General features: G+C 35.8%; 1 protein-coding gene and 1 pseudogene across 4 annotated transcripts; both read right to left on the bottom strand.

Annotated features, from left to right (window-relative positions):
* Positions 1–4,406: 4,406 nt before the first annotated feature.
* Positions 4,407–6,155, bottom strand: LOC306658266 (cyclin-dependent kinase 1-like; annotated as a pseudogene). Its single transcript has one exon. The product of its transcript is annotated as a cyclin-dependent kinase 1-like (transcript).
* Positions 6,156–20,572: 14,417 nt separating this feature from the next.
* On the bottom strand, positions 20,573–75,160 carry DYNC1I2 (dynein cytoplasmic 1 intermediate chain 2). 3 transcript variants are annotated; one of them, XM_079135024.1, is made up of 17 exons: positions 75,037–75,160; positions 72,916–73,033; positions 70,375–70,492; positions 58,598–58,688; positions 54,292–54,351; positions 52,143–52,258; positions 41,786–41,881; positions 41,418–41,580; positions 41,211–41,310; positions 40,406–40,531; positions 39,416–39,562; positions 38,950–39,063; positions 37,605–37,738; positions 36,614–36,758; positions 24,587–24,727; positions 22,602–22,727; positions 20,573–21,183 (listed from the first exon to the last, which is right to left on the bottom strand). In XM_079135024.1, the coding sequence occupies exons 2-17, from the start codon at positions 73,021–73,023 to the stop codon at positions 21,070–21,072; spliced, it is 1,899 nt and encodes a 632-aa protein (XP_078991150.1). In that variant the 5' UTR covers positions 73,024–73,033; positions 75,037–75,160; the 3' UTR covers positions 20,573–21,069. The 3 variants fall into 3 exon arrangements, with proteins under 3 accessions (XP_078991150.1, XP_078991149.1, XP_078991151.1); XM_079135023.1 differs by lacking the exon at positions 75,037–75,160 and adding an exon at positions 74,792–74,938; XM_079135025.1 differs by lacking the exons at positions 54,292–54,351; positions 75,037–75,160 and adding an exon at positions 74,792–74,937.
* Positions 75,161–134,439: the final 59,279 nt, after the last annotated feature.

Raw genomic sequence — 134,439 nt, 5'->3', positions numbered from 1 at the left:
GTACCAAGGTTGGTTCCATAGTTTAGCTATTGTGAAATGAACTGCTGTAAACATTGATGTGGCTGTGTCAGTGTAGTTTGCTGATTATAAGTCCTTTGGGTATAAACCGAGCAGTGGGATTACTGGGTGAAATGGTGATTCCATTCCAAGTTTTCTGAGGAATCTCCATACCACTCTTCATAGTGGCTGCACCAATTTGCTGTCCCACCAGCAATGTATGAGTGTACCTTTTTCCCCACATCCTCACCAACACTTATTATTGCTTTTATTCTTGATAATTTCCATTCTGACTGGGGTGAGATGAAATCTTAGAGTAGTTTTGATTTGCATTTCTCTAATTGCTAGAGATGATGAACATTTTTTTTTCATGTTTGTTGATCTATTGTATTTGTTGTTCTGTGAAGAGTCTGTTCAGTTCCTTAGCCCATTTGTTGATTGGGTTATTTGGGTTTTTGGTGTTAAGTTTTTTGAGTTCTTTATATATCCTGGAGATTAGTGCTTTGTAATTTTCTTTGCAATTATAATTTAAATCCATCAAGAGGAGCTGGAGAATAGCTTAGTGGTAGAGCACTTGCCTAGCATGTGCAGGGCCCTGGGTTCAATACCCAGCACCACATAGAAAAAAATCCATTAAGAGAAGAAGATAAAGGAAAAATGTATATTTAGTCTTTTATATTTACCTATGGAATTTATTTTGTTGGTACTTTTTATTTATTGCAAATTTGACTTACCATCTACTGTCATATTTCTTTTTCAGATAGTAGAAGGATTTCCATTTGTAATTCTTACAAGGAAGGCTGGCTAGCAACAAACTCTCAGTCATTATTTCAGAATGTCATTTTACCTCATTTCTGGAGAATCATTCTACTGGATATAGAATTCTTGGTTAACAGTTGTTTGCTTTTTTTCCTGCTTTTTGAATATGTCATCCTATGGCATCCATTGTTTCTGATGAGAAATTGACTATAGGGTCATGTTGTGTTTCATTTAAATATGATAATTGTTCTTTTTTTCATACTTCTCTATATTCTTTGAATATCACATGTCTAAGCATGCATCTATTTTTCTTTCTTTTTTGTTCTCTTCTGCAATTCCAGTTATGCTTGATGGTACTAAGCTTTATTTTCATTTTTTCTTTCAAAATTTCAGATTTTCAAGGGATTTTTAAGTTCCTTCTTGGTAAGTTTTCTAGAAATTTATTCATTTATCTAAATTATAAAATGTATTCTTTTAATATCCTTAGCATTTTGTGTTCCTTTTCACTTCTGATATTTGTGATTTCTTTCTGTAGCTTAAAAACATTTTAGCTATAGATGGATTCAATACCTTAATTTTATTTATTTATTTTCATGTGGTGCTGAGGACTGAATCCAGTACCTCACACATGTTAGGCAAGTGCTCTACCACTGAGCTACAACCACAGTCTCTTTCTGTATCTTAACAGTTATTTTTACAGATCAGTTTTTTCACAGAGAACAAATCTTGGCCTTTATTGATCTTTTTGGTTGTATTTATTTCATTGATTGCTTATCTGTTTTCGTTGTTGTTTTTATTTGGGTTTATTTTACAGTTCTTTTTCTAACTTCTTGATGAATATTTAACTCACTTTTTTTTTTTTTTAAAAGAAAGCTATAAATCTTTTATTATGATTTCCTCTAAGAACTCTTTACTATTCCCCATATGCTATAAACTGACCAGGAGCGCTTAACTGATTATGATTGCTTCTTTGACTCATAGAGGTTATTAAGGAGGAGGTTTCTTTTTTTAAAAAAATTTTTTTTAGTTGTAGATGAACTCAATAACTTTATTTTTATGTGGTGCAAAGGATTGAACCTGGTGTTTCATGCATGGTAGGCAAGTGCTCTACCACTGAGCTACAACTCCAGCCCCCAGGAGGAGATTTCTTAATTTCCAAATTTGGAAGGATTTATTAGTTTTATTATTATTTCTAGGATAATTGCATTGTGGTTGAAGAATGTGCCATCCATGATGCAAATCCCCTTAAAATGTGTTGAGTTACTTTCAACTCCACAAATGGCATTTAAAATAAGTATTCCATAAATGCTTATGAAAATGTACTTTGTTGATAGGTGTTCTGTGTTTAATGCACATGTGTGCACCGTCTTTCATACATGTATATTTATTTGGTCAAGTGGAGTATTGATTTAAGATTTCTATGTCCTACTGATTTTTTGTTTGCTTGTTCTGCTAATTAGTAAAAGATGTATGTTAAAATCTCCCATTGTAATTTGTATTTTCTATTCTTGTAGTGTTTGGTTTATATTATTTTAAGGTTTGTTACTAGGTGCACCAGAACTTAAAATTATTAGAGCTTCTTGGCTGAATTGAATAATTTCTCATCATAAAGTCTTCCTTTTTTAAATTATAATATTAATATACCACTTTTGTTAGCATTTAAAAGCCATATATTTTCCCTCATCTTTTAAAAAATATTTTCTCTAGTTTTCAATATGTCTTTTGTAAGCAGCATATATTTGGATTTTTAAAAAGCATAGTCTGACTTTAGTTTTTCAGCTAAACTATTTGTATTCAATGGAATTACTGATTTACATCATTTGTATTTAAGTCTAACAATGTCATTTATTATTTCTTTGTCCCATCTCTTTTATATTTATTTTCACTTTTCCTAGGTGTTCTGGACCAATTATTTTTTTCTCTTTTCCCACTGTTTTAGTTTGGAGTTTATATACTTTTCATGTTTTACTGAGTCTATACTATGGATACTTAAGTTATAAAACTTCATGTTGAATTCCTTTCTCCTCTACAAGGGTCTTGATATACTCAAATATTTTGTATTAGCTCTCAATGCAAAAGTTGCTTAAGTGCTCAGCTTACTTTTCTCAGTTTTGGCTTTTCATTACATTATTAACTAAAATCTCTTATTACACTATCAGCTTTCTGAAGATTTTTTAATCTACTAGTTTTAGTTTTCAGCACTAATACAAATAATCTTGCCTGCAGTATTCCTAGGAATGAAGTTCCTTACTTGTGTGCTGTGTGAATTGCCCATTTAAAAATTTTTTAATTAGGGTGGCTATAATTTTTTTCTTTATTGATTTATGTGATCTACATAGTAACCCTTTGCAGTATTTCTCTCAATCCCCTTTTTTTTATGCATTTAGCTTTTTCTTTAAACATAGAGTGGGGAGTAGGGGGATTTTTTTTTTTTTTTAAGAGCAGTTTTAGGTACACAGCAAAATTGAGTGGTTAACCTGGACTTTTGTAATCACATTTGCAACTAATGCAAAAACACTCTTTAATAACACTATACTGGCTCATGGGTAGTGCAAGTACCTATAATAATAAAATGTTCCTAATTTCTCATCTCCTGAATCATTGCTGTGTTCATTCCACTTAAGCATAATAAGTGTACATAAGCATACACATACACACCTCTGAATACACTGTTATTATTTTGGACATGAACTATTAGGTCAGTTAGCATAAGATAAGGAGAAGTTTTTACTTTACCTTCATTTATGCCTCTCTGATGCTCCCCCTTTATGCTGATCAGCATTTCTGATCTGTATAGTTTTCTCTCTCTGAAGAACTTCTTTTAACACTTCTTGCAAGGCACAAGGCGAGTCTACTAGCAATATTAACCCCCCCCCTCCCCCCGTCCACTACCATTTTTTTCCCCTCCTGGGGCTGGAGCTATAGCTCCTGGTAGAGTACATGCTTAGTAAGTGCAAGGACCTGGGCTTGATTTTCTGTATTGCAAGGAAAAAACTTTTCTTGTTTGTGTGAGGAAGTATTTCTTCTTAAATTTAGAGGGATAATTTCAGCAATTACAGAATTCTAGGTTGATGGTTTTATACTCTCAACTCTGAGTATTTCATTCCATTGTCTTCTTGTTCTCATGATTTCTGAGAAAAAGTGTTAGGTAATTCTTATCTTTGCTCCTCTACAGAGAAGTTGTTTTTCTCCTCTAGCTTCTTTCAAATTTTTTCTTTTTTTAAATTTGACTTTCTGAAGTTTGAATATGTTATGCTTAGTTGTAGTCTTTTTGCATCCATCCTGTTTGACATTCTTTGAACATCCTGGATCTATGATTTGTTGTCTGACATTATTCTGTGGGAAATTCTCAGTCACTATGGCCTTAAATATTGCTTCTGTTCTGTTCTTCTGGCATTCCCATCATGCATATGTTATACCTTTTATAGATGTTTTATTCTTAGATTTTCTGTTATGCTTTGTCTTCCCCAGTCTTTTCTCTTTGTTTTTTAGTTTAGAAGTTTCTATTGTTTTTTCAGCTGTGTCCTGTCTAATAATGAGCCCATCAAAGGCATTCTTCAATTCTGGTAGTATTTATTTATTTATTTATTTATTTATTTATTTATTTATTTATTTTTTTAGCATTATGAAACAATTTAATTACCAGAACCAGTGATTTTAACTAAATACTTACATATCAGATCCTTTTTTAGAAGGTGCTAACAAACACTGTTAAAACTTTTAAGTCAGACTTGAAAGGCAAGATAAGTGATTACCCTTCATACAATTATATCTCTGACCAAGGCATAAGAATTCACTTAGAAAAATGGCTTTCATAATATACCTAAAAATAGGATAGTTCATAAATTTTCAAGACTGTTCTTCCCTGCTGTGGACAGCCCCTTGATCTTTGACTGTAAAACTTAGCAAACTTTGGCATGCTCTAATGTTAGTTTTATAAGTACTGAAAACCCGTATAAATTTAGCATCATTTCTTATATCTGTATAGTGTTCTCATTCTGAATGCTTAAACATTTAGGTCACAAATCAAAATACCAATAGAAAAATATTCATCTTTAGACAGGTTGTATAGTTACCACATGTCAAAAAACTGACAAGAAAATTTAAACATTCAGAGCATAAAAATACTTCAAAGCATTATGAAATTTGAACTTAGCACGCTTTCCTAAATTTTAGTAGTTTCAACTACAGGAAAATATAGCTGCTATATAAGGACTGAGATGATTTAAGCTAACCAAAATATTCCCCAATTTCTGAAATCCATAGATTTTGTAGTTTTATTATAGTAACAAATAGTTGTCACAGTGAGATCTACACACATATACAGAATTATTACATTTAAATTCATATAGAACAATATTTACATTTTTAAGTTATACTTTTGAAAGTAGAAGATGAAGTACAGCTGAAGTTTTATAACAATAAGAAGAAAAATATACAGGACAAAAATAGAGTCATCAGTACAACTACCCATCCTCCATATAACGTGGATACTTTTTGTCAGAAAACTACATCTTCTTAATCTGATTGTCCAAATCATCAAAATATGGATGATTCAATGCCATTTTGCCAGAAATTCATTTGGTGGGATCATAGACTAACATTTTCAAGAGCAAATCCAAGTCATTTTCATCTAAGTTTTTGACAAGGGATGCCAGGCTTCCTGGTTTCCACTTGGGAAATGTATTCTTATAATCCTGTAAAGATTCCACTTTTGGCCACACTTCATTGTTGGGAGTGCCCAAAGCTCTGAAAATCCTGAAGAGTTGATCAATTTCTGAATCTCCATGAAAAAGTGGTTTCTTGGTTGCCAATTCTGCAAATATGGTGCCTGTACTCCAAATGTCAACTGGAGTGGAGTAACGAGCTGACCAGCAATACTTCAGAAGATCTATACCAAAGTGCCACTACCTCATGTGTGTATGCCCTAATAGATATTCCAAAAGCTCTGGCAAGGCCAAAATCAGCTAGTTTAATTGTTCCCTTGTCATCAATCAATAGATTTTGAGGTTTTAAGTCTCTATGAAGAACTCTTCTAGAGTGACAAAACACAATCCCCTGAAGGATTTGGTACAAATAACTCTTAACAAGTGAAAAATCCATGAACTGCCCAGGAGGGATAGAATCCAAGTACTTCTTGAGATCCATGGAAAGGAATTCAAAGATGAGATATAGCCTGGAATCCTGCATGAGCACATCTTGAAGGCTGACTATATTTGGATGATGAAATTCTTTTAATAGAGAAATTTCCTGAATTGCAGTACTAGGAACCCCTTCCTCTTTACTTTCTAGTCTGATTTTCTTCATGGCTACCCCTGACCTGTAGTTTTGTGTCCACCCTTACATACAACTCCATAAGTACCTTCTCCAATTTTCTCTATTTTGGTATAGTCTTCCATAGTTACTCAATAGGTATGCTAGATCAGTTGTTCCAGTGACAATTTTAATCTTCTCTTTTGTTTTTAACAGCCACACAAACACTCAAGACTCTGAAGAGTAGCACCCCGGATTATTGTCTTGCGGCAGCCGCGGCGGCAGCTACCCAGTCTGCGACTCCACACTCACCCTCCAAGTGCTCTTCTGGTAGTATTTTTTTCTGGCATTTTTTATTCTTAGAATTCCAGTCTTTCTGTTTAAATTATCCACCTATTCTTTCATGTTGTTTATTTTTTTCCCATCAATGCCCTTAGCATATTAATCAGATTTAAAAATTCCTGGTGTGATAATTCAAACATTCCTTCACATCTGACTCTGGTTCTGATGCTTGTTCAGTCTCTTCAAACTATACTTTTTGCTTAAAGTATGCCTTGTGTCCAGGCGTGGTGGCATATGCTTGTAATCCCCGTGGCTCAGGAGGCTGAAGGAAAAGTTCAAAGTCAGCCTCAGCAACTTAGAAAGACTCTTACCTATAAATCAAATATAAAAAAGGGCTGAGGATGTGGCTCAGTGGTTAAGGCCCTTGGGTTCAATCCCCAGTACTCACACTGCCCCCACCCTGACAAAAAAAAGTATGCCTTGTAATTTTTGTTGAAAGGCAGATAAGAAATACTGGATTACAAGAAAGAGTTAATTGGATTTTAGTAACATAAGATGAAGGTATTGGAAAAGTATTCCCTAGTCCTCAAATGTTTTGGTGAGCCTATATCATGAATTTCACCTGTGCTTCTGTTATCTCCATCTCTTTAGGATGGCGGAGGGGGTTGTAGTTGTCTATTTCCCTTTCTCTATATGAAAGGCTAGAGCGGGTAAAGTTAGATACTTCCCTTTCCCAGGGAGGTCAGTCTTGGGTAAAAATAGTTTCTCTAAAGGACAGGCCTTGTCCAAAATAGCACTCTGACATATTTTAAAATAGTTCCTTTCCCCTTCACTGTCAGTAGCTTCAAGAGACTTTTCTCCAACATTCACTGAGAACTTGATAAAGTTCCAAGAGATATAACTAACAAAAATGTGATGCCACCTCAACCCTGTGCCTGGTTCCCCTTAGACATCTATTTTGCAGTGCTGGGGATTAAACCTAGAGCCCACACATGCTAGGCAGGTGCTCCATTACTGAGCCAATTCCCCAGCCCTCCTTGGACTTTTTATCTTTCGGTCTCATCCACACTGAGCCTCTGGCAATTTGTCACTTAGTTTAGGTTTTCCTGTCCTAGCACTGGTTTCTGTGGAGGTTTCTGTTCTGGTGGATTGTGATTTTCTGTATTCACTATCTGTTTCTCCAATCTTGGGGAGTAGTCGTTTGCCCATGACCTCATTTCTCTGATAATCTAAGAAGAGTTGTTGATTTCTCAGTTTGTTCAGCTTTTGTTAGGACAGGGTGAAGACCTCTATGTTTGTTTTTTAAATGATGCATTTTTTCACAAAGGTTCTATCTATCATTTTTTTCTTATAGGGTTTCTGGTTTTGTGTCATACTTAAAACCATTTCAAACTCCAGCATATAAAAATGTTCTATATTTTTTTCTAATATGATTAGAGTTTTATTTAACTCTTCCTAATCTAAAATTTATATTTTTATGATATGAAAACCTTTTGAAATACAGAGCCAATTGTCCCCTACCATGTATTCAATAATGTACCTTTTGATTTGAAGATCATCTTTATTGCAAAAAGAAAATCCCAAATACAGATGAACCTATTTCTTTTTTAAAATATTTTTTAAGTTGTTGATGGACCTTTATTTTATTTATTTTTATGTGGTGCTGAAGATCGAACCCAGTGCCTCACACATGCTAGGCAAGTGCTTTACCACTGAGCCACAACCCCAGCCCTAGATGAACCTATTTCTGCATTCTACATTCAAACCTTCTTTGAGCTATCTTATTCTTGCATCAATACCATATTGTTGAACTGCTACTCAATGTTACCATCACTTTAATATTGAACGGCATTTGGTAGGTAAAGTCCCCCTTCAATGTTCTTCATTTTAAAAATTATTGTGGGGACTGGGGTTGTGGCTCAGTGGTAGAGCGCTTGCCTAGCATGTGTGAGGCACTGGGTTCGATTCTCAGCACTGCATATAAATAAATGAATAAAATAAAGGTCTATCAACATCTAAAAAAAATTTAAAAAAATTATTGTGGTTATTTTTCTTTTATTTCTGTTGCATATGAGTTTTACAATCAACATTTTTCAAGTTCACTTTAAAAATTTTGTTGCAATTTTATTGGAAATTTGTAGATTAGTTTCTGGAGGTGTACTGGCATTTTACAATATGGCATCTTTCATTTTTTCAGATTTTGTTGTCCTATAGCAAAATTTTACACTCTTACTAAAATATTACATAAGTTTTACACACTTATTTTATTAATTTTATGCTTAGGTTTAAACATTTTCCTTCCAATTTTGAATAGACTATTGCCTGTTTTCTAATTAACATTATATGTTAGAAAGCTGCTGATTTTGGTACACTGATCTTATGCTCGATCATCTTTAGACTTTACAAATTGACAATAATTATACATTGGGGTACAGTTTTTTTGGGGGGGTTACTGAGGACTGAACTCAGGGGCACTCAACCACTGAGCCACATCCCCAGCCCTATTTTGTATTTTATTTAGAGACAGGGTCTCACTGAGTTGCTTAGCTTCTTGCTGTTGTTGAGGCTGGTTTTGAGCTGGTAATCCTTCTTTCTCATCCTCCCGAGTCACTGGGATTATAGGTGTGCATCATACCATCCGGCCAGTATGATTTTTTTAATGCAGTGTGCAATGATTATATCAAGGCAACTGGCATATCATCTCAAACATCATTTCTTTTAGCTGTTTTGAAAGATATAATTAATTGTTGTCAACCATACTTATCCTATGGTGCTGTATAACATTAGTGGTTATTCCTTCTGTTCAGTTCCTGCACCTGCTAACCATCCTCTTTCCATTCCCTCTCTCCCTCCCTTCCCAGCCTCTGGTAACCACTATTCTACTCTCTACTTCTCTGAAATCAATTTTTTTAGCCTCTGCAGATAAGTGAGAACATATGGCATTTGTCTTTCTTTATTTTACCAAATATAATGTCCTCCAGGTTCATCCATGTTGCTGCAATGACAGGATTTCATTACGGTAGAGTAATTCTGGATGATACATTTTTATTTACCACATTTTCTTTATCCATTCATCCATCAGCAGATACCTAGGTGAATTCTGTATCTCAGCTGTTATGAATAATGCTGCAATGGTGTGCAGATATCTGACATACTGATTTTAATTCCTTTGGTTATAGTGGGATTGCTGGTTCATATGGTAGTTTCTGGTTTTTTGAGGAATTTCATACTGCTTTCCATAATGACTGTACTAATTTACATTTCTCTCAACTGTGTATGAAATTTCCCTTTCTGTGCATTCTTTTTTAAAATTTTTTTTTTAGTTGTAGATGGACACCTTTATTTATTTTTGTGTAGTTCTAAGGGATCTAACCCAGTGCCTCACACGTGCTCGTCAAGCCCTCTACCTTTGAGCTACAACCCCTGCCCTTTCTGTACATCCTTACCAGCATGTTTGTCTTTTTAATAATAGATATTCTAACAGAGGTGATCGATTTGGCCATCTTCATAAATTCTTGTAATAATTGTGGTTGATTGTCTTGGCTTTTGTTAAAAACTTTGCAAAGGTAGCTTAAAGACTTTTTTTTTTCAGTATTTACATTTTTTTTTTTTTTAAATGCAGCGGTTTGGACCTCCGCCATAATAATTCTGAATAGGAGGAGCTTGATAACAGTCTTGCTGTTCCCTAGATTTAGTGAGAGTGATTCTAACATTTTACCCTTAAGTATGGTGCATACTAATAAGTTTCTTATAGATACCATTCATTGACTTAAGAGTTTTCTAATATTTCTACTTTATTTTAGTGTTTTCTTTTTAAAATGAAGACTAGGGCTGGGCATGGTGGGGCATGCCTGTAATCCCAGCAACTTGGGAGGCTGAGGCAGGAGGATTGAAAGTTTGAGTCAGGCTCAGCAACCTAGTGGGACTGTCTCACAATAAAAAGTAAAGGCTGGGGATGTGGTTCAGTGGTGAACCCTTGGGTTCAATCCCAGTACCTCCCTCCCCGCAAAAATTAAGAATAGGAATTAAATTTTATCAAATACTTTTTAAGCTGTACTAAGAAGGTAAGATTTTTCTCAATTAGTATTAATAAATTTATATTTAATTGATTTCTTAATGATAAATATTAATATATTTCTAATACTGAAACATTTAAAAATTCCTATGATAAACCTTGCTTGACTGTGGTATATCAATCCTTTCAAATATAGCATTATATTCAATTTTTGCATATTTGTTCATTTATAACTAGAATTGGCTTACTATTTTTTTTTTTTTTTATGTCTGCATCTGGTCTGGAGTTCACCTCATTTCCCATCTTTTTCTAATTTCTGAAATAGCGTTTTTGAAGCTCTATAAATTGTACCTTTAAAAGTTATGTCTTCTTAGGGAGTCCTTGGCTACCTTTTCAATTTCTTTTTTCTTAATTTTTTTCTATCATGTCATCATGTCAGGGTTTTCTTTTCTTCTATTTTTTTTTTTTTTTTTTTTTTGTGGTACTGGGGATTGAACATGGAGCCTCAGGCTAGGCCAAGTGCTCTACTGCTGAGCTATATCCCAGCCCTGCTTTTTCCAATTTATGAACAAAGGTGTATATTGTATTGACCTTTTTTTTTTTTTAATGTTCAAACAAATTCAAATATATACAAAGCAGTCAGAATAGTATATTCCCATTTACCCACTGTCTAGCTTCAACAGTTATTAACTCATGGCTAATCCTGTTTCAATAACAGAAACAACAAAAAAGTTTCACTAGCTTATTTCAGAAATAACCAGTGGGGATTATTTTTTTTAAAGTATCAAGGAATTAAACATATTTGATATTTCAGTCCTTTGTAATTATTTTTCGTGCTTTTCAATTATATCATCTTTGGCCAGTTGTTAAATTTTGAGTCTTCTTGATCATACCTCAGGAATTCTATGGTAGCTTCCTAGCTTTCTCCTGTTCCAACCTGTTTCTATTCTTGCCAAGATTAGACAGTAGATATTTCTTCAGGGAGCCCTAATTCTGTGTTAAATACTGATTCATAATTTCCTTTTATTAAAATAAATTTTCCTTTTATTCTAAGTTATTTAGAAGGGTATTTACAAATTTTCTCTATGACAAGCCTTGCATTTAAAAATGTAAATTTTAGTGTACTGAGGTCAAAAACATACCCATAATCACTCAAGATACTGACATTTTTGATTAACAATTCATATTTTAAAGGAATAAATCCTTTTAAGACTTGTATCTTTCAGATCAAAGAAATCTAATCTTTTTTTCCTTCCTACATCTCCTCTTATCTCTTTCATTTAGAGGCTGGGAATTTTGGACCATGTCTGTATCTCTCAGCTTTCCTAATACTTGTTTCATTTATAATTCTAGGTGAAGTATTGAGATCATCTTGTGATTATCCTGCTGACAGCTTTGTTCTTCAGCTGCATCCTTGTTATTCAGCCTTTAAAAAAGAAAAATAGCTGGGCACAGTGGCACACATCTGTAATCCCAGCTACTCAATTGAAGCAGGAGGATCATAGGTTTGAGGCCAGCCTTGACAACTTAGTAAGAACCTGTCTCAAGAAGGTGGGGATGTGGCTCAGTGGGTTTACTCAAGTGCCACACACACACATACACACACAAATCATACTTTTAATATCTAAGACCAGCTTGGTTGTTCTTTTTGTAATAACCTGTACTTATGTTGTGCCTATGACATTCTCAATGCTCTTGAGATATAAATACATTTAATGTCTTCTTCATTCTGTTATTTGTGTAGATTTTGTGTGTGTGTGTGTGTGTGTGTGTGTGTGTGTGTATGTGTGTGGTACTGGGGATGGAACCCAGGGGCACTGTATTTCTGAGCTACATTCCCAGCCCTTTTTGAGACAGGGTCTTGCTAAGTTGCTGAGGCTGGCCTTGAACTTCCTAGTACATTGGATTACAGGTATGAACCACCATATCTGGCTAGGTGGATTTTTTTTTAAGTTTGGTGCTTGGACCCTTTCATGATTTGGTGATTCATAGTTGAATTTGTTTAGTTGCTTATTTAGTATTTTTGTAGTTGAGTGCTTCTTTTACAGATGTTGTTTCTGTTTATCAAAGCTTGTGATGGGAGCTGTGCTGCTAATCAAGGATACACCAGTATTTAGATTCTGGGCACAGGCTTCTTTTTCTGAGGATTTGCAGCTATCTGGGAGCTTCGTCCTACTTCTCCAGTTCTGGTGGCTTCACCCAAGGCTATGTACAGACACACTTTTTGCCTACCAGTGGGGAGACAGCAGAGGGAGATAGGGCCTGCTTAGCTATTTTGAAGCAGCTCCCTAATCACCCTGGTAAGCACTCCAGGTACCCTCCTGCTCTTTGTTGATTCTGGGTTCCAACCCATCCCTCCAGTTTTGAATTGTAATTTCCTCGTGTTTTGTTTGCCTATCAGCTCTGATCCTAGCTGCTATGTTTCTGGCATTCCTCCAAATTTCAAATACCTTGTGAGCCCTCTCATTTTTCAGTACTGCAGATTTCATTTTTATTCTGCTTTAGAACTTCATGGAATTTAGAAGTAGTTGCTTCTGTGCCATCTTAATCTAGTCTCACTAATGCCACTTAAACAAAATAAAAATTATTATAATCTTTCTTTTTTTGCAGTTAATTTTCTTTCAAAGAACTACTGTTGAAATGGCTCCTGGGATGATCCTATAGTGCTACACAATTAGCTGTTCACAGAAAGTACTGGTTTACAAGGTTTTATTGAAACCTTCCAACATCCAAGTTTTGCAATGAACCTATCAATACTAAAAACCAATTTCTACAGGTTATGAAATATTATTCAGTAGTAACCAATTTTGTTTGTATTGAAAGTAGGGAAAACAGAAACATCTTTTAAAAATGTCTCAGATGACTTTAGGAGAAAAGGCAGACCAGCATTTCCCTTAACTGCCTCACTTTAGAAAGCTTCTGGAGGCAAGAATTCTATGCTGAGGCCGTCCTACTGCTGTCCCCTTCCTCTAGGGATAAAAAGTCTGCAGGGTCAATAGGATATGCCTCTGGGAGCTCATAGATCATGTTAAAGGTTCTTGGGATTCTGAATTTCCTGCTGAAACAGCTTGGTTTCCAGGGCCTGAGAGGGTCTCTTTCCCAGGTCTACCTTCCCCTAAACAAATCCAAGTCAAACGGTGGCTATTTTCAGGGGTGTGGACAAAACTTAGGTATGTAAATGGAAGGGTTCACAAGTGCTCCTGTGAGGCCCTCCAGCATACTGAAGGAGCTGGTGGAAAAAGTAGGTTTTTCACTAGGTGCCATCTTCTGGCATGGAATTCTGAGAAGGTCTGAAAATCTAAAATTCAAATTGGACTTGCATGTTATTGGGGACATAATAGCTTTTCAGTTTAATTTATAACATTGAAATATTTACACTTATTTCCTCAGGATCCAGGAAGGAGAAAGTAATCATTCTTAAGTGGGCTCAGGCAGCACACCTGCTAAGAGAGGCCTTAAGGGATTCCTGCTCAGTTATAGGTAAGTCACTTACAGCTACGGGCATCTTCAATAGTGGAAACTTTTTTTTTTTGCACTGGGGATTGAATCCAGGGTCTTGTGCATGTTAGGCAAGTGCTCTACTAAGCTACCTTTCCAGTCCTTTCTTTTTGGGGGTGGTGAGTATTAGGGATTGAATTTAGGGGCACTCTATCACTGATCCACATCCCTCACCCTTTTTTGTATTTTATTTAGAGACAGAGTCTCACTGAGTTCTTAGTGCCTTCCTGTTGCTGAGGCTGGCTTTGAACTTGGGATCCTCCTGCCTCAGGCTCTTGAGTTACTGAAATTACAAGGGTGCACCACCAAAAGAGCAGTGAAAAGTTCTAAAACCATGTTCCTGGAAGCCATAGGACTAACTATAATTCCTCTATTCCATAGAGATACTTTATGGTCTTTTAATATGTGTCATTGTATGTAGGATTTCCTTAGTAAAAACTAAAACCTCAGCAAGGTGCAGGGGCTCATGCCTATAATCTCAGTTACTCAGGAGGTTGAGGTAAGAGGATCCTAAGTTCCAAACCAGCCTAAGGATCATAGTGAGACCCTGCCTCAAAAATAAACAGCAGCAACAAGATCATAAAGGCAATGTAAAGTGGTTAAGTTACATAGCTATAAAATCAAGACTCCCTGGGTTAGTGCCTAGAATTTGAGTCTCTTACAGTTCCTAAGCTCATTGACACACTAGACTTGGATTCTTCCAGCCCAATGAGGGACTTTTATGTGTGTTATCTTCCCAATTCCATGTTCAGTGATCTCCACTGATGATTGGTAGTTTATACCTGGGCATGGTGGTAGTACTTACACCACAGAAGCTGGCTACAAATCAGGCACAGAGAAATTGGTTCAAATTATTTTCCTCTTTTACAAATTAGTAATCATAACAGTTCCCATATTCTAAGGGAACTAGAATAAATGAGAATATGTTATGTACCCATACAATCATTTAGCAAATGTGAAGTAAAAATGCTTGTAGTTATTACCACATGGTTGGAATGTACACAGGCCAGCTTTTTATAAGGCAGAAGAAATAACTGCCATATGTATAAACTGTTGGTATAAGACCTCTGAGTAAGCACTCGTGTTATTTGCAACTAAATTTTTGTGAAACTTACTGGCTTAGTGGTCCCCTCCAGTAAAAGAAGCAAAATAAGAAAGCTAAGACTACAAGGGATTTCTAATTGGTCAACAAGATCTGTGTGGAAAAGCAGCTATGTCAGCAGAGAGCTTCCAATTTCTAAGCCTGCTGCCAACCTTTGAAAGCCAAGAGATAGAGCCTATAACTTGTCGGAGCAACTTCAGATCAGTAACTGAACCTGCTGAAGGTTATTTACTCATCCCCTCCCACAATAGCAATGCTTATATTTGAATGGAGCTTCATAGTATACTGTGCATTTTCACATATATTCTGGTTTAATTCTTATAACTGCTCTAAGTGGTAGATGAGGAAATAGGCTTAGAAAGGTGAAGCCATTTGCCCAAAGGCCTGGATAACTGAGTTAAAAGATGTTGACTCAAAATCCAAGACTCTCAAAACTAGAAATATAAATCTCAGGGCCACTATGTTTTGAAAGGGTTAATAATCTACCCATCAAACATCAAGATATTTTTTTCTCTCAGTTGTGAGCACAATAAAGAACATCTTCTTGATATTCAATTAGCCTTTTAGGGTTTTTGACTTAAGTATTGTTCCAGGTGTTCTCTTGTAACACTGATGTTACTGTAACATTTATTTACAGCAAAGAGGAGGAAGGGGTAGAGAGATGAACTTGTCTAAGATGGGCAGGAAACCCAGGGGCATTATTTGTATCACACTCAACTCCTTATCTAACCTGCAGCACAAAATATCTCTTTTCTCAATTGATAACAAATACTACTTAAGTAGCTCCTGAGTTTCAGGAGCACTAAAGTCATTTCTTCTATCTTTGAAGGATGAAGGGTCCTCTAAATCCATCTTATACCCTTAAGGTACTGACAAATTCATGATTTTTATCAAATCATGAGAGCCCTTAGTAAGGGACTAGCCATTTTACCAAATTTCTTACTCAACTGATGTTCATTTTATCAGATTTTGACTTGTGTTTGGCAATAATTTTGGACACAACAGGAAAGCAAGACATTTGCAGGTCATAGTGATACATGCCTCTAAATCCCAGCTACTCAGGAGTCTGAATCAGGAGGATCCCAAGTTAAAGGCCAGCCTAGTGAGACACCCCCCATCTCAAAATAAAAAAGTTTGGGGATGTAGTTCTGTGGTAGAGCACCACTGGATTAAATCCTTAGTGGGGGGGAGGGGTTTGGGGGAGGAAGCAGGGATCTGCCAATCAGGTCTGAGATTGATAAGAGCTATTGCTGCAAGACTAATTTTAGGACTTTGTCTAAGCATGGCAACCACACACAGTTACCCTGGGGCCAATGCTTCTAGTGATCATCTTCCCATGGTGAGCATGTGTTATTTCTAAGAGGACTAACCCTAGGAATGATGGAGGGGTACTGTATAAATTTGAACAAATAATTGTTCGTCCCCAGCCTGCCTATCTATTTATCTATTTTTTATTCATTCATTCATTCATTGACAGGGTCTCACTGAATTACCCAGTTTGCAATCCTCCTGCAGTCTCTTGAAAAAACTGGAATTACAGTCATGTGCTTTGCCTGGTTTATAGGGTTTAAATGTGATGAGATTTCTTAAAAAAGTTTTTTCAACACCAAGTCACTTTTAATCCTTTGAAGATGAGATCCTGTTATAATACACAGAAGTTTTACAGAATGGTCCCTCTCCATTGTTATTCTTAAAAAAAATCAAAAAGGAAAAAACCCCTTATTTGCATAGTACTTTATAATCTGCAAAGTTTTCACATTTACATTCTCTCAGGTAATTGTCACAGAAAGCAAATATTTTCATTTAACAATACTGATCTGTGTTCCAGGTACTTTATTGGTAATGGGGCAAATCAGGAATAGAACGTGGTTCTTTTGAGTCCAGTATTCTTTTTCTCATATACCAGGCCACCCTTAAGTGTAAGAGATTTTATTCTAAAGCATTTGTTATTTTGCTCAGAAAAAAAAAAGTACTTTTAAAAAATCTAGTACAAAAATTCACAAAAGATAAAATTACTTGCTATCAAGGTCTTACTGGTAGTACACCTGATTTCTGAAGTCACAGTGTCAGGTCTCTGCAATGCAATGCAGGTGTATTCTATACCCCATACAATCACTGCCCCACAGCTTTCTGACCAAATAAAGTACATTATGAGAGAGGCAGGATAATACATTACCAGAGACCTGAATAAGTGACCTCACAAAGTGAAAGAGACCTTTCAAAAAGCTTACCTGAGTGCAAGCTGTTCCATCCTCTGACTGGGAACCGGTAATGGAATATTAAGAAGCCCAAACTGAGATTCCTGCTATGAAACTAACAACACAAAATACCATAATTTTATAAAAGTTTGTAAAAGATTGCTGATTGGCTATGTTGAAACTATCTGTGGCTAGAAGCTACATATTGAAAACTTAAATACCTGACATCCATTCAAACTTTTAGAAGTTGGGAAATTGTGAACATAGCATGCAGAAAGAGAATCTAAACACCTAAAGTCCAACAAAAAGGTCTGAGAGCATTATTGGTCTATTATGAAAAAGTATTACAATGTGATAACTATTCCAAGTCTTGCAGTTGGCATTCTGGTTAGGACTGTAGGATCTTGTTTTTAAATCAACTACATGCTTCCTATATATGAAATAATTTTAAAACTATAATTCAATTATTAACATTTCAGGGTAATAAGACTAAAGATATTGATTGAAGAATGTTCCTAAACTGTAATTCTGCACTTGAAAATAAATACTAAAACATGGATGGTCTCTCAATATTGCTTTGGGGCATCTTTCTAAATCTTTGATAGAATTAGAAGCCCACAAAAGGTTAGTCAGAGTTCTATGTAAATAATTTCCCAACATTTACAATTTTTGAGTCAAATATATAGTTCTACTTGGGAGCATTTTCTTTCTTTCTTTTTTTTAAAGTCTTTATTTTATTTATTTATATGTGGTGCTGAGGATCAAACCCAGTGCCTCACATGTGCTAGCAAGGCACAACTCCAGCCCCAGGAGTTATTTTTCCCAAACCTATGAGGTCCCTACTTGCCTAGCTATCAGTAAGATGATAGCTGGAAAGTAAGAACTCCTTTCTTGTTATGTACCTTGGATTAAAAAAAAAATTTTTTTTTAAACTTCAAATGATCAAAAGAAGCAAAGCTGGGGCTGTGGCTGTAGCTCAATGTTACAGCCCTTGCCTAGCACGTGTGAGGCACTGGGTTCGATCCTCAGCACCATATAAAAACAAATAAAATAAAGGTATTGTGTCCACCTATAACTAAAAATTTTAAAAAAGCAAAGCCATTGACTTTTTAATTTAGACTTGTGCCCAATATTGAGGCATGATACTACCACCTTGGATGCCAATGAGCAGTTGGAATTGTAACTGGAGCTCCATTCTAGCATACATCTGATTATGCAGCAGTTTGGAGAATAACAATGTCAATGTTGAAATACTGGGATTGTAGGAAAAGACATTTAAAAGGTACTGCCCAACAGAAAGAGAAAAATTGATATGTTTTATAGATTTTCATTAAGGCCTTCCTTTCCACATGGTTCAACGGGTGGAGGTTACAGGCTATCATATACTTGTAAGGAACAGAAAAAAAATCAATGTTCTTACATTGAAAGATCAGGATCAATCATTCCTAGCACTACATTCCTTTAGCTCCTGACCCTACACTTTTAAGTTATTCATTCCCTCACAATGCAGTATCTTAGCATTACTGCGACCACATTTTATATGAAGACATTTTCCTGAACTTTGTAGGGAACTGTATTTTTAAGAAGGAAGATTCTATCACTGAATATTTGGCTTACATGCTACCAAAAAATGACTTCAGAGATTTATTGCAAGTTAAATTATTGTTTGCAAAATTGAGTATCTTTCATCAACACAAGTAAGGATAATAATCTTTTAACTTCCCATTTCACAGGAAAACCAAACAGCAAAAATTAGCCAGAAAGCTATAACTTGTGTCCTGCTTAGGAAAAAAAGGAAACCAGATAATAATTTCTGTAGCTAGCTTTTCAAAATTGTCTTTCAGTTCTACAAGTATTAAGAGCTATAATAGACTTCTAGTCAACATAATCTTACCAGAAGATTCTATGTCAATCATGACCATTTTAGTACTTTCTCTTCTGCTATTATATAGTCTAATTTAAATATAATTCCTTAAGGTAAATTCATGTGTTCCCAAAAAGGTATACTAAAATTAAATGTGCAAAGGTCTACATTAAGGTTTCGAGAGGGAAGGGGAGAAATTACTCCCCCAAATAAAAAACTCCTTGGTGTTAAGTATTTTGCAAATACTTACCAATTTTATTTTCTTTTTATAATTAAACACAACTTGAGTCTGGTGAGTATCTGATTTACCACATCTCTTAAGTTCCAGCCTTATTCAACATTGTATTTTAACAATTATGTGTTCCCCTTTTCCAGACATTTTTACAAACTGAGGGCAAGAATATTACTATTATAGTGAGTTCATGAATTTTTCTATACAAAGACAGTATGACTCTGCTGAAAGTAAACTTCTGACTCTGCCACTGTGAGATAACTTAAGATGTTATCTTTGGTACATAATGGACAATTGTGGGGGTCAATTTATGAAAACTGAATATACAAAAGTGGGAAATTGTTTGACATAATTTCAATTAATAATTTTAAAGAGAGGAGGAAATATAATTCACAATTAACTTAGATCAAAGAATGAGGCACAGAGTTAGCTAAAGTAACACCTGTCATAGGTGGCAGAGCTAGAACTAGAGTCTGAGTTTTACTATTCCTGGTCAGTAATTCCTTATACTACAGAAAACTCACAGGAAATTAATTTTGTTATTATTTAGAATTCTATCCCAACAAACTTTGGTTAGAATTATTAAAAATGTTCAAATTCTGATTACTAATCTTCCTTCCTACTTCAAATTCTATTGATTAAAAGTTAAACTTTAAAAGAACAAAGGAGGATGAAGGGAATGGACAATATAAAGTGGATAAAAATCAAGATAAGATCACAGTCCTTTCCTCTAGTCCTGAAACAGGTTGATTTCAATACTAATTCTTAGGTATTTATCACCTACCTTTCACACTTCTAGAGAAAGTGTGGGAACAGATCTGAAGGTGTGAAGTCGATTCAGTGCCAAAGTATGGGGCGGGGGTGGGGGAGGTCATTTGAGCACTTTTCTTCATCCCTATTAAACCACAAAATCAATTTCTCTCAAAGGAAATTTTATTCTCAGAGAGCTCACATGTATAGTAGTCTCAATCAGTGAAAATAATAGGAGTTTTCTGTTTATTCTTTAAAGTAAGTATAGATGGAAAGAATTGCACAAAAGTTAACCTAGGGGAAAATTTTCACTGACAGATTATACAAACATCCATTCCTAATGCATAGGGAGATCTACAATGTCCAGTGTGGCATATTTTTTAAAAAATATTTTTTAAGTTGTTGATTGACCTTTATTTTATTTATTTGTACGTGGTGTTGAGAATCAAATCCAGTGCCTCACGCATGCTAGGCACAGTGCTCTACCACTAAGTGATAACCCCAGCCCCCCTATATGGCATATTTAAGGCACAAAGCTTTACAGGATTAAAAAGTAGCAGATTAAAAGATATAGAGACTTTATAAAGTGATGGAAAGATTAAAATTGCAAGGAATGAAAATGAAAAGTTAACACATATTTGCTTTTATTTATAGATAACTACCTCATGAACTATAAAGAAGAGAAAGGATGTCAGAATGCAACTTGGATAGGTGTATGCATGCTGTGACTAAGAAGAAACAAACAATGTTTCTCTATATTCAGGTTAGTGAGAACATTATTAGTTTAACAGGGACTTGTGATTATTTAAAATATGCAGAACTTGTTTAGTCTGTGCTTTAGAAATAACTATATAGTGTTATAAATTGAAAAGAACTCAAAAGAATAGTATTAAATATATCCCTGTGTTCTTCAGTCAGCTGTATTAAAAATGACAAATAAAAAATGCATGTTAATATAAAAAAGGGGCACTGTAAGATTTGCTTGCTGCATTAAATCAATAGTTTAATCCATGAAATTTCTCTTTAATTATCATTTAGACAAAAGCATGCAAATAGTCTTAGGATCTACTTAAGAGCCTTCCCCCAGTCCACTAACGGCTATATTCCTCTTTTTAGGAACTAAGCAGGTATTCTGGTAGCTGCTTCCTCTTCTGCATCAGCTCGGTTTGCATTAATTTCTGCAAGTGTTCGGCCGAACCGTGCCCATTCATCATTGCGGGGAACAGCGATCTGCTGTTAAAAGAAAGACAATGTTTTGTGTACCCTGAAATAAAAGATCTTTTTACCTGCTATTATTCAGCTTGTTTTCAAATAATTTTTTCCACTAAAAAGTAATAATTGACCTAAATGGCCTTTCCATAATTACAGGGACTATAACAATGATTTACAACATTTCAAAACAAAAGATGGTGTTTGTGAAGTATGTTGTGACAGACTCAGAAATGACTTTGCTATTATCACCATCAGTGCAAGAGAGAATAACAATGATGCTTTATAAATCTAACTCCTGTGTACTGTCTCATGGATTTTGCTGGTGGGAGTTCCTTTAAAATTTTTTAGTTTATTCTTGTCTCATTCTTCCTTAGAAATAGTTTTTGAAACATTTTCATTTGAAGAGAACCTTTCATGATTCCCTCATAAGAAGCTATGCTACTATTTCACATTTAGTGTTGTAACAAGAGAAAAAGGGAAAAAGAGGTTGCAGTTCTTTTGTTTAACAGAGGCAATCCAGTGATAAAAATTTTTGATAACTGCCAAAATAATATAATAGAGTCTGTCACTGCCAGGATTTGACACAAACCACTCTGTGATAAATAGGTGTACCTGCTTCTAAATCTACACTATCCCATAGGGTAGATACTAGCTACATGTAGCTATATTTAAAGTTAAATAAAACTTAAAATTTAGTTCTTCAGTTGTGCTGGCCACATTTTAATTATTCAATAACTACATGTGGCTAGTAGCTACCATATTAGACAATGCAGATACACAACATTTCCATCTGTGCAGATTAACTGGCTGTTCTAAATGATTCAATCTCCCTCCCTCCAGATCCAATTGCTAGAGGCGATGGGATATTCAGGCAGGATGGGGAATCATGAAATAGCAGAAGAAAAATGACAAAGTTACTAGCCAGGGCTACAATGGAGGGAATTAATCCTGGGTATTACATATTGCCAATCAGACTACTAAAGATGAGGGAGCTGTAACTTATCCTGTTGAATTCAGTTACAATGGCTTTGCATCAAGGATCAAGATTCACATTTCACAGTCATCAGATAATTCTCCAAAGATACTACTTTTGGTTTCTACTATCTGGTCCAAACAAAGCTATGAATAATAATAATAAAAACTTAGTTCTTTAAAATCCCAGTGTCCATCTATAATTCCACATTTCTTCTTCTGCCTGAAGAATTTTTAATTTCCAGTAACATATTCTTCAAGAAACAAGGTACTTCCAATATATTGTACTAGTCACAAAATGTGCCCAAGGACACAGGACATCCATCTTAGAAAGAAAATCTCAAGAGTTATTTCTGTGGTGCAAATTATATAAACATATGGTTTATACAATTCATGATCCTCAAAGATACCTTCACTATAAAGCCACTAAACAGATGTGTCAAAAGTATACGCAGTAAGTCCCATACCTCTCCCACATCATATATAACAATCTGTCCTTCAGAATCACCCACGGCAATCTCTCTTCCAGAGTGGGTCCATCTTACACGATTAAGAGCAGGATTACCCTCCACAGAAATGCTGGCAGTTGGTACCTAAAGTCATTTAAAATATAGTGCAGTGTTAAAAATTTCATCAAGATTTCTATAAATATGTAAAATAGTAATTCTTCTTCCAATTTGGCTGTTGAAAAAAAACCAACCATGGAAATGGATAAAGAATTTTCCCAACTTTCTTCCTATTCAGCAATATATTATGAATGACATTATAGTCAATCCTTGAAAATGGTTTGGGAAAATAAATTCTTATATAAGAAATTCTTACATAACTGGATATACCATTTTGAAATATCTCTTCTTCAATAAAGGATTCTTTGTTGTTTTAACTTTAAGTAGTCAAGCTGTTTGAAAACACATTTAAGAGGAAAACATTTCAAAAGCCCTCATAAACAGATCATGGTTCAATTTTAGAGATAGGAATTACTTTTGTAGCTTGGATCTGTGATGGCTGAAACTTATATTTGATCCACAGTTCCTAAAAATAGTTCACACTGAAGGTATACCATGAGTCTTTCTGAAACCCCTTTATATGCACAAACTTGCAGAATAAAGGCAGGATGATGGCACTAATATAGCAGTACCAGGTCCTTGGGACTGACTGTGTCTCTTCTATGCTGAGAAAAAGGAGTTATTTGCCACACATGGAGCAAATAAATTCAGACTAAAAAGCCCAATAAAATTTTAAAGTTTTGAAATCTGACCAAAATAATTCTTTGATTGATACCAGTCTTCCCCAGATGATTAACTCAATATTGTTAATCTTTCTTTTGTTCTTGTTTCCTTTCTTTGTTCCTTTTTTTTTTTTTTTTTTTTTGGTCCTAAGGATCAATCCCAGGGCCTCACACATGCTAGGCAAGCACTCTGCTACTGAGCTACATTCCCAATATTAGAAATCTATTCTGGTGTATTCTTTAACTATTATAGGAACACCCACATTTAATTATAATCGCAAATCTCTAGAACCAAAATCCAAACTAAGAAAATAAAATTGGTATCATTCTAGGTAAAAGGCATAATAAATTCCAATCATTTAGCAGGGTTTACTTAACCCTGTTTCCCAGTAGTAGTTGAATATACATCCCCAAACTACTCAGTCTGTAGATCATAGTGTTAAAATTCTTACATTTCCAATATATAACTTCTTTGCCCTAACAACCAACTATTTTGACTTCAAGGGATTTGGAGAGATGCCACAGAAATACAGAGATATGTGAGAAAAGGCACACAGTTAGTTTCTCCTCAACAACCATTACTCATGGAACTGCTAATATTACTTCTACCAACTAACAGTAACATAGAAATATAAGAACATTTTAAGCCTCTCTCTGTTGGTAAAAACACATGGCTAAAAATAAGTGATAGCTGCAATTAAATTTCACTGTTAATGTTATTTTAGTATAGCAATTAGGAAATCTGATGGTTTCTAAATTCATTTTATAATACAGGAACTGATTTCAATCCTTCATGGAAAAAGTCATCAAAATACATGTTTCCTTCATTCAAACAAGTCAGGCTAAGACTAATATTTATGAATGATAATTCTATTAAAGCTAGGGTTTAAGGTTAACATTACTTCAGTAGTCTGAAACTGTATTCCAGGCTATGAACAAAAAATATCCCAGCTGCCTTTTGAACGAGACTTTGCCAGGACATTAGAGACAAGATACTGCTCATAAGTTAAAGGAAATGCCCCAGTGCTCATGGCAACGTTATTTCTCCCTTCAGTTCTGCACAGCATGTTGTTTGTATTTAGTGTACAAAGCTTATTTGGTTTCTTTGTGATGAAACCACAATCAGAGTCCTACATTTCTTTAGAATAAAAGGAATTTTACAAATTATTGATAAATCTCCAATTTTCTATTTTTCAGCGCAATTTTTGTTATTTTCCTACTCACCTCTGTATCATTATTGAGATTCCACAAATCCAATCTCCCCATGCCATCCACACAGGCAAACAAGGCTGGGTGGGTGGGTGACCACATAACATCATAAACATAGTCTGAATTATCTTCAAATGAATATAAAGGCTTGTTATTCTGAAAGCAAAAAGTTGATTCTTAGTACAGTAAAAATATGACAACTCACAAATCATTAAACTTCTGATCACTGGAAAAATATGGCTTATATTCAATAGGCATCCCATTTTATGATATTTAACATAGCCTAGAAAAAGGTTTTATAATTTGTTTCATTACAGAATTACTTGGCATTATAAACTAAGAAACAGCTACTGGATTATGTTTTTTTCTTTTAATTTGTAGATGCCACATTGGTTTTAAAAAGGAATGGAATGTGCTTCAAATCATTTGTTAGGGAAAGAATTCTGGGAAAATGATAGCAATGGCAGTGTAATTTTTGAATCTCCTCTAAATTTCCCCATAAAACCAGAAAAAAACAATGAGGATGGCAAAGCAAAAATTCACAATGTCTACGGTAAAATCAGGTGACAAGCCTCCAAGCAAAAGTGGGGGTAAACAAACCTCTGACAACCACACGACCCACACAGTATCTGCATCTATGTGGGAAGAAGTGGGTTCACATATGAGAGCTCCTGAAAGCTAGAGCACAGAAGAGCCTCACAGTCAACAGGTGCTCACTGGACAGCACAGTGGGCCAGTCTAAGAACAGCAGCAGAACTAGGAGGAAGTTCAGCACCATCACCTATAAATAAATGCCAGTAGACTGCAAAGCAGTAAGTAAGGTCTGACTGTGTGATCTGGGTCCTATAATCTCTCAAAATTAACAAATCAATGCTCCCTTCCTCAATAAAGTCTCACTGAAGAGAAATGGCTGGAGGTAGAATCCAAGTTGTGAAATACAGGACAAAAGGGACAAAGAAAAAGAGAAGGTTCAGATAAAAGTGGTGCAGAGGAACAGAAGAGGCACAAATCTCAGAAAGTACAAGATGAATACGTATCTCCACTTTACAAAAACCACAGAAGAGAAAGATTTAACCTAGACCATGAAGCTAGGAAAGCTATCCTTGCCATTCTCTTTTAAGATCTTAAGATTATAGAAAAATTTACTAATAGGTAAGGAGTAACAGAAAGGATCTTCAAATGCATCACAGATCTAAGTGGAAGTACTAAAACTATAAGACCCTTAGAAGAAAGTACAGAAGTAAATCTGCATGACCTTGGACTCAGCAATGGTTTCTTGGATAAGAAACCAAAAGCTCAACTGAAAAAGAAAAATTAGATAAACTTCTATATCAAAATTAGTATGGTGGTGCACACCTGTAATCCCAATAACTTGGGAGACTGAGACAGGAGGATCACAAGGTCAAGATCAGCCTGAGCAATTTAGCAAGGTTCTAAACAACTTGGTGAGACCCTGTCTCAAAATAAAAAATAAAAAGGACTGGAGATTTGGCTCAGTGATAAAGCACCTCTGAGTTCAATACCCAGTACCAAACAACAACAACAAAAAGAAATCAACCAACAAACAAAAAAAAAACTTTTGTGTTTCAAATGATATTATCAAAAAAGTAAAAGGACAATTTACATAGTAGAAAAAAAGTTTGCAAATCAAGTTATCTTTTTTTTTTTTTGCGGTGCAGGGGATTGAACCCAGGGCTGTGCTTGCAAGGCAAGCACTCTACCAACTGAGCTATATCTCTATCTCTAATCATGTTATCTTATAAATGACATATTCAGAATTCTAACAGTAACCAATTTAGGAAAATATGCTCAACATTATCAGTCATGAGATGAATGCAAACATCACAGTGAGATATCACTTTATACCACTAGGATGACCAGAATGAAAAAGACAGAAAATAATAAGTATGAGTGAAGATCTGAGAAATTAGAACTCTATTTCTTATCTGGCAAGAAAGATACCATGATCACCAAGAAATCAGAACCCTCATACCTTGCTGGTAGGAAGGTAAAATGGTACAGCCGCCAGTTTGAAAACAGTTTGGCAGTTCCACAAATTATTATTATTATTATTTTTTTGCGGTGCTGGGGATTGCCACAAAATTTTAAAAATTAGCGTTACCACATGACCTAACAATTCTACCCCTAAGTATATACGCAAAAGAAATGAAAACCTATTGACACAGAAAACTTGAACGTGAGTGTTCATAGTAACCTTATTCATAATAGCCAAAAAGTAGAAACTCCAAATGCTCATTAACTGATTAACAGATAAACAAAACAGTCTATCAGTGGGCTATTATTCGACCATAAAAATGAATGTGACAACATGGATGACCCTTGAGAACATTATGTAAAGTGAAAGAAACCAGTACACATATTGTATGACTCATGAGATACCCATAAACTGTTCATATAAATAGGCAAATCCAGAGACAGAAAGTAGATTAGTGCTTTCTAGGAGTTGTGAAAAGGAAAATGAATATCTGATAATGGGTACAGTGTTTCTTTCTGAACTTTCTGAAAATATTAAAAAAAAAAAAATCCAATCCCAATGACTTGGGAGGCGGAGGCAGGAGAAATGCCAAGTTTGATAGCAGCCTCAGCAACTTAGTAAGGCCCTGTCTCAAAAAATAAAAAGGACTGAGTATGAGGTTCTGTGGTTAAGCGCCCCTGGGTTCAAACCCCAATACTGGAAAAAAGAATAAAGAATAAAAAGAGAGAGAAATTGATGATAGTATACTCACAGAAGTATTCATGAAGAACTAATGAATTATACTTTTGTATTTTTTAATTTTTTTTATTTAGAGACAGGGTCTCACTGAGTTGCTTAGGGCCTTGTTAAGTTGCTGAGGCTGGCTTTGAACTCCTGATCCTTCTGCCTCAGCCTCCTGAGCAGCTGGGATTACAGGCATGTGCCACTGTGCCCAGCATGAATTGTACATTTTATATATATATAAATTGTATAAAAGGGTTAATTTTATAGTATACAAATTATCTCAATAAAATTATCAATTTTAAAAAAGAGATAAAGTGAATTTTTTTAAAAAGTGGTAGACAAAGAAGATTAACAAAGACATATCTATACTCACAGATCCTGAAAAAGAAAACAAAAACAATAATACAGAAGAAATACCAAAAATAATTCTTCTGGCCAGGCCTGGGGGCATGCACCTGTAGTCCAAGTTACTCAGGAGTCTAAGATAGGGCTGATGATTTGATCTCAGGAGGTTGAGGCAAGCCTAGACAACATAGCAAGACCCTGTCTCTCATAAGAAAATAAAAGGGGACTTGAGATGTAGCTCAGTGGTAGAGCACATGCTCATCTCATGACCCTGGGTTTGATCCCTAGCACAGCAAAAACAACCAACCCCTGCCACACACATACAAATGATCCCGCAACCTCCACCCTTGTGTTCTCCCACAAAAAACCTCTCCTCTGACTACATATGGATTGACTGTGTATGTGTGTGCACACTGAAGACTGAACCCAGGGGTGCTCTACCACTGAGGTATAACTCCAGCCCTTTTTATTTCAGGACATGGTCTCCCTGAGTTGCCCAAGTTGGCCTCAAACTTGTGTTGCTCCCACCTCAGCCTTCTAAGTAGCTGGGGTTAGAGGTGTGTGCCACTGGGCTCAGTGAAACTAAACAGTGAAAGGGTACTCGGTGTATTTAGGAAATTTGACCAAAGGGAAAAAAAATCATTTCAATCATTTCATAACCCAGGATTTTTAAAAAGACCAAGTTACAAGTAAGGAAAACAAAATCAGCTTGTCAGACTTTTTGACAATGCTCTTTGCCAGGAGACAATAGACTAACATAGTTAAACATACTCAGAGAAAATGTCATGAATCCCATATAATCAAACTACTCTTCATAACAATATACTCATGAATATGATAATACTGTGTCCTTGAGCATCTTCTGAGATCCATGACTGAACAGACATCGACATGAGGACTGGTAGGTAAAGTAAATCACAAATGTAAGCTTCCCTTTATGGACATATAAACAATCTACAATTATAATGATATAAATGATATCACAAGAATGCAAAATCTTAAGACTATGAGAAACCCAAATGGATAACCAACTTGTTTCTTCTTCAAGAATAAAACATCAGGAAGAAGGAGAGCCTATTTTAAGAGAGGGGCTTAAATGAGCTGGACATGGTGGCAGACTCCTGTGAACCCAGGTAGTGAGGAGGCAGATGGGGAATCAAAAGCTTGAAGACATCCTGGCAACTTAGCAAAATAATGAATAAAGAAAGGGCTTTGGGTGAACTGGGTGCAGTTGTACACACTTATAATCCCCGTGAGTCAGGATGTTGAGGCCAGAGGATTGCAAATTCAAAGACTGCCTCAGCAACTTAGCAGACAAGACTCTGTCTCAAAATTAAAAATAAAAAGGGCTGGGGATGTAACTCAGGGGTAAAGCACCTCTAAGTTCAATACCTAGTACTGAAAACAAAAACAAAAATTCAAACATTGGCCATTTGTTAAAGTTATAAAATTACCACTGTTCATTTTAAGGGATATAGCAATAACAACATGGTAATTTTTAAAAAAGAAAACTGTCTTTTTGCAATAAATACTGAATATTTATAGAGAAAATTATATTGTAGGTTTTTAAAACTTTTTTATTAGTTGTTGATGAATCTTTATTTATTTATTTGTATATGGTGCTGAGAATTGAATCCAGTGCCTCACACATGCTAGGCAAGCGCTCTACCATTGAGCCACAATCTCAGCCCCTATTTTGCAGGTTTTTAAAAAAATAATTCATAAGCGTGGAGGGATAGAGGGAGTAGGTGTGGGTATAGATAAGACTCATCACATGTTGATAATTGTAGAAATTAGGTGATGGGTACAGTGGCTTTATTATATTATTCCTCACGTTCTTGCATCTATTTGGGATTTTCCATGATAAAAAGCTTTAAACTGAGTTAAAATTTTTTTCAGATATGTTAGTGTCAACATCATGATCATCTCAGAAGCCCAAATTATTTATTTTTAATTAAAAATCTTTTTTTCTTTTTGGAGGGGGGGTTACTGGGGATTGAACTCAGGGATACTCAAACACTGAGCCACATCCCCACCCTACTTTGTATTTTTGATTTAGAGACAGGGTATTCCTGAGTTGCTTAGCACCTCGCTTTTGCTGAAGTTGTCTTTGAACTTGCAATCTTCCTGCCTCAGTCTCCCAAGCCGCTGGGATTACCATCATGTGCCACTGTGTCCAGCTAATAAAAACTTTTTAAACAAAATTTAAAACTAAACCAAACACAGAGATTAAGAGGTTCTTTTTCTTTTTAAGATCACTGTTATGGGGCTAGGGATATATAGCTCAGTAGCAGAACACCTGATTAGTAAGCACTAGGGCTGGGGATGTGGATTTGATCTTCGGTACTGGGGGAAAAAAAAACACTGTTTACCTGCTTTCTCCCTGACAATCATGCCAAATGAAATCCCACTCTGAAGTAATGGTTTTTAACTTAGGATGTATATCACAGTCATCTGCAGAGCTCCTTAAATATGTAGAGTCCCACTCCAGATGCATTTCATTGGTATTTTTGGTGTTGTTCCACTAGTGATTTGATGTACACCAATAATTAAAAACTACTGTGCTAAAGTTTCTGACTCCTGAGGTGATGGTATTCATCTTCAGGAACATCCTATTTTCAAGCAATTCTATGGTCTTTCATCAAAAACTTTAAAACAAATTATTTACGATCATGCTTATATGCTTGGCTCTATAAAAATCTGTATGGGGAATTTGGTGTAGCTAGCTCGGTGGTAGCACACTTACCTAGAATGCATGAGGCCCTAGGTTTGATCCCTCGCAAAAGAAAGAAAAAGAGACAAAGATTCAACAAGCACTTCACAAAATGACCAATAAACTCAGGGAAGGGTGCTTTACTTCATTAGTGTGACAGTAACACAAACCACCACTCAATGCAACTATGCCCACTGGAATGGTTAAAATGAAAGAAAATTCCAAGTGTAGTCAAGAATCTTGCTACTGGTGGATTATGACTGGTAAAACCACTTTGGCACTTCATGGCAGCTATTTAAAACTTAAAGTATGCCTATACTGTGACCAAGTAATTCCACTTTTAGGTGTATGCCCAATAAAAATGACTGTTTATGTCCACTGAAAGATAACGAGTATGCTCATGGCATAACTGTTTATAACAGCCCCAAACTGAAATTAACATAAATACCATCAGCAGAATAAATAAATTATATTTATATAATGGAATAGAGCAAAGAGAATGAACAATCTACAATTATACTAACAATATTACTCTCAAAAACAATCTTTAGCAAGAGAAGCCAGAGACAAGTGTGTACATACTAATTTTTATAAAATATAAAAAACTATACAAAAATTAGGTAAAACTTATTTGTGATAAAAGAAGATTGCTAAATATCTCAGGAAATGGTTAGATCAAATATTTTACATATTGAGTAGACAATTATGCAGAGACAAAAGAAAGAGGCATTATACTTGGGTAAGGACATCGCAAATTAAAATCCCAAAAGAATCATTTAAAATGTACTATTTTTTTTCTTACACTTAAAGGACTTCTGCATAAATTATACAGAAGCAGCAGGGAAAGGTTGAAAAGGAACCTGCCCTCTCATCTCAGGTCTGCCAGTAACTAGCTTCAAGGCTTTAGGAAAAATCACTACCCCATTCTAAGTCCCCATTCCTTACTTATAAAACAAAGGCTTTGTATCTGTGGTTCTGAAGCTTGATTTTAATTGTAAACACCTAGGTCTGCTGTTACCTAGGTCTTCTCCTGGTTTAACTGGTCTGGGATGCAAGATGAGCACTGAAAGGTCTAAAGATTGCTCAGGTGATTCTAATGTGTGATTAAGACTGAGAACCACTGAACTAGATAATGTCTATAGGTCTCTGAAGCTCTAAAATTCTCACACATAAACGATTTGCAAAACATATTTGCCAAAAGAATGAATCAAAACAAAGAGCTTCTTTGAATGACAGACAGCATTTAAATAGGCAAAAATAGCTCATCCTGGTTCAGTGGTGAGAATAACTATTGTCTGGTCAATGGACAAATCATATTCTTTTATAAGCTCAAGTTATATGAGAGTTTAAAGAGTGTCCCCCTAAAATTCATTCCTACCTGGTACCTGCAAATGTTACCTTATTTGGAAATAGGGTCTTAGATGTAATCAAGTTAAGATGAAGTCATGCTGCATAAGGGTGGAGCCTACATCTAGCATGACTGGTGTCCTTAAGAGAACAGTTTAGACACACACAGAGGTACAGCAAGACAAATAGGTAGAATAATATTTGATGACAGAGGCAGAGACCAGAGTAATGCAGTTGCAAGTCAAGGAATATCAAGGAAAGAAGCATGGAACAGATTCTCTCAGAACAACCAAAAGTAATCAGCCTGTCAACACCTTTGTTTTGGAATTCTAGTCTCTTAAACTGTACAGAAATCATTTCTGTTGTTTCAAGTCACCCACATGATAATTTGTTATAGCAGCAACAGAAAACTAATGAAGATAATTTTCCAGAGCTGGGATAACTGGAGAATTCTAGATTAATAACAAAGAGAGCCTCTATAGTAAATATTTGAAGATAACAGTGAGGTGATCCCTAGAAGTGGTAAATAAATATGTCCTTAACTTGGATCAGAAGAGAGAAAGATTCCCTTTAAGAGAAATTATTCTAAGTTCAGAAATAACTTCTTATATAACCCAACTGAAGACAAACTTTTTGAGGAAGATGTCTGTTAAAAGCCTAGAAATACAAAGCAGAGTCTTACAAGGAAAATGAGGACAGTACCTATTTTAGCATTGTCCAGGAGCAGAGTCTCAGAATTACTACCCCATGGTAAGGCTATCTCTATTTAAAGATGAGTGAATCAAGCTATCTTAGCTTGATGCCACTGAATATTCAAATTATAAAACTTCTTTTGTTCTAATTCCTGGCTCACCAAGCAATCTTCTGATTATAATTTGGCTTCCCATGTGGGTTGTCTACAGGGAAACAATGAGCTGGTCAAGCCAGCAGGAGTATCTGGTCCTTCTGGCAGTTAGGTTTCTCACTATAAATTAATAAATTGATATTCTCCAATGTATCAGTGTCTTAGGAGCCTGTTAGCTCCATTCAGCACTCCTTTGTCTAATCAACTCTAGTAGGCTGAATATGCAAAGGAAAGGCTCAACACTGGCCAGTGGCAAGTTACTGAGGCAAAGGCTGCAGGCAGGTCTGGGTCAGCCTTCCCCAAGAAATACCTCAACTTGACAGCGTTTTTTCATTTTAACTACTCTATTATGTGCATAGTTGTTTTTAACCCTGTTGTAATGCTAATGCTATCTGAAAGTTAAATAGATAAGCTGTTGAAATAAAGAGGACCTTTCAGACATCAGGGATTGTGAAAATTTTCAAGGTATGTATGGATTATAAAAGTCTGAATCTACTTTATGAAATGACCACCCTAACAATCTTAACTTTGTCACCTCATGGAAATATGGTTCTGATAAATGTTTATTCTAAAGCAAGAACATATTGTGCATACATTAAAACATCCTGCCGTTCAAGTAAACAATTCGTGTATTTTAAAAGTAACCTGTAATAACTATGGTTGAAGGTGACAGAACTTCAACTAATTTACCAGGTATCCCTAATCAAGCTCTTCCACAATCCTTGGGTTACTCTGAAGAAGCTTTCACTGCTCATTTGTTCTCCCTACAATTTTTTAGAACTGTCAAAGTGCTTCTGCTGTGAACTTCCAAATTTGGTATTTTGAAGTGGTAACAGTGTTTACCAAATGTATTAGAAGCAATCCTTGATTGGCTTAAACATCACCAATATGTTGAAGAATCTATTTTTGTCTGTCTTCTATTCTAAAAATAGATGGATTTGATAAAGTAATACAAATAATTTGATGAACCACTATTTGACTGAATTATAAATTCACTGACAGGCAAACATTAGAAACTGGTGCAGAAGTAGATTAAACTAAATTTGAGGGAGTGTCAAAGTGGGATTTCCACAGATTTTTAGAGGACTTATAAAATGAGAAGGAATCCTGTTTTGCTATTGGGGCAGAGCTGGCCCTTAAAGGACACAGTAATATCTAATGATTAATTCCTCTACCTTATGGGAACTCAATTCCAAGAATAAGAAAGTACTTTTTAAAAGGAAAGGCAGAGGAGCAAAAATGTTTAAAGTAGGTTAAATTTATAAATGTGAAGAACTGGTTTAAAAAGCTTAAAGTGGATTTTTTTTTAAATCCCCAGTAGAATTAGGGATTGAACCCACCACTTAGCTATATCCCCAGTCTTTTTATTATTTATTTTGCTAAGTTGCCCAGGCTGGTCTTGAACTTGTAATTCTCTGCCTCAGTCTCCTGAGTGGCACCACTTTTGGTCCAGCTGGAAAAATGTTTTTTAAAGGCGATTTTAAAACATGGCTTATTACACATTACCATTCATGACCTATTAACATTGTCTATTATTCATTATTACAGTACAGGGGCTCCTTCCAGTTTTTCAGTAGGGCAGAAACAAATACCAGCAATAATTAAAGTAGGGAGTATAAATTCAAAATCAAAAATCACAACTCTGGGAGCCACAGTATGGCCATAAAAACATCTACTTAGCATATTGTTGCTACTTGAATTTAAGTGCAGAAAAGTTAGAATAACAACTAATTTTTCTGATAACATTTCAGATGGTAGTTGGACACTCAAAAAAAACACCCTATTCTATGCTGACCCATCCTTTGGCCACTAACGTTAGAAGGATGTTGGGGCAGGGGAGTGGCGTATATCACAATTGAACAAATAAAGGAAGGAACAATGTATAGTTTAATTAGCAAGGAAAGAGAGTCTATGACCCTTATTCAAAATCCATGTCTATGTTGAAATATAGTAAAATACCAGCCACCCATCAACTAGCTATGTAGTAGTACCACAAAACCAAATATCAACCAGTCTGCTATCACAGATAAGTTCTGTTCTTGATTAGGCAAGATGAACTCTTCATTTTCAAATCCTGTTGTTAATGTATATAAAGGTGGAAACCTCAAATTTAAAGCCAAAAGGAGACTAGCAAACTGAAGCCTCAAGATTTAAAAAATCAACCACTAATCTACAAATTGATAAAAGTTTCTTTTCAACTACCAAAAGAGGATGCTGGCTAAAACCTAACAAAGACATAATGTCTCCTGTGACTACACACAGGACTACTAAGGTAAAAGCACATCCAGAAATCTAGCCACTTACATGGTCGTTGAAGCTTAAAGCTTACAGAGAAATAATTAGCTTCATCTTTCTAATTCTGTTTCTTGCTTTGGTTTTACTAGCTAGATTATGCATTTATTTGCTAATGGTTGTAATAATCTTCTTCTTCTACTTCTTCCCAACTGTATACATTCAAGAACCTTCCAAGAAAGAAACAAATGGTTTATTGAATGCACTTACGCTCTAATCTTCATAAAGAGGAAAAAGGAACTGAACACTGGTGCCTACTACATGCTATATACCATGTTAGGCACTTTTCTAGATGCTTCCTTATTTAGTTAAGATAAGTGCTAGCCAGGCTTGGTGGTGCATGCCTATAATACAAGTGGCAGGAAGATCATGAGTTCAAAGCCAGCCTCAGCATCTTAGCAAGGCCCTAAGCAACTCAGGAAGACCCTGTCTCTAAATAAAATATAAAAAAGGAATCAGGTGAGGGGGTGCATGCCTATAATCCCAATGGCTCAGGAGGATGAGGCAGGAGGATTGCCAGTTCAAAGCAAGCCTCCGCAACTTAGGGAGGTCCTAAGCAACTCAGCAAGACCCTGTCTCTAAATATAATACAATAAAGGGCTGGGGGACGTGGCTACCAGGGTTCAATCCCCAGTACCACCTCCCAGCAACAACAAAAAAAAGGTAAGTACTATTTTTATTTCTGTTAATGTCAAACCTGGAAATTTTCAATTTTAAAAGGCAAGTTTTGAGAGGTAGAGAAGCAGAGTTTTCTAACTCATTTCATATTAGATTGAAAGCATGCACCAAGACAGAGTGAACAGTGAGTTCATCCCAGATTTCTAAGGCAGCACTCAATAAATAAACAGGAGTTCACTGTAATAGTGAAGGACATTCTTTTAAGGCCACTAGGTTTCCTCAAAGAAACTGAAGAACAAAAGAAGGATTCTAAACTATCTCATGATGAACTACTCAAAAAGTCAACATTTAGGATAAGGTAGATGGACAGAAAAAATAAAGCATAAAAAAATTTAAGTTTAAGCAGAATCTGTTATGTGGAGTATGCAGTTTTGTCACCAATAATGCAATACTGCATCAAAGTTAAGGTGCTTTAATTATAAAATGGGATTAAATGAAACTACAAAATGCCTATCATAGCAGGCAATGTTCCCATATAAATTTGTCTTAAGACTTTTAACCAGGCAGGGCAAAGTCATACTTATTGGAATTGCTTATGGATCAGAAAGCATTTTATTACATAAACACATGTTTCAAATAAATGATGTTTACTAAGACCAAGGCAAATCATTATAGAATGACAACAACAACAAAGGATCCATACCTTTTCACAATGCTTTCTTAAGAAAGATTAAGGTTTATTACGTATAGCGTTGGGCCTATGAATCCATTTCTGTCTTTTCTCTACTTCCTATCAGCTCTGTGAACCACTGTAGCTCTGAATAAGCTTCTAAGTCCTCCAAAGAGCAAATGTATGGCTTTTGTGCTGGGTTGAATGACAACTATATGAGGTACCATGAGAGATACCCAAAGGTTTTTTCCCCATTTCAGTTCATGGTAAACAGTTCTGTGCTTGAAAAGCCTAACTTTGCAGTATATTTGCCAGCATACTTTTAAGAAAACGACATCATCACTCATGCTCTATGTAACTTCTTATCAACTATGATTTATTTGTAAACAATTCTAAGTTATTTAAAACCTTTCCATCTTTCCTATGTAGTATTAGAGCACCACCTTGTGTCAGAAATCTGACCAAATGAGCAGATATATCTATATTTTAGATACCTTAGTTGTCCAAAGTTTTACTGTCCAGTCAAATGATGAAGTGACAAAAAGATGTGAGAAGTCTACTGCTCCAACAGCTGCATGGCAATGGATGCCAGTGATTGGTCCTTGATGTCCCTCAAACATCTCACTGATTCCAGCTTTGCTATTTCATAAAAGTAAAAATGTTAGGGAAGTCTTAAGCAGTCCACTCACAAACACATTTTGTGATGGGTTTATATATCAGACTTAATTTCTACAAACTTAACTCTCTGCTCATAACGCATCAGAATAACTTATGTTGAGTGTTATTTTGTCCAGATTTGATAATACTACTAAAGCAGTAAGTACATTTTGGAACCATAAACCCCATACTGTTGACAAGAGAATTCAAAAGTATAATATCTGAGGTGGCAGGATTGAGACAAAGGAATACTACATGTAAGAGAGCCGATCTGGACTACTTTTAAATCACAAGGTTTGAAGTAAGGGTGATCTGTATTTGAGATGAAATCCAGACAATCTTTTTTAAGGAAGAAATTGATAAAGGTACAGCTAGACAATTTCAAAACAGATTGAACAGCAGGAAAAGTACTAGTCAATTTAAAGTGTGTACGTGACATTACTGTATGATTATCAGGAGGACTGAACTAAAGCACAAAGTCCAAATCAATAAAAAATGGGAAAACAGCTGAAAATCTTATTTAAAAATTTGAAGGCCAGTATGTGGCATGTGCATATTGTATTTGTAATCACAGAATTTCTTCCCTACCACTAACTTCTTTAAGTTAACAAATGCACACAAAAAACACAATCCACAAAATCCAGAATACATCATGAATTGAAAATACTTCTAAAAAAGTTAACTTTTAAGTTTATATGCCTGAATTCAATCTGTCACAAATAATGGGTAGTTCTAGGACTAATTTCTACTTAAATAAGGGACAACTTGTTTCAATGGAATTATTCAAGGGGGGATTTTAAATAAGTGCAAATTCCAGTTTATGTTTACCTGCCGTGGCGGCATGCTGTATAAACAGAACCTTCTTCACTCCCAACAACAAAGTTGTTGACATCTCCAACAGGGAAAGACATAGATGTCACAGCTACTGCCTTTGACTGTTTGTGAACCAACTCCATGCTATCCTACATAGGGAGAAAAAAAAGGGGGGGGGAAGAAAAATTATTTTATAAACTTTCAATTTTACATTTTCAAAGAAAAACTTCTAGTTTTAAACAATTTTAAGGCATTTTTTTAATATACTACTTATGTAGTAAGTTATTTGGAAATACTTCAGTAATGTACATTAAGTTTGTATGATTATGTATTAATAATAATAATAACAACAATGAATGAAAAAAGAGGGGCTACTATGTTGATATATGAATCTTCTGCTCTATTCCCATAACTACAGCCTTAATTGAGACGGTCAATACTTCTCATCTGAATAATTGAGATGTCTTCTGAGCCTTCTACTTCTCTGATCTAGCCTCTGTGCTTGCTATTGAAATACTTTGCCTAAATTTCATATTTGTGTAATTTCTTTGATCACAATTCATCCAGTAGCCCCTGTGTGTACCTTCCTGAGAGACTCTTAAGAATCAGAAGCTCTGTACTGTCTGACACTTCCCTTTTTAGCTCATATTATTAATTTAGAATCAAAGCTATAATGAGATGAACTAACTTATTGAAGTGTATATTTTTCAGGCAAGATATTTTGAGCAAAAACTAGAAGATGAAATTACTCATATTACTAGTTTTCATTTACCTCTTTTGTTTCATTTATCACAATTCAGATTTAGGCAGCTTTTCATCCAATAACATTAAATTAGCAAGTTACCCAAATTTACCATTTTAATTTGTTACTCTAACTGGTGTGTCCTTTCTACCTAACTCTTTGGATTTTAGCTTATGTTTTACTTTTTTCTCTTATTCTCAGTATTAAGTGTCCACTTCTGTTTTTTAAGAACATTGTGTGTATATATGCATCACAGAATCTATTACTCAGTTATGATCATGAAATAATATTTTTGTCATTCAGTAAACTCCCTGTAAACTGGACAGATCTTCCTATCTGCAGCAATATGTTAGCAATCAGTATTTTTTGTTGAATGAATGAATGAATAAATGAAGTTTTGTTGTACCATCAAAAAAAAATATATTACTTATGTAAACCACAACTAAAGCAATCATGTTTGAAAATAAAAGATACACATAGCACAGTACTTTTAACACATGTTTAGATTTATAATCTGTTATTATATTATGAAAGTTTATGAAAAATGTATGTTGGGTATATACACAGTTAAGAAATAACAACATACCTCAAAATTTCAGTTTTGCAAGTTTAACCTACCTGTGGATGAGAAAGCATGTCCAGACTCCATGAACATATTTTTCCATCGGTGGAGATGCTGATCAGATTGTGAGCATTTTGTGTTCCAACAACATTTACACAATAGACAGGATGCTAGAGACATTAAAGAAAGTTTTCAGGGATTATTTTACTAAAAAAAGCAAAAATTTTAGCTTAATCAGAGGTATTCTGTTTTATATCAAAACAGTGTTGTAACTTGAGGTTATTTTTAATGTGCAGTTTGCTGCTATTCTATTGATTAACAAAAGGTTGTCTCAGAGGAGACATAAGTTCCTGATAAACAGATCTCCCAAAATAAAGAAAAAAGGCCTTTGTTCTTGATTGCTAACCGATAAGGAATACATATATCAAAGGAAACATTTTGAAACCACTCTGATAGACACTACTAAGTAGTTAATAGTGAAGGAGCATAGAAATCTAAGGGAAATAACCTTATTATACTTACTGTGTGTGCAGCAGCTGATAGTGGAGTTCTTTGCACTGGAGTTCTTTTATTGCTACGGTTATCCCAAAGCACAATTTGGCCTGAATATGTACCACCAACGACAAGATTTGGATGAAATTTTGCAAATGTAGCAGACATCACCGCTGACTAAAAGTAAGTGGGATTTTTATATTTAAGTGTTAAAAGTCTAATGAGTTATAAAATCAATTTATTATTCAAAATATTTCCCTCTGCATTGTAAGGTATTAGTAGCTATTGAGACAAATTCATTAAATATTTAGAATATTTTTTGCTTACAGTCAGATGTAATGATTGCCTACATAACTGTATTTTCAAAGCAATTTATCAAAAAAAGTAAAAAGTTATTTCATTTGATAACAGTATTAGAAAGATAAATGGCCTTGCAACTGACACATGACTATAATCTTACATAGTATATATAGTTTTAATTCAGGTTAAGTGTTTATTTAGGATTATGACATTATTAAAAGATTTTAACTTCACAACCAGAAAAGACTTGCAAATTCTGTCTGTTAAATCCACTTAAAAAATCTGCATCTGTTTCCTACTTGAACCACATGTTTCTACTTAAAACTATCTAGTTCCAACTCCACAGGCCATGTATAAGTAATTCAGTGGGCAAACCATCTAACTGTGTATTCAGTAAATAAGTTCCTGAGAAACTCCCTGTAGAAATAAATTTTATAAAAGATTCCTTATATGTGATCAATCACAAGAACAGAAAATCATAACTGCAAAGGGGTTTCAGTGTGATTAAACATTATAAGACATGTCAGAAAAGCTACAAAATCCAGATTATGTTGAACTGAGAAGTCAGTTTTCTGTTAACATCTGTTTGCAAACATAAAGTGGTTTAGTAAATGCCAATCCAATGAAATCATTATGTTGACAAGAACAGAAAAAAGGCACCTGTCTAAATTCATTAATGAATCTTTAAACTTGAGAAAAACTGCTGAAAGACCATCTTACCTGGCAGTGGAACACATACTCTGGAGTAGTTTTTTTGTATTTCATATTCCACACAAGGGCAACACCATCAGGTTCATGAGGAGCATCTTCATTGTTATTATAGGAAGCCACAAGTAACTCCGGATACTGCTCATAAGAATCAAGTGGAAAAGAAAGGGAATGCATGATAAGAACTATTTCTTGACTATCAGATTTTTCTGAAAATACAAATATTTAACACTTCATCAAGAAAGATGTCTTCTACTTACTTATCTTTATCAGATTATTCTGAAAGTACAAATAGCTAATATTTCACCAAGAAAGATGTCTCTAGAGTTATATTCATTTGGATATTAGTACAATTTCATTTATTGTTTGTTTTGGAGATGGGATCTTGTTAAGTTGCCCAGGTTGGCATTAAACTTGTGAGTCCTCCTGCCTCAGTCTCCAGATTAGTTGGAATTACAGGCACATGCTACGGTGCCTGCCATTAGTACAATTTTAAATTAGTACAGTTAATTATTTAAAATATTTTAACATTAAAACATTCAATTGAAGTATGTTTTTGCATTTCATACAAAGTATTTTGTGAGTAACTGAAATTAGTAAAACTAGGTTTTGGCATAGGGTTCTGAATTTCAAATATAAATAGTGTTTCCATTTCTTCTAAAATACTTAAGACAAAATGCATAGAACCATCATCCATTATTCAATTTTAAATGATACATATTGATTTAATTATACAAAGTTCCTATAACTAAAATAAAACCACATGCTAATTATAATTTAAAATAAGTTAATAATAACCAATTTTGTTATATTTTACCTGAGATGACCAATCCAAACAACTAACAACCCGATGCTTTGACCAACGTTCATCAAAAAATTGCCGGTTTAATGACAGTTTAGCACCTGCTTGAATCTCTCTATGGAAAAAAACAAACCCCCAAAAAGACTGTTATAACTTATGTCATTCTTAATCTTAAGATAATTTAATACTGCTGAAGCTGAAGTGTTATCAATTAAACATTACCCTTCTTTGTCTTCCAAATCTCTCCCACTGTAGTCAAAGAAGATGTTAATCTGTTCAGAAAGAGCTCTTTCTACAATTCTTGTAGAATGGTCAAAGAAACTTAAAAATTCCTCTGAGTGCAAGATTTGTTGCTTTTCTTCTTCAGTCAGCTCATGAGGTGGAGCTGGAAAATAATTTTTTTTGAGGTATGATTTATGTTAGTCAAATCATGTCAACTCATTGTAACAGGAATCAGGGATGCCACACATTCTTTTTTAACATTTACCTCTTTTTTATTTAGAGCACTGCATTCTATTTTAATTGTCTAATGAATAATAAATCTTAAGAGGAATCAACAAAAAATTTTAAAGTTAAATTCTTTAAGATACCTTTACTTTCATTTTCTTCATCTTTTTTTAAAACCTTCTCTTCTTCAGGTTCAATAGGTGGTTTAGGAGTCACTACATCATCTTCTTCCTCTTCATCTGAAAAGTGGAAAAAAAAAAACCAAATATTATTTTTATGAAAGTAGCTGGTAACTCTGAGATAGTATTTCAAAAGGTATCACAACTCCCTAGATAAAAGAAAAAGCAAGCCACTGTGCCAAGAACAAGTACAAACAATATGAACTTTCCCAACATAATCTTGAAGAATTAAGTGGAACCTCTTGCTTTTTATATACACCTATGTGGTACAACAGTCATACTAAATTCTATAGCTACATAAGAGAAAACAAGATATATAAGCAAGTAGGATGAATTCCTCATGGAAGTCTCTAAAAGCTTGCAAGCATTTATCATTCCAGACAGAACAACATGCAACTCCTGCATAGTTTTATATAGCATGCTGACACATTAATGCTGTAGAATGAAGAAAATCAAATGTCTAAAATAGCCCACAGAGCTGGCTGCTTACTTGTGATCTGAAACCATCAGTGTCTAATGGGTCTTCATATGGCATAAAGACGGCTTACATTAACTCTCAGGTTGCTATTTGAGAGGCAGATAATAGCTACAGGACACATTTTCTATTCTGTCATTTTAAATGCAAGTCTCATTGTCCATCGTTGTATGATGTGGCAATGAGCATTTATAATAATGCTTTCTTTAATTTTAATAAAACTATATATTAAGATATACATTTCTAAGACTAAATTACCAAATCTCACATTCCCAAACTAGATAGTAACTTAATTTATTTAAAAATGTTACAGGACATGTAACCCTGTCTACCCTATTTTTTTGCAACAAACAGAGATAGGTTTTTATGAAGATAATATTTATTTTCCTTACTAAGCATGTGTTATCTGTCTATAAGGGGAGGCAGCAGACACCTGCAGCACAATGTATCTCAAGTAATGAGAGCCTGTTCAACATAGGGACTTCACTTGTTAGTTATAGTCATTTCCTTGACCCGTGTACAAAATTATCTAAAACACACATACATACAATGTACACAAAAGAATGGTCAAGGATGGGAACCAGCTGCCAAGTCAAGGTCCCAGCAGCCAGGCCAGCTGACTAGATAGCAACAACCAGATGGCACTGCTGGGATTGTGTCTTTCTGCTACAAGGTGGCAATGGGATGGCATAACATTCTTACGCTTGACTGCCTCCAATCCTGTGTCTCTCCCCAATGGTGAGCCTGTGCAATTACCCGCACTCCAGGAGGCCTACAGACAAGCCTTTACCCTGCAAACAAAATGCAGCTTGTAGGCCACACCAGCTGCCAAACCACACACATAGTGTTAGGCTTAGAGAGCTATGAAAATCTTTCTAACTCTATAGTATAAGCAATAAAAATATAACTGTACCTGTGGAAAGAAAGCTTCAAATGACACTGTATAATGCACACAATGATACAACCTCCAACTTAATCAAAATGATAATGACGTATGCCAATCCTACATTACTTGAAATTGAGCGATTTTTACGTTCTGACAAGTTTACAGAACTAGGATAAATGGCACGAATGATTTCAATATATGCTCATACTTTTGAACCAAATGGTGAAGGTTAAAATTTTTCCTTTCAAGGGCCTCAATCAGCCACAAAGGAAAACAGTAATCACTGTCTTTTCAGCCAGCCCAACCGCATTTGTCAGCCCTTTCTCCGTCAATGCAGCCAGAGCAATCAACCTGCCAAACATTCAGAATGGAAAAACAATCTGAAAATACAGGGTATAATGCACCTGCCAGTGAAAATGGCCATTTCAAGAAAAGCTAGTGATCTCAGTGACCCTGCTGAGGAGGCGGTGGTGCAAAGGGGAAAGAACACGTAAAAGAATTCTTAGTGATCGCCACTCTCTTGCACATTGACACTTCCTTACAAAGCATGCCAATTACAGCTTTTGTGCTACTTAAAAAAATGAAAGCTTTTTTGGGCAAAATAATCACATAGAGAAACAGAAAGACACTACTCCTTTTTAGATGAATTCTCATATATGACAGATTATTAATCTGAAAACAGTATAACTGCTGGCAATGCTATACTATACTGCTCAAACATTAGGATAAAATTCTGCCATAGTCATCTGTAGGTGTATTGTATTAAAATAAATTTAATTACATTTAACGCAAAAGTTGACTTTTAGCATAGGACATTTACTTCAATTAAACATTCAGTGAAGGTAAAAGTACATTAATATTTCATTTTCTGCTAATTCTATTAGCTCTCAATTTGGTTAAACAGTAGAATTCTTTGGAGAAAAATCCTAAAATCAAAGATAGAGATTTTGAGTTACCTGGACAGGTCATTCTTAACCACTATCAATTATAAATTACAGCCTCCTATCCACATCTTATTCTCCTCCCTCAACTTTGTTGACTTATCTGGGCTTCTAAGTACCATTTCCAGTGACAGGTGTCAAATTCCTATTATAATGCATATGGTCAGTATTTTAGTGCTAAGTGACCTCATAATCTACATATTTAACAGAAAATATCTTGTTTACAGATACTCTTTTCCTTTTAGTATTTAAAATGTAAATGAAGTTTGTTAGTGATCTGCATCTCCCCTCTATTTGGCAACTGCCATGCATGTGTCCTATAAATTATTTTAGTTGTAGTTAAGTATCAACTATTTAAAATATATGGTCTTGGATTTTTACTTTAGAATCAATGTATATATTTCTCCTTGTATGTGGATTAAAAATGAATTTAAAAACTATAACTGAGACTTTTCAATAACATCAGATTGAAGAATGTTCCTTTGAAACAAATACACATCTCTTATCATAAACTTATAAATAGCAACTAAAAGACTATTAACCGTGGCCAAAAAATATAGTATTATAGTTCTAAGGATTTTCTTAGCTAGTCCCTTTTACATGATAAGCTATAATATATTAAAACTGGAAAAGACAGAGCAGGAAGACTGAAAAATGGGACTGCCATGGCACATCAATTTACTGATGAATATTCATTACAATATGCTAAGTGGTTAACTCCATGTTTCCTCTGACAGGGAATCTAAGGTTACAAACTGAGAGTAAAGAGTACAGAAAAGTAGCAGTTACTTTTGAAATGACAAATCTCTTGTCAATGAATGCTACAACTAGGTTTAATGAACCATTGAATTTTTTACTTTGAGTTAACATCAAAATTGTGATGTATTTTGGTGAGATGGAAAGAAAAGCTGTTCTGTAAATTAAGCTACACCTAGAAATAACATCAACCAGTGAAATCCCAGTTATTGGAATAATCTGTTACAATGGAATAGGTTAATCAAAGTTAAATCATCTGTGAAATGGGTGGCTTTTGTTAAAGTGAAGGAGGGAGTCTTTAGAACAAGTTTTCTCTATATGTCATATTATATTTAAGATAAAATAAGCCATAAGCATACTTTTAGTTAGTTAGAAACATTATAACACATTTAAAAGGAAATATGCAAGATTAAAAAAAATCTTTAATAAACATTGCTAGTTATGAACCTCTCACTTATTATTCTCTATATGAAGTGAAAAACAATCCCATCTTTAGTGCATTGTTGTTTAGGAAATACATTTGCTGGCTATCAATTCACATGTAGTCTTATTATACTGGTATACACTTTTGAGATAATTTAATATCCTATACAGATTTCTTAACTTACAAAAGAGTCTGTTTATTCAGAGTATAAAGAAATTTGATTATCAGTTCTAAAAATTAAGAAATCTGTTGCTTATAAAAATTGATTCTCCTGTCATGTAAAACTAAAAAGAATAAAAAATAAATTAAAAAATTGATTCAACTGAAAAAATTCGACTTATAACTTTATAAACATCTATCAGAACATGAGAGGAAATGCTTCAATCATTAGTTCAAAATATAGGCTATAAAGGAATAATTTTCCTTTAATATTTCAGAATAATCTTTTTCCTTGATCAACATAATTTTGAATCACTCCATTTCAATCCATTTGTCCATAACTCCATCTTCTTATACCATAAAAATCAAGTTCACAATTAAGAGAATCTTCATTGGAACAAAGCTTCATCAATTCATCTATGGAATCTACTCATTTTAAACATTTAGAGTAAGATAGAAGGTCACTTGTTATTTCCTTAATAATTTGGATTTTCAACTGGGGAAAAATACATGGCTGGCTTTTTAATCAGGAAGTATTTTGAATATAGATATAATGCTAACCTGGGAAAAAATAAGGAATAGTAGTTTACACCACTTATTAAACATGGAATATGTTTCTCTACATAACATTTTAAATATAAAATTTGGATTTTATTGTGGAAGTATTGGCATCAATGATGGATTCTGTTATCTGTGATCTCATCGAATATTTCATTTTTCTAAGGCTGTAGTTGTAAACATCATGATTAAAGTATTTCAATCCAAGATTAAGAACAGATGGCACAATTTTATTATATTCTCACAGAAGGTTCAAACTAATTTATTAAGTATGTTATTTCAGAATTTTTATTTAAAAAAATCCCTTTTAGATAAAGACCTTCTTAACCAGAAGGCCTATTTGGTCTATTTGAGAAGTATTGATTCCAGGTATTAAGACCATTCAACAAAAGAGTAAGAGTTATTGATATATAATAACTCTCTATATGTTATAAATACTAATCAACAGGTATTGATGAAAAGTATATCTAGCAACCAAGCCAGTACCAACAGTAAGAAAGTGGAATGAAATAACAAAAATGGCATTTCACTGGAAATCAATTCCCAGGTTCTGTTATAGCCACAAATTCCCCCCTCCCCCCTCACGTTTAACTTAGGGTTCTTCAGTTAACTTCCCAGGTCCTCAGTTTTCACAGATGTAAATAAGCTGATTAAACAACCTTTAGGATTTCTTCCTCCTTTAAAAATTCTTTTTTCTAAAAATAACACCAAAAACCCATCCTGAAACAGTAGATAACAAAAAATAATGGCATTTTTCAAAAGAGTTAAAACTTTTAAAAAGGCAAAGAGAAGAAGGTAACTTCCAGCAGTATATTTGTGGGCACCACTCTTGCCAGAAGCTGTTTGCCTGTGGAGAAGGAAATTGACTGAGGTCACATGGTCCTAGTCAATTTCATTCCCAGTAGGTGCTTTAAGATAGCAAAGCACCTCAGTTCAAAAACAGTACTACCGACTTATAGAGTAAACTTGAAAGCAAGAAGATGGTTAGAATGGGGTAAAAGAAAAACAAGGCAGAATGAAAACTGACTTTTAAAAGAATAGGTTCAGCCATTAAAAAAAAAAAAAAGGAAGATAGGTAAGAGCTAAGACCAATTTTTACCTTCAATTTGGTAACTCACTACTTCTGTGATGATTATACTGCCTACCTAAATTTACTATCTGTTACACTCAATTGTGATTTCTCTAATCTTTTCTTGTGGTGAGTTTTTTACTTTTTGTTATATAATTAAAACAATTTTTTTGGCAATGCTAGAGATCAAACCCAGGGAGGGCTTCATCCATGTTAGGTAAGCACTCTATCACTGACATATACACCCAGATCTGTTACATAATTTTTTTTTTTTTTTAAGATAGCCTGACTAGATTCTTTTATTTCTTTCTTTTTCTTTTCCTTTTAAAGTAATTTCAAGTTGCCAATGGATCCTTTGTTTTATTTGTTTGTTTATATGCAGTGCTGAGGACTGACCCCAGGGCCTCACACATGCCAGGCAAGTGCTCTACCACTGAGCCACACAACTTCAGCCCTGTTTACCTAATTCTAAAGTGAGAACCAACTATGCTGAGTTTGAGAGCTACTGTATTAAAGCAGTGGGTAAGAACAGGTACATTTAAGCACAAAGTGGTGCAATATAAAGTATAGCAATATAATTTTGGGGGAGAGGCAGTACTGAGGATCAAATTTAGGGTCTTTGTGCAGGATAGGCAAGTGCTCTACCACTGTATATCCCTAGTCCTGCACTATAAAATCTTAATTTCAAGGTTTTCCTCTTTCCCTTTTTCTAAAATTTCTACAACTTGGGGAAACAAAGTTCACAATAAGGGCCCCAAACATGAAATTAACTGTAATGATATAGGAAGGAAAGTATTTTTATAAGTAGTTGCAAAGGCTAAGGATGGTTTTCTAGTATCAGGATACAATTCTCATTTTCCTTCACTTAAACACCTTAAATTATAACTGAAAAGATCACAAAATCAAAGAAAAGATACCAATGCCTTCATCTACAGATGACATCCAACTGATCAACTCAGAATCGATGGACACTTGCTAGATTAGAAACAAGCAAACATCAACTCTTATAAAATCAACATCTAAGTTTAGTCTACACAGGAAACTGAAAAGGTGCTGACATGAACATACCCCTTAGAAATTGGGCTCATGGGCTGAGGATGTGGCTCAGTGGTACAGGACTTGCCTAGCATGTATGAGACCCTGGATTCAATCCCTCACACCATAAAACAAAAACAAAAACAAAAACAAAAAACCGGGCTCAGTTTCACCCATCTCATTTTTACTTCCTCTCAGTGAAGATAAGAAATATCCTATTTAGCACTGGGGAAAATCAAATCATTACTCTGTCTGAGACCACCACTAAAAATACTATTCTGATGCAGAAATACCAATAAACAAGCTAACCAAACCCTGCTCTTCTTTAATGAAGTTTTTCAAATTAAAGGTCTAAACCAATAAATTAAGCATATTATGGTCAACATTTTTTAAAAAATGAAATATAATAAGAGAAAGGAATGTACTATAGCTGTTTATACTGGATTATAATACAACTTGAAGTAATTACTATAGTTCACTATCATAAAAGCATGAAGGTTGCTGCTTTACGGCAGCATGAGGAAAAGCACGCCTTACGATCAATCCATCAGACTTGCTTTAGAATCACAGCTACTAAGTAGGTGACCCTTGATGAATTACCTCTTTCAGCTTCTTTATGTATAAATAAGAATCAACTTCACTTTCAGAGTTTTGATGAAAGGACTAGGAGTAATGTAAATTGGCTCACACCATGACTGATATGTAGTGAGCACTCTTTGCCATTAATAATTTTCAGTCATCAATTTAAACATGAAGTTTGGAGAAGTTATAAATGAATAACTTGAATGATTTATTTAAAAGATGCTGATAGATTCAGTTTTGTTCACAGTATTTAAAGGATACAGAAAACAAAGTTAATAGCACATGTTTATATCAACACAGTGATAAACATGATATAAACCACTGTGTAGATATAAACATGGAATTCAAGAAGGTTATAAAGGAGAATCTAACGGTTTCATTTATGGAGAGAAGAGCAAATAATGATTAGTCTACAGTCATATTAAAACCTGAGACTAATCATAGCCTTTATCTAAATTTCATCAATAATTATGTTATAGCATTAATACTCAAAAATAACTGATTTTTCTAGTAGGTGCTTCCAGAGTAAAAGCATGAAAAGAAACATCACAAATAGGCAAAATCATTCTCCTGAGTAAGTAACAGCAATTTATTTCTTTAGCAAGTATTTATTGAGTATTTACTACATGCCAGACACTTTTCAGGTAAGGAAGAAATAGTTCCCATGCTCATGGAAAATTTGTCAAAGGAGCTGAAGTACAGTGATGCTAAAAAGACACCCTGAATAATTTCAACCAGAATAGAACACAGTTTATCTTGTACTTGTGAATCATCAGTTTATCTAACAAATCATCTTTTTATTTTTAAAAATTACTTACAAAAATGGAAAAATAATTTTTTGAAAAATATCAGTCTTATATTATGCCAGTTCTATATTAAAATTAATTCAAGGGTAATAAATTACAAGTTTATATTTTAAAATTTATAAGCATCTAAAAAGTAAGTAATTAAAAGTACAAATTCAAGTAGGTCACAAAGTTGCATCTATATGTACACACATATATAGAGAATTTCTGAAAAACATATTCATAGAAAACAATATATTCACTGGAAACAAAATATTAACAATGAATAATGCAAAACTGCATCATACACATTTACATCCCTTCTGTACTTTCTAAATTCTGATACACTACTATAAGAGTTAGAAAAAATTATTTTTAAAAATGAATGTCTTTGCTTAAATTGAATATAATTATAGTTGTAACAGTTACTATCAAAACCACCTTTATAATACTTAAAATTTCAAATATCCAAAAGCCATTTCTAAATATGACGGTATAACTAAACATACAATTCTCATTTCCAAATAAAGTAAAAAAGACTACTTTGTTTTTAAAATGAGTCATTATGCCTTCATTTTGGCTATTTTGCTCACTTTCTGAGTTACTACATCTAATAATGTAGCTCCAAAAGGACAGACATAATACTCAAATTAATGGACTAGTTAATAAAATAGTATTTTCTGGAAATTATGGACTCTTGCAGATTTAGTATTCTCCATACTGATAATTAAACACTTTTATCTTTTCTTTCTTTTTTTTACTTTTTTTCTTTTTAAAGTTGCTTATGTCTCAAGTTTAGTATCAGCGACTTTTTTTTTTTTTTTTTGGTTAGGATGAGTATGTTGCACTTATGAAAGAAAAAAGCATTTACATAGTCAAGTAAAAACATATGTGGATAAAAAAGTTACCCCGATTTCCTCAGAAACTTCAAAGTATTATATGTCTAATAATGTTAACTCCTTTTGGGAGCAAGTGAAAGGAAATGATCATGGTGTTTAAATACATTCCATTTCTAACCTTAGAGGGCAGAAAAAGGAGTAAGTATTGTTAAAAGTGTATGTGTTAGGAGGCTGAGGCAGGATGAATGCAAGTTTGAGGTCAGCCTCAGCAACTTAGTGAGACCCTGTCTCAAAATAAAAAATAAAAAGGTTTGGGGATGTATCTCAGTGGTAAAGTAACCCTGGGTTAACTGCCCAGTACTAAAAAAGAAGTGTATCTGATAATCTACTGTAAAATCAAAAGGCAAACAGTAATAACTCTATTTTTCTTTTGAGATATACACAATTAAGAAAATTTAAATATTTTTTCCGGTAACAGCTAGAGATTTTGAGGATTCTCATCCCCGCTCCCCACCCTGCTTTTTCACTTACCTGTATTTTCTTGGTTTTCTGCAATGACTATTACTTTCGTTTCTCTCTAGTAGAGAAACATGGTAATTTAACTGATTTTAAAAGTGAATTAATTAAAACATTTGATAGTTTCTGGACTTGATTTTCTGTAAATATGAACATATTTTCCTGGACAAGTAGAAAAAATTTTTTTTCCTTATACACAGACTATTAGAAGGATAATTTATTATGGGTCCACAATACCCTACCCACAATTCCAAAACTGCAACCAACTTTAAAATCCATAACTCATTTGGTGGTAAACCTGAGATGATCAGAGGTAAAACTATTTCTAATCATTATTTATCCCACTTAGTATTTCATACCTTCTGCTGTCAAAATACTAATGCTCAAGATGGTGCAGGAGTGCTAATGTATTGTACATATACTTTGCCACTTCCCTAAAATCTGGAAAATTCTGAATTCTGATACACAGATGGCTCTGAAGGTTTCAGGTAAGAGACTGTATGGAGCTGTATTAGAGATCTCAAAGTGTTTTTGTGTAAGACATAAATTCATTAGCTTTACTGGTTTTAAGAAAATGATTAGCAAGTTACTTTATGCTTAAATCATTAGCTATTTAATGCTACTTAAAAAACTGATACTCAACTTAAAAATGGCAATTCTTTGTGGTTTTAAAAACCAAAGAACTCCATATTCAATACAATGTCTACACATACTTTCTGGAATTACACACAGAGTAAAGTCTACTATAAAGTCCTTAGCAATTATAAAAGATGAAGTTTAAGAATGAAGTCTATATCTGTTCATTAGTCTGAATAACATGATAGCATATCAGCTCTACAGAAGACAATTTATATAATTTCCTTTACTGTAGGACACAATCTCTTCTCAATAACAGGAATAGAACATTCTTAAGATTTTCTGCTGGGGTGTTTATTTTTCACTTTAAAAAAGCAAATAATTTCATTTTGTAGAGCAAATGTGTGGGTAATAAAGTAAGAGTACAGGAATTTCAGAATAAATTGTTGAAAAAAAATGAGTACCTACCAATGACAAAAGAAGTATGAAAGATTTAAATTTATATCAACAAAAAAAAAAAAAACACATACAACTTACACTGTTAACTTTTAGAAGGTTACAAACTCTGAAAAACAAAGATGAATATGGAAGCCATAAAGCATTAGTTTTGTAATGTTTCCCTAAGAAAATATGCCAAAAAAATAAGAGAAAGAACTCCACCCCCCAAAATCCACTTACTTAACATGTGGTCTTAATGACAATCATATTAAGGATAGTCACCTTCTTTGGGTTGAGTCATAACTGGAGTCTGAGTTTCCTTAGTATATGTGACGATTTCTCGAGGAGGAAAGTCAACTTGCGTAATTTTGGCCATTCCAAGTTTAATAGGTCCTCGTCTAAATTAAATGAACATACATGTTTTCAAATACAACAAATGATAAATTTTAACATCAAACCATGTTATTTTTAAAAATAAGAGCTGAACATTCATGTGTATCTAACATTGGAATTTCAATCTGTTTTGGTTAAGAAATTTTAGATGAACAATAAATTGGCTTTCATTTAATAAAAGAATGAGTAGTAAAAACAAAAGATACTTCTGACTCTTTTGGGTGTTTATTTTTCACTTTAAAAAAGCAAATAGTTTCATTTTGTAGAGCAAATGTGTGGGTAATAAAGTAAGAGAACACAGGAATTTCAGAATAAATTGTTGAAAAAGGTTGGTTGCAAGAGATGTTTTTAACAGGGATATGATTCTGTATTTTTTGAAGAATCAGATACATGGATCTCACTCAGACCATGATTGAAAATAAAGGTTTCTGTTGAAGGTCTTTTTCTACTTCTTACATTAGGCAGAAATTGGGAAATACATTGTCAACTTGGATTTTAAACTGCAATATTTAAAACTTTTAAATCTCTAATCTCTACACATTGAGTGTCCTTGTTTCATAGTGGGCAAACTAAGATCCAGATATTTTATACCTACACTAAAGCAACAGATCTTCTGAATGTAATAAAACTACTAAAGTCACTTATGTTTTAAATGCAGGAAATGCATTATGTTTTGAAATGGAAGAAGAAAGGTACAGCTGAAGAAAATGGACCAAAAGAAAAATCTTTCAGCAGTTATATGGGGGATTTTTACTTGGTTATTATATTAGATGTCTAAGACTTTCAAAGAAGTTCTCAATTATGAAGCTTTCTTAAAAGGATATCTAACAAAGATATTATTGAAACTTCCTGAATATCAAGCAGGGTATCTGAAATATACACGTCAATGGTAATATAAGTGCTTTTAAATATATATAAACATCTTTTTAAGTTTTATTAACTAATTCAAATCCTGTATAAAAGTGTTATACAATTAACATTTTATAAATTTAGGTCCATGACATTAGGAAGTTTATAACAGGTTTTCTATTTTAGAAATATCTTAGCCCTAAAGATAAAAAAAAAAGCATAGTCGAAGAATTAAATGTGAAATTTTAAGTATATTTGAAGTAATCTACAGGGATATAAGAATTAAATTTAAAATAAGAACTTTATATCCTGATTTTTTAACATGCAAACCATAGAAAATGTAAATCACTCGCACAGCTGGAAAAAAATGGTCATGCCAATAGTATTACAAACAAGTTACTAACTTGAATGCAAATGGAATCTAATAGTCAAAATTGCAATATTAAAACAAACAAAATATTTCAAGATTTTGCAGGGAGAGAAGGGTAAGAAGGTAATACCTCACTTATCCAAAAGTCACTTTTACTGAAAATAAAGAATAGGACGGGAAAGGGAGACGCCTCAGGACCCCCAATAGAGAAGCCTCTGGTTAGTGTACAAGGATCTCACATATTTCTCTTCTATACCTTCATTCAAGTCTTATTTACTCTTGCTTTAGATATGATTCGCAAATGTATAGTTACATTTTAGAAGTTGCAATTTATCAGGGAAAAGAGCTATCTGAGTCAGCATAATGGCAGCAGCAAACATTTACTATTTGCATTGAAGCCTAGAATGAGTCTGTGAATTAATAAATAGCAACCTGGGGCCATAATGTAGACACCAACATTTCTGTTCCTCTAAAAATTACAGTTTCATATAAAATAACCCACAAAAGGTTCAATTACACATTGAATACATATTAGAAAAAGTCTGCAAAGTTTTTAGTACATCTCAGAAAAATTTACACAAAAATATAGGAATAATATAAAGAATGTGGACATCCAAATGGGTAGACTTTAATAAAACCACATACATAGAATATTTCTTTCACTAAAGATACAGGATAAATGAGGTGTCAGAGTTAAATATAATTCTTGTTTTAACTATATATTACAATATTAGAAATTTAAGCAAAATAAAATTAGAACAGTTTCACAAAGAGTCAAATTAATTATAAAAGAGGGAAGGTAATAAATCTATTCAATACCCCAAATCGGAATCTGAGTGAAGCTGAAGAACTGATGGATCTGTATCCCAATGCAGCGTCCTAAATGGTTGTAGGACAACCATGAAGCATTAGTAAAAAAGGTCATAAGTTAGTTAAGCGAATACACTCTATGAATATCTAAAGCTAAATTACTGTTCACAATTAAAAACCATGTTCTGGTTAGCACAAAAACCCCACATTAGGTGTCACTCAATGCTGTAGTGCATGCAATAAGCACAACATGGTTAAAGATGCAAGCATATAAAGCAGAACAGACAAGGTATTTTCAGATTATGAGAAAATAACACTGAATAACAATGAACAAGAACAATTAAAGCAGATAACCCAAATAAAACATTATTTATAGATGAGAACAAGCTAGGCTATAAAAGTTAAAATTTTAAGATTCCTAATCTAAAAAACATTAATAAAAACATCTTAACATATTCTAATCTTGCCCAAAGCATTAAATATGTGCAGGAAATTGTCATATTGGTAAAGGAAATGAGTTAACATATAACCCTTTTGGTAAGAAAACCAAAGACTATCCCACTGGGATACAAAATAGCTAAAGTTTCCAAGATATGACCCTGTTATAATTTATGGGTTAAACACTGCCTTGGGCTTACATGTCATCTGCTTTAGCAAACAACTAAAGATAGTCTCTAGGAAAAAAGTAGACTTTTTTCCCTACAAAAATATTTTATGTTCAGAAGAATTACCTAACTTTTAGAGAATACCAAGGTATTTGGTGATGTTTTAGCACTGCCTACTAGGTAAATATCTTACACAGGATCTTTTCCACTTAAGCTTAATCTAGTTATTTATCGTATTGACATCCTTGTAAGTTAACAATACTGTATAATGTTCATATTTCCTATAAAACGCACAATATTCTATGTAGTATTCTCATTTTGTCATATTTCTTACTTCCATGTTATAATGGACAATGAATTTTAGCTGCTACAATATTTGAATACAACAAATGATTTCTCTACCTTACCTATGTAACTAATCAATAATATCAGATGATACAAACTAGAGAAAGTCTTCATTTAAAAAATATAAAGTAAGATACTAGAATTTAAACAAGGTGGTGCATATGCAATGAAAAAAGACTACAGTGAAGACCTACTTTGTACTAAGTAATGAACAGCAAAAAGCATAGGCTTTGTTAAACCAAAAGGGGTTCTATGTGATGGTCTCCAAGGCATGCTCTGTCAACAGCCTTTACGTTATACAAGAGCTCCAGCTGTTATCAGTAACATTAAGCTCCTTGTTGAAAATATTATTAATTATAATTAATTTAAGATATTAAATTTTAATTTAAAATTAAGTAAAACTTTACCTCAAAATATAGCCAGTACTAAAAATGCATTGTACCATATACATGATTGTACTTGTCAAAGGCATCTTCAGAAATATAAAGTTCAATTCCAAAATAATCCCAAAAACCTTAGAAATAAACTGATCAAAAACGGAAAAAGGAACAAGCATGAATTACTCAATTGAATAACTGTCATCTAAATTTTAAAGCTAACAGAAATGACAGAGAAAGTGAATCAGAAACTTAGTGAAATGCAACTTACTAATCTGCAAAGTTGGAGCAATCTCTTTTCATAGCCTTTATACTTTTTCATAAAATACTGCCAGTCCCAATAGAAATTGTTGACATTTAGAAAAGGTGGTTCAGACATGTTTAGATGTATTTTGTAATGTCTAATCTATATTTTCCTACTGTTGGGTTTTCTAATCTTAGACCATCTTGGCCAACTAATGGAGTGCACATATGCATACATCTTTTATGCATTTTCCTGTGATATTTCCTTACTGTCTTTATTCTTCCATTATAATCATTCCTGTTCAATATGAGTTCATTCTGTTTCATTCTCAGATCTGAGTATTCTCTTTAAATGCCACATATTGAGAAATGCATCATTTCACTACCAAAATCACCATCTACAATATTAATTATCTCTCCATTATGGAATCCAGAGATGTTTCAATGGAACTCAGTTTTCTATTGTTGTGTGTGTGCAAAATGAATATACTGGTTCCTCTTGAAAATTAATGTTTCAAAGTTGAGTCAGTGCTCTCAAAGGAGACAATGTTTATGTTAAGATATAAGAGATGTAAGATCACCTTAATTTTAAAAAAGGATTTTTTTCTCTTCTGTTACACTTAGAAACCAATACAATTAAATTTGTACTCTTTCTCTAGTAAGTACAAATACTACTGAAGATATTAAACTACCGTTTTCATTTTTTACAATTAATCATAAAAAAATCTACATTTTACACAAAACGTAAGTTAGCACACTATCCTTAGAGCTCTTCGATAAAATGAACAGTATCTTTAAATTAATGATATAATCATCATGAGAATGTATGTTTTTATAAAAGTAGAGTCCTGAACATTTTACTTTTAGGGACAAACTCTAGTATTTAACACAACATTGATGAATATCTGTTCTATACACACTTTTCCTACCAGTACTTACTCTCTGAACCAATTTAAAATACTTCAAAGGGTCTCTAATAACCTCTAAGTTGTCCAGGAAACTCAGTAGGATAACATTTTAATTTACATTTATTTCAAAACCAAAGTAGATGTTACAGTACTTTTGAAGGTAAACTTGCTGACAATGCATGAAAATAACCTTTCTACTTCTATCCAAAATCAGGAACAATGTGTTCATACTGTACATATATCTACATAAAAATGAAGTATAATATCAAATAAACTTAATATAGTAAATTTTAATCTTGGGGAATATTTTTACTATGGTAATGTTTGTATTAGAAGGGGGAAAAAAAAGTTCTTCACTTGAAAATATCAGTTGCTTTTTAGGTATTTAAGGAATACTGACATGTTTGTTTTTATGGTGGGACTGAACCCTGGGCTCTGTACATGCAAAGCAAGTGCTCTATTAATGAGCTACATCCCTAAACCCTGAACACTGACACATTTGTATAAAAAAATGCAGAAGGAAACAAGTTTAGCCCTAAATGAGTTTGGACTAAATAAATTACCTTCATAATATATAATATTTTACAAGATAATAACATTATTTCTAAAAAGAAAGTTTTTCTTTTTCTTTTTACTTATATGTATTTTTAGATGTTGATGGACCTTTTTTATTTTATTCACTTATTTATATGTGGTGCTGCGAATCAAACCTAGTGCCTCACACATGCTAGGCAAGCACTGTACCACTGAGCCACAACTTCAGCCCTTGATTTTTTTTAAAAGAGTTATAGCATTTACCTCCAAAAGCAGTACTGCTAGATTTGCACATCTTAAATTCAAATTGGCATGCTTTATGTGCCTTTTAATTGTTAATAACCTGATTATTCAAGAACTGATTAAAGAATTGAATTTATGGATCATCCAGTACCCTTGCTTCTTTTTTCTTGCCCTTTCTTTTCAATACTCATTACTTGCTTGTATCTTCAATCATAGGGGCTCAGACACAAAAAAGGTAAAATTTCTGATAGCTGAATTTCTATTAAAAAGGTATTGATGATTTTTCTGGGCTAAAAGTAAAGATTCTGAATCAGCTGTGGATTTTTGACTAGCTATGTTTACTCTCATTTCAATTGTAATACAGAAGTAAAAAAATATGATAAAGACTTGCTATTATCACGTGTGTGTGCGTGTGCCGGCACGCGTGTGTGTGTGTGTGAGAGAGGGAGAGAGAAGAAGAAGAATTTTCTCAACATGATCTTTGGAAGAGAGCTGTAATCTTACCAAAGTTTTGAAAAGCAAGTCCCAACATGTATGTAGGATCTTAAAACAAACATGAAATGTAGTTTTACAAGTAAGATGCAAGTTCAACAAAACTTGGCAGTAAGGTCTCTCAATAATTCCTTGGTTTTTATTCCTTATCTTTCATATTTTATGCATCATTTTCTATCTTACTTAGCAAAGTTAACAGAAATGTACTGCCTAACTAATTTAGATTTTTAATTACTGAATGGGGAATTAAGCATAACAAAGGTTTTATATTATTTATAACCAAAACATTCATGTAACAACAAATATAATGTTTAAGCAGAAAAATTTTGAATTAACAACTCTATTCTTAGTTGCAAAATCAGTTAACTACTGAGTACAAAAGTATGAGTTAAAATATTATTTAAAAAATTATCCCCAGTTTACAACAGAATATTCATGTTGCTTAGATTTTAACATGTTAAAATTAACTCAATACAACTATTTAGGGATTGATCCCTCTAAAGAACTGATACTATCTGAACACTGAATGCATTCTATCATTAAAATATTAAAAGAAAATTACTGTTACCTAGATCCCACAGCGCCATCTCCAGAGTCTTGGCTTCCAGCTTCACTTGGCGTGCTCACAGATTTGGAAGATGGAGACATAGGAGGAGGGACTAAATAGTGAAACAGACAGGTATCCGCTGTTACTACACGGAGAGGTTGCTCAGCTTATGACGTTTCAAAAATAATTTAACATGACGTAATTAACAAAAAAGGAAAAAAAAATGGCAAACCAAAAAACAAAACATATGAATGAAAATGAACAGTAGAAAGAAAGGGGAAAAAGACACCGTTAACAATGCATGCTGAAGATTCATGCAATTTCTTTGGCAAAATGCATTGGGGACTTCATATTTTGAAAATTTTAAAAAGGCAAGATTATGGAAGGATGCATCTTCATCTCATTCATCACCAAATGTGGCTACTAATTTTCAAAGGAGAGCATTCCTTCTCCCCTTTCTAATCTCTTATTTTCAAGACCACCAGATTATAAGTATTATTTACAATTGCTGCCAAAATTAAAACCCAAAAATTGCTTCAATAAGTTATTTAATCTCTGATTTTCAAGATTTTAAAATGTTAACTTCTGTTTAAATATTTTTCTTTCAAAAATTAATATTTCAAATTATTTTTCCCTCTAACAACAAAAAAGGGCAATTTAGAGAAAAGACTGCAACTAAAGGAATGGCTCCTTTAAAATGTCCATTAGTTTCCAGCAATTTGGGTGAAAATGCAAACAGGCCATAAAACAGCATGCCTTCTATACATGATGCATAACATAAAGTGATGCATGCAAACAAGGCAAGACTTATGGTAACTTCCTTACCCCAGTATTCAGAAAAAACTGAAGTGTACAGACAAAGATACAGACACCCAAAATATTCTTAATCCCTTCTTATAGAAAATACATTTTTCATAGTATATAAAATAAATAGCAAACACTTTCCCCTATATTGTCATCTTTTAATATTACACAATAGCAGTTGAACGTGCACTTTTCATGCCAGGACATTTGAAAACTTTGTGATTACCGTTGTAGGGAGTATAGGAGGATCATCACTGCCATCTTCTGGTTAAATTTTACCATAAATGTCCCCAATCCCAAGTATCTTTTTAAAATAATTTTTCAATGTACAATATTAAGTGACTAACACATCTGATATTGAGCTAGAAGCCCTTCTTTGAATAGTCTACTGAAGAAAAGGTAAGTTCCTAGCTATATAGGAACTAAAGAAGTATGCATTTAACTAAATGCCTGTGTTTTAGAAGTCAAACATTCACTGAACCCTTAAAATTATGTAAGCGTTCAAATATTTACATATGCTGCAGTAAAAACAAAAAGCTTGGTAATCTAATGAAACTTACAAAAATAGTATGATGAACTACATTTTAAACATGGATACAAAACTGATCACCCTTTATTTTCTCAATAGCAAATTCTATTGGAAACCAACAAGATTAGAAGAGTTTTTAGAGAATCACAACTAGAATGTTTGTTTCCTGAGATGCAAAGGTTATTTCTTGTTTAAATTACAAAGGACAATAACAACATACCCAATGTTTCTGACGTTGTGATCAAATCTTTCAGAAACAATTATGTCAACCACAGACAGCTTAGTATAATTCATATGAGGATGGCACTGTGCTAGGTGCTGTATGTATAATTCAAAATAGTTAAAAATGACCTTTGGCTAAAGAAAAAGATGGCCATTAACTTAAGTTACATTCCCTCAGCTTTTTGTCCATGTCTCCTTAGCCTAAGTCCCAAATAATACAGGAATAAAGAGTATTATTTAAGAGTTGCTTGCCTACCATGCTGTAAATACAAATAAATGTTTATTGTAGTGAGGCCACTACAATAAACTTTAAAGACTTTCAAAGAAAAGTTCATATATTCTTTAAATTACATACTTAACTTCATATTTGAGAAAATATTTTTTTCAAAGGCTAAACAGTAATTATACACAGATTAATAAATACATTGACCCAGTAAGTTTTTGAAATAAAACTTTCAGAAAAAGAATAAGTCAAGAGAGTGATAATACTAAATTATCACAGTTTCTTAGCCAAACAAATGCAAAATAAAATCATCATGGCTTTAAATTCTTAATTGGATTAAAAAAAACCCCTCCATCTCAGAACTATATTCTTTGAGGTGAAAGATAATTTAAAGCCAGCCAATGCAGAGAACTCATAAAAGTCTCTTAGCTATTATCTAGCTCACCGACTTCATCTTGCAATAGTAAATAATGTATACCACAAAAGGGACTAACCTAGCACTGGGGATATAGCTGAGTTGGTAGAGTGCTTGCCTCACAAGCACAAGGCCCTGGGTTCAATCTCTAGCACTGCAAAAAAAAGAAAAAAGAAAAAAAAAACAAGGCACTAACCTAGAAAAAGCAAATTACTATCACTGTAAAAGAATGTTAATAGAAAAAAAAAAAAAAGAAAAAGAAATGGTAGTGTTAATTTAGCCCAATTGATCTTAAAAAAATTCAAATAGAGTAAGCACTACACTCTCTGAGAGGGGGTTTATATATGCTGCAGTAAAAACAACGGGTTTGGTAAACTAACAAAATATGCAAAAATGTAATATGAAATATTGAAATGGCATGTATTCAATAAAGTATAAATAAAAAACAAAACTGAGCTTTTGCTAAGTGTTTCAAATATGATTTGCTTAGCAAGAACAGTGATTCAGATTACCTTTACTCCATTGTTCTATGTATAAAGTAGCCTAAAACAGGCTTTAAATGGTACAAAATAAAGGAATTAACATAAACATGTTAGTATGATAATGAATGTAAGCCCCTTAGGAATTCAGAACAAAAAGATGCCACTATTTCCTTCTTTGAGAACTAAGGGAGAAATATGAAATAAAATAGAAAAAAAAAAAATCACACCATGGAATGCACTGATCATGTAAGTAATACTGAAAAACTGTGATTCTGATTATCTAGACCAAAAAGCCGACCAAGGTCTTTCCTGACAGTTAAGACTTTGGCTTCCCAAGGATACAAAATTAGGGCTTGCTTGTGGCTTGGTGGTGGAGCACTTGCCTAGCATGTGTGGGGCACTGGGTTGGATCCTCAGCATCACATAAAAATAAATAAATAAAATAAAGGTATTGTGCCCATCTAAAACTACTTAAAAAAAAAAGATACAAAATTAACTTCACTGCCTTTTGGTCTCTAAAGAAACAACCAGAATATTTTTAAAACAGGAAGACCCCAAGAAATGCACCTACATTCAGAATTAGCATTAAGTCTGAGTAAACCACTCAAAATTATACAGAAGTCTCAAGGATGAAGGATGGTGACAGCTCTATTATTTTTCAAGAACAAGAAAGGAGGGGCTTTAACCAGGAAGAAGGACCTAGAAAAGGTCCAAGGAAAGTGAATGCATGGAGTGGGAGCATTGACAGAAGACAGTGAAACAGAAGGAATGAATGAGCTTTTGGAATAACCCAAAGTTATTAAAGTCTCTTCTAGTTAATCAATGATACTCAGTGCTCAAACACAGCCCATATTACAATTATGCCCCCTCGTGGATACAAGTGTTCATAGCCTAGAATATGAACATTTAACTAACCATACATATCTTGTCCTTCTGCAAGATGTTGCTCTTAAATATTACTCCATATGTCCCTTTTCCTGATAATGAAGATTAAATAGTATCTTCAATGTAATTCAGAGCATTAAATTTTTAAAAAATAAAATTTTATAGGATTAAAATACCATAAGTGGGCTGGGGATGTAGCACAGGAGTAGACCACTTATCTAGCATGTGTGAGGCCCTGGGTTCAATCCTCAGCACAAAACAAACAAACAAACAAATAAATAAAGGTATTGTGTCCATCTACAACTAAAAAAAATTTTTTAAACACCACAAGTAACCAATATTTCTTTTCACCGAACACTTTGTAAAAATTAAACTACACTTGAAAAAATGAACTGATAGCATGAAAAGCATTCTAAAATTCTAATTAAAAATATTTAGGGCTGGGGATATAGCTCAGTTGGTAGAATGCTTGACTCGTAAGCACAAATCCATAGCACGGCAAAAAAAAAAAAAAATTTAGAAGTTTCATGGAAAGGGAAAAAAATGAAGTCATGCTTTTTTGACATAGCAAACTTATTTTGTTTCTTATAAAAGAAAACTCAGATACTAAATTATAGCAATTAATGTATTCTGCCCTCTTGTTACAGTCTAAGGATACAGAGTAACTGACAATATCTGTTTTCAATACTTTACAAAAATAGTTAAATAGTAGTTATAAACACACAAAGATAAGTTATTGTTTTAAAGATCATTCATATAAAAAACTCCATATTTGATACAAAATATCTTGAAAGCTGTACCTAAAATTAGCTTCTAAAGAATGAATACTTAAGTTTTGTGAAAGAAAAAAGTAAAACCTCACATTTTACAAAATACTTAAATTTCAATTTCCATCATGTATGTTCCTAAAATTAAACAAGATTTGGTTGTTATTGTATTAAAGAAGAATGGCTTTAACTTGGCCTTACCAGGTGGGAAAATAAGTGACCTAATAAGAATCTAACAAATATTTACGTGCCTAGCCAGTGCTGGCACCAAGGATAAAAATATGAGAGATTTTGCTCTCAATAATCGGTCAAATGATTAAATAAATCAGAATCTAGCAGCAAAAAAAAAGTTAAGAGAGGTTTTATTAGTAATAACTTTTTAAAAAAATACATTCTTTTTAATTAAAAAAGGAAAAATCCATTTTAGTAAATGCGCTGCTGAAGCGAGCAGGAAAAATCCATTTTAGAAAAACAAAGTTTTTAGTAAACCCTCCTGAGTATTCTAGCAGTGCTTTTCTATTTCTGTAATTTGAAATGTTTAATAAGTACACAAGGAGTAATTCTACAGTGAAAAGAAAACCAAGTATCTATCCTGGGTCATGACAAAAAATCATGTTTTTTTTTTTACTGTGCATTATTGCAAGGAAAAAAAAAAGCTTAATAGCCACAGCCTTGTCTTTATCTGTATAATAAACATTGAACATTAACACTGAAGCTTTAGGCATATGTTTTAAGGATTATAAAATGCATTTGGCCTAATTTTCTAAAGACAGTAAAATCTTCATAAGGCCTTTAGCCTTTAACAGATTCCATTATGATGGTAAATCTGCTAATAAGAGGTGGAAAATGGTTTAGAAATCAGAAACGCAAAGAAAAAGATGTCTAGAGATCTGACTAGGAAATCTAAATGCTAAAATCCTAAATGCAGTGTTAACTTTATCTAAGAAGAACAGCAGGCCCTATGTCCATTTCTCTACCTATTTGAAGAGACTGTTAATTCAATGTTAATCAGCTTATGCTACTTTGGTAAATATAATCTCACATGTTTTTCCATTATTTAAAATTTCAAAGAACTATCATGAGCTAAAAGAAAGCAATAACCTTTGACTTGTATTTTAAAGCACACTGTTTACTGCTCCTCTAAACTGTTCTATCCTCATCAGAAATGAATCTCTTAATTACTGACAACTAAAACCTCTCAAATAATATAATAGATAAGCTGATATTTAATCAAGAAGATACTATTCTCTTTAAAATACTTCTGCTGCAAATAATGCTACCCCATGTAATCTGTAAAAAATTGTATTAATAATCTACTTATAAAGTGATAGGAGATAAAACTGCATTTTCCTTACTCTCCCTTTAGTAATTAATCTAAATATAGAAAATGTTTAAATCTTTAAAATCTTTCAGTAGAAATATTTTTTGTGAATCTCATATGAACCACATTTTTATTTTTTAAAAAAATTAATTTACTACACTGCTAAATGGCTTAATTTAGCAAGAATACTCAACTAATAATTTGAGACTCAGCTAAAGCTATTAAATAATAATTATTTTCTCAGAGTTAACTCTCAAAAATCAGTTTCTTCAGAGAGGCTATAACACTGATAACTAAAGACTGGTTAGTTTTGATAAAACAAGCTAGCCTTTAATCTCTATAATAATTTGGTTTCAAGACCCACCTAGGGCATTCCTTCTGCTTAAAACTCTCCTATGAAAATTCCTTAAATCACATCAGAGGCCCTATACAACCTGGACTCTGCCCACTTTTGCTCTTCTCTCTGCTCTAGGTAACAGTGCAAACATACCAGCTTAACTAAATCAGGGTCTACTACTCGAGAACTCTGTGCTCACTACTTCCTCTATATGGAATGATCCTCCTCTCAACCTTAGCATGACTGGTTCCTACTGGTCTCACTTTGTAAGTCTAATTCTTACACAGATCTTCCTGAATACCTTGTCTAATGTCACCCCTCACAGTCTCATTCTATCATATCATTATAATAATCTATCTCCCCTACAGGAACATCATAAGTTACAAAAGAGCAAGGTTTCTCTGTATTGTTCAGAAGTCCATCATCAAGCCTGGTTTATTGAAGGTGCTCAGTAAATATTTTTTGAAATAATGAATGAATAAACATTTTAAGCAACTAAATAAATGTTACAGATCTGAGTTTCAGAAAGCAATGTTCAAATTGTTCTCACTGTGTCAAAGGAAAGTCAAATATATTGAAATATTTCAAATCACCTGAATTTATATGTTTATTCTCATATTTATATATTATATATTTATATAATCAGATAATGATGATGTAAAGTGTTTATCCCACCCTCATATGAGAGTGAGAGTGAGAGTGAGCATAAGGGAAGGAGTACTAGGGATTGAACCCAGTACTGCACTACCTCCTCAGCCCTTTTTTTTAAGACAGGCTCTCTCTAAGCTGCTGAGGCTGGCCTCAAACTTGAGATCCTCCTGCCTTAGTCTGAAATGGGAATACAGGTGAGTCCTACCATGTCCGCCTTAAAAAGTTTATGATTGATAAGAACTCTGATCACATCCCCTTCCTAGTTGGAAAACTTATATGTGATCTTCCAACAGTTCCTTCCAAGTCTAACCTCACCCTTCATTTCCAGTATTTTCTTCTACTGTTAGTCAGGCAAAGTGAATCAGTTGCTATTTCTCAATACATCTTAAATCTTTTCAATTTTTGTTTTTCCTCACATTTCTTCTGCCTGAAAGGTTCTCCTTTACCATCAGTATATGTTGAAATCCTACAGATGTGGGCATCAAAAATCATTATTTCATAAATGTTATGGTTTGGATGTGAGGTGTCCCCCAAAAGCTCACATGCGAGATAGTGCAAGAAGGTTCACAGAAGAAATTATTAGGTAGTGAGACTCTTCACCCAATCAGTAATTTAATCCCCTGATAGGGATTAACTGGCAACTGAAGTGGTAGGGTGTTGCTGGAGGAGGTGGGAAATGGAGTGTGGCACTGGGTATTTATTTGAATCTGGCAAGTGGACACTCTGCTTCTTAATCACCATATAAGCTGTTTCCCTCGGCCACACTCTTTGCCATGATGTTCAGCCTCACCCCGAGTCCCAAGGAATGCAGCCGGCCTCTATGGACTAATAACTCTGAAATCATGAGTCCTCAAACAAACTTTTCCTCCCCTAAAATTGTTCTGGTCAGACCCATTAGTCTGAGCAGCAAAATAGCTGACTAAAACAACAAATAACAGTCATTTATCAATCCAAAGACATAACATTTTTAGGGGTATTCTATGGAATTTTGATATTTTAAAAAAAGTTTGACTATTTCTACAGTTTCTTCCTGGGTTTGAACAGCATATTTGCTATCAGGATAAGAAATGTGAGTTCTATCATAAAGAAATGCAAAAAAACAATTATAATTACTTAAGATTCATTTGTCCTTTAGCACAAATGGAAATTTAACATGTAACTTAAATGCTGCGACATCCAAACTCTAAATCAAATGTTGTTTATATCAAATTTTAAAATTTTGTTTATGTCTTCTGACTGGATTGTAAAAATATGATCTGAGTTATACTCACAGATCACTCAGAATCTTTGATACATGAATAGAAGAGCCTGGGAACAAGACGTGGTAAGAAAATTTTGTAAGAAAAATGAAAATACCAGTTATTTGAAAAAAGATAAAAAGACAAACCTTTGGCAAGAAAATATAAGTGATTGGGGTTGGGGACATAGCTCAGTGGTAACTATATGCCTAGCATGTGGTAGGCTCTGGGTTTGATCCCCAGCACAGGAAAAGAAAAGAATAAGAAAAGTAGGTGAGCAAATTCTTGAAAGAAAAGGAAAAATAATTCTAGGTATAATGAGAAAAACAAAATTATAAAGAAACCATGAATACCTATATGCCAATAAAATTGAAAACTATTTGAAATGAATAATTTCCTACAAGAAATGAAATGCCAAAACTGATAAAAGAACCCAAATAATATTATGGGAAATTCCTAACAAATATTCAATAAATAACTTCAAAAATTATACCACCTTTCCAGAGAAAAGAAAGAAAAACTATATAACTCATTTAATGAGGCTAGTTGAACCATTATAATAGATTCAGGCAAAATATAGTAAAATGAAAAAAATTAGGACTGATTCTCTTACAATTATTGATGAAGAATTCCTAAATACTATCAAACAAAAATGTAACATATAGAGAAACATATCTTATAACCAAGTTGGGTTTCTTCCAGACTATAATGCTTTTACAGTAAAAAAACAACAACAACAAAAAAAACTATCAGTGTTAGCCATTTTAATACATTAAAAGGGAAAAAATGTGATCACTCAAAATATGAAGAGACCTATGAGTGTGTTGTAAATATTCTGGTGGTCTTAAGAATGCCCACAAATTCTGTCAAGAATGTGGGCTGGACTTAGTGATTCTCTCCCAATGGATAGATGAAGTGGTACTTTGTAACTTTTAAGTAATAAAAACAATAATATAATTAAACTGAAACGAGTTGCCTATATTGCTAATAGGCAGTGCTCTTAGGATAACCAAATATGCCTAGTCGTTGAGGGAAATCTCCCCCTTCCAGTAGAACTTCAGCCAGTACATGCAGAGGGAATGGTAGAATTACAAAACAATTTTACAACTCTTATTAAATATCTTAGATATTTACAGTATTAGATAAAAAACTGATAGTAAAATGAATATCTACATGTACCAAAGAATCACCCCCAGATATTACCTATTAGTCAAAAGGAGTAACTATTATGGAAAGACCTGGTTATCACAATCATAATTGAATATTCTATCTTAGTGTCACTAATAGACCAATAATCAACAAATGTGCTGGTGTGATGCAATATAAATTACACAGCATCACCTATGAGATATTCTTGCCAAAGATATTCAGTCTGAATCAAGTTAAGCTTGTGTACAATTTCCAGTTTACAGGAAATACAAGGGATAAAGGAACAAAAGCTAAATGTGAGAAAGCCATTGGAAAAATCCAGGAGGTGGGACATTCTATATACAAACTGGCCCATTTTCTTCAAGGAGATATTGAGGGGGAAAAAGTAGTATATGTGTAGAAGATGTTTTAGGTTAGAAAGCTCAAAAACATAACTAAATGCAATGTACAAATGGCAAGGTTTCTGGGAAAAAACAATAAACTAATTTTTTTGAGGGAAGAAAATTGTGAAATTATGGCTATTTTGAAAAAGGAACAAAGGAAGGGGATGATTTTCTATACTGGAAATTAGGATATAATATAAAGCCACATTAATTTAAACTAGGTTAATTATGTAGAATTAGATAAATAGATCCATAGTGAAACAAAGCACAAAAATGTCAATGAACATTTGAGAACTTACTGTATGACTAAGTTGGACCAAGTATCAATGGAGGGAAGAAAGATGCTATTTAATAAGTGGTATTAAGAAAATTAGTTAATGATATGGAGAAAAATTAGGTTGGATCACTATTTTTTTAAATAATTAAACTCTACTTACTTTTTAAAATTTTTTTTAGTTGTTGATGGACCTTTATTTTATTTATATGTAGTGCTGAGAATCGAACCCAGTGCCTCACACGTGCTAGGCAAGTGCTGTATCACTGAGCTACAACCTCAGCCCCTCACGCTATTTTTAAAAAATATAACCCAAATATCTAAATGCAAAGGGTACAATTGTAAAACTAATAGAAAAATAATGTAGAAAAATATATTTATGTAATGTAGGAAAATCTAGGAAAAGATTTTTTTTAAAAGTCCAAAAAATAAAAAAGGTTATAACTGTTCTTAAAAGGATACTTTTAAAAATAGAGTTAACAGGTAATTTTTTTTAAACACTAAACCAGACTAAAGACCCCCTAACATCAAAAGATAAAGAACCTTAGGGCTGGGAAAGTCGTTCAGTGGTTGAGCACTTGCCCAGTATGCCGAAGACCCTTGGTACAATTTCCAGTACCACCTCCCACCCAAAAGAAAAAAGAAAAAAAAAAAAAAGGAAGAAGAGAACTTTAATAATAAACTAACAAAAGGATACAAATATGTAATTGCAGAAAGGAAAACCTGAATGATTGATATATGAAGATGGTCAACTTCAGTGTAACCAGATAAACAAATATTAAGACATTTTGGTCATATCCCTTTATACTCATCAAATGGCAAAAATTAGAAGGTGGATAATATCCAGTGATGGTGTAGATATGGTAAAATAGTTTTTCACATACTAGTAGTAGAAGAGTAAAACTTTTGTAGCTATTCTTAAGAGTAGTATGCGGAACCTAAGTAAGCCTATACACAATGACATGGCAAGTCAATTCTTTTAAAAATGCAATATGTTGAGCTGGGGATATAGATAAATGGTAGAATGCTTGCCTAGCATGCTTGAGGCCCTGGGTTCGAACGCTAATACCATCACCTAAAAAACAAAACAAAACAAAAACAAGCAAGATGGGATATAAGCTTCTTAAAGACATAAAAATAACGGACTTCAATATTCAAATTCCACCAATAAGGAAAAGGAAAATGAGCTTAAAGAAGTAATAGCAAGGGGAGGGAGTTGTAGCTCAGTAGTTGAGTGCTTGCCTAGCATGTGTGAGGCACTGGGCTTGATCCTCAGCACCACATAAAAATAAGTAAATAAAATAAAGGTATTGTGTCCATTTACAACTAAAAAATAATAATAAAAAAGAGGTAACAACAAAGCAGACCATGAAAGTAATTAGCTTTTTCCATCCTGAAACTTTTTAGAAATATCAGCTTTGAGGACAGTTATGTTGCAATTTCACAACAGGCATACATACAACAGTTACTGTCTCTGGTATTTGTTCCCTGGACCAGATGAAATAAGTCTACAAACTAACCCTGAAATTTTAGATCCCAAAAGGACAAAGGTCATGTCAAACTAAACTACATATTATATAACAGCACCCAGCACAGACCTCTTTTAAATGCTTTAGGATATGTAATCTAGATTGTCCTTAATATCTCTATTATTTCAGCATCTTGGTGTAGCACAGGTGTTGAAGTGACTAACCCAGAAAAAGAACAATTCAAATCTGCCAAAATAAGTTACTGATTTTATCTCCTCAATTTATCTAATCTATAGAAAAGAATACAGTTAAGATTAGAAAATAGTCATCTTTGAGCTTAACATAGTATGGCACACAAAACTTGTTCAACAAAATATACGCTGAAATAAATTACTGATTTATTAAGGAGTCAACTGGTGGTTTGGTATATGTTAATAAATGTAGTTAATCTTGCAACTCTTTTGAAATAAAAATAACCATGTACTAGCACATCTGAAAAAAAGGCAATTCCAAATAAGGAAGATTAATGATTAAGATACATATAAGGAAAATAGGCAAAATATGTCATGTTAACTCACTCATCTAACTATGTCTCAGTTGAACAGACTATATGCCTATCTTTCATAAATGGATATATTCTTATTCTTACCAATGGGGGATTCTGTAGTTAGCCCCATGCTTTGAAGCAATGCTTCAGCTTCTCTTCTTTTCTTTTCAAGATCTGATTCTTCTTGCACAGGAGCAACAGCTTCCTTCTTCTGATCAGTCTAAAATTTTTAAGTTAAAAACTCAAGTTTGAATATGGTAGGAAATATTTCAATGTGCAAAAAATGCATTTTTAAAATAAAGTGTTCACACTGTATACTTTTAGGAGACAGTCATTTTCAAGAGTTCTAGTAAATAATTTCCAAATAATATATACTGAATTGATCCATGTTTACATGTAATCAAGAAGTTTTTTTTACAAAATATTCTGTGACAGGTAAGTTCAAAAAATGTGGTCATTTTCCAATTCTCTGTAGTATAAAATTGGAGATGATGAACAGGAATCATGGAAATCTCCCCCAGAGTAGTACAAAAACTTAAAAATAAATATCATAACACTGAAAAAATATTGAATGGAATTGGCATACTTTAATAAATTTCTTAATTTTAAAAGAAATTTTAAGTAACAATTTGATTTGTTGAAAAAGTATGACAATTTCAATCTTTTCTGTATAAAATCTTCATTGTATTTATGCAACTTTACAGAGAGAACATTTATCAAAAATTGATCAAAATTTTAAAAATTGTATTTTTTAAACTACAGGCCTTATTTTATTTATTTTTAAATTTAAAAGAAAGGGCCACTATGCAAGTTGCCCAAGCTGATCTTAAATTTTTGGGCTCAAAAAATCCTTCTGCCTCAGTCCCCTGAATGGCTGGGACTATAGGCAAATGTCACTCTGCCCAGATTCCAGGTTTTATTTTAAACAATATAAACACAATGTTGGGTTTGGATAAATTTAAGTCTTACTTTTTGCACATAAAAACATTTTTCGTTATGAAAAGTTTTGCCCATTAAATTTCAGTATATTTATGGTTTTAGTAAAATCTAGTTAAACTGAATAAAACTCAACATTCTCAGATCACACAAAACAGCTTAGTACAATTCAAGCTTCCAAAGTAAAAGAAAAAAATATATATCTCAAATGATGTCAATTAGATATCTATTACTCATTCAGTGAGTGAATTTTGTTCATCATAATACTCTATATATTTTAACAGTCATCAGAAAATTCAATCGAAATAGCAAAATAGGCTATGCTAAAACTTTCCTGTATATAATCTAGTAGACTGCTTATTACTATTATCTCTTGTAACATTTTATAAACTTTAAATTAGATATCATGTAGTAGAAATCCCTCAGAGGCTGCTTATGACCCCACTTAGAAAATAAAAATCAAATATGCACTTAGCATTGAAGAGAGTTTAAGGCGACACAGACAATATTTGGAATGGCTCTGTCAGTATTAATTGTGCTTCTACCAGTTAGCAGTTTATTTATTTATTTATTTTTGGATTGGGATTGAACCCAGAGGTATTCTACTACTGAGCTATACCCCCAGTCATTCTTAATTTTTAACTTTGAGACACAGTTTCACTAAGTTGATGAGGCTGGCCTTGAACTTCCGATCCTTCTGCCTGAGCCTCCCAAGTTGCTCCCTCCCAAGGGATTCCAGGATGCACTACCACACCTAGGTCTATCTGTTAATTTTTAATAAAATACATAATGTAAAGTGCCAATCTCTTATAACAGTGTCTCATAGGAAGGTTCAGAATAAACTAGCAAATTCTTCAATGACAGGCCTTTACAGTATCATAGCAATGCCACAACTTTGATATTTTTCAAATGATTTTTCTTCTTAAGCAATTTCTACAAGACTTAGACTATCACATATAAAAACTACATACTAAAAGCATACTTAGGACAAACTATCTTACCCTGGCCAGTCATTTAAAATATATCTATGTTAAAAGTATATAAATGTGTCTAAAGAGTTTCCAAAGGGTAAATGTGTGTTTCAACACAGGAATAAGTGAAATATTTGCAGTTCAAATATATGGTATATATGATGAAATAGATGATGCCAAAAATTATAAGACCAAAGTATTTGGTTTACCTTTATGGCACTATCAAACCTGCTACTCAGTAAATATATTTCAATGATTGACTCATAAAAGAGACAAGTACAAATTATGCAATCAATTAAATCATCTGCTACACACACACACACACACACACAAACACCACACATACATATATTTATTCTGACAAAATTACTGGCATATTAGACCACAAAATATTCAGGTAAGTTTAAAGTTCAAATTTTAAATTATGATATGTATGCCCTCTATCACAATGTAGATACCACTTACTTTGTATAACAAATATATTCCTTGAAGACCACATATATCAGTTTAACTTTTAGAAATTAAAAAAAAAAAAACAAACCACATTTTAATTTACCAGTTTTGCCATTTTCATCTATCTGGCTTCTTTAAAGGAAGAATCACTTATAGTGTTATATTTTCAGTCCACAACTCTTATATTTTTAACTATTTTTAAATTATTAAAGTTAAAAATACTTGAAATAAAATCCAATTATTTTACACTGAAGTTACTTTTTTTCCCCCAAATCAAACATACTTCTTTTTTTTTCCTTTCTTCTTCTTTTCTCTTCTTTTCCTCTCTGATTTGGGCCAACCGCTGTTTCTTACGTTCCAATTCAGCCTTTAATTCACTTTTGTCCGACATGTTTGTGACCCTAAGAAGCACATAATCATTTACAATAATCATTACCTTGAGAAAAGCAGCATACTTTATACTAAGACTTGAGAAAAATTATAAACAAATATGTGTAAGAAATACTACCCTGTGCTAAGCACAGTAGCTAGCACACAGTAAATGCCTTAATGTTCATGTTCCCAAATTTAACACACTGTCTCCTTTTTTTTGATGACAATATATTAGGTCACTGGAGATAATGATCAAAATTAGCACTTAGAGCAGACATTGTGAGATACCATTAAGAGGTAGAAAGGATCTTAAGCTATAAAACATGGATCAAAACTATTAACAGTTTTGCATTTGTTCCTAGAAACAACAGGAGGGAAAACAGGAAATTCTTATAAATTTTAAAAGTACCATGGAAGTAGTACTATTAAAGACAAACAAAACACAAGCCACCATCATTATCAAATCAAATCTCTCTGCACATTTTCTGTCACTTTTAGCTCAACTATTTGTGAACAGACCTGAAATGCTCCATATTAGACTATCCACAGCTTTCAGCAGTGACCTTAACATTAAATTAATACTGGATGAATGAGTAATAGGTAAGGTAGAGTTACACATACCTTCAAAAAATTACACATGTACTACTTGCCTTCAGTTTTAGGAAGCATGATTTGGATTTTTCTGAAATGAAAAAAAGTAACCTAGGGGCTGAGCATAAGTAGGAGCCAGGAACTTGTTGCCTTCTCTATATTACTGATTTAACATAATGATCAATTTCTGTCAATGTCTCTGTACAACTGAAATATTAAATGCTTTAAAATTAAGAAAAGTGGGAGAATAACAACTGGAAAACTGTATTTGGGAGGAATCTCTTTAAAAGCACAGTTATTAAATCTGAATAAAGGTTAAGCTAGTTAAGAGGCAAATCCTTCTACTAATAATTGCATAAAGGAAATTTCAGTTGCAATACTCCATAAAGACTAAAGTGAGAGTTGAATTTTCAAGTATATAAAAACGGTGAAAGTTGACACGGTAAACCCTTAAATATGCATATAATATTTACCATGATTCATTTAAACAAACTAAAACACCCAAGAGACCCATGTGTCTTACTAAAAAGCTTCATCTTAATGGCTGGATAGAAATTCCACATATTACTCTAAATGCTAGGCTCAGCGCCTTATGTTCAGCGTCAACTGTAAAACAGAGATGCCAACACTAATATCTATGTTGAAGTAAGCACATTTTTGGTCAAACACCAAGAGTGTTGGGCTGAGCCACAGTTCACCGGCCCTCTCATCAGAGGCCGCAGCCTCTGCTCCATGACAGACACGTTTCGTTTTCTTAAAACTCCAAGGGAAAAGAGAGTCCCTAGAATTTTGTGCTACAACCCTCTGCGTTCAGCGACTTTCCAACATACACAAAGTGAGGAGAAACACTAAGGAAGCAAGGAGCAACGACCTTTATTCATAAAATGGAGCAAGGCGAAAGGAATTCCCTTCTTCCTGGGCTTACCGCCAAGAGGGCGCGGTCCAGGCTAGGGCGGCCGGGGAAGTGCCAGGGGGCGCCAGACAAGCTCCAGGCGCCCCGAGATGCCCCTGGAGAGCCAAGAAGAGACGAGAGTTGACTCCTCGCCCCAGGTCGCCTGAGTCACGGCACTCGTTCCCCGGCTTTTCCTCCCAGAAGCCGGGCCGGCGCTGTCAGCAGGAACTGCCAAGCCACCCTGCGAGTTCCGACGTGGGACACAGCAGGCACGAGGGCCTTGAGAGAAGAACCATCAACTCACCTGTCAGGCGGCGGGATGGGGAAGAGTCCTCCCTTCTACAACTTCCCGGGAACGTCCCTAGTCTAAGCACCAACGCCAACTGTAGCTACCACAAGCTCGGCGGCTTCCCAATGCACACAAAGAGGGATGGGCGGCGGCTGCTACGGCGAGAGCTAAGAGACAAATGGCTCCGCCAGGACGAGGTCGCTCTCAGAAATAAAGGATGGGGCCCTGCGGTAGGTAATTGTAGCACCTCCGTGACTTACCCTTTCTAAAGCTAAAGGCGATAGAAAAAACAAAGAATCTAACCGGCCCAGGGCCCCGAAGTGTTAGGTGTTCACCAAAAGCTGGAAAATTACTCTTAATATCCTGGGGCTGGGCACGCAACCACAGCCCTCCCCGTTCAAGTCCACACTGTCTGGGAGAACTACAAGCCCCAGCGACAAGAGAAACCTGCGTGCGGCGAGCAATGCATCTCGGGAGTTGTGGTCACTGGTCACCGCAGGGTATGCTGGGATTCGTAGTTTGTGTCATAGTCTTTTTTTCTGTTTCCCATTTGGAAGCTTTCTTCAAGATTCCAGTGAGACAGACCCTTCCAGCACATCTCTTAAATGTATTCTCGTCCGTTGAACAATGCTCACAATGCAGTATGTGCTACAACGTGAGATCTTTTGCCTACCATGTGCGAGAAACTGCACCCGGGGGAGGGGGAGAGAGAGAGAGAGATCCTTGGCCCAACATTGGCAGAATTTTAGGGTGAAGAACATTTTTTTAGGACAGATTTATAGATATAGCTATATAATCCTAGATAACAATTTTAGAGAAAAAATATTTATCGAGGTTTCACGTAGCACCTGAGGCAAAATCTAATTAAAATAAAAAGATTAATCAGCACACCAAATAATTCTCTAGTATTTTGCACCAGTGTGGCAGCATTTTGGTTTCCTCTCAAAATTTTTGATAAGAAAGCATTTTGTATTGTTGGAATCTTAACCAAACAAGAATGTTTTCCACAATTGTTAGATTTTTTAATTTATAAATAGTTGTTAGAAATTTATGCATTGATAATCCAGAAATTTATGGATTGATACATATTTTTTAAAGTTTCTTTAAATTGTTTATAGAGTATTATTTGTAAAGAATTAAAGCTAACACCAAAGCAATATCTTTCCTATGTTGTAAAAAACTGATAAGAAGCACAGTACTCAAGTTTAGGATTAACCTTTGGGATTTAGATTCTCAGTACTTGGGTTTATGATCTTTTCTTTTTCTTTCTCTGCCTATATACAATATGAATATCTCAGAAATGAATTTGAAAAAGAAAACTTCAAATTTGAAGATTTCCCCTCATAACTTAAAATTTCAAAAAGCTTTATAAATGTACAATGTTTTCCTGCTTCTTTCTTAATATTTAGCTTTCATTTATTCATTTGAAAAACATGTTATTAATGCCCATCATGTGCCAGTAATGGTGCTAAGTATCATGTATATAAGAAATAAAACACACGTCTGTCTTTTTAACGGAGAAAGACAGGGATCTCAGTTCAATTAAGTATTTTGATGAAATTAAGTATGGAAGAAATAGAAACACTCTGTAGAGGAAAACTTTCAGGAGAAGATGATTCCAATCTGTCTTCTGAAAAGTTGAGAAGAAGTTAATAAAAGAAGATGCAAAATACAACCTTCAAAAGAAGAAAGAGTATGGCCAAAATATAGACATGTGAGAGTATACAATAGTGAAGAATTTGGAAATAATTCAGAAAGACTATAGCCTAGACAAGAACTGGGGAATGAAGTTGTAAGCAAGGGCAAGGTCACGTATCCCAGTTTAGATTTAACACCATGGAAGATGTGAATCCACTAACAGATTTTAAGTAGAAGGAAAGTATGATAAAATTTGTATTTTAGATAGTTCTTTCAAAGTGACCTGGAGAAAGACTAATGTACTGGTTATTTTCTCTTTGTCCCCTAGTTTCTTTTTCTATCCTTCTCTGCCAACATCTGTGGATCTGGAGGTTGACTTTGACTTCTTTAAGGACCAAGTTGTGGTTAGATTTGAATTAAGAGAGACCTATTAAAGGATATCAGAAGGCAGGAAGAAAGTGATTATGGGGCATTTCTTCCCTACTCTTTTCCTCATTGGATGTCACATTTCCAGCAATGAATTCATCTCTTTATGCCTATAGTTCCTGGTAGGTGTGACTTCTTCCATCTAGTTTTCCCTGGTGACTGGTAACTGCTTTTTCCTTTAGTCTCTTTAGTACCTCCTCTGTAACTAGTTTCTGAATGACTCATCTCTTCTTTGCTCTCATACCAGTGCTCACCCTCTGTAACTGATCCTTTCATCAAAGTATTTTCATTTGAACTAGCTCAGGTGAATTCTGTTTCTTGCTCAGACCCTTACTAATACAACATGCTTGAGGAGATGAGAGATGAAGAGGGAGGGTAGAGATTAAGCATGGAATGCAGTTGGAAGACTTGGATAGAGTCAGAAATCATAAGGGCATAAATCAATGCATTATTAGTGGAAATTAAGATATGTAGATGGTTTGGAAAAATGATAAGATTATGTTAAGACTTTTACAGTCAAAAAGAAGACTACTGAAAACCACCAACATGCAGGATAACACCTTCCTTCTTGCTTCAGTGAGCTGACAAGAAAGCAAGGAATATTTAGGACAAAAGAAGAGAGAAAGAACTTGGGATGTAGATTTCTAGAGCACTTGCCCTGTGTGAGAGGCCTGAGACTCAATCCCCAGCAACACACACACACACACAGGTTGGGGGAAAACTTGCCTAAGCTGGTGAATTTGATAGCCTTTAGGGTTAGAGAATGAGAGACAAAGTCCAAGACCTATCCTAAACTGGATTTTATTTTTATTAATTAATTAATTAATTTATTTATTCATTGTAAACAAATGGGATACATGTTGTTTCTCTGTTTGTACATAGCGTAAAGGCATACCATTTGTGTAATCATAAATTTACATAGGGTAATGTTTGATTCGTTCTGTTATTTTTTCCCTTTCCCCCATCCCTCCCACCCCTCTGTTCCCTCTATACAGTCCTTCCTTCCTCCATTCTTGTCCCCCCTCCCTAAACCTAACTCTAACCCTAACACTAACCCCTCCCACCCGCCATTATGTGTCATCATCCACTTATTAGCGATATCATTCGTCCTTTGGTTTTTTGAGATTGGCTTATCTCACTTAGCATGATATTCTCCAATTTCATCCATTTGCCTGCAAATGCCATAATTTTATCATTCTTCATGGCTGAGTAATATTCCATTGTATATATATACCAGTTTCTTTATCCTTTCATCAATTGAAGGGCATCTAGGTTGGTTCCACAATCTGGCTATTGTGAATTGAGCAGCAATGAACATTGATGTGGCTGTATCTCTGTAGTATGCTGATTTTAAGTCCTTTGGGTATAGGCCGAGGAATGGGATAGCTGGGTCAAATGGTGGTTCCATTCCAAGTTTTCTGAGGAATCTCCACACTGCTTTCCAGAGTGGCTGCACTAATTTGCAGCCCTACCAGCAATGTATGAGTGTACCTTTCTCCCCACATCCTCTCCAACACCTATTGTTGCTTGTATTCTTGATAATCGCCATTCTAATTGGGGTGAGATGGAATCTTAGGGTAGTTTTGATTTGCATTTCTCTTGTTACTAGAGATGTTGAACATTTTTCCATATGTTTGTTGATTGCTTGTAGATCTTCTGTGGAGTGTCTATTCATTTCCTTAGCCCATTTGTTGACTGGATTATTTGTATTCTTGGTGTAGAGTTTTTTGAGTTCTTTATAGATTCTGGAGATTAGTGCTCTATCTGAAGTATGATTGGCAAAGATTTTCTCCCACTCTGTAGGCTCTTTCTTCGCATTGCTGATCGTTTCCTTTGCTTAGAGAAAGCTTTTTAGTTTGAATCTATCCCAGTTATTGATTCTTGCTTTTATTACTTGTGCTATGGGAGTCCTGTTGAGGAAGTCTGATCCTAAGCCGACATGTTGAAGATCTGTACCTACTTTTTCTTCTATAATCTGCAGGGTCTCTGGTCTGATTCCGAGGTCCTTAATCCATTTTGAGTTAAGTTTCGTGCATGGTGAGAGATATGGGTTTAGTTTCATTCTGTTGCATATGGATTTCCAATTCTCCCAGCACCATTTGTTGAAGAGGCTATCTTATCTCCAGTGCATATTTTTGGCACCTTCGTCTAGTATGAGAAAATTGTATTTATTTGGGTTTGTGTCCGTGTCCTCTGTTCTGTACCATTGATCTACCTTTCTATTTTGGTACCAATACCATGCCGTTTTTGTTACTATTGCTTTGTAGTAGAGTTGAAGATCTGGTATTGCGATACCCCCTGTTTCACTCTTCCTGCTAAGGATTGCTTTAGCTATTCTGGGTTTCTTATTCTTCCAGATGAATTTCATAATTGCTTGCTCTATTTCTGTGAGGTATGTCATTAGGATTTTAATTGGAATTGCATTGAATCTGTATAGCACTTTAGGTAGTATGGCCATTTTGACAATATTAATTCTGCCTATCCAAGAACATGGGAGATTTTTCCATCTTCTAAGGTTTTCTTTAATTTCTTTCTTTAGTGTTCTGTAGTTCTCATTGTAGAGGTCTTTCACCTCTTTTGTGAGATTGATTCCCAAGTATTTTATTTTTTTCGAGGCTATTGTGAATGGGGTAGTTTTCCTAATTATTCTTTCCAAAGATTCATCACTTATGTATAAAAATGCATTAGATTTATGTGCATTGATCTTATATCCCGCTACTTTACTGAATTCACTTATGAGTTCTAAAAGTTTTCTGGTGCAATTTCCTGGTTCCTCTAAGTATATATTCATATCATCAGCAAATAGGGATAGTTTGAGTTCTTCTTTTCCTATTCGTATCCCTTTAATTTCTTTGGTCTGTCTAATTGCTCTGGCTAGAGTTTCAAGGACGATATTGAATAGAAGTGGTGAAAGAGGGCATCCCTGCCTTGTTCCAGTTTTTAGGGGGAATGCTTTCAGTTTTTCACCATTTAGAATGATATTAGCCATGGGCTTAGCATAGATGGCCTTTACAATGTTAAGGAATGTTCCCACTATCCCTATTTTTTCTAGTGTTTTGAGCATGAAGGGGTGCTGTATTTTATTGAATGCTTTTTCTGCGTCTATTGAAATAATCATGTGATTCTTGACTTTAAGTCTATTGACATGGTGAATTACATTTACATTTATTGATTTCCTGATGTTGAACCAACCTTGCATCCCTGGGATGAAACCCACTTGATCATGCTGCACTATCTTTTTAATATGTTTTTGTATGTGATTTGGTAAAATTTTATTGAGAATTTTTGTGTCGATGTTCATTAGGGATATTGGTCTGAAATTTTCTTTCCTCGATGTGTCTCTGTCTGGTTTAGGTGTCAGGGTGATATTGGCTTCATAGAATGAGTTTGGGAGGGTTCCCTCCTCTTCTATTTTATGGAATACTTTGAGAAGTATTGGAATGAGCTCTTCTTTAAAGGTTTTGTAGAACTCGGCTGAGAACCCATCTGGTCCTGGACTTTTCTTTGTTGATAGGCTTTTGATGACGTCTTCTATTTCATTACTTGAAACTGGTCTATTTAAATTGTGTATGTCCTCCTCGTTCAGTTCAGGCAATTCATATGTCTCTAGAAACCCGTTGATGTCTTCGAAATTTTCTATTTTGTTGGAGTATAGATTTTCAAAATAGCTTCTAATTATGTTTTGTATTTCACTCGTGTCTGTTGTGATATTTCCTTGTTCATTCCGAATTTTAGTGATTTGGGTTTTCTCTCGTCTTCTCTTTGTTAGTGGGGCTAAAGGTTTATCAATTTTGTTTATTTTTTCGAAGAACCAACTATTTATTTTGTCAATTTTTTGTATTGTTTCTTTTGTTTCAATTTCGTTGATTTCAGCTCTGAGTTTAATTATTTCCTGTCTTCTACTACTTTTGGTGTTGGTCTGTTCTTCTTTTTCTAGGGCTTTGAGCTGTAGTGTTAGGTCGTTTATTTGTTGAGTTTTACTTCTTTTATTAAATGCTGTCCATGAAATAAATTTCCCTCTAAGTACTGCTTTCATAGTGTCCCAGAGATTTTGATATGATGTTTCTTTGTTCTCATTTACCTCTAAGAATTTTTTAATTTCCTTCCTAATATCTTCTGTTATCCATTCATCATATAATAGCATATTGTTTAATCTCCAGGTGTTGGAGTAGTTTCTGTTTTTTACTCTTTCATTTATTTCTAACTTCAGTCCATTATGATCTGATAAAATACAAGGTAGTGTCTCTATCTTCTTGTATTTGCTAACATTAGCTTTTTGGCATAATATATGGTCTATTTTAGAGAAGGATCCATGTGCTGCTGAGAAGAAAGCGTATTCACTCTTGGTTGGATGGTATACTCTATAAATGTCTGTTAAGTCTAAATTATTGATTGTGTTATTGAGATCTATGGTTTCTTTGTTCAATTTTTGTTTGGAAGATCTGTCCAGTGGTGAGAGAGGCATGTTAAAATCACCTAGTATTATTGTTATGATATCTTTGGTTTCTGAAATTGAGAAGGATTTGTTTGACATACATGGATGAGCCACTGTTTGGGGCATAGGTGTTTATGATTGTTATATCTTGCTGATATATGCTTCCCTTAAGCAGTAAGAAATGTCCTTCTTTATCTCTTCTGACTAACTTTGGCTTGAAGTCCACATTATCTGAAATGAGGATGGATACTCCAGCTTTTTTGCTGAGTCCATGTGCATGGTATGTTTTTCCCCATCCTTTAGTCTATGGGTATCTATTTCTATGAGATGAGTCTCTTGCAGGCAACATATTGTTGGATCTTTCTTTTTAATCCAATCTGCCAGTCTATGTCTTTTGATTGATGAATTCAGGCCATTAACATTCAGGGTTATTATTGAGATATGATTTGTATTCCCAGTCATTTGGTTCATTTACTTTATTTTATTTATTTATTTATTTATATATTTATTTGACACGACTTGGTTCCTCCTTTATTTGACAATTCCTTTAGTATAATTCCTCCCTTTGCTGATTTGATTCTTTGTTTTTCATCTCTTCTTCATGGAATATTTTGCTGAGAATGTTCTGTAATGCTGGCTTTCTTTTTGTAAATTCCTTTAGCTTTTGTTTATCATGGAAGGATTTTATTTCATCGTCAAATTTGAAGGTAAGTTTTGCTGGGTATAAGATTCTTGGTTGGCATCCATTTTCTTTCAGGGCTTGAAAAATGTTGTTCCAGGTCCTTCTAGCTTTTAGGGTCTGGATTGAAAAATCTGCTGATATCCGTATTGGTTTCCCCCTGAATGTAATTTGGTTCTTTTCTCTCACAGCCTTTAAAATTCTTTATTTTGTATGTTAGGTATTTTCAGTATAATGTGCCTTGGTGTGGGTCTGTTGTAATTTTGTGTATTTGGAGTCCTATAAGCCTCTTGAACTTGATTTTCCATTTCATTCTTCAGATTTGGGAAATTTTCTGATATTATTTCATTAAATAGATTGTTCATTCCTTTGGTTTGTTTCTCTAAGCCTTCTTCAATCCCAATAATTCTTAAATTTGGCCTTTTCATGATATCCCATAGTTCTTGTAGAGTCTGTTCATGATTTCTTACCATCTTCTCTGTTTGTTCAACTTTGTTTTCAAGGTTAAATATTTTGTCTTCAATGTCTGAGGTTCTGTCTACCAGGTGTTCTATCCTATTGGATATGCTTTCTATGGAGTTCTTAATTTGGTTTATTGTTTCCTTCATTTCAAAGATTTCTGTTTGTTTTTTTTTCAATATCTCTAACTCTTTATTGAAATGATCTTTTGCTTCCTGTATTTGCTCTTTTAACTGTCGATTGGTGCTATCATTCAATGCCTGCATTGCTCTTTCATCTCATCATTCAGTGCCTGTATTCGCTCTTTCATCGTTTGCTTCCCTGATCATTTTAGTTATGTACATTCTGAACTCCTGTCATTTCTTCTGCCATGCTGTCATTGGGTTTTATTGATGGAACATCTAGATTTGTTTGGGGCATTTTCTTCCCTTGTTTTCTCATATTATTCAGGTATCAGTGGACTGCTGAGATATTGCAGATTTCCTCTATTGACTTATAATGTCCTTGAAGATTTCTAGTATATCCCCTCTTAGCCTTCAGTAGGCTGAAGTCTTGGAGGAAGTTGATAGTGCGGCGCTCCACAAGGAAGCTGCCTCTCTAGAGGTGGTGACCTTCAGGTGGGCTATATTCTCTGCTAGTGGGCAGAGGTGCCTCTACTTGTTGACCAATGGTCATCCAAAGGGGAACTAGGCTGTGGGCTGAGGCAAGGCCTGTTTGGGCCTGTGTCTCTGGTTTTACCGTCCTTGTGGGAAAACCTCACCCAGCAGGGAAGACTCACCCGGTGGGGAGGTCTCGCTGGTCAGTTCCCCTCCTAGAGGTTCCCCTCAATCTACAACTACCGCCTGGGCTGGGCTGCCTTCCTCTGCAATGTTCCCAGGGGCCCGGACCTACCTCCTGGGCTGGGACCCTCACCCTTCACAGACGAGTCTCCTTAGGCTGCCTCTCCTCAGAGAATCTGCCCGCAGTCCTGGAGCCTTCGCGCTGCCCCTAAGCATGTCTCTGTGCGGCTCTTCCACCAAGAAGCCTCCTAGGACCTGGGACCCTGCTCTGCACCTAATCGCCTGGCTATGCGGCCCCTCCTCTGAGCAGCCACCTGGAGCCCCGTACAATTGCTCCAAGTCCCAGTGACCCGACGCACGCCTCTTCCTCCGGACAGCTGCCCGGTGTTCCGGTGTGTCACTAGGAGTCCAAGCAACTCACTGCGTGCCTCCTCTTCTCGCCAACCGCCCGTAGCCCTGGGCAGCCAAGTGACTCGCCCCGTTCCTCCCCCTCTCTGGGTAGCCCCCGGGTATTCAGGAGTGGTCACTCTGAGTCCACGTGACCTGCTGCATGCCTCCTCCAGGCAGCTGCCTGGAGTTCTGGTGCGGTCATTCTGAGACCAAGTGACCCATCGCGCTCCTCCTCCAGGCCGCCCCCCTGGTGTTCAGGAGCAATCGCTTTTAGTCCAAACAACTCACCACTCGCCTCCTCCTCTGGCAACTGCCTGTAGCTCTGATGCAGTCACTCCGAGTCCAAGCAAACCACCGTGCTCCTCCTCCTCCTCCTCCTCCTCCTCCTCCAGGCAGGCCCCAGTGTTCAGGAGTGGTCGCTCTGAGTCCAAACAGCTCTCCACGCAACTCCTCCTCTGGGCAGCCGCCCGGAGCCCCAGTGGTTGCTCCAAGTCCAAGCGCTGTGCTGAGCGGCCTCCTCTACGATGCTACCAGTTGTCTGAGTTCACTGCTCCAGCGGAGGGAGGGGCGTCTCACTGGGCAGCTGTACTTCACAACGTTCCCTGCGTTCCGGGACTACCGCCCCATCCGGGACACCTCCCCAATGGGAGAGACTCACCTGGCTGCTTTGGGTTGGTCCCAAGTCTCTCAATATCTCTTCTTTTGAATCCTGAGTCCTGGAGCAACATGAAATGCAGCCACCCTCTAGTCCGCCATCTTGAAAACCCTAAACTGGATTTTAAAAGGAAACCTAATACATCCTTATTGTAAGAAATCACCAGCACCTCCAACCCTTTCATGGAAAATTGTCTAACATCTTGGCAGAGTTGGAGTTGGATTGGAATTAGGCAATCACAATTGGAGCTTCACATGATTTGCAGCTGGAAATTTCAGTACCTGCATAGTGCATAAAAACACAGACTGAAAAATTTGGCTTAAAATTGGTGGAAACTTGTCATGCCCTCCAGTGCTTGGGAGAAACAAGCATGTGTTTTGGACGAATCAGTTTTGGAACAATATAATCTTTATTCCAGGCTTTGAAGAAATTGACATTTACAAATTTAAAAAAAATGAACTAAAAAAAATCACAAAACACATGAGGAAGTAAGGCACCAAAAACAAGAGGCAAGAGCCAACCATACAACAAATAGCAGAGTAAAATCCACAAAGACTTAAGTTTTGGAATTATCAGACACACAATATAAAATAAATATGATGAACATGTGCGTCATCTATTTCCTGCCACTCTGACACTTGACACGGTCTGTTGGAGTAGGGGATCCAACACTCAACATGGTTCTGTTGATCATCCTCCCTCTTGGGGGCCATAGGTGTGGCATGTCTCCATGTGTAGCTGCTTTTTAATATTAATAATATATCAGAAACTTATTGAAAAAACATTGGGAAGGTTTTACTGTATTGGGGCAAAAATAGTGCACAATGAAATTTAGCAGTAATACATAGATAAATATATGAAAATAAATAATTGTAGCTATGCTCAAGTTTAAAGGAAACTGTGATTGCTTTAGTATAATAATAGATGGATAAAGAGGCATTCCTCTGAGCTTGTTTAGCCTTTGTTGCTTTCCTAGTTTTAATGGCTGATTCTAGAGATACTTTACATAATAAAAACATTTAGGTAAGTCATAAATATAATTTGTGGTTTTCCTATGTTTAGTCTAATTCTTTGTGAATCAGAATAAGATTATAGTTCACTATTATATGAAATTAGAATAGACTAAATATTAACTATAATTTGATTTATTTGCCCTTTAATAATAGTAAAAACTTTTCACTGTTAAACACTGGAGTTCATGGTGAGGGTGGTTTCTCAGAAAATCTAGTAACGTTTTGTTCTGAAGGTTGAAGGCTGGCAGATCGTGGTGCCCTCAGTTTAGCTGGGAGACAAGGTTGTTTTAATCTAACTGGGAAATAAGGTTGTTTTGGTCTGGGCTGCCATATAGAGGGAATGTGTACTTTGAGAAGAAGCATAGATTGTACTTTTGAAGGTTTTTCTTGTTTTAAACTAGCCATAAAATGATATAATCATTACTAAAGAAAAAAATGTATAAAAAGGCTGGCAGAAAAATAAGATTCAGATTCAGCCTCAGAACACTTGGTGTCTCTGCGTGCTGTTTCTCCACCATGCTGACGCCTCCCATCCACCTAGGACCCCCAACCCCTGCTAGGGCTGGACCCTGGCAAACATGTCAAAAAATAAAAGGAGGAACTAAAATATCACTAGAACAGCAGATTGAAAAAAACCATCTAGCACTTTTAGGTATTAATAACATAATAACTCAAATTAAAAACCTAACAAATATATTTAGCATAGCTAAAGATAGCAATATAGCTCTTTGATCAAAGCAAAAATGGCCCATTCTTAGGTGCTGCACTTTGGAGTCTGCTCTGGCTCTCAGCCAGTTACAAGAGTCTTCAATCATCCCACCTCAGTCTCCCAAGTAGCTGAGATTATAGGTATGCATTGCTGTGCCCAACTAACTGTGTCCACTTAATGTCCCTTGTGGTATGGTACGTAACTGAGGGTAGAAAAAGAGGGGTTTGGAGTTGGCAGTTAGAAATTGGCTCTCCCTCTGCCACTGCATAATAGAGTATCTATAGAGCTTTAGATATCCTAACATTTAAAATTTAAACCTGGACTTTGTTGAGGTACGAAGATGGAATGTATTTTATTTTATCTTATTCTTTCTTACCTTGATTTCAGACTTTTAAATATATCTATACAGTACCTGGCCTTCCATTTGTACTCTTACTCAGGGTCCTAGAAATAAACGGGGCAGATCTAGAAGAAAAACATTTTGTATTAAAAAGCATATTAAAGCAATTATCAAGAATGCCATACAGAAAAACAAAAAGATATAATGTAAGAAAGATATGGAGACATGGAGGATAGAATGAGGTCTAATAAACTGTGAAGTTCCTGAAGGGAAAAGGAGAAGGTGGAACAGAGGTGATATCTGAAAAGATAGTTTTATATCAACTGGTGAAAATCCACTGATCCACAGATTCAAGGATTCCAACTAATTTGAAATGGGATAAGTAAAAAGAAATCCAGACTTGGACACAGTAGAATGAAACTGTTACAAAAAAAATCCTGGAAATAATTCAAATGTCCATCTATCAGCGAATGAATAAAATCATGATGCACCTCTACCATGGTATAGTACTGGCAACAAAGAAAGGGAAATGTGCTACTCATATATACAACGATATGATTGAATCCTGAAAATATCATGCTAAGTGAAAGAAGTCAGGCATGGATGACTACACAGTGTATGATTGCATCAATATGAAATCCTAGACAAGGCAAAGCTATAGTGACAAAAAAGCAAATCAATGGTTGCCTGGGGTTGTGGTGGAGAGGACTGATTGCCAATGAACAAGGGGAAACTTTTTGGAGTGATGGAAGTGTTTTGATTACTGTGGTTTGCCATAAGTTTTTAAATCAGGAAATGTGACACTTCTAACTTTATTGTTCTTCAAGATTGTTTTTCCTATTTGGTGGTCTCTTAAGATTCCATATAAATTTTAGGATGTTTTTCTATTTCTGCCCAAAAAAGGGCCATTAAGATTTTGGTAGAAGAGGCTGGGGAGATAGCTCAGTTGGTAGAGTGTTTTCCTTGTAAGCACAAGGCCTTGGGTTTGATCCCCAGCACTGCAAAAAAAAAAAAAAAAAAAAAAAAAAAAAAGATTTTGGATTTTGGTAGAGCTTGTATTGAGTCTGTAGATCACTTTTGGGAGTAGTATCTTAGCATTACTAAGTCTTTCAATCTATGAACTTGAAATGGTCTTCCATTTATTTAGGTCTTATTTAATTTCTTTCATCAATGTTTTAAAATTTTCAGTATTAAAATCTTGTCTTCCTTGATTAAGATTATACCTATGTATTCTATTCTTTTTTGATGCTATTGTAGGTGAAATTGTTTTCTTAATTTCCTTTTTGGATTATTCACTGCTAAGTAGATAAAGATACAACTAAGTTTTGTGTGTTAATCTCATATCCTACAACTTTTCTGGATATAGATATAACCTTCACCCCTTTCAGTTCCTTGCCTGAAAGCAAGATTAGTTATACATGATAGTAGAATGCATTTTGACATATTGTATGCAAATGGAGCACAACTTCTCATACTTCTGGCTGTGCAAGGTGCAGTCACACCAGTAGTGTAATTATACATGTATGTAGGGTAATAATGTCCATCTCGCTCCACCATCCTTCCCACCCATCTTTTTTTTTTGTTTCATTATTAACACTTTAAAAAATCCATTATCAGCATAATTAAAAAGACTTTAACAACAGATTAAAGATCAGTTACCCAAATATCACTTAGTTCAAACCACTGTGTCTTTGCTACTTCTTGTGGAGGCAGGAGGAGGAGCAGAGTATACATTAGTGTTGAATGCTTTTTCTGAGGGGTTATATTTGCATTTTAAAACTTCTTAGAGTTGTTGGTTGGAGAATGTATAAATAGACATAATTGCATTTGTTAAACAATTCATATCTAGATTTATACTTGAATTCAATATGCCAACTTACAGAAAATTTTTATTAAAGTAATATGTTGATGTGCAGGATTTCATTTACCAGATATACATTAGGGTTATGTCTCAATAACTCCACCAAAATTTGAAAACATCCTAAGTCAAAAATGGATGTAATGCACCTAGCCTACCAAACATCCTTGCATTGCAATGCTGTGCACTGGTTATTTAACCCTCCTGGGTACGGCCTGCTGCCATTGCTTAGCATCACACCACATATCACTGGGCAGGGAAAAGATCAGAATTCAACACTTCAGTTCTGGTTTCTAATGAATGTGTATAGCTTTCACACCATGGTAGAGTTAGAAAATCCTAAGTTGAGCTCTCATAAGTTGGGGACCATCTGTAAGAAATTCAAAAACAGGCAAAATTAATTTAATAATATGTCAGAATAGTAGCCTGTTGAGGTAAAGGGATATTGACTAGAAAAGGACATGGAAAGATTTTTTGGATGCTGCTAATGGTCCATATCTTGCTGTGTTGGGGGTTACACCAATTTATATATCTGTAAAAATGAATGAAACTCTAACCTTAAGATGGGTTCTCTTTACCATACATATGTTGTATTTAATAAAGAAGTTAAGAAAAAAGTAGCTATTAAACTATGACTCTTAAATAAACAAACATACAAACCATCAAAAAGATGTACCACACATCCAAGTTGAAGAGGAAGAATTTGGAATGGATGAAAATAAAGTCTGTTACCCAGTGATTTAGGCATCTCAAAATAGTCACAGGACTCCATTAGATCTTCCCAGGTAGTCAACCACAGCATTTATAACCATTCACTAACATCCTTGTTATATGTATCCTCATTGTACAAAGTTTATAGTGAAATTGTCATTGTGGAAAAGAAAGTTGTAGCCCAATAACAATGCATGGAACTTTCCAGTAATTATACTGTTCGTATTTGTCTGCAATATCACTTGATTGGTTGTAACTTTGCTAAAATGAAATGTACTAAAATTTAAGATAATGTATTCTCAAAACATACTTACCAGGCAAAGAACATATTTCCAAGGACTTCTAAATATTGGTTTTCTAGGTTTTTTTTTCCATGTTAATCATGGCTACTCTTAAGATCTCACTTTGAATATCCAAGTTCATGACATTTTTACCCCTTTGCCTCTGGAACTTTGAGATGGTTAATCTTTTGCATGTTAATGTCTCTTTCCAAACTACTTACATTTTCAATTTTTTCTAAATACTTCCACTTTATCTTCAGGAAATGCATTTGACCCTTTTAGAAACATTGGCAGAAAAAAAAAAGATTTTCTTCCAACTTTGGAAACTATCTTAACTTTCCCATTTCCTCTCATGTCTAAGGGAAGCTCTTTAAGAAACTATCTTCCCTCAGGGGAGTGTTCATGAACTGACCAGCAAGTCTCTCATAATTTAACAACATTACTTCTCTATTATCCTTATTATTGTTCTAGTCTGTATTTTTTTCCTTTGGAGTGTTTGCTGCATTGTTAACTTAATATAGGTTTTTTTTCCCCCATTATTTCCTCTACTTGTCTTGATGCACATATTTTCTCTCTTAGTGTCAAAATAAGGTGATGGTGAATTAGGAGTCCCTTCTGAGCTGAGAATACTTTTGTAATCTGGTAACCTTTGGCATGAAGCGCATATCCTAGTGAATGATGGAGCACTTAAGAGTGATTCACCACTGAGCATTACAGAAAATAGGCTGAGGGGCTCAAAAATTCAAGGCAAGTTCCTTCTACTCAGCGTGGTGTATATACTGTACTCTCACTTTTCTACCCCCTATTATGTGGTTAAGAGAGAGGAGATAATGATGGCTTCCTAAAGTTACCTATAATGCACTCAAAACTCTGTTAGGTGTAATGGTTTTAAAAGGTAGAATGAAAACACAGCTAGGAGATCAACACAAAAGGAATCATTTTCTGATAGAGACAGTGAGCCTGTGCTCCTCTTGACACACACACACACACACACACACACACACACACACACCCCTCCTACTAACTGTAATGGGAATTACGAGTGCCCCATTAAAGGAGAACATACTCCCCAAATGGGGTTAGGGGATATTCATTCTACCTCAGAGTTTGTTTGTATTTAGTTTTTTGTAGCAAAATAAAATCTTCTATTTTTTAAAGGTACCCTTAAGTATTCAATACATTGTCTTTTGAATTGGGAATGTAAAACACCAATTACTAATTGGCAGGTGAAATATAGTTAAAAACAAACCCTATGTAAAGCCTAAATCAGACCCAGATTGATTACTTTGGGGCTAGAAATATTGACCTGTAATATTCCTATTTGTATAATTATTTATTCAACATTTGACCTTACTGACTTTAAGCAAATTTCAGGATGGTTACGATTTTCTATATTCACATAGAAATGAGCTTCTATCTGTACAAAACTGTTGATTGCCAATGTGCCCAGACTTGCACCATGGAAAAAACTGTGGTTTGCTGAATAATCCTTTCTTAAGAATAGTTTTAATTGTAGATGGACACAATGCCTTTATTTTATTCATTTATTTTTATGTGGTGCTGAGGATCGAACCCAGTGCCTCACACATGCTAGGCAAGCACTCTACCACTGAGCTACAACCCCAGCCCCTGAATAATCTTTTCAGTTATATATGCATATGAAAATCTTGATCACTGCAGATATTTAGCTTTTAAAATGTTGTCTGTGTATGTCTGATTACATGTGTGTATGTATATGTGAATACACACACACACACACATATTTACACACTGAGAAATGTTTCCATAAATGTAACACTGCCTCCTGAGCTCCCAAGCCATTTATCTACTCTCCCTTGGATGCCTCCTGGAGACTCAACGGGCACCTCAAATTCAATATATCTGAAACTGAACTGTCATCCTTCCCAGCAAGGCTGCCTCTTCCCTGTTCCCTGTCTCACTGAAGGAAGCCACTATTCCTTCAGTCATCCAAGCCATGGTCCTACAAAATCATCCTACTTCAGATTCCATGTCCCCCATACTACCACGGTCAATTACATCTCCTAAATCTCTTTTGGAGGCAACAGAAAACCATCTGTAATGCTGTGGGCAGGTTGCAGCAAGCATGGATCTAGCATCAGATTTAGGCAGATGTTCTTTCTGAGAGACATTTGGCACCAGGGACTAATAGTGCTGAGATTCAACCAAGACAGGTTCCAAATTCAGAGAACTAATAGGTTAGGGGAAGTATGAGGCAGTAGTAAGGGGATGTCAGAGGTAGAGGCATAAGATGGGGAATATGTTTCTGAAACTGAGATGGCAGGCAGGGGACTTGGTCATATGTGGTTTTAAAAAGGCATCAGTTGTTAGAAGTAAGATAAAAGGTCAGAACTAGACCCCCAGCAAATACCTTTACTGGTACAGAGACACAGCTGTCCTTACATTTTCCTGACCTTGGAACCAAATTAACCTCAGAGGTTAAATTAGAAATGTAGGAGTAGGTAGGAGTTAGATGGCCCCAGTTACCAGCTTCCAGGACTTTGGGGCCAATGAGGTTAATATCTTTCCTATGCTGGTGATAAGTCTATCACTAGCAGCCCTCCTTAATTTTAATTTACTACTTAAAATGCTTTTCTCTGAATAATTGCACTTTTTCAAAAGAACAGTATGTGTGCCATGCATTTGGCTTCCCTCAGATGTATCATAGATTGTCCAGGTACCTGGATAAAGACAGTAAATTGCAGGAAGACAGAGCCCCATCTTGCTTGGCCACCACTGCATCCCCAGCCCTGAGAAGAGTGTCTAGCTCATGGTGGGGATATAAGAAACAGTCATTGAGTTTTGGTTGAATTACTGTGTAATCACAGTGGTACTTGTTATTTTGGACTTCACAGATTTAGAATTCTAATAGTTCAGACATCACAGACTTGCCTTTGACAACATAAAACAAATAAACAAGAAAAATCAGGAGCGATGCTCAATATATTGTTTTCAAGCTGCTCCGTAGCACAACATTTGGATTAAAATCAATAAATGTGCTATTTAGAAATAAATTATTTTTTGACACCCAAAGAACTCATAGATAGCATAGAAAAATAATAATATGGTAGGAAATAAATAGGCAAAAATAGATTATAGAAGAGTAATGCAAATACCTAATATGTGTGAAAATGTTCAATCTCAGCAGTAAATATATATAAATTAAAGCAAGGAAATATAATTTTGTAACTATCAAATCATAAACTATTTTAAACTTCTAGGCTTCAGCATATATACATACGCATGCTGTTCATGAACATGAACATTTTTGGCAGTCTTTAGGAAAATAATTTGCAGTGCCTAAAAATTGTTCGTCATTAAACAGTTTGCTCAATAGAGACCACCCCACAAAAATAAATTATAAAATAATATTTCAAATATTTAACATGGCATTATTTATTATTATGAGCAATTAAACGTAATCTGTGCTAGGCATGGTGGTGCACACCCGTAATATAAGCAACTCGGGAGGCTAAGGCGGGAGGATCACATGTTCAAAGCCAGCCTTAGCAATTTAGCAAGGCCCTTAGCAAGACCTTGTCACTAAATAAAAAATAAAAAGGGGCTGGGGATGTGACTCAGTGGTTAAGCACCCCTGGGTTCAATTCCTGGTACCAGAAAAAAAAAAAAAAGTAATCCAAATGTCTGATTATAAAAGATATTTGGAATAAACTACAGGAAATTTGGAAGATACTTACCCGCTAAAAATGATGTCTCTGAAGAGTTAGAATATGAAAAAATCTATTGTTATGATGGTAAGGGAAAAAATAGTTTGTATACAGAATAAGATTTTATGATTTTAATTACTTGTAAACAATTGTGTAGAGAGAAATTTTGATGTCAGTTTACCAAAATGTTAACAAGTAAGTGCCTCTGGGTGCTGAGACAATAGAACCCAGAAGAGGAGGAGTTGGAACAAGGGAGTTAGATGGTCCTGGAGAAAAAGTCTTCATCGAATGGGTGGGAAGAGACCAGACCTTCTCAGAAAACATGGTATCACCTCTACAACAGGCATAGGGATTGTAGCATTGGAGAAAATGGCACCTTTAGTAGCCTTGGATAATTAAGGCTGAAAAAAGCCTTGCTGTGTGATAAGAGCTTGGTGATGAAACAGTGTTTGTCAAACTGTGTTCCGTAGAATACCAGAATCCAGAGCAGGCTACTTAGAAATTCCATAAACTTCTGATTTCATTTTTCGTTTTTGATGTTTAAATTGCTGTTAAGGCCACAGTTACCATCCATTAACCCTGGTTCAAATGTTCATGTTTATCAGAAGTGTGCTCTTTGATTATGAGAAGTAAATGCTATAAAGCTGAATGTATAAAATAAAACCAGGCTGATAAAATGCTGGTCTTATCTGCTTCACATTTTGGGTTTGAAAGCAAATTATACTGAAGAGAAAGTGCTTCTGTTTGAAAACAAAAGGGAAAACTGGTACTTTCTTCTGAGGAGTTCTTGTACAGCGGAGTTAGGGTCCACAGTACAAATGCTAATGAATCCTCACCTGGCAGCTACCCAGCAGCCTGACTGAGCTGGGCCTCCACCCTGAGCCTGTCCAGCCACATCCCCACTGACTTCCTCTTCTGGGGCCAGAAGCCTTCCAGCTATCTCACCTCCAAAGATTTCCTCCGCATTCTCTGTAAGGCCAGCCTCAGTTCCACCCCACTCCTTATATCTTCCCCTGTGTTCCCTCTTTCCTTAGGTTTGGCATACTTGGGTGGTGGTAGTAGTACTGGGTGGGGGAGTGGGGAGACTGTGAATGACTGCCAATAGTAAAGAGAGTATTTCCTCTATATGATTTTTTCAATTTTCATTTGAAAACATTTACTAAGCATTTATCAGGTACTGTGCTCTGTCACAAAGAGCTTAGAGTCTAGTGGGAATGTTAAACAAAATGGCATGAAAATTTAGAGTTGTAAGTACTCTGAGAGTAGAGAAGTCAAGTTGGGTTTCTAACAGCAAATAATGTGGGAAAATAATATAGGCTATACAGCAGTTAGGTGAACAAATGAGAGAAAAAGTATTCCTGATAAAGAGCAGAATTGGGTATAATGTGGGCAAAAGGGGCAGAAGTTGAGTTGGGGGTCTACATTACAAATACTAATGAGTTTGAATTTTATCTTGAGGTAAATAAAGAATGCCGGGGCACCTGGCTCTCCTTGCAGTGCTTGACAGAGTTCCACTCAAGGATGATTGCAGAGACTCATCCTAAAAGGACTGTAGCCAGATGTATGCCTCCCTAGCTTGGATGTTATTCTGTGGAGTTTTCCTAGTAATACATTACTCACTTCAGTCTGAGGATCTTGCTAGAGGTGATGGGAATAATTCTACAAATTTCCAGAAAACCATCACGGAGACAAAACACATGTTGAAACCCTGTGATGTTAACCTCACTACAGGAGAATGTTTTTATTATGTTAAAAATCAAACACTGCATTTACTGGCACAGCCAGAACCTGTTGGGGCACAGAAATTTATATATAACAATATTTCCCCAAGTAAGCACAAAGCACCTCCCACAGTAGCTACTAGATATGGACTAGTTTATTTTATCTATGGCAAGCCCTGGTACCCCCCTAAAGGCAAGCCCTTAGAGAAGGTAGATATAGATCTCCCCGTGTCTCCTACAGGGTGGTTTAATCCAGATGATGGTTTTGTTTATGTGTGGTGGTAAGGTAAAAGAATAAGGTTTCATAACATTCCTTCCTTCCTACAAAAAATATGTCACCCCTATAATAAATGTTGGTACACAATAACCATTGGGACCGCTGCCCTCCTGTAACCCTTAATTCAGCAATTTAGATATTAACCAGATGGACCTAGTAGAGATGGTCACATGACATTATTTGTCTATCGCTTTACCGCAAAAATAATAAAAATAGTCTTAGGTCATATAGAGTTTAGATATTAAGGAAATAAACATTGTATTAGCTCATTGACATAGTTAGATATTCTTAAAATAATTGTGATTAAGTAAGGATAATCTGTACGGTTACTGTTTTCTCATAATCTTTCGATAAAAACAATTTCTGCCTATGCTTTGGAAACTTCTTTGATTTTATTAGTCACAAGCCTGTTATCAAAGCCTGAAGAAAAATGTATATAAACCCAGCCTTCCCCAGAATAACGTGGGATTGATTGCACCAGTCTGTGTCTTTCATTCTCCATCCATCGCCGACGCTGTCTCCCGCATCCCGTTTACCAGTGTGGAACCCATGAACTCCTGCTAGGGCTGGACCCCGGCAAAGAGCAACTGAAGCATTTTAGAGCCGAGAAGGTATATGTTCTTGTGTGTGTGTGTGTGTGTGTATGTGTGTGCGTGTGTATAGTATGTGTGTGTGTGCATGTGTATATATATATTGCATATATATAGTATATATATATATTGTGTATATATATATATAGTATATATATATGTATATATATACTGCAGTACTGGAGATTGAACACAGAGGTGCTTTGCCACTGAGCTATATTCCAATTCTTTTTTAAAAAATATTTTCAGTTGTAGAAGAACACAGCACCTTTATTTTATTTATTTATTTTTATGTGATGCTGAAACCCAGTGCCTCACACATGCTAGGCAAGTGCTGTACCACTGAGCTACAACCCCAATTCTATCCCAATTCTTTTTACTTGATTTTTATTTATTTATTTTTAAAAATTTGAGACAGGGTCTTCCTAAGCTGCTGAGGCTGTCCTTGAACTTGTTTGTGTTTCTCCTGCTTCAGCCTCTTAAGTTGCTGGGATTACAGTCAGGCACCACTGTGTGCTGGCCTAGTTTTTATTTAAAAAAAATTTTTTTTTGTAGTTGTACCTGATGATAATTGGGTGGGTAACCTAGAGAGGGTTAGGGAGATGAGTTGGAAAATTAAATGAGAAGTGATTAGATGAAATTAGACAATGGGAGAGTTGGGAATCAATCTGTGGAATATTTATAAGGTAGAAGTTATAGGGTTCCAAAACTAATTTAGGGCATGGGACACATGACAGTTCTGAGCAGTACAATAATTCAACATTTATCTAATGGATTTGGGGAACAAAGTGATTCTCTATGAATACAATTTGAATATAGGAATACGTGAATATAGAAATTCACATACTAATATACTGTTATTGACTAAAGCAGAGCCAATAGGCTAAAAGAGATGACTTACTCATATTAGGATGATTCAAGGTTTGTGTACCCAAGGGACTAATCTTTTCTCAGGTATGGGGAGATAGGTGGGAGAACTGCAAGTGATACTGCAGGAACCAGCTTAGAGCCCATGGCTACAGAGGAGGTTTCGTCACCTGTAGGATTTGGGGAGGGAAAGGAATGCAAACCAGGAAGCAGGCAAAATCCTGCAGGGGGAGCTGCCTTGAGGACAGTAGTGACCTTCTGCCCAGGAGCCCAGGCAGCTCAGGTGATCTCACAGGAGGAAGACTGGAGAGCAAGTACCCTAACTTCACTCTCCTCTTGGGTCTTCCCATTGACCAAACCCAACCAGGAGCCAGAGGGCACTGGAGGCAGAACACCAGGTAAGGAACAATGGAGATGCATCTGGAGGGGCAAAGAGAAGGGATCAGATGATACATTAAAGGGGTTTTAATTCTTATAATAGAATAAAGCGCTTGTTTCTGATAGGTAATCATGTATTATTAAGTTTTAGATTTCAGCTGATTACATTACTGACTTCGGGTAAATAATAGCTTGTCTCAGGGTAGCTACATGTCACAAAATAGAGCAATGCCTGCAAGGAGGGAGGGAGGGAGGGAGGGAGGGAAAGAGAGAGGGAGGGAGGAAAGGAGGGAGGGAGGGAGGGGGAGAGAGAGAGAGAGAGAGAGAGAGAGAGAGAGAGAGAGAGAGAGAGAGAGAGAGAGTCACTTATGTGTTCATTTTTTTTACATTTAAGGTCAATGTTTTTCAGGAATGAGACCAATGTATGTTTTGCCATTTACATAACAAGTTGCATATGAAAACTCAAGTTAATCAGTACCACATTTCTCATTAACTCTAATAATATTTAAAAATTCCTTTCTGGGCATCTGTATGCAATGACCTAATGCTGCCCTTTATTTTGACTGGTTGGATACAAGGGAGTGAGGTAGATGGAAGGACTTTAGAATTCTTTAAGGCCATTATATTTGATGGGGCACATATATAATGCTGATTTTTTTTTCTTGATCCAAATTTAAACTATTGAAGAGAGACAGAAAAGTCAGGTTTCCTTGGAGTGCTTTCTTCTACACAGAAAACCAGAGGAATGCATGTGTGCTTTCTTCAGGCCAAAGGGAAAGAAAATGCCAAAGAAGAGGAAGAAGGAAGCTGCATATACTAAGTTTTTCCTTCCAAAACACCAACAGATAATTTTCTGCTCCTCCTGCAGGGAGGAGTAAGGGGAGGTGACAGAGGGGGATGAGTGCCATCCTGGAGGAGATGATACCACAAGGAAAATGAAAGGTGATTAGATAGAAAGTGTTTCTCCAACAGAAGACACTATCTCAGCTAACTGGATTAGTTACTAAGGAGTATAGGAGGGAAGGAAAATTGGGGACTTCATTTGGGAAATGTTTGACCTGAGGGGCCAGTGGCATCAAGATAAAGATATATCAATGTGATATATGATCTATCAAAATGTATAAGTGCATTCTACTGTCATGTACAACTAATTAGAACAAATAAAATTAAAAAATTTTAAAATAAAAGATAAAGATATACAATAGGCAGGTGCTTATATGGAATTCAAGAGAAGTGTTGGGCTGGAAATGTATATTTGAAAGTCATATGCATATGGATAAATGATAGTTGAAGATTGATGTGGATAATAATGCTTTGGGTTTAATTTACATTAAAGAGAAGAAACGCTCCCTATATGGAACACTATAGAGCACCAACATTGAAGAACTAGTGAAGGTATTTATAAAAGTATTGGAGAAAGGTAGGTAGAAGAAAATCCAAAAGAAAGTGATATTTCATAAGCTATAGATTCAAGAAGAAGAAAGCCACCACATGCTAAATGAAGCTATGCAAAGTTGAGACTTTGAGTCTTAGACTGTACTGTTGTGTCTAATTTGGTCAAGGTTACTATAGTAAGACAATTTCCAGAGGGCCCCAATGACTCATTTAGGATGAGCTAATGCAGGTAAAGGTGTTCAGGTAGAAGAGTTTCTTTGCTCAATTCATACCAGTAGATTTTAATTACACATATTTATGATGTGAGTACAGAAATTAGGAGGACATGAGGATTAGCCCAAAATTGGAAAGATATTTTGCTTTAATTTTCTAGCCTCTCCTCAGAGTCTAGAGCCTCTAAAAGCGTTTAAATGGGGAAGTGGGCAGCAGGAAGTCATTCAAGTGTGTGACCTAGTCAACAATGGTAACAGTAAAACAGGGCCCCAAACTTAAGGAAAGATCCAAAGGTCAATGTCTCTACATCTTACTTATCACTATTTTTAAAGGTAGATTAAATCATTAGTATGTAAACCATCAATGAATTGGAAAGATTAGTTATCCAGCACATCAATATCCCAACCAGACCAATTTACTAAAGTACATTGTTTCAAATCATAAATCGTGATGATGTGTTGGTTCAATTTAAAGAAGGGAAAAATCAAACAAAATGCTTATACTAAATGGGTCACCATACAAAAACCTGAAGCTGAGAACTGAAACAATAATAGCATCCATATTAAAACATGGCTCTGTCTGTGTGTCCCCAAAATTATCTCTGTTTGACTTATCCATCTCAAAAGGTTTTAGGATTAAATAAGTAAAAATAATAATAATGATAAGGAAATCCACATAACATATTTAGAGTCATGGCTAGGACATATTAAGTTTCAATGAATGTTTATTATATGCTATTACCCCTATTACTGTTACTACTATGACTTTTCTAGGGATACAGAGATAGAGGAAGTATGCACATGGGTAGAATTTCTCTACTTAGACTTGTAATAGACAATTTGGGATTTATAAGCCTCTGGAACAATAATTCTTAAACCTTTCTAACTCATTAAAGCAGCAAATAAAAAACATGACCTCTACTTGGAAAAAATACATCTACACACAAATACTACACACAATTTCAACATGGGTTAAGGGTTTTTACCCTTTCAGTATAAAGCTTTAGATTCTCTAGGGTGATCAGACAGGGAGCCAGTGAGTGACACCATCATCCTGTCAGCAGCAGTTACAGTATCATCAGAACACTGTGCTAAATGTGGAGATAGGACACTTACATGTTTAAAAGAGACTTAAAATGGCCAGTAGCCTCATGCTACCAACATTCACTGAGTAATAATGTGTGTCCAGGTCTATGTTGAATATTATGGAAAATACAAAGATCTAAGAGATAAGGGCCTCATCATCACGGTCTTAGACTTTCGTGGTGGAAAAGTACTAGATGAAAGCTATGCTCAAACCCAGAAAGGCGCAGGGCAGGAAGCCAGGCTCCTGGAAATGGAGACTGGTTAGGCTCATTACTATAGAGTTGATGGCAAATTAAAAACATATTTACTGAAATGCTACACTTGATAGAAGTGCCAGTAAGGCACAATTAAAGGACTTGTGTAGTGTTGGGGAAGACATTTGTTAAAATGTTTAATGATCTCAGATCCTGAAATAGAGTGGAAAACCATAGCCATTAATGGCACTTCTGGACCACAATTATAATGTTCTCTATAAGATTACAATATCTGGCTTGTAACAAGGAGCAAGATACCTTTTCAAAGGCATCTTTTTAACTCCCGTGTTTTCAGATGAGAGAGGTGGCCAATTATGAATGAAAAACAATGGCATTAAGGCATGCCAATTATAGAAGTATTACTCAATAGATTTTTAAAAATTGCAAAATTGTACATAATAATATGCTGATTAATAAGACTAAGGTTGATGGTATAAAGTAACCCAATTAACTTCAAGAGTAATGTGTGGAAGATCCCTTTTTGACGTAAAGCTACATTTGATCGGAAAAAAAAAAATTTAGTGGGTAGATTCTCTTGCCTTCTGGATATGCTTGTATTTATTTATCCATTCAACAAATATTTACTGAGTGCTCTCTGAACAAGGAATGGTCATGAGTACGAGGAAACAATTGTGAACAACACAATCAGGGCCCCATGCTTAATGGATATGGAGAATAAAAGTTCCCAAAATAATGAGACCTGAGAAAAAGAAGTAAAAATGAAGGCCATGCACTGACAGCCTTCATCTCCCAGGACAAATGTGTTCCAGGTGCCAGACAGCTGCAGACATGGAGGAGGTGTTTTATCATCCTCAAAAGAAACAGTCTCTAGGAGGCATTATCTCCAAAGTAATCCTTTTTTAGGCACTGTCTGCAGACCTTGACCAAAAAGGCCCACATTCCTGACTGATATATGTTCCAAACTGATATATGTTCACTAGACCACCCCTCAAAATAACCGATATAAATCCAGTCCTTTTCTTTGGGGGCTCATTTTCCACCAGGAAACTGCCATTTCATCCCTGCACCCCTGTTCCTGTGTGAGACTTCATTCCTGAATAAAAGAACTGATCTGTGGCATTTGCACTAGTCTCAGTTTCTCTCTTTTTGTGCTGACAACACTCATGGACTGTTTAGTCAAAATACGTCATTATTAATTGTGACAAGTGATGTGAAGGAACAACCAGATGCATAATTGAAGTTCTTTTAAGATAAGGCAGTCAAGGGAAAGGCAGTTTTGAGGAGTTAGTTCAGTAAAGACCTGAATTATAAAGAAGCCAGTCTTGAAAAGGTAAGGGAGAAAGAAGGGAGGGGTGAGATTTTGGGCCTCTAACACCTGAACTCTTTTCGGTATTGTCTTTTTTTTTTTGCAGTGCTGGGGACTGAACCCAGGGCCTTGTGCTTTTGAGGCAAGTACTCTACCAACTGAGCTATCTCCCCAGCCCAGGCCTTGTCATTTTGTGAGTCTTTCCAGGAGGTCAGTTTCTCCACAGCCCACTTACTCTCTTTCCTAGCCCTCCTTGCAGCCAGGAAGTGGCCATGTGACCCACACGTGGTCAGTCAGTGTTATCTGCCCATGGTGGTGAATCAAGGGCTGATGATACTAAGAAGCAGAGTAGAGGAATTGTTGTGGTGGCAGGGACTTTGGTAGTAACATTCAGTTTCTAGAGCCCTGACTCCTCTGGTCTATGAGAGCTTCCTATCCAGGGGCAAAGACCAAAAGGTCCTTTTCAGACAGATTCTGGTTGTGATTTTTGCCTGAAGCTCTTTTTGTCCAGTCTTTGTTATTGTTGTTTCTTAAAATTTTTTTACTTGTTCTTTTTAGTTATACATGACCATAGAATGTATTTTGACATATCATAGACACATGGAGTATAACTTTCCATCTTTGTGGTTGTACATGATATGGAGTAACACTGGCCATGTATTCATATAAGAACACAAGAAAGTTATGTCCAATTCAGTCTACTCTCTTGCCTATTTGGTAATAACTGTTTAAGTGAGTTTTTAAGAAGAAAATTTTCATGATTAAATTCTGAACTAAGGAAGTAATGTAGTCTACATTACTTTAAATTAGCACTTTACAATAAGATAAGCACTAAAGCAAGAATTGTGGGTTGTTTTCCAAGCTGCAGAAGATTCTGGTCAGTTCAATGAAATACTACAAAAGACACAAAGGAACTGACATTCACAGGGTGTCAGCTATGTCATGAACTTTGGATGGTAATTTATAGCACATGTAACCCTCAATATATCCCTGAAAATTAGATGTTAGTATGCTCATTTTTCAAATCAGAAAGCTGAGATTCAGAAAGGTAAAGCGACTTGTCTAAAATCATATAACTTGTAATTGACAGGACCCCCAACAACAACAAAAAACATTCCAACTCCCAGTCTTCTTTCAGGGAGTTCATGGTCTAGCAAAGGGATATGACAGACACTTGAAAACATAACTAAAGTGGAATATTATTAATATCTTTAGGGATGCACAGACAGTATCTTCTGTTTCAAAGGAGAGGCAACTCAAGACTTAACCTCTGTGTTGGGGGCTATGCCATGCAGACTCACCAAGATGGCGCCTGGCAGCCAGCCAGAAGTTGTTTTGGTCACATGGGCCGTGAGGAGGTTGATTAACATAAGCACACCCAGGTGATTTATCATTGGCCGTATTCAGTTAAGTCCACGCACACAACGTGTGCACAAGAGTTCCCAAGTGCTCCTGATCATGCCTGCTCGTTTTGACCTTTGCCATGATTGGGCAGCTAGCTCCTCGCCTAATCCTCGCATAATTGGCGTCAGCCCTACCCGTCATCTCCTGGAGGGGATATAAGCCGGTTCTCCAGCGCCGGAGTTCGGAGTTCGAGGTTGGAGGTTCCAGGTTTGAGAGCCAGGGTTCCCGGGTTTCCTGATTCAGCAATAAACCTTACCGAATTCAAGAGCCTCGCTACTGGTTTGTCACCCGCACCAAATCGACGCTGCTGGACAGCGTCACCTCTGGGTAGGGTATGGTTTGGAATTCCTTGGCACAGAAGAGTGGATAGCACTCTACCAGAAATGCCTTTGACTCCTGCCAACCATTAGGACCATCTGCTGAGGATACGTGAGACAGGCAGGTCTTGCAGAAAAAATGATAGGCCCATCGCATTTCTCCCTTCTGTTATGGGAATCTGTAGCTCTGGTCTTGCCTGCTCACCAGCTGCACCATCTTATTATCCACTTGCCTCCTTTTCACTAAGCCCCGCCACTTTGTTGCTTTCTCTTAGTTCTTCAAACACTCCATGTTCTCTTTTAACCCCCACTCCCATTTCAGATCTTTTGCGCATACCCATATCCCACTGTTCTTTAGTTTTGCACTCCAACCCCCACCCATGTTCATCCAGATTCTGAGATGGAATCACCAGGAACTGACTCTATCTGATATAAGTCTAAAAGAAATGGATCAATGTGTATTGGGTGGCTCATGAAATTTCCAGGAAGACTGGAATATCAGTTGGAGAGCAAATGTGGTTACATATATCCAATGGACTATTAACTCAGCCATGAAGAAGAATGAAATTATGGCATTTGCTGATAAATGGATGGAACTGGAGACTATCATGCTAAGTGAAATAAGTCAATCCCCAAAACACAAAGACAGAAAGTTCTCTCCAATATGCTGACTAACAATAGGAGGGGGTGGGAGTGGGGAAGAAGGGGAGGTTTACCACTTTGGACAGGGCAGAATGGGGAAAAGGGAGAGGAGATGAGAATGGGAAAGACAGTAGAATGAATCAGACATAACTTTCCTATGTTCATGTATGAATACATGACCAGTGTAACTCCACATCTTGTACAACTGCAAAATGGGCTTCTAATTAGAATAAGGTATACTCTGTGTAATATAATATATCAAAATACACTCTACTGTCATGTGTATCTAAAAAGAATAGATAAAAAAAATTTAAAGTTACTGCCATTCACTCAGTTCATTCCAGAAAAGTTACTGAGGGGGAAAAAAACCCCATACTTTTCTTCAAATATCCTTAGAGAAATCATCTAGGGTATAATTAAAGCACTGGGTCCAAAACCAGAAAGTGGATTTTGTAACCTTGAGGTCATGGAGGAAGACATGACTTAAGGCCTTATGGTCTTAACCCAGATATTTTCCTTATATAGTACTCTCTGAGCTTCCATCTTTTCCATTTTAGAGTATGAAATCGTATATGCTTTATACAATTGTCATTAACTGATCAAATATGTAACTCAGTTAAGAAGTTAAAAACTTTCTTTTTTTTTTTTTTGCAGTGCTGGGAATTGAACCCAGGGCCCTGTGCTTGCAAGGCAAGCACTCTACCAACTGAGCTATCTCCCCAGCCCCAAGAAGTTAAAAACTTTAAAACATTATGAGACAAAATCCTAGAGCCTCTAAACCCCTGGCTTCCAGACTTGCTTGAGTAACTTAAATCTAGTCTAATGAACTGAGAGTCTTCTAGTATCCTTTTCTATCTTCCTGGCCCTGATTCTTCAACATTCATTTCCTGACCTCTAATTTCCTTCCTGTTTCTTGGATTTGGGTGCAACTTGTTTTTTCATGCCCGGGGATGTGTAAAGAAAGAAGTGATTGCATTGTCAGTGTGAGGTGGTCCACTTCAAATGGTGAAGAAGACCAAGTGGAACAGATTCTGTTTTCTTCTGCTAACTTCTTTCTACAAACCACAAGAACTTGTAACCAGTGAGAGGTCAGATGTAGAACGTCTTGATTTGCCTAAGGGGGTTGTTTAATGACATCTTTTAAAAACCACAGTCCTCTTTTTAAAATTTTCCACATTCTCAACACTTCAGTGCTCCGCTGGCAGTGGGAATACCACACAGCCCTGGTGCAGGGAGCCTCTGAAGAAAACATGATCACCACTTCCCTCAAGGGAAGGAGGGAAGCTTTTGTTGCTTCTTGCCGCTCGCTGCAGACCAGCAGGACAAACGACATGTACCCTTCAGAAGTTCATGAAGCAGCTTCCGCTTTATTCAGATAACACCCTCAATATATAAGCAGTCTCATGCATAAGCAATTGTAATCAGATACATCCATCCAATCCTATTAAAGGTCAAGCGATCACGAGCTCAAGCATACATGTAAGATATAGCTGTCCCCGCGCTAGGCAGCTGAACTAATTATCATACAGCCAATGGTGAATGCTTCCTGTTTTTCTCAAGGCACATTCAGCACGCCTTTGGCTCTCTGCCAGTTGCCATCTTGGATGCATGTGGTGTAACCCTGGGCCCCGGGTCTCGCCCGCCACAGCTTCTGAACACATATACAAGTGATCAACAAATATGTGAAAAGTTGTTCAACATCTCTAGTAATTAGAGAAATGCAAATCAAAACCACCCTAAGATTTTATCTCATTCCAATTAGAATGGCTATTATCAAGAATACAAGCAATAAGTGTTGGCATGGACATGGGGAAAAGGTACACTCATACATTGCTGGTGAGATTGCAAATTGGTGCAGCCACTATGAAAAGCAGTATGGAGATTCCTCAGAAAACTTGGAACAGACCCACCATTTGACCCAGTTATCCCACTCCTTCATTTATACCCATAGGACTTAATAACAGCACACTACAGTAACGTAGCCACATCAATGTTTATAGCAACTCAGTTCACAATAGCTAGATTGTGGAACCAACTTAGATGCCCTTCAATAGATGAATGGATAAAGAAACTGTGGTATATATACACAATGGAATATTATTCAGTCATAAAGAAGAATAAAATTATGGCATTGGCAGGTAAAAGGATGGAGTTGGAGACTCTCATGCTAAGTGAAATAAGCCAATCCCAAAAAATCAAAGGCCAAATGTTTTCTCTGATAAGTGGATGCCGACACATAATGAGGGGTAGTAAGGGAAGAATGGAGGAACCTTGGATTGTGTAGAGAGAAATGAGGGGAGGGGAGGGGGCTGAGGAAGGAAAGACAGTGGAATGAGACAAACATCATTACCCTATGTACATGTATGATTACACGAATGATGTGACTCTACTTCATGTACAACCATAGAAATGAGAAGTTGTACCCCATTTGTGTACAATGAATCAAAATGCAGTCTGTAAAAATAAAAATAAGTAAATTAAAAAAAACACAAATGCAATGAATAATTAACTACAGAGGAATGTTCTTATAGAATAATCAGGTCCTTGGAGTAATTTCTTGGCAAATCACTAAATAGTTCAGGTTCTCAGGGAAAAGATAATACGCCCACCAAGACTATAGGTGAGACAACTAGAGGTATTTATTTGCAAAGAAAAGCAGAAGTATGGCAAGATGTACTCAATACATAAGGAATGAACTTAGGTGAACCTTGCTGTATTCTTTTTGTATAGGTTGTGAGTAGAATTATTTTAGGAGGATTTAACCCACTGGACTTTGAAAGTATCTGATCCTGGGATGAAAGTTTTATCATGTCAAATAGGGAGGAATCAAGGTACCATCTTTCTCTTTGTGCCCAAATTAATGATTGACTTCCAGATTTCCAAGACTAAATTCTAGTTGATGAGAGGGAAGAAAACTGATGACTCAACAGATTAATTTTGAAGATTTGAACAATTATTCTGTCCTTATTCAACTGTAGATTTTAGGTGGACAGTATCAATGACTAAGAGAGGACACGTCAGCATCAAGACATTGAAGCACATTTGTTCGTATACTTAAAAACTCAACCAAATTAATTTGTATGGATTATGCCAAATTCTCTCAGAATACAAACTTCTCCCTGTAATTCGGTTTGGTAGATTGGCTAGTTCAGTGCAGGGTTTTTTTTGTGTGTGCATGTGTATGTGTATGTGTGTGCACACACATACTGTTTCTGTGTGTTTAATTGCTAACAGAAGTGGGTAAAATTAAGTCATGCTTCAATTCAAAAGTTGGCATTCCATTGCATAAGAAAAAAATACCCATTTTATACTTTAAAAAATAGTTGCCATTTTAAATGGAATTTTCTGCATAACCATTGAAATGGAGCATCACAACCCAAATTCCATTTGAACCCACACCTGATGAGTACATAAGCCTTTTATGAAGAGTTACATGTCTTCCTCTATTTTCCATTTTTCCTATCAGAGCATCAAAATTTACTCAATGACAGGTCAAATTTAAGGCATACATACATAAGGAATTCCTTTATGTGATGCCTGGTATGATGTAGATGTCCAGTGAATGTTAGTTACTATCCTTTCCTTTCTCAGGATTTCCTTTAGCCTTTTAAATTTTTGATTCAAATTATTCAGTAAAAACATATAATAATCATATAATCTTATTTGGTGAAAATTGCTTCTTATGTGTATCTTCGTCTTGTCTCCTTGTATTGGTTTCTTATTGCTGCTGTAATAAAATGCCACACACTTGGTGGCTTGAAACAATACCCATTATATCTTACAATTTGCCATTTAGATGTCTGAAATGAATCCCACTGTGCTAAAATCCAGGCATTGGCAGGACTGTTTTCCTCTCTCGAGGTTGTAGGGGAAGATCTGTTTTCTTGTTTTTCCCAAATTCTAAAGGCAGCCCACCTTTTTGGTCTATGACCAACTTTCATTTTCCAAGTCAGAAATGGCCACTCAAGTCTTTTGCACATGGCATGACTCTGATTTCTACCTCCCATTTCCATGTTTCAGGACCCTGTGATTTCATTGAACCCACTTATGTAACAACAATAATCTCACATGGTATATCTCCACGTTTGATATTTTTCTCTGCATTTCTCACAGCAACAACAGTAGATCTGCAATTTTGGTTGATTTTTCCCTCCTGGTACCAGGTATTGAACCCAGGGGTGCTTAACGATTGAGCCATAACCCCAGCCCTTTTTATACTTTATTTAGAGACAGGGTCTCTCTGAGTTGCTTAGGGCCTCCCTAAGTTGCTGAGGCTGACTTTGAATTCATGATCCTTCTGCTTCAGCCTCCCCAGCCACGATTTTGGTTGATTCTTAAACTAACAGCATAAAAATTCTCAAAGGCTAACCTGAGGTGCTCTGAGGTCTTTGTCTTTCAGGTGGTATGCAAGTTGCTTTAATATTTGTCAGTGACCAGGCACAGTTGCACACACATGTAATTGCAGCTACTTAAACTGAGGAAGAGGATCACAAGTTCAAGGCTAGCCTTGGCAACTTAGCAAGACCTTGCTTCTAAATAAAAATAAAAAGGGCTGGGGATGTAGCTCAGAGGTAGAGTAATCCTGGGGGTCAGTCTCCAACACACACACACACACACACACACACACACACACACACAGAAATGTTAATAACATTGCATTGCACAAGAGTAAGCCAAGAAAGAAGACATGCAGCCTAAGATAGTATAGGTCAGAGAAGAAGGGAATTGTGAGCATATAGGAAGCATGAACAGGACCAAGCCAGATGGGAGCCTGAGACTGCAATAGGGATGTTGCTAAAATTTATCTTCCAGTTTTGCAGTTCAGATGTGTGAAATGAGTCTCTTTGTGCTAAAATCAAGGTGTTGGCAGGACTGTGTTCCTCGCTAGAGGAACTGCTAGATTGAACTAAATTAAAATGGAACTGCTTGATTATTTGGTGTGTCTGAATATATTGAGAAGATATTTATAATTCTTTCAGAGACTTTGGTGATGAATAACAAAGAATTAAGCAAATAAGAATACTAGGCAATTATTGCTGGGTTGGAGGGAGGACATTATACCATAAAGAAAAAGTACTTATTGTACACTATGTAGCTTGGCTGTAAAAATAACAAAATAATAATATCAACATTGAATTTTGGTTAAATAAAAATTATCATCTAATTACCTATGAAAACAAAAAGAGGAGATGTGTTGCAGAGAGGGTATACATGGCTAAGCATTGGATTCTCAGGTTCCATAGTAGGAAGTTGGAAAAAAATTTTAAATAGTTAAAAAAATCAAGAAATAGCCTAAGAACATTATTTAGAAAGAGATCAACTATAGAGGAAACAGCTAAAAGTACAGATGTTACTGGTAGGGAAGTTTGGGACAGGGTCCTTGTATTCCTGTTTGTTTAAACTATGTATGTACATGATTTAAGCAAAAATTAGATTTAAAATGGGAATTCACCCATATTCACTTTGAAATTAAAAAATAAAAATCCCTATTAGTGTTCTTTCCTTTTGCTTTTGCTTTTTCTTTCTCTGCACCTGACTCCTACCTTTGGTAAGTAGTAGTCTACAGAAACTCTTATTCTAATCAGGGTGGTTTTTATTGTTGTTGTTTTGGTTCTAAAAGTTGAAAAACTTCATTATTCTTTGGCCTATTAATAAATGTGTCTACATACAATGAGACCAGCCAGGTAAATGTCCCCAGCTGGTGCCTGTACAAAGGGGTCAGGAAAAATTGAACAGGGAGTACAGTTTCAGGAAGAATATTAATGGAGTTGAAGATAGTGTGGAAAAGGAAGCAATCTTATATTTCTTAAGTTGATATGGTCCCTGTTCTCCAAATGTGTTATTTTCTTAGCTATCATTCTTTATATACATTTATAAAACAATCATAAAAATCCCCCAGTACTCCTGATATTGCATTTTAACTTATTTGAGGGAGCTGATCATGTATGGTGGGGTTTTTAATAATTCACAAAATGATATATCCAGAGGAGATAATTCAGTTCAATTAAGCTCGGGCAGAACCTCTTCCCTCCTTCCTGCTATCTCATTTTTTCCCTCTCCTTACTTTCTGTTCTAACTATGATGAACACGTGGTTGGCAATGATTTAAGAGGCACGGAGATGCTGGGCATGAGGGTGCACGACTGTAACCCCATCGGCTCAGAAGGCTGAGGCAGGAGGATTGCAAGTTGAAAGCCAGCCTCAGCAACTTAGTGAGGCACTTAGCAATTCAGTGAGACCCTGTCTCTAAATAAAATACAAAATAGGACTGGGGAGGTGGCTCAGTGGTCGAGTGTCCTGAGTTCAATCCCTGGCATCAAAAAAAAAAAAAAAAAAAAAAAAAAGGGCATAGAGACTAGAGACGAGATGTTTAAAATTAGAACAGTTCAGGAGGTCAAGTATGGTTATCCCAGGCTCTCAATTGTGTAGATTTCTTTTAAAGTGTCAGGCTTGTTGCACAAGATTATGGAGTCATGGATTATTTTTCGTTCTACTTGTTTTCTGGGTTAGGAGGCCCTAGTGTTCATTATACCTTTCCCCATGAAGCTGTACAGTTTGATTAGCTGGTTCCAGGAAGAGGTGTCTGGAAGGAGGAGGAATTGGCGCAACCAGCCAAAGAAACCTGGTGAAGAATGGCAGATTGCTTGAGCAACCTGAGGCAAAGGGACGGTTTCCATGACTGAACAATGACAATGACTCTGTTCAGTTGCAGTTCATTCATTCAGCCAATATTTCTTGAGCATCCTGGTGCCTGGCACTGTCCTAGATGCTGGGGACACAGCTGTGGATACAGTGACACAATTCTGCCTAATTGAGATGCAACCATGTAAATTAAGAAGAGTACAGTCAAATTTTCCACCCCTAATCAAGATCCAATCCAGAGTCCTTACTTGGCAGCATTTGACCAAAAGTTTCATAGAAAAGACACTTTCTCATGAAATTTGCAGTGTATTCAGATAGTCTGAGCCTTTAGGAGAAACAAGCTTTATTTCCACAGCAGTTTGCCCTCTTCTACATGTTCCCCCATCAGCCACCTCTCAGACAAAAAACTAAATTCCATGAAAAGCCACAACTACTCTGTAGTAAAAATCAGCCCCTAATGATATTACACTTGCACAAATTGAAATGGGGTTAAAAGCTCAGATTGTGGATTCTTAGATTTCTTGCTAAGCTGGAAGCTTTTATGGTGCTCACTTTAAATTGAGAGGCAGAGTTTAGACCCTTTTGTTACTTAAGAGACTGAGCAAATTAGCAAGTCCGAAGCAAATCTTTTTTGATTACTGAACTATTACAAATGCCTCCTGGCCAAAGAATAACCTCTCTCCAGAGGGAAAAATGTTCAGCGGGACCTTTTGCTTAAATTCATAAAATCTGTTAAAGCAAATCTCTCACATTTCCATTAAGTCAGTAAATTACTTCTACGGAAAGAGGATAAAATGCTGGCGGTAAAATGGCTGGACTATATTAATGATGGGAGGTGGGGCTGCGGAGGTGGAAGAATTGATGCTACATTTACTGTGCAGAGAATTTCAGCCTTTTTCACATGTTGGGCTAAATGTAAATGATGTCACCTTCTCCTCCCTGAGTGAGAGGCAAAGTTATCAGGCCTCAGAGGCTTCACAGAACGCGATGTGTAGCTGACATTAAAATGACTACAAGGTTATTTCTTTCCATGTCTATTCTCTTGGATATTTTTTCAAGATTTTATTGTAGATGGGAAAATGCATAATGCTATGGGAAACAAAGCCCTAGCTACATTCTTGCTACTGGATCATTGCCATTCTATCTCAATGCTGATTGAAATCCAAGACTTTGTATCGAAGCCTTAATGAGATGCTGGCAAATATCTTTCTGCCCCACTGGAAATGTAATCTTTCTATTGAACATTTTGTCCCAGTGAATTTCATCTGCAATAGCATTTTGCATTTGAATGAGAGGGGTCACTGCTTGAGAGCAGAACATGTGGTGCTGGCTCCTTTCACTTTTGGGTGAAATTGATCCCCAAAGGTGTTGAAAGTAGAGAGCAGTGAGTTGTTATAGGTAATTAGCTCATTGTTTCATTCAGATGATTAAAGTCATAATACTGCAGTCCAGTTTGTTGGGTCTCTAAATATCAGATTTTCCTATAAAAAAATAATCTACCAATTTCATGTTCCCAATGCCTCCCAAGAATATTGAGTCATTATGTTGACCCTTAATGCATGTTGCCTGCTTGCATGACAGTTAAGGAAATTCATGTATGTCATAAGTTGATTTTAGTTGTCTCTCAAAAAGGTCGTATTTTTCTACATTTTTCTTAGTTTCATGTGAAAGAAGTCGCTCATGCTGTGAACTTAGGTTAGCATTTAAAGTTGAACTATTTTCTTCCTTGCCTGGCCATAAGTATTTTTGGAGCCTTTGAACATGGTTAATCATCAAGCAAATTGCTAAATTGTATGCTTATTTGCTAAGGTTGAGATGGCAGAAATGAAAGCTTCTAGTTACTGGTCTTCTACAGGTAAGAAACAATAACCAAGTACATTTGGACTGGTAGTTAAATAATTTATTCCTTGTCTATAAGCAATAAAGCGTATCATAGTAGGAAAAGCATATATATATGTGTATGCATACATATGCACATACATATGTATATACATATATATGCACATTTTTAAAGTAAATGTATGCTACCAAATATAAAACTGTTGCATCTCATGCTGTGTTAATATCAAAAGACTGAGCATTTAACTGCTATGTGGACATGACTTTTACATCTAAATTTGCAAATCAAAAAGGCCTAGCAGAGTCTATTTTGAATTCACTTAAAAAGTGGGAGCTTACTGTTCTATGCAGTATGATCGATTTAATAAAAAAAATCAATAGAACTACTGGGGAGATTTACCTATATTAATAGATCAAAAGATTGAGCTATAAACTCATTTATTATGACTCCAAGTGTGGAAGGAATTCAAGAAAGAAAGCAGCTAAAAAATGATGAAAGAATTTTAACTTTGAGTAAAAATATGACCCATTATAATGCCAGAGCAGTAAGTTTATTACTATCATAATGCAACTTAGAAAAAGAATATGAAAATTTTGGTATGATTATTTAAAAGGCCAATAGAATTTTCTACAAGTAGAAGATATATAATTTATAAAAAATATTTAAATATGCTTATTGAAATTTGCAATATATATTTAAAATTTAAATCATATAAATCCTTTGAACCAGCAATTCCAAGGAATTAATTCTAAGGAAATTAGAGTTTAAAAAAGGTTTGAAGGAATTAATTCCAATTGTCATAGTGCTTTTAATTACAACAGGAAAAATATTGGAAAATCTAAGAACCCTACACTATTGATAGGTCATGCACATTATTTATAATATGGAAGATATATATTTTCTATAATGTACTATGTTGCTATTAAAAGTGATGCTATAGAAATATCATTGAAGAAATGTATTTATTTAAATATGGAAATATATTTGCAGTGTTACACTATGTTAAAAAAAAACAAACCTCAAAGCCAGGCACAGTGACAAATGCCTGCAATTCCAGTTATTCCGGAGACTGAGGTAAGAGATCTCAAATTTGAAGTTAGTCTGGTCAATTTAGTAAGATCCTATATCAAAATAAAATTTAAAAAGGAAAAAAGGCTGTAATTGTAGCTCAATGATGGAACACTTGGCTGGAATGCATGAAACCCTGAGTCAATCCCCAGTACCAGGAAGAAAAAAAAAAAAAAAAAAAAAGCCCACTTTACACAACAGGATATGCTCAATGCTTTTGTTTTAAAGATATTGACTTTTTTTGGGTACCGGAAATTGAACTCAGAGGCACTCGACCATTGATCCACACCCCCAAACCTATTTTGTATTTTATTTAGAGTCAGGGTTTCACTGGGTTGCTCAGTGCCTCGCTTTTGCTAAGGCTGGCTTTGAACTCTCAATCCTCCTGCCTCAGCCTCCTGAGTAAGCCACTGGGATTACAGGAGTACACCCCTGTGCCTGGCAAAGATATTGACATTTAAATTTTATTTTAAAACTTATAAGAACAACAAATTATTCTCAGTACTTTCAGGCATCAAGTGTATTGAAAAAAACACAATCCTTTCAAGAAAGATAATTAAATCAACTATTTTTTACTACTTCCTGTAGAAAGGTAAAGGGCAAGTCTATAAAAACAGGGACTTGTTCAGAGCAGCCACTACATTTTCCCTGCAGTCCCCATTCTCCTTTAGCCAGCCTACCTCGCTTTGGCTGCTTGATCCCACAGCATTCAGCTGAGATACTCTTCTAGCTAATTGGTCAGGTTCTAAAGCTAAGAGGTCATTGAACTGCCTGGAGATAGTCTAGTGACGAACCATCATTGATTTGTTGAAAGAAACAAACCAGTATTGCCACAGTCTGAGGACTGGCTCTAAAGAAATTGGTTCTGTGATACCTAGGGGAAATAGGAACTTTTGGACCAAAGGCTGCTGGCATTGGAAGCAACTGCCTGACCTGAAGTAGCACATCTGCAGAGATGAGACATGCACAGGAGAGCTGGCACAGAAAAGACAATCCTAGTGGCTGCTTGGATATTTGATGGTGACACTTGAGCCCTATTCTTGTCACACTGTGTTTCTTCAGTCAGAGCACAAGTTCATTGAATAAAGGTTGATTAGATCATAGTTTTGGTTTTAGGTATTTACTATAGTTGAGATTAACAAATGAAATCCTAATAATGACATTCCATACTGCAATGGATTATTTTACAGCAAGAAGTAGTTCATTGTCTTCTGTCCTCACTGACAGGTTGAGAGCCTGAATTATAGCTTGAGGAGTTTGGATGGATTATTTGTTTCTCCCCAGTGTTACCATTTTTTCTTTATTAAGCAGTTACTATGCATCCAATTCTGTGCTGAACATTTTACAAGCACTCAATGTTTACATCTACCCTGTAGAGTAGGCATTACCTACTCCAATTTATAGATGAAATAACTAATATTTAACAAATTTAACTCCTTCTTAAGTTTACAGAGAATAAGTAAAATGGTAGAATCAGGTCTATTTCAAAGTCTTGCTCTTAAACACTACTTTTATTCTTTTAGGATGTTTTCGATGCAAATAACATAAAATCCCAACCAAATTGTCTTAAGCAAAGAGAATTCCATAATTCATGTGACCAGAAGTCATGGTGCTCCAAGGAAATGTACCAAGGCCCCAGACTCCTCTGCAGGGATGCTATTGGCTCTGCTTCCTCTATTTCTGGACTTTATTCTCAGGCTGATCGCAAGACAGCTGATCAGTTCTACTCATGCTATCTAGGCTGAAAACATCCAGGTCAAAAAAGACCCAAAAAGGTAGAAGCAGAGGCACTGTAACTATCTTGCCTCTCTTTTAAAAATGAGAAAAAAATTTTCTGGAAACCTTTCCTTCTCTGAAGATTTTCTTGTATGTCTGTAGGACAACATCAGAATTCAGAATTGCTAGAATTCAGTCATGTATGCATTATTAAACTATGTACTAACAAGAGAAATAGGATTGCTGTTATAGGCTTAGATTAATCATCTGGGGTGAAATAGATTCTGATGGCTAGGGATTTGTATCACTCTACTGTATTCTATAAAATTGATTATTATTAATTAATTGGAATGTTTGAAACCAAATTTCAGGCCTAACACTAGCAATGTTTTAACTTTACTTTGGATATCAATATTACCCTGAGCTCTATCTTATTTTTTTACATCAGTTTTCTCAGATCCTTATTTTTTAATATACCAAAATACATGTCTTATAAATGACCTGTGAATAAGACCTCACTCCGAAAAGTGGTCTTTGCAGATGTAATTAATTTATGGATCTTGAGGTGAGATCATCCTGGTTTAACCAGGTGGCCTCCATATTCATTGTACAAGAAATGGGAGAGAAGACAATTAGACACAGAAGAGAAGGCCATGTGAGGGATGGAGGCAGAGACAGACGTTTCATGACCACAAGCTGAGGAATTTCTGGAGTCACCAGAAACTGGAAGAAACAAGCAAGGATTCTTCCCCAGAGCCTTCAGAAGGAGCATGGCCCAACCTGGACAGCTGGTCCTCTTACCACACATCCACAGATCCAACCAATGAATGCTTGAAAATAGTCAAGAAAAGTAATCGCCTCCTGGGCTGGATTTTTCATCACCATTCTCTACTCAGTGGGAGAGTGCTTGCCTAGCAGGTATGAGGCTGTGGATTCCATCCCCAGTATAGAAGGAGGTGGGGTGTGTGGGAGAAAGCAAATGAAAAAATTATAGCTGTTTGCATCTGAACTGAACATGTACAGACTTTTTTCTTATCATTCCTTAAATGCAGTGTGTCAACTATATATATAATATTAATATTGTACCTAGGTATTACGATTAATCTAGAGATAATTCAAAGTATATATGAGGATATGGGTAGATTAGATGCAAACACTATGCATATTTATTTATTTATGTTTTGTAGTATTGGAGATTGAACCCAGGGGTGTTCTAACACTGAGTTACATCCTCAGCACTTTTCATTTTTTATTTGGAGATAGGGTCTAAGTTGCCCAGGCTGGCCTTGAACTTGAGATCCTCTTGTCTCAGTCCCTCAAGTGTGTGCTACTGTGCCTGACTACATTCTGCCATTTTATATAAGGGACTTGGGCATCCTGGGGGGGAAACCAATCTCTCAAGGATACTGAGGACAACTCTGTACCTTGATTTCAGACTGTGACCTCTAGATTTATGAAAAAATAAGTGGCAATTGAACCCAGGTCCTGGTGCATGATAATCAAGCATTCTACTACTGAGCTATACCCTCAGCCCCATGTTTCAATTGTTTTAAGCCATCCAGCCTGTATTACTTTTTTCAACAACCATAGGAAACTGATATCAAGTCCTTCTTGAATGGGCATCAGACTAACTTACAACAGTGTTAGGATTGAGAAAAATGTTTTCTGGCTAACCACATGAAAACTCAGAAACATCATTTTTGGATTATACCAATTTAGTTAAGTGTGGTGTGTGGGTTTTTTTTTTTTTTTTTTGGTTTGTTTTATTTTGTTTTCTGGTGGTAGTGAAGATGGTTCATAAAGAGTGATACAAAGTGGACACTAGTATTCTTAATCATTGTGCACAGCCACAGAATTAGTCCAGATTCTGTGGTTAGTGTATGCTCTCACTATAAACTGACTTATTTAGCTGACAGGACCCCCATAGAATTCTCATAGAAGAAGGCTTAATTGGTGTTCTTTCAGAAGGACTTACTCTACTTACTTTACATTTTACCTAAAAATGATACATTTTTTTCCACAGTATACCATATTTCCAAAAAGAACTGTTTTTTGTTCTAATGTGGTAGCTGGGCATTTACTGACTTTTTACAAAAACAAAAGTAAGTTCCAAATTATACACATTATATAACTATAATTGCTTATATACTATGTAATTATATTTTGAATAAAAGATTTGCAATTCGCAAAGAGTATTTAGTATTTAGTCACCACAAGCAAAGAAATTATATTGATATGGAGGATTTTAAAATATTTACATTTTAACTGAATAAAGGGAAAAAGGTTTCAGGTTTTTCTTACAGAGAATTAAAGTAATCTTTACCATTCAGAAATAATGCTCCATCAAGAAAATTGCATTTGTGCTATTTGAAAGGAGAAGAGAGGATATCTATGAAATATAAAGCATAAAACTGAAGGTTTATAAAAAATCTGGAAAATCATCACAGCTTTTTTGTGAAAAGCCTCTTGCTTCTATGAAATTTTGATGTGTTCTTTACAGAGTTAAATTGTTTCCCTTCATTGTTGAGTGTCACAAGGCAGAAAGGTCTAGAATTACCATGTTATGAATGTGACTTGAACTGGCTTAAAAAATACTTCAAAATAGGTAGTTATGAACAGAAAAAGATTGAAATCCTCATTAAATAATTGTTATTATTTAAAATTACTATGAGGTCCCCCTTCCCCACATCTAGGCAGTACTAATTGATCAGACTGAATGCACATACATAAAATGTATAGTTGGAAATGTTTTTAACATTTCTAAAAAATATTTTTAGATGTTGATAGACCTTTATTTTATTCATTTATTTATATATGGTGCTGAGAATAGAACCTAGTGCCTCACACATGCTAGGCAAGTGCTCTATCACTGAGCCACAACCCCAGCCCCTGTTTTTAACATTTCTTAAAATAAGTACCATGATACATAGGCTTTGGCCAGTTTTTTTTTTTTTTTTAATTAAAAGTGCTTTTACTGATGATATAGAAAAGGGAAAAGAAAGTGAATATAGCAGGAGTGAATAAATAGGAGAATGAGATGTGGGAAAGGAAGACTAGGGAAATGAGAAGAGGGGAGTCAACTTTCAAAACAGAGACAAATGGACATTCACGGAACAGAGATTTCTCTGTTTAAGCAGAGACTTTAACCAATATTAAACTGTTCCAGAGAATAGAAAGACACAGAACATTACTTAATTTATTTTATGAAGCTAATATACCTGACACCAAAAGCAAAAAGAATAGTAAAGAAAAATTACAGGGCAGTTTTTCTCATGAACATGGATGTACAGAACATAGATAAAATATTGACAGTTTGAATCCAGCCATATATAAAAAGAATAATAAGCTATGATGAGGTGAGATTTGTTTCAGAAAAGCAGAGTTAGTTTAACCATCAGAAAATCTTTTTATCATTACTATATTAACAATATAAAGAAGAAGAAACATCTGCTTCTTTTGATGAATGTAGGAAAAGGATTTGAGAGACATCAATAAGAATTCTGATTTTAAAGGATGTAAACTAGGAATGAATAGAAACTTTTTAAACTGGTAGACAGTATCTAACAATCACACAGAGCAAACATTAAATGTGAAATGCCATAACAACCCACTTTAAAATCATGAATAAGATAGAGATGCCCACTGTTAAGACCATTAGGTCAGCACTGTATTGGAGGTCCAATGGGAGAAGGAAGGGAGAAAAAGAAAAAAAATGATTTCAGATGATATGACTGAATACATAAAAAATCTAAAAGAATGTACAGATAGATTATTAAAATTTGCTGGTAAATGGATGGAGTTAGAGAATATCATGCTAAGCAAAATAAGCCAACCCCCCCCCCCAAAAAAAAAAACCCAAAGGCCGAATGTTTTCTCTGATATGCAGGTGCTAATTCACAACAAGGGTGCGGGGGCACTAGGGAAGAATAGAGGTACTTTATATTAGGTAGAGGGGAGTGAAAAGAGGGGAAGGGGTATGGGGGGTAGGAAGGTTAGTAGAGTGAAACAGACATTATTACCACATGTATGTATATGACTGCATGACCATGTGATCCTACAATATGTATAATCAGAAAAATGAGAAATTATACTCCATTTATTATGATTTATCTTGCATTCTATTGTCATGTATAACTAAAACAAATTTAAAATTTTTAAAAAACATGTAAGTTGGAGTAAAACTAATTGGAAGTGAAAGCAATAAAATGTAACTCAAGTTTGGCAAAGAAAAAAAAAAAAACAAAAAGAAACACTACAAAAACAAAAATTCTTAAAGCTATATTTTACATATTGAGAGCTATTTTCTGGATGAATTTAATTGGAGAAAATCTGTTATATGAACATGATCGTACTTATTCTTTATCTCTTGACACTTACAAGTAATGCATATGGTTAAAACAGCATGATAGTGCATTTTTACTTTAAAACTTTTTTCTTGGTGTGAGGTGGAAAAGGACAAAACTATTAAAATGACTCATGGCACATCGTTTTTCTGACCACTAAAGAGAAGAGCAGGAAGAAGCTGCCAAAGCAGCTCTGGGTGGGGGGAGCTGCAGAGATGCCAGGGCTAGAAGGTGCACGAAGCCTCCTGTCTTAACCTGAGCATTTCTTACTTTTCGTGTGCACTTCACCGTACAAAATCCAGTGTCAACAGAACCCAAACATAAGAGTGATTCCACGTGGCTGCATTGTGCTTTTATGTAAGTAGCATCCCTGAGATTTCACATCTCTGCTCCCCAAATCCCAAGTATTCACTCTCCACGACCTTCAGCTGCGACTAGGATGAGCTATTGGGTGGGGAGGCTGCATGGTATGTGGTGAGGCACCCAGCCACTGCTGCAGGCAGGCCCACTGCTGCCCCTGGCCTACCCCTCCCTTTCCTGCATGTGGGATTATGGAGATGAAGTCACAGAACACTCTGGAGTCTCCAATGCCTTTTCAGAGGTGTCTTCTCCAACAGTTACAACCCACCCACCCCACACACTTCAGGGAGGGACCCGAAGACCAGAAAAAGGTTTCTTTCTGGCCACAGTGAACAGTTCAAAGTGAAAAACAACAAAAAACCAAAACTGCCTTTTTAAAAATCTTTGAAACATCAATTTTATTATGCAATTTGTGAAAAAAAAAAAGAAAAAAAAGAAATGAAGAATAAATTTCTCCAAAGCCTGGGAGAAAGGACAAAGGGCAGGGCAGGGGGAAGTGTCCCAGGGAATAGTCTCTATGATGTGTTCCACAGGGCAAAGTCTGAGCCAGTCGCACAACTCACTCCCACAGAATGATGTCAGCATCTCTAGAGCTCAGGGTCTTCTGGCTGTCTGTCGGTTTTGTCAGTCTGGGCTGGGTGTTTCCATGGGAACCACTCTTTCTGGACAGTGGTGGTGGAAAGCATGGTATGCAGGCAGAGTTACTGGATGCATTTGGCGATCATCCTCCTCACCCTCTTCCAACTCCAGCTGCTGTCTTGGAATTGCCCCATGGAGGTACCTTGAGAGGAGGAGCGACTGAGCACAGAGTCATGCTGGGAGGCTAGCTGGGAGCGGGTGTGTCCTCATGGAGGAAATGGAGAGGGATGGTAGGCACACTGGCACTTCTAGCAGCCTTCTGCTGGGACAGCTTGGCCTTCTCAGGCTGCTGCTCCTCACAGGGAAGGGAAGGGCAAGCTCACTGGAACACTTGTCAGGGCAGACCCTGGGAAGATCTGCAGGGCCAGGGCAATGCTCAGGCTTCACCTGGTTCACGCGGGTCTCCCCCTGGGTTCTCTGGTGCTTGAGTATGTGGTACATAGCCACTATTGTGTGGTTGAATTTGCAACTTGCCACAGACACCCAGGTAGTATAGTGGTCATGACCCATGTTGATCATAGTTTTCAAGATTGCAGGATCTGGGAGTTTGGGGAGTGCCTCACTAGGAGGACTGGGTGAAGCTTCCTCCCCCTGGGTCAGTTATGGGTTCACTATTACCTGGTCTATAGTGGGTCTCTGCATGGGGTCCACCATGAGTATCTCGAGGATGAGGCTGCATGCTCCCTGTGAGACGTGCAGGGGTGGGGCAGGGAGGAGAAATGTCGTACTTTCCCTCTTTATCAGCTTCTTCACTTCCCTATTGCTTCTTTTGTCAAATGGGCATCTCCCTGTGGGCATAGCATAGAGAAGGACACCCAGGCTCCAGATATCTACTGGGGGGGCCCTCTATTCCTTCCTGCAGGTGATTTCAGGAACAATATAGAGGAGAGTGCCCCAGAACCTCTTCAATGTCTTCCCAGCGGTGAATCTGGTGCTCAGGTCAAAGTCGATGAGTTTGGCCTTAGTGCTGGCATCGACCACCATGTTGTCCAACTTCAAGTCAAGGTGAGTGATCCCATTTCAGTGGCAATACTGCACAGCCTGCAGACTCTACCTGAACAGTCTGTGGGCCCCCTCCTCCTACATGCTGTCAGTTTCCAGAATGAGGTCCCATAACTATCTCCCACCTGCATACTCCATGATAAGGTAGATGTAGTCATTGGTCTCAATAACCTGGAAGAGGTGGATCACATTCAGGTGGTTCAGATAGGAAGGGGAAGTTCAAGGCTACTTTTGCCAAGACCTTCACTGATATACTTTATGTTTTTACAGTACTCGAATCGAACCCAGATTAAACCTTCTGTACTTTTTGTATGTAGAATTATACCTGATAGAATCTTAACTCTTAGTAAACTTGTTTAAACTGAAGACTCAGAAACAAAGCATTCTCAAACTTTTTTCCATTTTCCAATTTATGAAACACATTTAATGTTTAAATATATAACCTTATGGAATTTAAGAAGTCAAGAGTACTTGATTGGATATTTAGCAGTATATTTTTAGCATTTTAACTTTGTAAATTAATCATGTCTCCTGTAACAAATATATTTATGAAGATTAATCCCATTGTTGTTAAATCTAATTTACTGATTTAACTGTAAAAACCAAGATATCAGACAAGTGTATTAACATTATTAGCCATCTCTTCCCTGTTGAAGAAAAATCCTTGAAGCAATGGAAATTATGCTCTAGATATTTTATAGAAAACAAAACTCTGTTAATTGTCTGAGCACCTATTAAAACTTGTGAGTTAGTAATTTAAAAAACATCTTTACTCCCATCTGTTTATTTGATTTAAATTGGATTTTTAAAAAGTAATTGATATCCATTTCTCATTTAAAATTTGATTTATGAGTGCTCACTTATCTATATGCCAATTTTGATACTAGGTACAGGATATATGGACATAAGCACATATGTAGATACAACAATACAATACACAGATGTGCACAGATGCATAGAACAGATGGGAAACAAAGATCTTGTAGCTTTTTGTAGGTAGATCTCCACAGGTAGGAGTGGATACTACTGATATTTATTAAAACCTCTGTTAGATTTACATGTTAGAAATTAAAATACAGTCTATCAGACTTTTACATTATGACTTAAATATAGAGCAGGCCTGTACAGTTGGAAATGCTAGGTGTAAAATCTGATAATCATGGTGGACACTGAAATCAAAGGTTCAGGAGACCACTTGTCCTCAGTGGCTATCAGATTTATTCCTAACATCACCATGCCTATGTAATTCTTAGGATTTTGTGAGAGGAGATTTTCCAATGTATTTGAGAGCTAACCCTGGAAAAACTGGTCTCTGATCAAAGAGTGCAAAAACCTCAATAGTTAGATAAGACTGATCAGAAAAAATATATTAACGTAGGCATGCAGGATCAAATGTGAATTCATTCTAAAACCATGAGCTCAAAAATATAGAAATTAAAAAACAAAAACAAAAACAGGAGTTCTAACAAATTACATGTTCCTAATTACCCTAGTAAAGGAGCATACAGAACATCTTTATCAGATCAGAGTTCACTTTTGGGTCAGATTAGAGGCAGTTCAGATATTCAAAGATTGTATGAGTCCTGAAATCCTCAAGTAAAGATACTCAAGGTAAAGAAGACTTGTACATATGAGATCTTTTTTTTTTTTTTTTTTTTTTCTCCCTGTGCTGTAGCATTTAGGGAGGAACTTGTTAAGAAAGCAGGTGGTAAAGTGCAAGAGCAGATAAGATAGCCAGCCATTTAGGTCCCACAGTGGCTTGAATTTAAAAGTGATATCTTCTTTTTTTGAGTCTTACACCAGTTTTGGATAATCACCTCTGTAGCTTACATTTCAGATGCAAGCCTTGGAGAGAGATCTGGCAGAAGGCTAACAAGCAAGGAAAGTTACTGTTTTGAGCTTCATGGGCAAAATCTCCTACGTAGGCTATTTTAACATTTTTTCTTTAGTAAAATCAGTCTCTTAAAGTGTGGTATTACAGGTTGTTTCCTCTAGAGACCATTTTGCATTACCACAGTTAGTAATGAGGCCAGAAAATTATCATCTTCCATTAATACTTTTGAGGATGAGGCTCCTGTCTGAATAACAAAATGAAAGGAATGAAAGAGAACCGAATGGGTATCTGCATGCAGGAACTTTCTTTGCTACAGGATAGGTCTCCCAGATATTGGAGCCTCTAGTGGCCAGCAGTTTCCACCCCCTACTTCCATGCATGACCCCTGGATTAGATGCCACTTTACTAGTGTGGTCATAACCCTTGTGCTTTTTCTTGGGTGCCCATGAAAAAAATGCAAGCCTCCAGATTTTCTGTCCTTACCATGTGACATTAACCCTGGGAGTTCTTCATTACAAGTCTTTCGTGATCTGTTTGTTTTGAGTCTACCATTAGTTAATAATCTTTTTTTGTGAGGGGGATTGGGCCTCACTTAGCATGGAGAATCATCGTTGAATCTAATTTACATCTTTGGTGCAAATGGTTTTCAAAACAAGGTCTGAGAAGTTTAGGCCTGCACATAGGAACCTCAGACTATTTTCTTCCTTTTTGCTGAAAAGAAAAGTTGTAGAATGGTATTAAAATGTATAGTTCCCTCTGATGGCCATGATTCTCTATCAGTTTGTATTGAGGCCATGTTTGGCAGCAGAACATTAGGGGTAAAGCCTGGAATAAAGATTTGAAGCACACTGTGGGCCAAAGAAATCTCTAGAAGGTGAGAAGGATATCTAGTGGTTGTTGAATGCCTAATGCCCTTTTCCTGGAGGAGTTTATGGAAGAGGAATTGAAAACAGTTTCCTTTTTGTAGCCAAATAAACTAGCCGTGGAGCACAGAAATAGCAAAAGCAATGGGGAGAATCCCTCAGGCTTATGAGGGCTTAATATGTGAACAAAGGCAACCTAAGCATTTCCTTATGAAACCACTGCATTAGAAATGTCCTCTCTCAATGGTTAGAGTGATGGGCGAGGGGAGGAAGTGCTCAAGAGGAGCTAGTGCAGGCAATGCAGTACGGTTCAAATGGAGGTATATGTCACTGTGCATTTACTTAGCACCACTTGATCAACCAGTCAACTTAAAATACTCTATTGGGGCTGTCAAGAGACAAGGTTGGGGAAGAAAACTTTGAGATTCACTGGGGAGTCACCCTGGCTAGAATCTTGCAGTTGTTTCAACCCTTTGTCTCTCTAAACATCTCAAGGAAAAACTGAGATTAGGGATGCTGTCTACCGACACCAGACATGCTCCAAGCTTTGGCAGAACCCAACATGCCTGACCCACAGGACAGGTGATTAGGAACTGCCAAAGAACATGGATCCTCTCACCTGAGTCTTGTAAAATAGTGACTTGCAATAACTGTGTTTAATTAGAGGTACCCATTATTGTCCTCCAGAAAGAAAGAAACAGAAAGATGCACCTCAGAAAGATGTGAGGTGCAGAGGTGTTTACCTTGGTGACAATTCTGGCTGAACCCCCAGATGATACTGGTCTTGAAAATCAGGATCAGGTCCTTGTTCCCACCAGTGTTGAAGATTAAACACCTGAGAAGTGCCAAGGCAAGAATAAAAAATAAATTTTATTTAAGAAGCAGAACAGAGAGAGAGAGTAAGAGAGCAAAAGAGCAAGAAAGCAAGAGCCTCTTCTAGAGAGGGAGAGATCCAGAGCTAGTGCCTGTGGGACTGGGAGTGTCTTTCCCCTTTATAGATTTGAGGTTTCCTTTCTTCTCATGCCTGCATGACCAACAGATAGGGAAAGAGCTGTCCATAGGCCGATTGCTTGTGTTGGAAAGTGTGATCCTACACCTCCTTTAGAGGGGTTAGCAAAACAGTTCACGGGAAGTGCTACCAGTTATTTCCTTTTCTTTGATGGTCAGCCATCTGCCCTTTGCCCTGTCTCAATAGAATACTTTATCAGAGGTTCATGGGACTGAAGCGAAGAAGTGAATAATATATAGGCATACTGCTGTGGTAACCACCACCATCACTATCACCAGCATCGTCACCACCACAACCATCACACACCACCACCACATCACCATCACCACCATTACCACCACCGCCATAATCACAACCACCACTATTACCACCCGCCACCGACCTCCAGCATGGGTCTACAGTCTTGTGGACTGGAGAACATCTCACATGTGTTATATACTTTCCATCACTTGGCCCTTGGCAGAGACCTTTTCATACAGTTTAACACTTAGAGAGCTTAGAGAGAGAGCCTGACAGGAGACCCCAGGAAAAAGCAGTTTCTGTCTACACAGCATTATTTGTCCCTCTTCACATCTTTTGACTTCTTTGGAAGATCCCTGTCAGACCAGAAGAGGAGTGACTGTGTGGATCACCCTCATGTGGGGAAATAGCCCATTATACATCAAAAGGACAGGGCAGAGTAGCTGAATACCACCCTCCCACCTTGGAGAAGTACAGATAGATTGAGACAGATAACTTGAGAGTAGAGAGTTTCTGGGTTCAGTCCTCAGTTCTACAAAAATAATAATACAATATAAAATATTCAGTCAGAAGACACCAACACCACCTTGGTTATGCTTTTAGAGATAAAATAATTGATTTTACCAATTGGACAACTGAAGGATTATGCTTATCATATTAATCCAGTCTACAGCATATTGATGTTAAATCTGAACACCCTGCCCATCCAAAAAGAAAGGGAATTAAAAAAACAGAAGAAGGAAGAGTTAGAAAACCAAATCACATGTTGAAAGAGAAGAAGAAAAGAAGAGATGCCTAGGGTAGGGTTATATTAGGAATATATTTTCGTGTTATTAAAAAATCTGGCCACTGCCTCTTGAACCTAGCTGCTTAAATGCACTTTAAAACTTTCTTTAATGCAGAGAGTAAACACCTGCCTGGCAGCTTCGTTCTTGGATGGTTCCAGATATATAGCACAGCCCTCCATTGGTATGTTGTAACATCGATTAGTTAATCATTTAAGTTATTTGAAACCTTAGGCCTGGAGAAGGTGAGAGTCAGGGCCAGCTAAAGTGGAGAAAAGTGCAGAAGAAGTGGTATGGGATTTTGAAAAGTTTTGTTTTCATATTTGGATCTTTAATCCAAATTGAAATTGATATTTGGAGTTTGGTACAAGGAGTCCAATTGCAATTTCTTCTATGTGGATATCCAGTTTTCCAGTGCCATTAATTGATTGATCCTCCTTCACTAGCTCTATTGGGGAAGGAAGGAGAGTCCAGGAGTTTGGGTTTGAAAGCTCCAGATTGGTAAAACAACAAGGCAGAAGTGAGGGCTTCCAAAAATCCAGTCTTAGAAAAAGAAGGGTAGGGTTGTATAAAATCAGACCTAGTTTGAAAAAAGAATCAAGAAAAGGGAAACACATCGCCACCATGTCAATATACACTTCGTTTAACTCTGTGTGTGCATCCAATCATGGGGTTTTGTTATGAAATGGTGACAGGAAACTAGAAAATCTAGTATCTCCCAAGGTGGGGATTACTATGACTCCTTCACAGGGGGTTTGGCAAGTAGTATGATTTTGGGAGGCTGGTGATGATCTCAAATCTTGGCTAAAAGTACAGTCCACATCCCCCTGTATTAGGTGTCCTGAAATTCTGAGACCTGGACGTCCTCATGACTTGTCCTATTCCTCTGCCAAGGAAAATGGCAGATGGCCTGCTTTCTAGAAAGCTCTTTTCTCTGAAGGCCAAGCATTTATGAACTGATCTGCTGAATTAGCCTAGAAGCTGAGTTTAATTTTGAAGGATTGGATCAAAATGCTATCAAGCTTTGTAGCAGGGACACAGTTGGGTAACTTTCAATATGCCTATCCTCTCTTCCAAGGAAAAACCAGCAGAAATAGAAACTCACAGGTATGAGACCAGCTAGCTCCCTGCCACCACCTCACCTACTCCTGTCCCTGATCTAGCCTCTCCCAAGTCCCCTGGCAGACAAAATCCACTAGATATTTATGGTCATGTGTCACATACAACTTTGCAGTCAACAACAGACAAACTGCATATATGAGGTTTGCCCAATGATGAAATTGGCCTAATGATGCATTTCTCAGAATACAACCCCATTGTTAAGCAAGCATGGCTGTAGTTAATTGGATTGGAGAATTTTCCCTGTCATCTGTTGAAAGATTAAGAAGAGAAAACCTACTATTGACATTTGGTGAGGATGAGTTATTTAGAGTCTTTAATTTTCAAAATCCAGACATGAGCAGGGCAACAGAGTGAAAAGGAATTGGGTTGGGAGGCATGAAAACAGAAAGTAACCAATTTTGAAATATAGGGTAAGTTCTGGAGAGTGCTCTTATGTGATGACAAGATTCAGAATATGGCAACAGGGAAACACACATGGCCAAGATGGCATGGAAGAGGTTCACCAAAGGACTGGTTGAGAGGACCTGAAGACAAAGTCACATGCCATAGCACATTACTACCTGCATCCCATGAACTTAAGATTTCTGCTCTGTGTCTCTTGAATTTTGCTATATAACTATGTTTGTCTATATGAATTTAAAGAATTGTGGAGGAACGTACACAAAGTATTAACATCACTATACATTGATTTTGTCTGGGGGAATATTCAGGTTCTTCATTGCTTATTTCTGTCATAGTTGAATTTCTATATTTAATGTAGTTGTCATTTCTTGGAGGTTGTAGAAGGTCATAGGGAATTGGCCAAGTTATGTGACCTTGTTTCCCTCCTACTGCTAATAAATGCAGCTGGGGTGAAGATTAAATTCAAGCTGAGTTAATTGATTTTTTTCTATTTGAATACCAATTAGGAAACTTTGGGCCACATCGAAGGGTGAATATTTCTCATATAATAAGATCTTCAAAGGTAGAGTAATTATTTAATGACACTAAGGAGACATAGATATGCCACTCTCATTTGGACATAATCACATTAGCTTTGACCTTGACGAGCATTCCCTCATGGCAATCAAAATGGCTGGAACAACTCTAGGCATCACATGCAGACATGACAATACCAATTCACTTAAGAAAATAATCATTGTTTTCTTCTCTCCAAAGCACTCACCTATTATTCACCAGAGTTATGTCACATGCCTACTCCAAAACCAATCATTGCAAAGGACAATGGAATTACCATAACTGGGAATCAGGGAGACAGCTAACAAAACAAATCCTCTGCTATTGTACATGGAGGGTGGGATGGTTAGTAAGAAGGCCACCAATAGTTTCTGCAACACCAATGAATGTATAACTGGGGAGGTGGGAAACTCTACTTGAGAGTCGTCAGGAGGAATTGCTTTGCAGCCAGAGCTCTAAAGACAATGACTACAGGCCATTGCTATGGACATCCCTAGAGTTGCCCTGCTTCCCATCTTTTCCAGATTCTGATTATTAGCTCTTCCTTGAAATCCAGGAAATCCTTTGGAATATATCTAAGAGTCATTCTGTTACTTAAGTTAGTCCATGTTGGTTTTTGTTCTCTGCCATCTAAAGTACCTACCTTCTTATTCATTTGGGGTGCTATAACAGAATACCTTCAACTGGGTGGCTTGTAAACAATGGAAATTTATTTCTCACATGTCTGGAGGCTGAGAATTCCAAGATCATAGCATAAGCAGATTTGGTATCTGGTAAGGTTCCTCTTGCCCAGAGATGGCACCTTCTGGCTGCATTCTCAAATGATAGAAGTGCTCAGTGAACTCAGTTGGGCCCTTTTATAAGGGTACTGATCTCACCCATGAGGGCACTGCCCTCCGATATAATCACCTTTCAAAGGTCCCCCTCTCCTATAGTTGGGGCTTAGGGTCACCATAAGAATCTTGGAAGGATGCAAATATTCAGATGTCACACTAGTCTACGAGGCATGCTAAAATCAAACTTTATACAAAAAGTGATGTTTTGTAAATGGACAAAACAAATACAGAAACCAAAAACTTTTACTCATTTATGGAATAGTAGGTTACCATAGGTTTAAAGAAAATCATTCATTACTTATTGTCTGAACCTAAAATTGGACTCATAATTTTAAAACTATAGATATACTTATAAAACAGATTATTTGAAATTATGATGGATTTAGAAAATGGAGCTATGGTTGCTATCATTAACCAGGATTGACTGATTGTATACTTCCTAGAACAGTGCTTTACACAGAAGAATTACCTGAAGAATGTTTTTGAACTTTGTTTTAGTTTGGTTTTGCAGTGCTAGTGATTGAACCCAGGGCTTTGGGCATGCTAGGCAGGGGCTCTACCACTGAGTAACAGCCCCAGTCCCTGAGGAATATTTGAAGATACATTTTCCACACCCAATGCCTAGAGATTCTAACTCAATTAGGTAGCAAAGTCAGCATTAGAAATTAACATTTTTAAACCACACTAGCCTAATATATCTGTAGAACAATGGGCATTGGTATCCTTGTTACGAAGTTTCACACCAAAATGCATGGATGATTGTATATGTAGCTCTGGTTTGCAACTGAAATCCAATTGTTCTGCAAACCAAATCCTTTGAGCATCTTTAAATACTACATGATATGGGCCAATCCTAAAATGGTCTGGAATGTTTTCCTCTCTGCACCATTTCATTAAATTACCAGCAACTGACCATTCACAAACCAATAATAGAGAAAATATTTTTATTTTATACAGGCAAAGCATAAAAATCTACTTGGATGTGGAAGAGAAATTGGCACAAAGGTTTTTGCTTAGCTACACTCAATTATTTCACATGTACATATGTTTTTAAAGATTACAAAAAAAAAAGAAAATAATTTTTTCAAGGAATTCTTTTAGAATAAATTTTATAAACCACTTTGGGGAGTTTTTCTAATTTTTTCAGAAACTATGGCCCTCAGACTAGGTGAAAATAACATCTGGGACTGGGTATATAACACAGTGGTGAAGTATTTGCCTGGCATGCAGAAGGCTTTGGATTTGATCCTCAGCGCCACAAAAAAAAAACAAAAAACCAAAAAACAAACCACCACCACCACCACCACCAACAACAACAACAAAAACAACTGGAAATATAGATAAATGATAAATGTGAAAAAATAAACCCAACTTTAATTGCAATAGAAGAATTAAAGCAAGCCTATTTTAAAACAAAACAAGTCCAATAAAATCATCTAAAACTTAAATGCATTTTTGGTAAGTATAAACACTTGCACGAAACCTATGTAGAATTCTGTGAAACTGTTGTTTTAGTAATGCTTTATTCCAATAGTTAATCCTGAAGACAAAAAAACGAATTCCATTAGCAAAAACCTGGGCCACTTTTGAATAACTGACAAATAATGTCTAGAGTTATCCTGAAGTAAAGGCCAGCGACATGGCCCTTAGTGGTGGTAGCCAGAGTCACTCACTTCCTGTGGCACACAGTGCCCCCAAGTGTCTTTGTCTTGCAATATCATTTCAGGCCTTTGAAAGGACGTGTTATTTCCACTCATACTGTCACATAATTAGTAAAGACATTTTTAAATAATAAATCAAGTCCAAAGTTTTTAAAATGCACATACAAGAGTAGACAGACTTCAAGGAGCCATAAATGACACTGATTGGTCACCCCTGGGCTCATGTATTTGAAGTTTAAATTTCTCGACAGAAAGTCAACAAAGATTTGACACTGAAGAAATAAATACATACAAGATGCAGATGAAAAAAATATTGAATTATCCTTAGAAATCAATTTGAAGCCACCTTAAATATAAAAAATCTTTAAAAATAGTTTTTGGTCAAAGGATTTTATTTAATTTATTTATTTATATGTGGGTCTGGGAATGGAACCCAGTGCCTCACACATGCCAGGCAAGCACTCTACCACTGAGCCACTGTCCCAAGCACTTCAAAATATTTATAGCTTTTAAACCAAGTTGCCTTTATCGTCTCTGCTCAGATTTTAAAGAATTATAAATTTTGTGAGAAAATTCATTTGTTTGACAGTAGTTAACTCTTTCATTCCCTAGCAAAAAGTCAGAACTATTTATTTTAGAAAAGTTAATATCAAGTCCAGCTTCACCTTGTGGTTTAAAATAGGTCTTAAAAGGGAATATTAAGCATAGCCTCTATTTAATTGGTTTAGCACCCAGGAGATTAATGGTAAAACATAAGGACATTTATAACAAAGAGAAATTGCTGTGGCAAAGAAATTATTATATACTCTGCTCCCTCCAGATTTTAATTCATTGTTTTAGCAAGCCCTCTTCAATGTAATTGCTTTCAATTTTTCCCCTTCCCTTTCCCATAAGATTATAGATTATCTTCAATTAAGAAAACTACTGCTGCAACTGGCAAGTAGTAAGAACAACCAAGAACAGGTTGTCAAAAAAATGTAATTATTTATTTATTTATTGGTACTGGGGATTGAACCAGGAACACTACAACTGAGTTATACCCCAGCCCTCTTATTTTGAGACAAGTTTCCACTAAATTGCCAAGACAACCTCAAACTTACTATCCTCATGCCTCAGCCTCTTAAGTAGCTGGGATCACAGGCAGGCATGGTACTTGGCTCAAAAAAATCAATTGAAAAGCATAACATTTTTTCCTCCTTGCTGAGAGAGCTAGTAAATGTTAGAAACCATATTTAAGGGCTGGGTAATAGCTCAGTTGGTAGAGTGCCTGCCTTGCAAGCACAAGGCTTGGGGTCAATCCCCAGCTTTGCAAAAAAAGAAAAAGAAAAAAAAAAAAAAAACCAAACAAACCATATTTAAATAGAAATTCCCAGTGAACACCTTCATAATTCTTTATACCTACCACGATTTTTAGAAGGGGAGAGTTGAGTGTCAGCTCACTTCATCAGGGTCAACTTTGCACAAAGAAAGATTTGTCTCAGGCCTTACTTTTTGACTGATGAGTTCTGAAAGACATTATTGTCTCCCTAGAAAGTCAGCTCTTGTTACAGTATTATTCATTCTCTATGTCACTCTCACTGTGACATGGGGATGAATAAAGATCAAAGTCAGAGGGGAATAAGACCTTGAGTCACTCAGTCTGGAGAAAGGTTTAACCTGTGATCTGAAGAGCAGGAACAAGAGGTGGGGACAAAGAGCAGCCTCCAGAGTTCATGGAGAGACTCCAAAAGCCTAGCAAGAAGGTAATGAAAGCCACAGTCCAGTAAAAGACTAAAAGAATTCAGTCAGATATCAGATCGTAAATATGTTTCCAACCCCAATGGGAAATTTGCAAATTTCTACTGAATGTCATTAGCCTGTAGAAACTGTAGAAATTCTACCCAACCCCTGCCTCAAGAATTTGACCAGCTGAAGAACAGCTTCTGGAGCCTAAGGCCAAGTCCTTGGAACTGCCCAGCCCCCACCTTCACCTTATCCCTTGAGGTCCTGTCTAGAAAAGTTCAGGGATGCAGAAGTAGTTTACCACTGTTCCAGTCAACACCCAGCATAGGCCCCTGTTCTCCCTCTCTTAAAGCATTTACTATAAAGCCTATAGTTGTAAGTTCTTGCTGTCTCGTTGAGGAGTGTTATATTTTTTTAATCGCCCAGGAGCAATCTTTCTCAAGGTCCTGAAAACCATCCCTTTGAAACATAATCTCTGGGGAAGGATGGGGTTTCTGTCTCCCAGGCTCTGTGAAGGGTGGAAGCCTAACTTCCGTAGGCCACATCAACGGACACACGTGGCCCAGGAGATTCGACATGGACCAACTCTCTTACCTACCTTTCATCATTTTTTTTCACTTCCCTGGCTTTACTTGAGCTGCCAGTCCTTCACCTCCCCCCCTCTCTCATCCTCCTTTGGAAACACCAGTTACTTCAGTGTCACAGAGCACATGGAACTGAAGGCAGCTCAGCTCTTGCTCCTACTGTATAGCTGCCAAACAAAATCTAATATATTTTCATATATTATTAGTAATAAAAATCATCATCACTTCTACTTTTTAAGTGAGGAAAAATTTCTCTACAATGTTCAATAAAATATTGGCCCCTGAAGTTACACTGGGTATATTGAAACATGGACAGACACAAATGGGACATTAACAAGTGCCTTTACAGGTTTTTCTTCTCTTTAATGAGAAAAAGAGTACAAGCGTTGCTAGTATTTCACCAATGTGGGGCTTGAGAAGATTCATGTGCTCAGGGATCCTTGAAAACAGGTTGCTACCTAAACACAAATATGGATCTCAGCTATCGTTATGACCGTGACAGCTGATATTTCTTTTTAACACATTAACTTTCTTCTGCTGAGCAAAGCACTAGATTTTTGGAGGCCTCATGGCGCCATTCCTCTCTTCTCATGTGTAGTGCTGCTGTTGAACTAGACAATTCTTTAGCTCCCAGGGTGCTTATTTAATAATGATGCGGTGAAGTCTCCAAAGAAAGACTTCCAATTTTCCTCCTGTGTGAAGGCTGCGATCAAGCTCCAACCCTGTGTCTGGTTCAGTGAGAATGTGTGCTTGGATCCCATTCACTGACACACTTCTGTGTTTAATCTGTTTAGAAACTGTAAACTGTAGAAGTACCTGATGCTTTTCTTTTTCCCTTGATAATTTTCTCCTTACTTTTTCTCGAACTTGGCAGGGAGGTTAATTGCTATATATATTAGAGCTAATTTTCTTTGAATTTTATGTTTTGAAGTAAGAAGGTTGTTAGTATTTAAAAACACACCACACACACACACACAGCACACACACACACACACACACACACGACACACGACACATCCTGGTTAGAGGTTGCGTGGAAATAACAGTTGACAATTGTGGCGCCATGGAGTTATTATGTTGCAAGAAACAGACTGGTCTGAAGCAGCAAGCAGCACTCAGAGAAGAGGAGAACTCCAAACTTTATTTTACCACTGGTGGACTCAGAGGAAAACAAAACTCCAAATTCTGAGTACCCATCCAGTTCTTCTCACAACATTTATAGGCTATTTAGTGTCATGAATTTTCTAGTCTACCTGATATATATTGTGCATGGGATTTCTAGTGGGAAGGGTGTTTACAGAGCAAAGTGTGATAAGGGGAAGAACTGGCTTCTTTATAAGGTCTTCAATAAATCCTCTTGGCCTTGGGCCCAAAACCTCCAGAGGTGTGGTTTACACTTCAAAAGGAAGTAGTCAGACTCCAAGAGGAAGTTATACAATCCAAAAGATAGGGACCCATTGGTCAAGCAGGCCTTCCTGGAGAAAGGCTAAGAGAGGGGAGGAAACTGATCCCTTCCCCAGGCATTGGTTTCTTACCATAACATTTTTATAATTTCATTTCACACCTAGGTCTTCTTTTGCCATCACAGTTAGACAATCTTGACATCATTTCCACCTTCATTTCACAAATGAAGAACTAAGAGAGAGGTTATGAGATGTGGCCAAGATCACAGGAGCAATAAAGCCTAAACTTCTGTGAACCAGGTCTGGCTCCCATTGCCTGTTTGGGAACGCAGTGTGATTATGGTACAACTATACCCATTAGTTGTATTGTTTAATGGTTGTATTTGAGCTACAGTGAGAATTGAGCAATTGAGACAGAGAACAAGTGACCACAAAGCCTGAATTATTCACTCCCTGGCCCTTTACATAAAATGGTTTCCCACCCCTCTCGGGGCCTTGGGATCCTCCTGGAGCCAGCAGCAGGTGAGAAGTGTGTAAAGGCAGGGCCTGGGGCAGTGGTAGGGGCAGCC

The sequence above is a fragment of the Sciurus vulgaris genome, assembly GCF_902686455.1.
Source record: "Sciurus vulgaris genome assembly, chromosome: 3".
NCBI lineage: Eukaryota > Metazoa > Chordata > Mammalia > Rodentia > Sciuridae > Sciurus > Sciurus vulgaris.
Note: the sequence above shows the minus strand (reverse complement) of the source record. Positions and strands in the feature narration are given on the sequence as shown.

What these genes read in the sequence shown, in the direction of transcription:
- DYNC1I2 (XM_079135024.1), bottom strand. Translation starts at nt 73,023, where the DNA reads ATGTCGGACAAAAGTGAATTAAAGGCTGAATTGGAACGTAAGAAACAG. An exon ending in AGTATGTGTTCCACTGCCAG is followed by an intron (nt 39,563 to 40,405) that starts GTAAGATGGTCT and finishes ACTTACTTTTAG; the next exon opens with TCAGCGGTGATGTCTGCTAC. An exon ending in ATCTCAATAATGATACAGAG is followed by an intron (nt 22,728 to 24,586) that starts GTGAGTAGGAAA and finishes AAATGACTTTAG; the next exon opens with GTACCAACTGCCAGCATTTC.